Source organism: Oncorhynchus kisutch, linkage group LG6 (assembly GCF_002021735.2).
Source record: "Oncorhynchus kisutch isolate 150728-3 linkage group LG6, Okis_V2, whole genome shotgun sequence".
Classification (NCBI taxonomy): domain Eukaryota; kingdom Metazoa; phylum Chordata; class Actinopteri; order Salmoniformes; family Salmonidae; genus Oncorhynchus; species Oncorhynchus kisutch.
Genome location: NC_034179.2, coordinates 55,976,321 through 56,120,499, shown reverse-complemented (window position 1 = coordinate 56,120,499; position 144,179 = coordinate 55,976,321). Strand labels below are relative to the sequence as shown.

The window sequence follows — 144,179 nt, the reverse complement described above, 5'->3', positions numbered from 1 at the left end:
GTGTGTCTTGACCATGAGGTATTCTTGTGCACAATAGTTGTCCAAGGTGGGTTAGTGCAGGCTACATAGAAAAGTGCGAGGTCTGTACCTTTCCCATTTTGCACTTTTATTTTTATTTCACCTTTATTTAACCAGGTAGGCTAGTTGAGAACAAGTTCTCATTTGCAACTGCGGCCTGGCCAAGATAAAGCAAAGCAGTTCTACACATACAACACAGAGTTACACAAGGAATAAACAAACATACAGTAGAAAAAGTCTAAATACAGTATGTGCAAATGAGGTAGGATAAGGGAGGTAAGACAATAAATAGGCCATGCTGGCGAAGTAATTACAATATAGCAATTAAACACTGGAATGGTAGATGTGCAGAAGATGAATGTGCAAGTAGAGATACTGGGGTGCAAAGCAGCAAGATAAGTAAATAAATACAGTATGGGGATGAGGTAGTTGAATGGGATATTTACAGATGGGATATGTACAGGTGCAGTGATCTGTGAGCTGCTCTGACAGCTGGTGCTTAAAGCTTGTGAGGGACATATGAGTCTCCAGCTTCAGTGACTTTTGCAGTTCATTCCAGTCATTGGCAGCAGAGAACTGGAAGGAAAGGCGACCAAAGGAAGAATTGGCTTTGCGGGTGACCAGTGAGATATACCTGCTAAAGCGCGTGCTACGGGTGGGTGCTGCTATGGTGACCAGTGAGCTGAGATAAGGCGGGGCTTTACCGAGCAGAGACTTGATGACATGGAGCCAGTGGGTTTGGCGACGAGTAATGAAGTGAGGGCCAGCCAACGAGAGAGTACAGGTCACAGTGGTGGGTAGTATATGGGGCTTTGGTGACAAAACTAATGGCACTGTGATAGACAGCATCCAATTTGTTGAGTAGGGTGTTGGAGGCTATTTTGTAAATGACATCGCCGAAGTCGAGGATCGGTAGGATGGTCAGATTTACGAGGGTATGTTTGGCAGCATGAGTGAAGGATGCTTTGTTGCGAAATAGGAAGCCGATTCTAGATTTAATTTTGGATTGGCAATGCTTAATATGAGTCTGGAAGGAGAGTTTACGGTCTAACTAGACACCTAGGTATTTGTAGTTGTCCACATATTCTAAGTCAGAACCGTCCAGAGTAGTGATGCTAGACGGGTGGGCACGTGCGGGCAGCGATCGGTTGAAGAGCATGCATTTAGTTTTACTTGTAGTTGGAGACCACACGGAAGGAGAGTTGAATGGCATTGAAGCTTGTCTGGAGGTTTGTTAACAGTGTCCAACGAAGGGCCAGAGGTATACAGAATGGTGTCGTCTGCGTAGAGGTGGATCAGAGAATCACCAGCAGCAAGAGCAACATCATTGATGTATACCATCAAGAGAGTCGGCCCGATAATTTAACCCTGTGGCACCCCCATAGAGACTGCCAGAGGTCCAGACAACAGGCCCTCCGATTTGACACACTTAACTCTATCAGAGAAGTAGTTGGTGAACCAGACGAGGCAATCACTTGAGAAACCAAGGCTGTTGAGTCCGCCAATAAAAATGTGGTGATTGACAGAGTTAAAAGCCTTGGCCAGGTGGATAAATACAGCTGCACAGTAATGCATCTTATCGATGGCGGATATGATATAATTTAGTACTTTGAACGTGGCTGAGGTGCACCCATGACCAGCTTTGAAACCAGATTGCATAGCGGAGAAGGTACGGTTGGATTCGAAATGGTCAGTAATCTATTTGTTAACTTGGCTTTCGAAGACCTAAGAAAGGCAGGGTAGGGTATAGGTCTGTAGCAGTTTGGGTCTAGAGTGTCTCCCCCTTTGACGAGGGGGATGACCGCGGCAGCTTCCCAATCTTTGTGAATCTTAAGACGATATGAAAGAGGTTGAACAGGCTAGTAATAGGGGTTGCCAACAATTTCGGCAGATCATTTTAGAAAGAGAGGGTCCAGATTGTCTAGCCGGCTGATTTGTAGGGGTCCAGATTTTGCAGCCACGTGGAAAGTGTGGCCAGCCGTAGAAAAATGCTTACTGAAATTCTCAATTATGGTGGATTTATCGGTGGTGACCGTGTTTCCTAGCCTCAGTGCAGTGGGCAGCTGGGAGGAGATGCTCTTATTCTCCATGGACTTTACAGTGTCCAAGAACCTTTTTGAGTTAGTGCTACAGGAAACAAGTTTCTGCTTGAAAAAGCTAGCCTTACCTAATTGCCTGTGTATATTGGTTCCTAATTTCCCTGAAAAGTTGCATGTCACGGGGGCTATTCTATACTAATACAGAACGCCACAGGATGTTTTTGTGAAGAAGTGCAGTCAGGTCTGGAGAGAACCAAGGGCTATATCTGTTCCTGGTTCTACATTTTTGAATGGGGCATGCTTATTTAAGATGGTGAGGAAATAACCAGGCATCCTCTACTGACGGGATGAGGTCAATATCCTGCCAGGATACCCGGGCTAGGTCGATTAGAAAGGCCTGCTCGCTGAAGTGTTTTCTGGAGCGTTTGACAGTGATGTGGGGTGATCGTTTGACCGCAGACCCATTACGGATGCAGGCTATAAGTCAGTGATCGCTGAAATCTTGGTCGTTAACAGCAGAGAGTTAGGATGATATCTATGAGGGTGCCCGTGTTTACGGATTTGGGGTTGTACCTGGTGGGTTCATTGATAATTTGTGCGAGATTGAGGGCATCAAGCTTAGATTGTACGATTTCCGGGGTGTTAAGCATGTCCCAGTATAGGTCACCTAGCAGCACGAGCTCTGAAGATAGATGGGGGGCAATCAATTCACATATGGTGTCCAGGGCACAGCTGGGGGCAGAGGGTGGTCTATAGCAAGCGGAAACAGTTAGACACTTGTTTCTGGAGAGGTGGATATTTTAAAGTTGAAACTCAAATTGTTTGGGTACAGACCTGGATAGTAAGACAGAACTCTGCAGACTATCTCTGCAGTAGATTGCAACACCGCCCCCTTTGGCAGGTCTATCTTGTCTGAAAATATTATAGTTGGGGATGGAAATTTCAGGGTTTTTGGTGGTCTTCCTAAGCCAGGATTCAGACACGGCTAGGACATCCGGGTTGGCAGAGTGTACTAAAGCAGTGAATAAAACAAACTTTGGGAGGAGGCTTCTAATGTTAACATGCATGAAACCACGGATTTTACAGTTACAGAAGTCAACCAATGAGAGCACCTGGGGAGTAGGAGTGGAGCTAGGCACAGCAGGGCCTGAATTAACCTCTACATCACCAGAGGAACAGGAGGAGTAGGATAAGGCTATAAGAACAGGTTGTCTAGTACGTTCGGAACAGAGAGTAAAAAGAGCCGTTTTTTGGGGCGCAATATAATAGATTCAAGGCACTGACTGTATCTGGTCATAAAAGGCAGGGAAAACATGTTATGCAACCCAACTCCTGAGACTGCAGTGTGTCCTGAACAGTGGAAGTAGGGAGTAGACAACATATACCTGTTGTCATACAGTTAATTCCCCCAGTTCTCTCTGAAAGGCTGCCGACTGATTTATCCTCCTCACACGCATAGCCCCAGATCATTGCTGTAAATGAGAACGTGTTCTCAGTCAACACACCTGGTAAAATAACAGTTAAAAATAAATACAAATAACATGTACACTCCCACAGTTGACATATCGGATCAACTCATCTTGACAGAGAACTTTCTGCTGCTAAAATTATGGAAACAGGTAAAAGTGCATTTAATGCAATAGGACTGTAAGTACTGTTCATAAGTTCCTAAAAAAATGACAGAATCAGCACAGAGTTCCTGAGGTCTATCTTTAGGCACTGGTGCACAAGGCACTTTATTCTCCAAACTAGTAGCTACAGTACATTCCAGTGTGTTTTTCAATATCTGAGAATTCATGCCCCCTCAGATTTGTCCCGTTTAAACAAACGTTGTTTCTCTGTAATACTACTTGCCACATAGCAATTTTAGGAAGATGGCTTGAACTAGCCCAGATAACTATACTGAACAAAAATATAAAACATACAACAATTTGAAATATTTTACTGAGTTATAATTCATAAGGAAATCAGTCAATTGAAATAAATAAACTAGGCCCTAATCTATGGATTTCACATAAATGGGCAGGGGTGCAGCCATGGGTGGACCTTGGAGGGCATATAGGTCCGCCCACATGACAGCCAGGCCCACCCACTGGGGAGCCAGGCCAGCCAATCAGAATGAGATTTCCCCACAAAAGGGCTTTATCACAGACAGCAATACTCTACAATAACACACATTCAATCTTCGACTCAGATTTGAGCAGAAAAGCATATTTTGTTTATTTTAAAATAGAACCACCAATCATATAATAGTTCAAGAGGTATGATTAGATATGCAGAAAGATATTAACATATAACTAAGCATATGATTATGTCCATTTCAGGTGTTGGGAAAATGTTTAGGAAAAAAACCCTCCAAAGCCCCCCCCCCCCCCCCCCCCCACCCCCCCACCCCCCAGCCATCCTTACCTACTTTGTGCCCCCCTTGGATTTTTGTGGTGCATGACGCCCCTGTTCTATATAACAAGTATTCGGCAGAATTCCATTATTTTTGCGTAACTTACCTCCAGGAGTCGTGGAGAACAGAGTGCCTCTGGGCGTCTGATGGTAGGTGTCGGGCAGCTGAGACCAGTCTTTCGACTGCTCAAAGCTACTGGGAATACAGCAGTTAAGGCCTATACTGCGGTTACAATTAGAAGACATTGCAGAAAGTCGATGAATAAACAAATAAGTTATATAAAAGGAATTAAAAGTTCCAAAACATAAACAGCCTGGCCAAATTATTGCAGATCAATGTCAACTCTGGCCTTTAGTCAACTAATGCTGCGCCAACTCGAAAGTTTGTTTGGAAACACGGGACCGCTGGGAGACACACACCACTTCAAGATTGATATACTCAATATGCGCCGAGAGCCACGTGCAGGTGTATATGAAAAAGCTACTGATGAGAGGCATGGTTTAGTTTCGGTGTCGCAATCACACCTTACTACTACTGTGTGATACAACGAAGCTAAAATACATTTTACAGCTCACAATAACATTGTTGATTCAGTATGAACGGAAATGAACCAAGTCCCATGATTTAATTGTACTGTGTAAATGAGGACTAGGAAATAAAGTTTGATTGATGTCACCTATTTGTCTATGTGACGTCATGACAATGGTATTCAAAGTGTTATATCAACCAAGACAGCTTTATTTTCTCCGATTGCGTGACAGTGGTCGCTCATTAAAATGTCATTCCCAGTCAATCTTGGTTGTTTTGAAGAAGAAGAAGAAAAAGTTACTCAAACATCTTCAGCCTTACTTGTTTACAATCAAAATACATGTTACTCCAAAACAAGGAAGATATGAGCCATAATCCATTTAAACAGGATAACGAGATACTGTCAAAACATACTGAGCTTTTGGGTGTTATCTGGGTAGACAATTTATTGCTGGTGGGGCTCTATTGAATGTAAAATAATTGCCAGATTGCAGTCTCTTGTGGAAACTTCTTGATGCATGCAAGACAGTTGCAAGATGATAAACAGAACCCCCTGCCAGAACATGCAGTCAGTGAGTGATGACATCATCATGAGTAAACATGACACTATAGTCTACTACTTAAACAAAGACAGACCAAGGGCACTTCAAATCAACAAGTGTCTGGAGAATCATGAGGTGTATTTCATGAGGTTAATGCAATAAGAATAGAAAGGCGAAGATGGTACAGTTCCGTCTTTTTTATTGAATATTAAGGTAAATATTTCACATTAATACAGGCTACATAAAGTAGAGCCACTATACGACATGAAATGTACTCTCATTTGAACCCTTTTTAGTATGTAAACAATTATACATGTATTTACCACTCTAAAAGATCTGATTTCTCTCTTTATGTTATCACCTAATTCTTGGGCTGAGTATAAATAGCGTACAGTCCCGTAGAGCCCTGCAGACCAAGAACAATTCATGTGGGGCTTTTAAAGTCAAAATAATGGCTATACTACGCAGAGAATGGATCCTGTTGAACAGGCAAATCGGTTTGTTCATAGACATTGGTAAACACATTACAGCCCACACTGGATTTGTCTTTTTAGTTAGGCACATCAAAATGGTGTCCAACCATCCAATTCCACCTTTCTGGACACTCCCTAGGTTAATATCGTTGAATATTATGTAATTATCTGGTTCTCTTAAACGTGTATGAGTCTTGTTACTGGTCCTATGCTTTGATGGCCGCGTGTTTAGTTGACATGATTCAGGTGCACATTCCCAACGTGCGGGGCCCAAGTCCCAGGCCAGACCTAAAACGACAAGTTTTCCTCACTTAGCTACAAAACCACAACAGTGAGGACTGAGTAATGGTGAAAATAAGTGAAGAATGTTTATGAGAGTGCTTACCTGCTGGGGGTCTGAGTTATCTGCAGAGTTAGAGACCACCTTCATTATGGGGTTCCAGGCAGGGTCAGCGTTATGGAGCCCGTTGTACACGGGGCCCCCGGGGGCCTCTCCCATAGGAGGGTGGGGAGGAATCATCGTCCCGCCATACATTGATATTGGCAAACCCTCGAAAGGACAATGAGAGAGAAGTGGTAAACATTTTGTTTTTGTGATAGATCTCATAGGATCACTCGCAACAGGAGATCTTTGCACCAACTACTTAGCTGTGTCCGTTACCTTTGGGAAGTCCATAAAGTTGGTGGGCATGGGCTGATGGAAAGTGTTGGAGGGGTTCACGATGCCCGTGTCGTCCCGCTCCATGGCCTGGTGCTGGGAGAAAGCACTCTGCTCCTGCATCTGCTGGTGCATCACGTGACCGCCCATCAGGGGCTGAGACCAGCCTGACATCACCTCTGGTGGAGGGTAAGAGGGGAGGACTGAGATTTGGGATGGTGTGAGAGTTAATTGTCATGTAAAAAAAAAAAACATTTACACAGAAGACATTCACAATATATTCCAAAACCTTACAAGAAACATCTTAAAACACTCTGAAGTTAAGAGGATCAGGTCTACATCTATCCATTGTGCACTAACCCCATCCACCTTCCCCCTGAACACTCACCAGAAGCACTGCCCACTCCGAAGGACCAGATGCCCCCCTGTCCCACAGGCGGTGTGTAGCTGGCAGTGAGCATGGCGTGGTTGACGGAGCCCGTCTGGCGGATACGTGCCAGGCGCTCAGTGCCGATGGGAGGGGGCACCTTCCGGTCTTGCTGGCTATTGCTGCTGGGCTTAGCCTGAATCAGAGCCGGGGTCACCATGGACGCACAGAGGGGGGACGAGCCCCCGGACGACACAGAGGGCACTGGGGACTCACCTGAGGGAGGGGCAAAGGCTTGTTAACTTTCCAAATGTTGATTAATCAAATACTTAGGATAAAATCACATTAAATCATTTGATTTGGCTACATTTACTTTCATTATTTTACCAAGTGACTGTCTCGGTGTCCCCACCTTGACAGTAGACAACGAAGCTAATGTACTTTGTTTACAAAACAACAAAAAACAGGGGGGGGGGGGGCACAGAACATCTATGCAACGGCCCTTTTTCCTCTCCCTGTGTTGTGTTCTTACAGGAGGTGGAGGCGCTCCAGGGGTGAGGAGAGAAGTGCTGGCGGCTGAAGGAGGGCGTGCCCACGGAGGCTGGACCCTGCAGGTACACTGGACTGCAAGAGATACTGGTGGCGAAGCTAGTCAGCGCAGCAGACGAAGAGATGGAGTTTCCCGACGGGTCCATTGGGTGCATTCCTGAAACAAAGAGTTCAACTGACCCGGTTAAATTATGTAGGCACAAACCACTGTAATAAACTGAACTAGTCTGTCTATATACAGGTAACTGCCAAAATAAAGGAAGCAGTTGAGTAAATAAATTTGGGTTCTGGTTCCAATGATGTTGGGTGCATTTTCCTTGCATGGGTTAGGTCCACTCAACCCCTCAAAGGGCAAGGTAAATGCAACCATCCACAGGGCACAAGTGGTCACTGAATGGTTTGATGAGCATGAAAATGATGTAAACCTTACTTTGTTGGTGTCACATCCCTCCAATAGAGTTCCAAACGCTTGTAGAATTTATGCCAGGGCTCATTGAAGCTCTTCTGGTGGCTTGTGGTGGTCCAACGCACTATTAAGACACTTTAATGTCGGCGTTTCCTTTGTTTTGTCAGTTCCTGTATGCATGCATGCGTCTATGTATGTATGTATGTATGTATGTATGTATGTATGTATGTATGTATGTATGTATGTATGTATGTATGTATGTATGTATGTATGTATGTATGTATGTATGTATGTATGTATGTATGTGAAGAGTACTGCTTTGTGGATTTTTTGTTTCTATGGAACAAAAGTATTGTCTTGGAGCTATGGGTTATGACTGTGTGTGTGTGTGTGTGGTGGAGTCTTTATGGTCCCTGTTGCTTACCGATTGGACTGGTGACAATCCTCTGGGTGTTACAGCGGTACCCTGGTGCCTTGGAGCCATCAGGAGGGGGCACCACGTTCTCCATCTGTCCCATGCCCCCTATATAGGCCGGCGGAGCGGTGTAGGGCTGCTCAGGAGGGGTCCGTGCAGGCAGGTGACATGCTCCCCACACCTGGTTGTTGCCCACCTGGTTGCTGTCAAACATGCTGCTGAAATGGTTGAAGAGGGCTGTGGGGCCGTAGTTGGGGGGTAGCTGCTGGGCCTTGCCCCCGTGGATGTGCATCTGGGAGCCGTTCATCATGCCCATGTTGGAGGACATCTGCTGCTGCATGGAGGGGGTTGCCATGCCCTGGCTGGCATGCTGCTGCTGTGGTTTCTGACGTTGCTCCTGAGATGCTCCAGAGGGTACAAATACAGACTGGTGCTCCTGTAGAGATGCCCCAGCTGCCATGGGGTAGAACTGGGCCGAGGGCTGCATGCGTGAGGGAGCAGGCGATGCGTAGTGAGGTAAAGTGCTGCTGGTGTGTGTGACCGTGCTGCCCCCTGCTGGTGCAGAGCGAGACGTGGGCAGGAGGGAGCAGGGAGGCTGGGCGGCCCGGAGGCTGGGCTCTGTGCTGGAGGAGGAGGGGAGGGACAGCTGCTGCTGTCGGCTATCTGGCTGCTGTGAGGGCAGTGGTGGTGGAGCAGTGGGAGCTGTGAAGTGCATGGGGCCGGTGGAGTTGGAGCCTTCAGATGCTCCACCTTGGACAGGTGCCGCTGAGTCTGGAGGGGACTTCTCTTTACCAGGCGTGGCGCAGCCAGCAGGCTCTAGCTTGGAAATGGGTAGCTGCTGTGCAGGTGGGGCGATAGGCGCAGGAGGGGATGGTGGGGTAGAGGGCGTGGTGGGGGGTGCAGTGCCCACCTGTGTAGCGGGCGCACCACTCAAGGTCGAGGTGACCACTGCCATGCTGGCCGTCTTTGATTCGCCAGAAAATATCTGCTTCCTGACGGAGGAGGGCATGGGGGTGCCAGAGGGTGCAGATCTGGAGGGAGAGGCGGTGGCTGCAGGGCCTGCTATAAAGGTAGGGGCTGTGTACTCTGGATGGGCAGTGGAGGCAGGCAAGGGCCGGGGAGCAGTGGTCCCGTTGTGCTTGGGAGAGCTGTTAGTGCTGGCGGGGCTGATGGGACGCACCGGGAACGGGCCCCAGGTGTTGGGCGACGGAGAGAAGGTGCCACCGAACTGTGCCATGGGCAGGCGCGGGTGTCTGATGTGGTGCATGGTCTGGGCGGCCAGCAGGGCCAGGTGGGGGTTGGAGTATGCCAGAGGAAGTGAAACAAAAGGGGGCCTCACTCCGGGAGACAGGTTCTTCCCCATCTTCCCTCCCTGTTGAGAGACAGAGGATGACTGGAAGGACACAGCGGACGACGGCAACACTGATGCCAGGCCCTTGGAGCCGGCCGCCGTAGTGTTGGTGGCCCCTGTGGAGGTGGTGTAGGTGGAGCCAATCTTGGTGCTGGTGCCAGGTGCGCGGATGTGGTTTCTGGGGATCAGGTCCTCCAGCTCCTTGGCTGGGTCCTGGATCAGGGCACTGATCAGCTGCACGGCGTGTCGAGTCGACTCTGTGCCACCTCTGAAAGACCAGAAGGAAGAAAAGCAGGTGTGTGTCAGACAGTAAAAATTACTATGATATACTGACAGACTGTTCTGTGAAAGCAGGAGACCAATTGGCTGGTCTAACCTGATGGTTATCATCCTCTCTCCATTCTTGTCCTTCTGTTTGTCCACGTCGATGTGAGCACCGGTCACGTCCTGAATGGCAGTGATATTACAGCCACCTCTGCCCATGATCCGAGACACAACAGAGGCAGGCACCGACAGCTTCTTTGACCTGAGAAAACACACAAAAGCAATTCAATTCATATATATGTGTCATACAGTGGGGCAAAAAAGTATTTAGTTTGCCACCAATTGTGCAAGTTCTCCCACTTAAGAGATGAGGCCTGTAATTTTCATCATAGGTACATTTCAACTATGACAGACAAAATGAGAAAAAAAATCCAGAAAGTCACATTGTAGGATTGTTAATGAATTTATTTGCAAATTATGGTGGAAAATAAGTAATTGGTCACCTACAAACAAGCAAGATTTCTGGCTCTCACAGACCTGTAACTTCTTCTTTAAGAGTCTCCTCTGTCCTCCACTCGTTACCTGTATTAATGGCACCTGTTTGAACTTGTTATCAGTATAAAATACCTGTCCACAACCTCAAACAGTCACACTCCAAACTCCACTATGGCCAAGACCAAAGAGCTGTCATTGGACGCCAGAAACAAAAATTGTAGACCTGCACCAGGCTGGGAAGACTGAATCTGCAATAGGCAAGCAGCTTGGTTTGAAGAAATCAACTGTGGAAGCAATTATTAGGAAATGGAAGTCATACAAGACCACTGATAATCTCCCTCGATCTGGGGTTCCACGCAAGATCTCACCCCGTGGGGTCAAAATGATCACAAGAACGGTGAGCAAAAATCCCAGAACCACACGGGGGGGACCTAGTGAATGACATGCAGAGAGCTGGGACCAAAGTAACAAAGCCTACCATCAGTAACACACCACGTGCCCCCCTGCTTAAGCCAGTACATGTCCAGGCCCATCTGAAGTTTGCTAGAGAGCATTTGGATGATCCAGAAGAAGATTGGGAGAATGTCATATGGTCAGATGAAACCAAAATATAACTTTTATAACTCGTCGTGTTTGGAGGACAAAGAATGCCGAGTTGCATCCAAACCATACCTACTGTGAAGTATGGGGGTGGAAACATCATGCTTTGGGGCTGTTTTTCTGCAAAGGGACCAGGACGACTGATCCGTGTAAAGGAAAGAATGAATGGGGCCATGTATCGTGAGATTTTGAGTGAAAACCTCCTTCCATCAGCAAGGGCATTGAAGATGAAACGTGGCTGGAGTGGCTTCGTAAGAAGTATTTCAAGGTCCTGGAGTGGCCTAGCCAATCTCCAGATCTCAACCCCATAGAAAATCTTTGGAGGGAGTTGAAAGTCCATGTTGCCCAGCAACAGCCCCAAAACATCACTGCTCTAGAGATCTGCATGGAGGAATGGGCTAAAATACCAGCAACAGTGTGTGAAAACCTTGTGAAGACTTACAGAAAACATTTGACCTCTGTCATTGCCAACAAAGGGTATATAACAAAGTATTGAGATAAACTTTTGTTATTGACTAAATACTTATTTTCCACCATAATTTGCAAATAAATTCAGTAAAAATCCTACAATGTGATTTTCTCTCATTTTGTCTGTCATAGTTGAAATGTACCTATGATGAAAATTACAGGCCTCGTCTTTTTAAGTGGGAGAACTTGCACAATTGGTGGCTGACTAAATACTTTTTTGCCCCACTGTATGTCTTTACATTCCACAACTATGTAGTAGATACAAGTGGCAGTTGATTGTTATACATTACAAACTAAAGCACCGGAGATGCTAAACAGGGATATACTGTACTCCTACTGTCTTTATGCATAACAGTAGCGACTGTTTGATTTGAGGCACATTCCTGTGAGCCAACTCACCTTCGCACCACCTCCTTCCAGCCTTCTTCTCTCTTCTGGCCCCTCTTGGGGCTGGTGAGGTTCATCTTGCTGACGGGCGAGATGACGGGCAGTGAAATAGTTCTGAACGAGGAGGGAAGGGAACTGGGCGTGAAGTCGTTTATGTGGTCATGGATTCTGAGAGGAAAGAATACGGAATAAACTTAAGAGAACCCTGCGGTGTACCTAAAACAATTCAGATGGAAGAATCCTGCATGTGTCCTTTCTACATTTTGCACTAAAGCCAGAGAAAACAAACCACTACAGCAGTATAATAGTTAAAGGACTAACAAAAGGTTATATTTTTAGTTTGGATACATAGCAGTTGAGTAAAAAAGACTAGCCACTTACTTGTGGTGTGGTTTGGAGATGGACACCGTGATCTTGTCGTCTCGGGAGCTGTGCAGTGATGTGCACTGCCTCTTCTCAGGGACCGGCTGGGGCTGCTGGCTCACCACCGAGGGAGCAGACGATGAAGAGCAGGAGGAAGACGAAGAGGGCAGGTCCGGTAGGTAGTTGAGCTCCTGGCTCTTGCCTCCGCTGCTGCTCTCGCTGTTGCAGTCGGTGCTGTCCAAGTTGTCCGAGTCGCTTCCACCTGGCACCCCGCCACCCCTGGGCTCCCCGTGGATCTTGTTTTTGTTAGCCTTCTGCTGAGCCAGCGCCACCTGGGGATCTTGCAGGATGATGGGCTCGCTGGGGGAGTCCTTGGTCTTGTTCTTCTTGTTCTTGCGGTTGGTGCTGGGCGTGGTCGTCACATTGGCTCGTTTCTTGCCGAAGGCGTTGGTGAAGGTGCTGGAGGTGGCAGAGATGCCAATGGTGGTGGTTGTGGTAGCACTGGGCGGGTCAATAGGGACATCGCCATCTACACAGACCATGAGACAAGGAAGGAAAAGTTTATTCACCCTTATTTCACAATTGTAAATGAACAGAAATTATTTTTAAAAAGATGCTGGATGGCTGTGTCTCAGTTGAGATGTACACTGAACAAAAAAATAAACGCAACATGTAAAGTGTTGGTCCCATGTATCATGAGCTAAAAAAATATAAATTGTCATGCTGGCTGCAGGAATGTCCATCAGAGCTATTGCCAGAGAACTGAATGTTAATGTCTCTACCACAAGCCTCCTCCAACATTGTTATAGAGAATTTGGCAGTACGTCCAACCAGCCTCAATACCACAGACCATGTGTATGGCGTTGTGTCGGCGAGCAGTTCGCTGATGTCAACATTGTGAACAGAGTGCCCCATGGTGGCGTTGGGGTTAAGGTATGGGCAGGCATAAGCTACGGACAACGAACACAATTGCATTTCATCTATGGCAATTTGAATGCACAGAAATACCCTGTGACGGGATCCTGTGAACCATTGCGAGGCCCATTTTTTAAAGGTATCTGTGACCAAAAGATGCGTATTCCCAGGGCATGTGAAATCCATTGTTTAGGGCCCAATGAAATTAGTTAAAATTGACTGGTTTCCTCACATGAACTTTAACTCAGTGAAAAATTGTTGCATGTTGCGTTTATATACATGTTCAGTACATTCTTTCAGTTTACATAATAGGGAAACAAAACAGGCTGTAAATAAGTGAGTAGCTTGTTTAATTGTGACTTCAATATCCCTTCAGTCACGTAGACAGAGACATAGTTTATCTAGGAAAAAGGTCATCTTAAACAGCAATACAATGCTGATATCAGTATCTGGATTAGGCTATTAGAGGCTGTAAAGGTTGAGCTGGTAAATAGGTGCTCACCCTCGGAGGAGTCTTGATCCTGGTCCTGTAACTCCAGGTCCTCCTCCTTTACTTTGGCCTCTTCCTCCTCCAGCTTCCTCTTCTGCTCTTCCTTCTTCTTCTTGCGTTTCTCCTTACGCTTCTCACGCTTAGCAGCCAGGGCTTGCTTCTTACTTTCCTCCCTGGACTGTACACCCCAAGCAAAAACAGATGATTACAATATCTACAGAGACCTGTAAATGTCAACAGAGGCAGAGACAGATAAATGAGGAGCAGAAGGTTCAGGTCCCAAATGACACCCTATTCCCTATTTAGTGCACCATTATTGACCAGGCCCCATAAGTAGTGGATCATTCTACATAACTGTTGCAAATTGAGGTGGGACATTTTTCCAAAACATTCAACATGCATGTCTTCAACATATGTCAGGTAGATATCCAGTGCCTTCAGAAAGTATTCATACCCCTTGACTTATTCCACACTTTGTTGTGTTAGTCAATTCAAAATGGATTAAATATTATTTTGAACCTCTCAAATCTTCTACACACAATAACCAAATGACAAAGTGAAAACATGTTTAAACATTTTTGCACATTGAAAATTAAATAGAAATATCTAAAAAAAAATACATCATTAATCCCACCCGAGTTAATACTTACTAGAAGCACCTATGGCAGCGATTACAGCGCTGAGTCTTTATGGGTAAGTCTCTAAGAGCTTTCCACACCTGGATTGTGCAACATTTGCCCATTGTTATTTTCAAAAATTCTTAAACCTCTTAAATGGCTGTTGATCTTCAAGTAGATTTAAGTCAAAACTGTAACTAGGCCATTCAGGAACATTCATTGGTAAGCAACGAGTGTAATTTTGGCCTTGTTTTAGATTGTCCTGCTGAATGGTGAATTAATCTTCCAGTGTCTGGTGGAAAGCAGACAGACAAGCTTTCCCTCTAGGATGTTGCCTGTGCATAGCACCACTCCATTTTCTTTTTCAAATCCTGAAAATTCCCCCGTCCTTAACCACTCATTAGAAGCATACCCATAACATGATGCAGCCACCACTATGCTTGAAAATATGGAGTGGTACTCAGTAATGGGTTGTATTGGCCCCAATCATAACATTTGTATTCAGGACAAAAAAGGTAATTGCTTTGCCACATTTTTTGCAGTATTACTTACATGCCTGGTTGTAAACAGGATGCATGTTTTGGAATATTGTTGTTCTGTACAGGCATCCTTTTCACGCTGTCAATTAGGTTGGTATTGTGGAGTAACTACACTGTTGTTGATACATCCTCAGTTCTCTCGAAAAACAGCCATTAAACTCTGTTTTAAAGTCAACATTGGCCTCATGGTGAAATTAGGAAGGGCGCCTGTATCTTTATAGTAACTGAGTGTATTGACACATCATCCCAAGTATAATTAATAACTTCACCATGCTCTAAGTGATATTCAACGTCTGCTTTTAAAAAAATATATATCCATCTACCAAATAGGTGAGCTTTGTGAGGCATTAGAAAACATCCCTGGTCTTTGTGGTTGAATCTGTGTTTTAAATTCACTGCTCGACTGAGGGACCTTACAGATACAGTTGAAGTCAGAAGTTTACATACACCTTAGCCAAATACATTTTAACTCAGTTTTTCACAACTCCTGACATTTAATCATAGTAAAAATTCCCCGTCTTAGGTCAGTTAGGATCACCACTTTGTTTTAAGAATGTGAAAAGTCAGAATAATAGTAGAGAGAATTCTTTATTTCAGCTTTTATTTCTTTAATCACATTCCCAGTGGGTCAGAAGTTTACATACACTCAATTAGTATTTAGTAGCATTGCCTTTAAATTGTTTATCATGGGTCAAACATTTCGGGTAGCCTTCCACAAGCTTCCCACAATAAGTTGGGTGAATTTTGGCCCATTCCTCCTGACAGAGCTGGTGTCACTGAGTCAGGTTTGTTGGTCTCCTTGCTCGCACACGCTTTTTCAGTTCTGCCCACAAATATTCTATGGGATTGAGGTCAGGGCTTTGATGTCCTTAGGCCATTTTGCCACAAATTTGGAAGTATGCTTGGGGTCATTGTCCATTTGGAAAACCCATTTGCGACCAAGCTTTAGCTTCCTGACTGATGTCTTGAGATGTTGCTTCAATATATCCACAATTTTCCCTCCTCGTGATTCCATCTATTTTGTGTGAAGTGCACCAGTCCCTCCTGCAGCAAAGCAACCCCACAACATGATGCTGCCACCCCCGTGCTTCACGGTTGGGATGGTGTTCTTCGGCTTGCAAGCCTCCCCCTTTTTCCTCCTAACATAATGATGGTCATTATAGCCAAACAATTCTATTTTTGTTTCATCAGACCAGAGGACATTTCTCCAAAAAGTACCATCTTTGTTCCCATGTGCAGTTGCAAACCGTAGTCTGGCTTTTTTATGGCAGTTTTGGAGCAGTGGCTTCTTCCTTGCTGAGCGACCTTTCAGGTTATGTCGATATAAGACTCGTTTTACTGTGGATATTGATACTTTTGTACCAGTTTCCTCAGGCACCTTCACAAGGTCCTTTGCTGCTGTTCTGGGATTGATTTGCACTTTTCGCACCAAAGTAAGTTCATGTCTAGGAGACAAAACGAGTCTCCTTCCTGAGCGGTATGAAAGCTGCATGGTCCCATGGTGTTTATACTTGCGCATTATTGTTTGTACAGAAGAACGTGGTACCTTCAGGAATTTGGAAATTGCTCCCAAGGATGAACCAGACTTGTGGAGGTCTACCATTTTTCTGAGGTCTTGGCTGATTTCTTTTGATCTTCCCATGTCAAGCAAAGAGGCACTGAGTTTGAAGGTAGGCCTCGAAATACATCCACAGGTACACCTCCAATTGACTCAAATAAGCTTCTAAAGCCATGACATCCCTTTCTGGAATTTTCCAAGCTGTTTAAAGGCACAGTCAACTTAGTGTATGTAAACTTCTGACCCACTGGAATTGTGATACAGTGAATTATAAGTGAAATAATCTGTCTGTAAACAATTTTTGGAAAAATTATTTGTGCCATGCACAAAGTAGATGTCCTAAACGACTTGCCAAAACTATTTTTGTTAACAAGAAATTGGTGGAGTGGTTGAAAAATGAGTTTTAATTACTCCAACATAAGAGTATGTAAACTTCCGACTTCAACTGTAATTGTTTGTGTGGGGTACAGAGATGAGGTAGTCATTTAAAAATATCATATTCAACACTGTTGCTACAAACAGAGAATCAATTTAACTTTATTTTATTTAACGAGGGAAGTTCGTAAAGAACAAATTCTTATGACAAATTCTATGACGGCCAACCAAAAGGTCTGCTGCGGGGACTGGGATTAAAAATGAAAATATAGGACACCACAACAAGAGAGGCCTAAGACAACAACACAGAATGGTAGGAACACAAAATGACAACATGATAGCAACACAAAATGACAACATGATAGCAACACATGGCAGCAGCACAACATGGTAACAGCCCAAAACAGGGTCAAACATTATTGGGCACAGACAATAACACAAAGGACAAGAAGGTATAGACAACAATATATCACGCAAAGCAGCCACAACTGTCAGTAAGAGTGTCCATGATTATGTCTTTGAATGAAGTGATTGAGATAAAACTGTCCAGTTTGAGTGTTTGTTGCAGCTTGTTCCAGTTGCTAGCTGCAGCGAACTGAAAAGACGAGCGAACCAAGGATTTGTGTGCTTTGGAGACCTTTAACAGAATTTGACTGGCAGAGTGGGTGTTGTATGTGGAGGATGAGGGCTGCAGTAGATATCTCAGATGCGGGGGCGGGGGGGGGGGGGGGGGGGGGGGGGGGCTCCGAGTGTTTTATAAATGAGCATCAACCAGTTTACAGAGGAGTATAGAGCGCAGTGATGTGTCCTACAAGCAGCATTGGTGGCAAATCTGATGGCCGAATGGTAAAGAGCACCCTTACCTGCCGATCTATAAATTACGTCTCTGTAATCTAGCATCTGAATCAGGGTTCGTTTGGCAGCTGGGGTGAAAGAGGAGCGATTACGATAGAGGAGACCAAGTCTAGATTTAACTTTAGCCTGCAGCTTTCATATGTGCTGAGAGAAGGACAGTGTACAGTCTAGCCACTCCCACGTACTTGTATGAGGTGACTGCCTCAAGCTCTAAACCCTCAGGAGGTAGTAATCAGACCTGTGGGGGAGAGGGGCATTCTTCTAACCAAACCACATGACCTTTGTTTTGGAGGTGTTCAGAACAAGGCAGGGAAAGCTTGTTGGACACTAAAAAAGCTTTGTTGTAGAAAGCTTAACACAAAATCTGGGGAGGGAGCAGCGGAGTATAAGACTGTATCAGGTTATCAGTATTCAAAACACTCTTCCTTAACCACGTCTCAGTAATGACCAACACATCTGGATTGGAGTGGTGAACCCACACTTTCAATTGATCCATTTTAGGTAATAAGCTTCTAGTGTTAACGTACAGAAAACCCAGGCTTTTACGGGAACAGAAGTCAGTGAAGCAGATATTAGGGCACAAGTCAGAATTGGGGCTAGCAACAATAGATGGGCCAGGATGTACATGCTAGATTTCCAGATATCATCAACAGCAATACAATCAAGGCATGGCATAGGACAGGGAGAGCTCTGCAGTTCTGATTTATGACATTAGAATGTGCATTAGACTGGCAACAAGATCATCTTGTACATCAAGTTCCTCAGGTAACATGAATACAAAGCCGACTTGAGGTTAGAATAGGATGGGGGCCGAAAGTCAGTGTAACCAATAGAGAGTCTGGGTCCCGAGTGTGGGAACTTAGTCTGTCCCATGGTTGGGTAAACAATAAAGTTCATAGTGAACAAAGCATGCAGGAGTCATGAGGCAAATCTCAAAATGCACAAAAAAAAAAAACTTGGGGCTAGCCATTGTAAGTTCAGAGTCAATCGCACCAACAGTGCCTGTGTGCTGGAGGCGAGCGAAAGCTCGGGAGAGAGGTGGGAGTGTGGTGCGGGTACCTGTACAAGACATGGGGCGACAAGCCAGGGCAGACGGTGAACAGATCACTAGGTGGATTCCAAGCAGCAGTGCAGCAGGCAACAGGAGTGGGTGTGAAGCACATTTTTATGCTTGCCATAACAAAGGGGTTGAATACTTATTGACTCAAGACAATTCAGCGTTTCATTTTTTATTAATTTGTCAAATTCAAAAAAAAATAAACATAATTCCACTTTGACATTATGGGGTATAATGTTCAGGCCAGAGACAATTGTTTTTTTTTTGTCAAATTCAGGCTGTAACACAAAATGTGGAAAAAGTAATGTGGAACAATAGCTGACTTGTGATGGCTCTACATAAAGACAGTCTTATGTCCGTAGAGCCATCCCCATATGCGCAACATGAGTGTCATGCTCATACAAAACATACATTTCTAAAAGCTTACCCCAAAAAATTCCCAATTAAAAGTTGACTGCAATGAAAGCATACCTGGTAGAATGAAATCATGATGTTTTGTGTCAATTGTGTAAAAGGATGAAACAAAACAGACATGAGATGTCCCTTGCTGATAGTATCCTAAAAATGAGGAACATTTCAAGCAGAGGGAGACGGCAGCAGCGGAAAAACATATAATGCCAGTGCTTCCCAGAGAATGCGGAAGTTGAGAGCAAAGCCGAGAGAAAAAGCAGAGAGTGTCAAGAAAATCAAATGTTAGAATACAACAGGTACAACCTTAGAGTGAAATTCTTATGAGCCCTTTTCTTGAACTGCATTGTTGGTTAAGAAAATGTATTTACCAAATAAAAAAAACAAAAATTAAAAGTAACAAGAACATAATAATGAGCTATATACAGGGGTTACCGGTAACCGAGTCAATGTGCGGGGTTACAGGTAAGTGACTATGCATACAGTAGATAATTAAAGCAGTGTAAAAACTAAGTAAAATAGTCCGGGTGGCCATTTGATTAATTGTTCAGCAGTCTTACGGCTTGAAGCTGTTAAGGAGCCTTTTGGACCGGTACCGGTACCGCTTGCCATGCGATAGCAGAGGGAACAGTCTATGTCTTGGGTGACTGGAGTCAGACAAATGTTTTGGGGCTTCCTCTGACACGCATAGTATATAGGTCCTGAATGTCAGGAAACTTGGACCCAGTAAAGTACTGGGCCGTACGCACTACCCTCTGTAGTGCCTTATGGTCAGATGCCGCGCAGTTGCCATACCAGGCTGTGATGCAACTGGTCAGGATGCTCTCGATGGTTTAGTTGTAGAACTTTGAGGAACTGGGGACCCATGCCAAATCTTTTCAATCTCCTGAGGGGGAATAGGTGTTATCGTGCCCTCTTCACAACTGTCTCAGTGTGTTTGGACCATGATAGTTCGTTGGTGATGTGAACACCAAGGAACTTGAAACTCTCGACCCGCTCCACTTCAGCTGTCGATGTTAAATGGGGGCCTGATTGGCCATCCTTTTCCTATAGTCCACAATCAGCTCCTTTGACTTGCTCACATTGAGCGAAAGGTTCTTGTCCTGGCACCACACTGCCAGGTCTCTGACCTCCTCCCTATAGGCTGTCTAATCGTTGACGGTGATCAGGCCTACCACTGTTGTGTCGTCTGCACACTTAATGATGGTGTTGGAGTCATTTTGGCACGCAGTCGTGGGTGAACAGGGAGTATAGGAGGGGACTAAGCATGCACCACTGGGAATCACCGTGGCAGATGTGTTGTTACCTACCCTTACCCATTTGATGAATCCCGGAACATATTCCAGTCTGTGTTAGCAGTCCTGTAGCGTAGCATTCACGTCATCTGACCACTTCCGTATTGAGCGAGTAACTGGTACTTCCTGCTTTAGTTTTTGCTTGTAAGCGGGAATCAGGAGGATATAATTATGGTCAGATTTGCCAAATGGAGGGCGAGGGAGAGCTTTGTATGCTTCTCTGTGTGTGGAGTAAAGGTGGTCTAGAGTTTTTTTCCCCCCTCTGGTTACACATGTGACATGCTGGTAAAAATGAGGTAAAATAGATTTGTTTGCCTGCATTAAAGTCCACAGTCACTAAGAGCACCACTTTTGCATGGGCATTTTCTTGTTTGCTTATGGCCTTAAATAGCTTGTTGAGTGCAGTCTTCGATGTAGCTGCTCTGTCCTGCCAATGCACGGAAAAAACAGTAACAAGAACAGAATGACAGAAAAAGAAGGCAAAGCTGTCTTTAAAAAAACTTTAACAGAGAGCGGCTAGGTCAAAAGAGGAGCATGAAAGGAAACTTTGTGGAAATATATTGTCAGGACAACGAAAAGACAACGCAGGTTTAAAGCACAACAGAAATTGGAGGCAAAGAGAATTAATCTCAAGGAACTAGAGGATAAATTAGAATAACAGAGAAAGCAACTTGACCATTCTAAAAGAGCCTTGCTGACAGCAGTGCTAGATGAAGGGCTTCCATCTGCCAGAAGGAGGAACTTTAAAAAGGCTAAAGCCCGTATGCCAAAACAGGCAGCACAGTATGTCACTGCTACCATGGACTTCATTGACAAGGCCTCACCGAGCCATTTTCCGTCAGAAGATCAGAAACACAGACGGGAATTTGGAAGTGGCAGTTGTTGAAGAATTAGTCAAAGGCCTATGAAAAGTCCAGACAATCTGCAACTAGGAAGGCTTTGGCTTGTTCACTGAATAAGAAATAAACTATAGGAACAGTTTGCAAAAAGATTTGGGGTCAGCAGAAAACTTAAGGCAAGCAACAACAAAAAACCCAGAAGGTCGACATAGATCAGTGGTCACCAACCGGTCAATCGCGATCCACTGGTTGATCTCCAAGGCATTCCTAGATGATCAGCAAACATTTCTATAAAAAAAATGAACGATAAGCCTTGAGTTCCTATTTTGTTTTTTTCTTTGTCTCGTGCTGTTGGTGCACCCGATTCAGCTGCCATGCGTGAACCATTTTATATGTCTGGAGGTACAAACTCTGCCTTCCCAGGGGGAGCAAATAAAGTGCACTATAGACCTACCACTGGCCAATCGTATGGCTCAGATTGCTGTGTCTGCAGTAACGTAACAGGCATAACAGTAAGCTACAGCAAATTTGAAACGGAGCCTTCTAAAGCATGGCTAGAGAGAGACTGTCAACGAATACAGCAAAGAACTGCTGTTTTTATGAGCGAGTTCATGTTGAATTTTTTACTCCGCACTGTCAACACTTTAATAAACCATTAAATGTGGGTTCTCCCTTCTTCCACTTGCTCTACAACCAGCACTGCAGCTGCAATGAATAAGTAGGGAAGTATCGATAGGCTTGCGTTATTATTAGCGGCTTGTGTCTTTTTTAATATTAAACTTTCTCTGTTCATAGGAGTAAAATTAATTTGTGCATGAAGCAGAAAATGCTGTGCAACTCATTCCGAAGATAGCCCTATTTGGTAAAAGACCAAGTCCATATTATGGCAAGAACAGCTCAAATAAGCAAAGAGAAACAACAGTCCATCAATACTTTAAGATATGAAGGTCAGTCAATCTGGAAAATTTCAATAACTTTCAAACTGCAGTCGCAAAAACCATCAAGCTCTGATGAAACTTGCTCTCATGAGGCCAGCCACAGGAATGGAAGACCCAGAGTTAACTCTGCTGCAGAGGATAAGTTCATTAGAGTTTAGTGCAGCCCAAATAAATGGTTCAGAGTTCAAGTATCAGACACATCTCACCATCAACTGTTCATAGGAGACTGCTTGAAATCAGGCCTTCATGGTTGAATTGCTGTAAAGAAACCAATACTAAAGAACACTACTAATAAGAAGAGACTTGCTTGGGCCAAGAAACACAAGCAACGAACATTAGACCGGTGGGAATCTGTCCTTTGGTCTGATGAGTCCAAATGTGAGATTTTTTTGTTCCAACTGCCACAAAATAGGTGAACGGATGATCTCTGCATGTGTGGTTCCCACCGTGAAGCATGATGGAGGTGGTATGATGGTGCATTGCTGATGACACTGCGATTTATTTAGAATTCAAGCCACACTTAACTAGCATGGCTACCATAGCACTCTGCAGAAATACACCATCCCATGACCCAACACACCTCCAGGTTGTGTAAGGGCTATTTTACCAAGGAGAGTGATGAGTGCTGCATCAGATGACCTGGCCTCCACAATCACCCAATTCTCCAATTCACTCTCACCAATTGAGATGGTTTGGGATGAGTTGGACCGCAGAGTGAAGGAAAAGCAGTCAACAAGTGCTCAGCATCTGTGGGAACTCCTTCAAGACAGTTGGAAAAGCATTCCAGGTGAAGCTGATCGAGAGAATGCCAAGAGTGTGAAAAGCTGTCATCAAGGCAAAGGGTGGCTACTTTGAAGAAGCTCAAATATAAAATAAAATGTGGATTTGTTTAACACAGTTGTTTTATTACTACATGATTCCATGCATAGTTTTTATGTCCATTCATAGTTGATGTCTTTACTATTATTCTACAATGTAGAAAATATAAAAAACAAAGAAAAACCCTTGAAAAAAATATACAGATTTGTTACTGCTCAACTAAAACAACCTCGGACGACCAGCAGCCTAACGACCAAACAATCGACCAAACAATCGACCAGTCGACTAATTGGGTTCAGCCCTACTCACAAGTAATACAACAACTGGTCTATTACCGGTGTGGTTATATAGTCTACATCAAATTTTAGAAAAGTAAAACAGTCTGAAAATAACAATGCATTGGCAGGGCAATTCAAGCTAAATCAATAGGTGGTGATAATGTTTTGGGCCTAAAGCCTAATACATAAACCTCATTACTACGGTACTTTTTTAAAATAGGTTAATGTTGCATAAGCTTACATTTTTTAAAGTCAAAAGAATATCCGAAAGGTAGATCTTGGCTTGGATTTTGACTCAGAAAGTGATTGACTCAAAAGGGTGGTGACCACTGACATAGATTGAGGTAATCTACAGTCTCAGCAGTGGAAAAATATGAGGCAGTCTCTCTCAAAGTGCCAAATAAGGAAAAGGTGAGCAAGAAGACTGGGAGCGCAGCCAGCGTCCTAGAGCACTCCATTGCTCAGCTGTACCAAGAACTTCTCAAAGCCAACCCTTGTAACTCAATAGGAGCTGCTATGTTTTACAGAAAAAAAGAGCAAGAACCATTATACCACAGAAAAGTGCTAAACATGTGGGTTGCTTGCCTCTACGAATACTTTGAAAATATCAAAACAGAAATTACAGTGAATGGCCACCTGATGAGCAAATATTCACCAACCATAAAAGGTGTGCATGCATTTAGCAGTTGCACTATGCAAAAGAAAGGATGGTGGAAATCCCCTGTAGTTAAGTGTCAAACAGCAGTGCAAGGATTGGTGTCCATAGACAAGATCCATTTATTGCCCCCCTCCTCAACAACATAAAAGGACACTGATGGGAGATTGTCAGACAAAAAAAAATTTACAAAATGGGAAACAAGAGTACGCTAGAAAAAAAAATGTATCACTGGTCTGTAAGCGTGAATCTATGGAGATGCTTACTGATGAACAAGAGGTTCAAGCTTTTTCCGAACACATATTCATCAAGGACTGGCAGAACAACCAACTTGCAAAAGTGAAAGCCAACCTTCCAGAACACACAGCACTGGGCATCCTGGACTTTGCAGAAAACTACACTTGCAGGTACCAGCATGAGGCCCAGGGGGCTTACTGTACCCAAGAGAGTGCTACACTGCACCCCTTGGTAATGTACTACAAATGTGGAAAATGCCCCATGACCATCACAAAAAGTTGTATAATGATATCAGATGACCTCAAACATGACTACAATGCGGTCGACACATTTCAAACTGCAGCTATTGATCACCTGAAAAACCAAAGAAATCTGGAGCTCAACCAGTTATAAAGACACTGACAGCTGTGGTGCACACTACACATCACAAGGAACTAGATCTGATGTTAGCTATGCTGTGTCTGATTTTGGTTTCCTCATACAACGTAACTATTCTGGCTGCAGACACAGTAAAGGTGCCAGTGATGGGGAAAGTGCAGTAATCAAGAGTCTTGCAACCACAGCAGTGAAGGATGGCCGAGCCCTGATCAGAAACGCAAAGGAGCTCTACAACTACAGCATTGCATCAAAAACAACAGGGTAGTGGCAACCAGAAACCTCAGCTGCTTCTGTGAGTGTCTCCATGGGATTGCAGTTTGTGAGAATATATGTTGGGCAATGGAGAGAGGTGAAACTTCAGAGTCTGCATGGTAGTAACACATTGCTTACATTACGTAAATCTTGTTTCATATTAAATGACTAATTTCAATAACCTCATGTAATTCTTTGTTTCCATACCAGAACTTTGAAAAGATATAGCCGAGACCAGATGGATGACATCACACACACACAGTGCATGAGGTGTATTGATGGTAGTGGTGAATAAGAGATCTAATGTCATAAATCCAGAGAACATGCTGCAAGTGAAAATAGGGTATACAGTGTAATAGGATATACAGTGTAAGAGACACGGTTTGAATAGTTCACCGATTTACTGAATTTCATTGATTATTATCAATGATTTTCTTGACAGAGCCCATTGTATTGTATTATTATATCAACTACAATGGCAAGATAAAGTATGTGAACCCTTTGGCATTACCTGGATTTCTGCATAAATTGGTCATCAAATTTGTTCTGATTTTCATCTAAGTCACAACAATAGACAGTGTGCTTAAACTAATAACACACAAATTGTATTTTTCTTGTCTATAATGAATACATCATTTAAACATTCACGGTGTAGGTTGGGAAAAGTATGTGAACCCCTTGGCTAATGGCTTCTCCAATAGCTAATTGGAGTCCAATCAATTAGACGAGATTGGAGATGTTGGTTAGGGCTGCCTTGCCCTATACAAAAAAAACTCAAAATGTGAGTTTGCTAATCACAAGAAGCATTGCCTGATGTGAGCCATGCCTCGAACAAAAGAGATCTCAGAAGACCTAAGATTAAGAATTGTTGACTTGCATAAAGCTGGAAAGAGTTTTAAAAAGTATCTCTAAAAGCCTTGATGTTCATCAGTCCACGGTAAGACAAATTGTCTATAAATGGAGAAAGTTCAGCACTGTTGCTACTCACCCTAGGAGTGGCCGTCCTGAAAAGATGACTGCAAGAGGACAGAGCAGAATGCTCAATGAGGTTAAGAATAATCCTAGATTGTCAGCTAAAGCCTTACAGAAATCTCTGGAGCATGCTAACATCTCTGTTGATAATTCTACAATACGTAAAACACTAAACAAGAATGGTGTTCATGGGAGGACACCACAGAAGATTCCACTGCTGAAGTTTGCAAAACTGCACCTGTATGTTCCACTGCACTAAATATTATGTTTACAGATGATACTACAGTTGAGTTGTTAGGAAGGAACACACAACAAAAAGGCACATCAAACCAACATCAAAACCTCATCCCAACTGTAAAGTATGGTGGAGGGAACATCATGGTTTGGGGCTGCTTGCTTTCATTGCCGTAAAAATGAATTCCCAAGTTTATCAAGACATTTTGCAGGAGAATGTAAGGCTCTGTCCACCAATTGAAGCGCAACAGAAGTTGGGTGATGCAACAGGAGAACGATCCAAAACACAGAAGTAAAATAATCATCAGAATGGCTTCAACAGAAGAAAATATGCCTTCTGGAGTGGCCCAGTCAAGAGTCCTGACCTCAACCCGATTGAGATGCTGTGGCATGACCCCAAAGAGAGCAGTTCACCCCAGACATCCCAAGAATATTGTTGAACTGAAACAGTTTTGTAAAGATGAATGGTCCAAATTTCCTCCTGACCATTGTGCAGGTCTGATCCGCAACTACAGAAAACATTTGGTTGTGGTTATTGCTGCCAAAGGAGGGTCAACCAGTTATTAAATCCAAAGATTCAACATACTTTTTTCCACCCTGCACTGTGAATGTTTACATGGTGTGTTCAATAAAGACATGAAAATGTATAATTGTGTGTGTGTTATTAGTTTAAGCAGACTGTGTTTGTCAATTGTTGTGACCTAGATGAAGATCAGATCAAATTGTATGACCAATTTATGCAGAAATCCAGGTACTTCCAAAGGGTTCACATCATTTCTATATTCAGTGGCAAGAAAAAGTATGTTTATTTTTTTCCATTCTTCGGGAATGGTTAGCATGGCTATAAATGATCGGGAAATTAACTAAAGCACAAATAGACTTGGCTACAAATAAACATGCGGTGTCCATGTTTCACGTGACATTTTGAGTGACATGTAGATGTTTTGTGGTTGCAAGGTGGCTTTCTGGTCTCATTGTGGATATCTATACTTTTGTTCCTCTAACTACATAAAATCATATTGAAATATATATTTTCTTTTAAGTAAATGTTTACTCTGTCACACCTTGGCCCCTTTATTTATAGAAAGGCCCATATAATACACACACCTTTGTATTGCATATTTGACATAGTTACCTGAATTCCTTACCACCCCACTAAAGGTATCTGCAAATAAATTCATTAAAAATCCTACAATGTGATTTTCTGGATTTTTCTCATTTTGTCTGTCATAGTTGAAGTGTACCTATGATGAAAATTACAGGCCTCTCATCTTTTTAAGTGGGAGAGCTTGCACAATTGGTGGCTGACTAAATACTTTTTTGCCCCACTGTTATATATATAATTTTCTGGGGTGGGACTACAAATAGCACCACTTCTGTATAATCATAAATATAGGGAATAGGGTGGCATTTGGGATGCAATAGCTTTTGTTTGATAAAAAGGTTACTCACCTTCTCCAAGTCCAGCTCCTTCAGCAGAATGCTGGCGTTCTTGTTGGCTTCTGCTGCCTGCTGATCTTTGGCTTTGACAATGGTCTCCATGCACTGGTGACATTTTTTCAGCAGGTCCTAGAGTATAAAACAAGCTTTGCCGTTGGGAGTTCACCCACACTTTCAGAGCGCCCTAGTGTTTTACCTATGTTGATATTTTTCAAATGTTCAATTAATTTATTGCTGTGTCTTTTTATCTTACCTTGTCTGCGATGGTGGCAATGTATCTCATGCACTCGATGTCCGAGGGGAACTGGTTGACCTCCTTCACCAGGTACTGCACCACCTTCACATGGCCCTGTAAGACAGAGGTCAGATGTCAACCTCCCAGGATTCTTCTTCCATTTGCGCACCACCAGGGTCAATATCTAGGTGCAGGAAAGGGGAGCCTGTCCTAGAGTGCCAAAGTGTCAGATATGAGATATTCAACTATAAGTCAATATCAGAGCATATTTACATAAAGGAGCATGTGACACGAGTGTTTAATCACAGTATAGTTTCATTTGGGTAGTGGGGGGGGGGGGGGGGGGGGGGGCGGGGGCAGTGATGTACCTTGCGAAAAGCAGCCATGAGTGGTGTGATCTTGCGGTTGTCTGCTGCATCGACATCGGCCCCGGCCTGCACCAGAAGCTGCACCACGTCAAAATGCCCACCGTTGGCTGCCAGCCACAAGGGTGTGTTCCCCTTCTTATTACGCACGTCGATGTGAGCACCTCTGAGGATGAAGACGACAGGGTGAGTAGACGAATGATATTCTGACAAATGCCATGCTCAATCTCATATTACAGTCATAGGACTGTATCAGTAATTACCTGTTGATGAGGAGCTCACAGAACTTGTAGTGGCCCTTGTCTGCAGCAATGGTGAGCGCCGTGTCTCTGGAGGAGGGGACAGGTGGGGCGTTGACGTCAGCACTCTTGTCCAGCAGCACGCGTCCCACCTCAGCATAGCCACCCGACGCAGCCTCCATGAGGGGAGTCAGACCAGTCTAATAGAGAATGTAGGAGTCAGTGACATACTCCACCAAACAGACACCACACTGTCTAACACCAAACCTCATTCCTAATGTCTGACTTGACTCCAGCTCACATAAGACATGTCATGTTTAGCCGATAGCAGCTGCTCTCACCTTGGCGCGGTGCTCCACGTAGGCCTTGCGGTCCAGCAGCAGACTGACTACCTCCGCCCGTCCCTGGAAGCAGGCCAGGGTCAGTGCCGTGTTGCGGTTGGTCTCGATCTGAGCGTTGATGTCCGAGCCCATGTCCAACAGCAGCTTGACCGCAGGGACGTGGCCGTTCATGGCCGCCAGCATCAGAGGAGAGATACCGAGCTTACTCCCAGTCCTGAAGGAAACAGATACACAATGAGAGAGAAACAGACAGGGAGCGGGGAAAGCAAAGATAAACAGTTCAAGTAGAACTGTTTTAACTACCTTGCAGATATGAAACAAACAATCATAATATCAGTCAAACCAGCGTTGAGGTTTTAAAAATAGGTTATTTTTGACAAAATTACATGACGTACATTAAGGTCTTGTGAGCAGAATTGATGGATGCAGTTCAATGCATGATTCATATAATTCACCAATACATTTCTTGGTAGTTGAAAAAAGATTGTTATCAGCTTATAAATCACAACTGGCCTGGAACATTGTTTGCTGCCCCAACCCATTCGAGATGCACTGTTTCAATGACTGAATATTTAGAACAAAAACAGACTAAGGCTGGGAATGTCAATACAATCAAACTAGCAAGGGCAAAGATCACAAGTCGGTCATATGGTGGCTAATAGGCTAGCGCAGGTGTCAAACAAGGCCCGTGGGCCGCATAGGACATAAATGTGAGTATAAATGAATCAACAGTTGAGTCATCTACTTTATGAAATTACAGCCAGGTGCGCTCGGATCAGTGAATTCAACATCAGTTGAGCTGCTTTAGTGTGTCCCGTTTACAGCGAGCAGCGGAGGGACAGTGTACAGACCACAGTCCGAGCTAGTCTACCAAAATGTTGCAGTCTGGCTTCGGTTTTTAAAACTTGACAATTAATAACAAAAAAATAAATCTGCAACAAAACACCATGCAAAAGAGAAACATTTAGGCCTATTACAGCAACATTTGAGCAGTAGTCTAGGTTGGCTAGTCAACTACGATAGCTGTATTTTGCATTCAACCACACCAGTGATTTATTCAGTGAACCAAAGAAAATCACACACTACCGTTCAAAAGTTTGGGGCCAGCATCCCAGAGTCACCTCTTCACTGTTTACGTTGAGACTGGTGTTTTGCGGGTTCTATTTAATGAAGCTGCCAGTTAAGGACTTGTCAAACTAGACAATCTAATGTACTTGTACTCTTGCTCAGTTGTGCACCGGGCCTCCCACTCCTCTTTCTATTCTGGTTAGAGCCAGTTTGCGCTGTTCTGTGAAGGGAGTAGTACACAGCGTTGTATGAGATCTTCAGTTTCTTGCCAATTTCTCACATGAAATAGCCTTCATTTCTCAGAACAGGAATAGGCTGACGAGTTTCAGAAGGAAGTTCTTTGTTTCTGGCCATTTTGAGCCTGTAATCAAACCCACAAATGTCGATGCTCCAGATACACAACTAGTCTAAAGAAGGACAGTTTTAATGCTTCTTTAAATCAGAACAGTAGTTTCGGCTGTGCTAACATAATTGCAAAAGGGTTTTCTAATGATCAATTGGCCTTTTAAAATGATAAACTTGGATTAGCTAACACAGCGTGGCATTGGAACACATCAGTGATGGTTTCTGATAATGGGCCTCTGTACGCCTATGTAGATATTCCATTTTTTTTTTTTAAATCAGCCTTTTCCAGCTACAATAGTCATTTACAACATTAATGTCTACACTGTATTTCTGATCAATTTGATGTTATTTTAAAAATTGACCCCAAAAAATGATTTTCTTTCAAAAACAAGGACATTTCTAAGTAACTCCAAACTTTTGAACGGGAAGTGTATATATGTTTTAAGTTTAAATGTTACAACAACCTATACCTACATTTTTGTTATTTGGAGTTGAATACTTTTTGATTAGGGTTGCAGCCTATTATGCACATCTGCAAGTATAGCAGCAAAGGCAGGACAAATATTTATCTTTTGTTTTAATATGTTAAAATGCTATATACATCAGCAGACATAAAAAGGGACATGTTTTTTCTAATAAAACAATGGCTAGTTTGGGTCACAGTTGCATGTTTTCTTTCCAAAATCAAATAGGCAAAATTTTGTTTTTTCAATATTGTCCGTGCGCTGATTGAGTTTGACACCCCTGGGCTAGCGTATCTATTTATGTAGCTAGCTATTTATTTAGCGAGCTAATAACACGGCACCTAACGTTAGCTAGCTATGCCATGTCATTGGAGGAGTGGGTGAGTGAGTGACCGACATTTCCCCCTCATCCTTTTTCGGTGGCTACAGCTAGAGATGCTGCATGTGTCATAAGTTAGCTAGCAAGAAACGTGAATCACTTTGGTAGCTAGCTAGCTAGCTAGCTATACTGAACTTGAACGACTTTTTCACAGTTAGCATATCTCTTAGTTGTCAATCATATATATTTGGCATTGATCAAACATGCAGGCAGGAAAGTTCACATTGATGTCAAAGCATGGGTTGGGACAAGCATGCAATGACAGGCAGGCTGCAGAAGGACGAGAAGGCTACTATTACCCATTATATATGAGTGCAATTTTGACAGACAACTAGGTGAAAAAGTTGAAGGTTTATCAAATGTTCGCTTGTTAGATTTTAGCTCATCTTGCTCTGGATAGCATTAGTTGTTGATCTTGTTGTTGATGTGCAAAGGCCACTGAGGGAAAGATAACCTTTTCATGGTTGTTTGATCAATAGGATTGTGCAGTTCCAAACTGTTAAACTCTCATGTTATTTTCATATTTGCAGAAATCCATTCAGGTCTTTGTGGCTTTTAGTGAATGCGTTCTAAAGATCTAAAGCCACGCTATTGTTACTGCCTATAAAAAACACAGTCCAGTTCCAAGTGAATGACGGCAGGCCTGTGTGGGAAATGGCTTATTTGCAAATAGGCCTACTGTAGCTCTGATTGGCTATGGCGCACCAGTGTGCGTAGAATCCAGTCCTGGACAGTTATTTGGTTTTATTTACTGCAGTGTCTATTAATTGTCCAAAAGCACGACTGCTAACAAATGCCTTACGTAATTCCCAAACATTCTATGAATTTATAAAAACATGAAAACGACCATTTAAGTGCTCGCTTGTCATAAACTGTAAAGGAAAGGTGTCATTATCTTTCTGGGGGTATGATTCAACTGATTTTAATAAGATTTCATGTTGCTAAAATGCTGTCTGTTCCACTTTGATATTGGGATAAAGGCAGAGGTGCAGCCTGCACATGGAAACAAACTGTGGAAATGAGGGCTGGTTGTAGATACCTGGAGTTGATTTCAGCACCAGCGTTGAGGAGGATCTTGATTATGTTGACATAGCCTCCTGAGGCAGCTAGGCTGAGAGGAGTGTAGTCTGAAACGTTACGGTGCTCCTTGTTGGCCCCGCGCAGCAGCAACAGCTCTACCACCTGAAAGGAATGGACCACAAGTTATTCAATCCACAGAACACATTGTTTTTCTAAATGTATGGAGTGTTAAACTAGTCTAGACAGGAAGTTGGTGTCTGTCTGGTTGTCCGGACTGTTGTTTCTCTATGGGGTGGTTCAAATCGGGCTGTCAATGGTCTGAAAGATGCCAGCTCTGATCACACTACTGAACTTGATTTCATCCAGCAGCTCCCTTGTATTAGTTTAGCAACCAGCAGTTTGGGCCAGTTAAGAGCCCATAGTTCAGCCATTTTACTTGGTCTCTGATCCTATAACAAGTCACTGATGTGGTGTTGAACGCAGAGCAGCACCTCTTGTCTTCCTCCAGAGCAGGCCAGGGAGAGAGGTGTGTCTTTGGTTCTCTCTGACTGGGCTTCGATGTCCCCTCCTTTATCCAGCAGGATCTCCACCACACCAACATGACCCGCTGTAGCAGACAGGATCAGAGGGGTGAAACCTGGGGACAGACAGAGGGACAGACACTTAGATTACTCTCAAACATCATACACAGATATGGACTCTCACTTCTAGACAAATGATCAGGTTCTCCTAAAATTGACACATTTACAAAACTAAAGCAAAACTAACATATAAAAAAAAATGTATGGAGTGTGTACCCTTCTTATCCCGGTGCTCGATGTTAGCCCCGCGAGCAATGAGCACCGACACCAGCTCCTCATGGCCGCCTGCACAGGCCAGCGTCAGAGCGGTGTCATGATTGCTCTCCGTCTGAGAAGAGATACAGTCAGCGTTATTTTCCTTTTCCTGACGTATTACTACTATTAGCTTAGGCAGTGTGTATTATCAGATAAGTTGTGTGACGTACGTGTGCGTCGATGTCCACAGAGGGGTAGAGGGGGAGCATGGAGGGTGGGGACTCTGCGTCGATTGGCGTCTGTGCTGTGGGTGTGGGTGAGGTTGTAGTGTTCAACATAGGCACTCTGCTGCTCACTGCTGCTGAGGGAGAGAGTTGTTAAAACCTCTTGAGCTGACAGCCCTTTTGCACTGTTTTGCTATGGTATGCATCAATCTAGCAAGAGGACAATATTTTCAACTGTTGTAGTGTCCACCCCCCTCCATGCCATTTGAATGAATAAGCCTTTTTATACTTTATATGTCCATATATGGTTACAATTAGTTGTAGAAACACCTACCCAAAAGATTTCACTTTCTTTATTACTTCACCAAACATTAGTAATTAGACATTAGTAATCTTCAAAATGTGTTACATTTGTGAACATCTTAACATGTTGGCCATTTAAACAGCATGCGTCCTCCGTATCAACGGGAGAAGCACAGTGACAAGGTATTTTTCTTCGTTCTGAGCATATGTTTTGGGTTTGCCGCAGACGTAACGGAACTTTTGACTTCCACACAAAATGACTGTCACTATTTTAGGTTTAAGGAAGTCTGTAGGTTTCATTCTTTATCATAGAGCTACACAAGTTCCATATACAGATGTGTGCGCTCGAGACGAATGCAACGAGCGATCTCTTATCGCTCTGCGATGGACCAGAATTTTCCAATGCCTTGATCACATCTACAGCGCCGTTGCGCAAAATGGTACGTAGCATCATCTGTATATGTGTGCAACAAAAGTTCGACATTCACCTTTCCGCTACCATTTCTGTCAGGCCCGTCTACGCGTACAGTTTCACGGATACGTTCGATAAATCCAACGTATGCACCACACAGGTCGCACTGCAAACTGCCTCTGCAACGAAACGCTGCAAAGCAAACGCAGCGTTCCATTGGAAATGGATGTACTTCTGTGTACCAAAATGCAATAAAGCTATCGGTGTGATCGAGGCATAAGCACTTCTCAATAATATAAACATAATTTCAGTCATTCTAGTGCCTGATTTCGGTCACTTAAGTCTTAAGAGGTTTTAATAAGACAAAACATTCAAATTATAACCAAATCGTATTACATTAGAATTTAAGGATCAAGACCATTTGTGAATTCTGTTTAAAATGTACTGAAACTGTGTTGAGTATTAAGGAAATGGATGGGGGAGGGAACACTGTCACTACTTATAGTTATTAGAATAACTAAGGAAAGAGATGAACCAGAGTCTACAGTAACTGCTCACACACCTGCCATGATATCGTCCAACGTGTCTGTGAGCGTCTGTGCTGGTGTGGCTACCATAAGTCCATCAGGGGCCTGGGTGAGAAGGCCCGGTCCCAGGCCTGTCAAATGCTGCCCCAGCATCTGCTGCTGGCTCACCATCGCCCTCTGCAGGTCAGGGCTGTCGAGGTAGTCTGCTGTGCTGAAGTCTGTGGATTGCTGGAGGGCCAGGGACTGGACAGGTACGAAGCTGGCCTGCAGGCCTTGGGTCTGAGGAGGAGAGGTTGGCGGGTGCTGTTGGGCCTCTCTGTACAGGATGGTGTCCACCTCGGGCAGCTTGGCATAGTCCACCTCTTCATCCTCCTCGTCATCATCTTCATCATCATCGTCGTCATCCTCCTGTTCCTCGTCGGCGGAATGGAGCTGCCCATCGTGGTGGTGGTTGCCCTCCCCGTCCCCCTCAGTGCTGGAGCCCGGCTGTGCAGCCTGCATTGGCAGGGGGGTGCCGGGCTTCTCCACCCCTGCCGCCTGACCCGGCTGCCCCGGGTCGTCCTTCAGGCCTTTGGCCTCCAGGTACTCTTTGGTGAACTGCTGCTGCGTCTTCAGCTGCAGCTGGCGCTCCACCTTCTGCAGCTCCTTGAGGATCTTCTTCTTCTTCTGCACCTGCTCCTCGCGGCTCTTCTTCAGCTCCTCGATCTTGTCTTTGGTGAGCGGCTCTCCCTGGATCAGCTCTAGAGACTGCAGCTGGGCCTTCTCTATGGCGGAGATCCTCTGGCCCAGCTCGTTCAGCTTGCCCTCCGTCTCCTCCACAATGCATTCCAGGGGCTGGTATGGGTGGAAGGGGGGCAGCAGATCTGCATCTGGACTGCCTGCAGCGACGGGGCTACCCAGGTGGGGGCTCAGCCTCTGCTTGGAGCTGCCTGAGACAATCGCACAGGACAACACAACCAGTTAGCTACGAGGTTATACCATTCAGTATTACAGTAATCATTACCTGTAACATTTTGATGCCTTGTGCAGTCAACTGGTGTCTAGTGGGCTTCTTGGCCAGGGAATGAACAAAGTTAGACATGTATTTGCTGTTAACACACGTTTTATGAACTGACATTTTGTGATGACCGGTGGAGGCGTTGTGATGTTGGAGGGGACCCTGTCTGGCTCTTGAGGAGGCACCACCATGGCCAGGGCTTGGAACGGAACTCGTGGAGCCTGTTTGGGTAAGGTAAAGTGTAAGATAACATAAAAGTATAATTTGGTATCAAAACGTCATCCAGACAAATAACATGTTTGTAGAAGTAGATGTTTGTCTATAGGCAAGTCAGCAGTCTACCTGAGAGGTGTCATGAGAGGTGGGTGTGAGCTGAGACATGTCAGGCGTGGGGACCGATAGGATGTTGTTGGGGTAGTCGAGGAGGTAGGACACCACGATGGTGTGTCCACCCTTAGCAGCTTCAATCAGCATGGTGGAGCCATCCTATGCGAAACATGTACAAAACACACGTTTCCATTAGTCTCAGGTTCTTGGGAGAAGTTACAATTTATCTCAAGACAACTGAAAAAGATAAAGAAACAATTGTGTTCATAGGAGTTACAGAAAGGTTAGTCTTTACAGGAGTCCATTAGAATGCTTGCCGTGCTTGCATTCTTAACATTAGATTTCTCTCCTGAGACCTTTCCGCCCAGGAGCTTGGGACAGGAGAACTCACCTTCAGTCTGTGTGTGGGGTCGGCCCCGTGGGCCAGCAGCAGCTCCACAACGGCCAGGTGACCCCCAGCGCAGGACAGAGACACCACAGTGTGATCATTGTTGGCCGTCGCCCTGTTAACATTAGCACCTGGTGGAGGGAGGGAGACAAAGGACAGGGTCAACCTAAGCCCACCTGCAAAAAGTAGCAACACTACGACGTGTTAAGACGAATGTTCAAATGTGTCAGATGTCTGGTGTGTGGTTGTTATACAGGGAGAAGGTAGAGGCACACCTTTGCTGATTAGGAACTGCACAGTACACAGGTGTCCCGCTCTGGCTGCTTTCATCAGAGGGGTCCGGCCCCCCTCCGATTCATGTTCCTGCAAGACAAACAGAAGTGAGTCACGTGGGCACACAGAAACACATGAGCCTATTCAAGCAGCAATGTATACAGCATCTTAAAAACGCCCAAGCTGCATCCCAAATGGTACCCGATTCCCTATGAAGGGAATATTTTAGGATGCCATTTAGGAAGCACACCCACACTTATGCAAACGTGTAAACAACTCGTGCAAAAACGCTATGTATTGACATGAACTGATCCCCCATAGATGAGGGCAGGACAGAGGGTTGGGGAGAGGTCTCACCAGGTCAGCCCCTGTCTGCAGCAGCACATCAGCCACGTCTGTGTGTCCGTTCTCACAGGCGTACGTCAGCGCTGTGTCTCCCGTCGCCGTGGTGGCGTGGACATTTGCGCCTGAAGACAAGAGTACAAGTGTCAAATTACACACTGAGGGTTGTGTGTGTGCTCAGGATAAAGAAAAACTTGAGGAAATGATTGTTTTTATAGCCAAGTCAATTTCAATAAATGAGGTTAGTAGAGTTTGGTTTGAGAGAGACAGGCTGTCCTTCTTAGGAGAGGTTGTGCTCACCTGCAGCCAGCAGGTATTTGACCAGCTCCAGGTGTCCCTCTTGAGCAGCCTCCATGAGAGGCGTGGAGCAGCCCAGCTCGATGTCGGCCCCGGCCTTGATGAGGAAGTCAGCCACCTCCAGGAAGCCCCCACAGCAGGCGAGCGTCAAGGCCGTCTCCTGGGTCTCCTCTGTCTGAGCGTTGATGTTGGCACCTGCAGACAACACAGACAACATAGACAAAGGGACAAGGATTCATCAGATGATTTGGCCTGGAACAAATTTTTAAGTAGTACTAATCTATTCCTACTGTTGGACCCCAGAATTCTTTCCCCCGATTTGTTTTAGAAAAGCCAGCTTGTCCCTTTTGCATTAACTCAGTAAGGAAGTAATCTTAAAACTGTAACTGAACATCATATCACTTGGATTCCTTCATTTTATTTCCAAAAGAGGACTTCTGCATTTTGCCTCAACACTAAGCTTGGATGGACAATATACAGGTGTAGGATCTTAATTTGACCTACACAGAGTCCACAAAACATTAGGAACATCTTTCCAACCCTTTTGCCCTCAGAACAGACTCAAATCGTTGGGGCATGGACTCTACAAGGTGTCGAAAGCATTCCACAGGGATCTTGGCCCATGTTTACTCCAATGCTTTCCAGTTGTGTCAAGTTGGCTGGATGTCCTTTGGGTGGTGGACCATTCTTGATATACAGGGGAAACATTGGAAACTGCAACGTTGCGTGAAAAACGCAGCAACGGTGCAGTTCTTGACACTCAAACCAGTGCGCCTGGCACTTACTACCATACCCAGTTCAAAGCCATTTAAACTAGCCTTTGCCCATTCACCCTCAATGGCACACATACACAATCCATGTTGCAAATGTCTCATGGCTTATAAATCCTTCTTTAACCTGTCATCTACACTGATTGAAAAGGATTTAACAAGTGACATCAATAAAGGAGCATAGCTTTCACCTGGTCAGTTTCATGGAAAGAGCAGGTGTTCCTAATGTTCTGTACACTCAGTATATTGTTACAGAAAAATTATCCTACGGCAGCAGGATTTAAACGTTTAAGTCCATAATGTTGCTTCATCTGTGTTTAGGCTAAAATAAGGATCTGTGTTTAGGCCAAAAGAAGGATACCTAAAACTGCAATAGCGTTAACATAACTGTGCTAGTGTGGGTTTTCAGTGGATTTATGTAAATCACAAAGCTCATCTGCATTTCCTGCAGTGTTGGAAAATTCTCAGCATACCTTGTGCCAAAAGCAGCGCTACCATCTCCTCGTGGCCCTCTCGTGCAGCCTCCATGAGTGGAGTGTATCCCTCATCATTAACCTCCTCCAGGTTGGCGCCCCTCTCGATCAGCAGGGCAGCTAGCTCTACATGCCCCCCACAGGCCGCCAGCGTCAGCGGCGACTCAAACGAGTCAGCAGGCATGTTGACCTGCGCCCCGCTGTCCAACAGCAGCCGCGCCACCTCCACATGCCCATCCTGAAGAGAGGCAGAGACAACAGGGCTCACCAACGTGCACAGCCATACTGCACCTTGTCCAATTTAATCGTGCTGCACAACCTAAAAGTGTTCCTGTGTCTGTGTTTATTCACCATACAAGCCTCCATGAGTGCTGTGTGCATCTCGTCTGTCTTGTGCTCTTGGTCGGCCCCAGCCTCTAACAAGAAGCGCACCATGTCCAGGTGCCCTGTGTGTGGGAACAAGAGGAACAATGATAAACAATGCTCTGGGTGCTTCTTTCCTACAATTACAATTCCTGTTTAACATTCATACTTTTTCAACATACGTGACAACATTAGATCACTTCAGTCACGGATATCTAGACAAAGACCGATCGCTCTGATGCATGGGTAAGGGGTTCATTGTCCAGGACGTACCTTTATAGCAGGCCAGCGTAAGAGCACTTTCCTTGAACTCGTTGGAGTGCGTGTTGATTCCAGCACCGTACTCCAGGAGCACCCGGGCAACCTCCACGTGTCCCGCGCTGGCCGCCTCCATCAGGGGGGTGTGGCCGTTTTCATTGTGGTCCTCGATGTTGGCGCCTTCCTTCAGCAGCACCTTCACCACATCCAGGAAGCCGCCCGCACACGCATACGTCAGCGCTGTGTTACCTGACAAGAACAAGGACAGAGTGTTAGTGTTTGTGGACATTCACAGCAGATGTACAGTGCCTTGCGAAAGTATTCGGCCCCCTTGAACTTTGCGACCTTTTGCCACATTTCAGGCTTCAAACACAAATATATAAAACTGTATTTTTTTGTGAAGAATCAACAACAAGTGGGACACAATCATGAAGTGGAACGACATTTATTGGATATTTCAAACTTTTTTAACAAATCAAAACTGAAAAATTGGGCGTGCAAAATTATTCAGCCCCTTTATTTTCAGTGCAGCAAACTCTCTCCAGAAGTTCAGTGAGGATCTCTGAATGATCCAATGTTGACCTAAATGACTAATGATGATAAATACAATCCACCTGTGTGTAATCAAGTCTCCGTATAAATGCACCTGCACTGTGATAGTCTCAGAGGTCTGTTAAAAGCGCAAAGAACAAGGAACACACCAGGCAGGTCCGAGATACTGTTGTGAAGAAGTTTAAAGCCGGATTTGGATACAAAAAGATTTCCCAAGCTTTAAACATCCCAAGGAGCACTGTGCAAGCGATAATATTGAAATGGAAGGAGTATCAGACCACTGCAAATCTACCAAGACCTGGCCGTCCCTCTAAACTTTCAGCTCATACAAGGAGAAGACTGATCAGAGATGCAGCCAAGAGGCCCATGATCACTCTGGATGAACTGCAGAGATCTACAGCTGAGGTGGGAGACTCTGTCCATAGGACAACAATCAGTCGTATATTGCACAAATCTGGCCTTTATGGAAGAGTGGCAAGAAGAAAGCCATTTCTTAAAGATATCCATAAAAAGTGTTGTTTAAAGTTTGCCACAAGCCACCTGGGAGACACACCAAACATGTGGAAGAAGGTGCTCTGGTCAGATGAAACCAAAATTGAACTTTTTGGCAACAATGCAAAACGTTATGTTTGGCGTAAAAGCAACACAGCTCATCACCCTGAACACACCATCCCCACTGTCAAACATGGTGGTGGCAGCATCATGGTTTGGGCCTGCTTTTCTTCAGCAGGGACAGGGAAGATGGTTAAACTTGATGGGAAGATGGATGGAGCCAAATACAGGACCATTCTGGAAGAAAACCTGATGGAGTCTGCAAAAGACCTGAGACTGGGACGGAAATTTGTCTTCCAACAAGACAATGATCCAAAACATAAAGCAAAATTTACAATGGAATGGTTAAAAAATAAACATAACCAGGTGTTAGAATGGCCAAGTCCAGACCTGAATCCAATCGAGAATCTGTGGAAAGAACTGAAAACTGCTGTTCACAAATGCTCTCCATCCAACCTCACTGAGCTCGAGCTGTTTTGCAAGGAGGAATGGGAAAGAATTTCAGTCTCTCGATGTGCAAAACTGATAGAGACATACCCCAAGCGACTTACAGCTGTAATCGCAGCAAAAGGAGGCGCTACAAACTATTCACTTAAGGGGCTGAATAATTTTGCACACCCAATTTTTCAGTTTTTGATTTGTTAAAAAAGTTTGAAATATCCAATAAATGTCGTTCCACTTCATGATTGTGTCCCACTTGTTGTTGATTCTTCACAAAAAAATACAGTTTTATATCTTTATGTTTGAAGCCTGAAATGTGGCAAAAGGTCGCAAAGTTCAAGGGGGCCGAATACTTTCGCAAGGCACTGTATATAACTGCATGTGGTGGGTAAGTATGACATGGAACACAAACCGGCTGCGTGCGAGCCCCTTCGTGCATAAATGTATTTTGTCCCCCTACGCCAAACATGATGACGACACAGGTTAAAATATCAAAACAAACTCTGAACCAATTACATTAATTTGGGGACAGGTCGAAAAGCATTAAACATGTATGGCAATTTAGCTTGCACTTGCTAGCTAATTTGTCCTATTTAGCTAGCTTGCTGTTGCTAGCTAATTTGTCCTGGGATGTAAACATTAAGTTGTTATTAATTAATCCACACATAAAACGGTCAACCGAAACATTTCTAGTCATCTCTCCTCCTTCCAGGCTTTTTCATCGTTGATCTTATATGGTGATTGGCATCTAAACTTTCATAGTATTACCACGACGACCGGCAACACAGTTTGTTTTTCAATCCCCCACGTGGGTATAACCAATGACGAGATGGCAAGTGAATACCTGCTTCTATAAACCAAAGAGAGGCAGGACTTGCAGCGCGATCTGCGTAAGAAATAGAAGACTTCTATTTTAGCCATTGGCAACGCAGACGCTCGTTGACGCGCTTGAGCAGTGTGGGTGCAATAATTGAATAACATACATTTCTACATTTACTTTGCAGCGCACGCGACACGAGAGGTGTAGTCAGGGTATGAGACTGTCTGAATTGAGCGAATGTGACTTGTTGTATTTACCTGTGGAGGATTGTGCGTTGACATCAGCCCCATGTACCAGGAGCAGTTTGACAATGTCTACGTAGCCGCCGCTGGCTGCTGCCATGAGGGGCGTGATGTCGCCCTTGATGCCCCGATCTTCAACGTTAGCGTGCATGGCCAGCAAGACCTGCAGGAGAACAGACAACATCAGTGCTTGCAACAGATACCCAGGCACAACCACAAAGCCCCAGGTTGGCAGTAGAACATTTTAATGATCTATTCTGTTCTTTCAACCAATCGATTGTAATTTTCCATACACAGACACCATATATGTTTGACTAAAATCCACTATATGCATTGAGCTTGTCTGAAGCATTAAGCGCACTGTTTTATGAAATAAGACAAATGACTCAAGAGGGAGACAGAGATCAAGATAACCGGAAAAAACAAAACCTGTCCCGACCATCCTCCTTGGCTCCTACTTGCTTCCAGAGATTCTGATATTACTCTCCTGAAGTGGCCGGTAATAGGCTACACAAGGACTCAGCAAACTCATGTGGAATGCCAATTTATCTCGCCATTTCTACCGATCTGAGTGCCAGTTAGTTTTCATATGCACATTTGAGGAAGAGTTTAATTTAATTAATTAATAAGTCTTCATCTCAAAATCATCGTCATGTGGTTAATCAAAATTTAGACACCTGCTCATTCAAGGGATTTTATCTGTACTATTTTCTACATTGTAGAGTAAGACATCAAAACTAGAACACATATGGAATCATGTAGTAATCAAAAAGATTGACCGTAATGTCTCAAAGTAATAATGGACTGTCGTTTCTCTTTGCTTATTTGAGCTGTTCTTGCCATAATATGGACTTGGTCTTTTACCAAATAGGGCTATCTTCTGTATACCACCCCTACCTTGTCACAACAGAACTGATTGGCTTAAACACATTAAGGAAAGAAATTCCACAAATGAACTTTTAACAAGGCACACCTGTTAATTGAAATGCATTCCAGATGACTTCCTCATGAAGCTGGTTGAAATAATGCTAAGAGTGTGCAAAGCTGTCATCACAGCAAAGGGTGGCTGCTTTGAAGAATCTCAAATATAACTTTTTGATTTGTTGAACACTTCTCTTTTTTGGTTACAATGTTAGAGGTTCACCTAGGGGTCATGATTGGGGCTGTACCAAATTAATGATGTATTATTAATTGATTATGCTTATGTTGTATTAATAGAAGGGGATGGGTTATAAGACCCCTCCCTCCTTACATTTATAGGGTCCTAGACTACAGATTAACCATATATATATATATATATACACACATTATGAGGTTTTAATTTTCTAGTTCTCTCTCTGCTTCTTATAAAAGAGATCCCTCTGAGAAATGTGTGGCTGAGACAGAACTCTGCAGGGGAGTGTAGGAGACAAGACAAGTCAGACATTCCACTAGAAACCAACTTGGACATTTACTGCTAAGCTTTTTAGATAACACACTAAAAGCCTTGTTAATATAGCTGTGTAGGCATGGTTTTGGTCTCATGAGTAAAAGATAATGACGTAGGCCGTGACATCACTAGGGCTGGACTTCGGGTTTGATAAAATAACACGGGACCTTTCCTTTGATGCAGAACTTATTCGGAAACATGTGTGCTGTGAACCTGATTGTCAACTTCTGTCTGCAGTTGCATTAATACAGGTTTTTGAATGATTTAATTAAAGACAGTCATAATGCTAATTTCACCAATGAGCCAATGATTGACAAGGACCAAGGAACGAACCCTAACAACAACTTGATTCTATATGTGTTATTTCATAGTTTCGATGTCTTCACTATTATTCTACAATGAAGAAAATAGTAAAACATAAAAAACCCTGAATGAGTAGGTGTGTTCAAACTTTTGACTGGTACTACATTTTTCTCTTTGCTAATTTGCGCTTTTCTTGGTCATTACTGCCTTACGCATGCATGCATGTATATACACACACACACACACATCACAACAGCCTAACAACCAAACAGTCGTATAATTGAGGTCAGCCTTAATTTGAATACAACTGTATTGGATTTCAGAACTAGATGGAACTACGGATTAAAAGCAAGGCAAGGCAATGCTAGCAGTATTACATGAGTGGTTAAAAATACAAAGATGAGAGAGTGTGTTGTGTGTCAGAAGAGCCTGGTTTGATGTTGATGATAATGTGTTTTCTTGTATGCCGAATGAGCCAGATATTGTTGCTGTGGGGGAGGCGCTGATTCTGGAAGTGGGCTGCTCATTCGACTGTTAGATAGGAGCAGGCTTTTGCAGACATGCTCCTAAAATACCAGCCTCTCATATCCCTCCTACACAACCTGGGATAAAGATGCAGGTTGGTGGCACTGATATTTGGCAGTCTCAGCCACATACATAGGCTTACTGTACATGGTCTCCAGACTGCAGGACTTCCTAAGACCAGAGCAAGGCAGTTGCCTCAGTACTGCTCTTTGGCGGTTACGGGCAGCCTAGCTGTGTGGTGGAGAAGGTTATTTTTGTTCCTGTCTTCTTGTGTCAACGGCCCTTGAAATAAAGTATTTAAAGTGTGTGTGTGTGTGTACTCTACCTGTGCGAGTTCATAGTATCCGGCGGAGCAGGCGAGGCAGAGCAGACTCTCTCCCTCCTCCGTGTGTTCGTTGACGCTCCGCCCCTCATCCAGCAGCTTCCTCACGGCATTGACATCCCCATCCGAGCACGCCTCCGCCAAGCTACGGCTGAAAATAACCAGACTGCTACAATTACTGGGACTGTGGCTGCACAGGGCAAATCAACAGCAGGTCAGAAAACAAGGTTACAGAGCGCTGTCACAATTCACACCTAATACTCAACGAAGTTGAAAACAAAAAGGCCTCACTCAGAGCTGTACATGCATTTCATGAACTGCATTTGGCTCAATATGGTGCCTTAAAGTGTTTCAGTAAAACAGTATAAGATTGATTTAATTTGTGAGAACAAGGTAACGTCTATGAATCAATGTGAGCTATTCAGAGTCCGAGCACAGTTACGTATTCATCTAAGGAATTGTCAACTGTTCATGAAGAGGGAAAACGCTAACTTGAAGAAAGCACAAAGGAAACATATGGCCTAGACAAGAACATCTTTCTACTGGTGTGAGAATAAGGTGTGATGCACCTTTGTGGTATGAGACTACTAGAGCAGAAGAGATACATACTTGTCTGCCTGGCTGGTGTTGAGTGTGTTTTCAGCCCTCATGCGTGTGAGAGCAGCCGCAGCCTCATCCAGCGCACAGCTCACGGACGACGTCAAGCGGCGTAGCACCTCTGGATCTGCAAAGGCTTTACCATCGGCAGTGGACAGTTTACCAATGCCTTCATAGGCACAGGGCCGTGCATCGAGGGTCACCAGCATTCACAGCACAGCCGCAGTGACCACAAACGCATCCACAGTTAGTGCCGGGCCAAATAAAAACACACACAAAACGGGCATAGGTTAGCCCATGTTCCAACCATGCAACATGTTCAAAGACACAGTGCAAAGAACACATTCTGTCTGTATTATCAAGTGCTGAACAGTGTGTTCAGAGTTTTTAAACCTAGAGGCGCGAGACTTCCGGGAACGCTTGCGAAACAAACAAAGCAGATCAGGCCAGGGTTTGAGAAGTCAATGAGAAGTGAAACATTATTCCTTAGTTGTTCATTTTCTCGAAATCTAAAAGGCATAACCTAGATTTGAGCCAATGTCTTAAGTAGTGGAACATGTTATGTTTCATTCTCATCAAAAACAGCTTTGTATCGAAGGTGTGCCTTTGATTTGATGGCCTGCATATCTGCAGTTCGGAGTGAGATGACCGTTAGACCCAATGACGTGTTTCTGCGCATGAGCTTAGCTTGCCAACATCGACATGACATCACCTACAAGTGTGATCTGGGATTTCTATTGGAGAAATAGCTTCTGATAATATCAATTGGGGAAACTGAACACATGACTAAAAGTGTGCATACACTGAATCAACGGAACAGAGCCTGGTGATCAGCCAACGTTGAGGCTTAACAGGAGAATGAGCCCAATATTGCCTATGGTATGCAAAAACCACTGCACGTGCCACGTGGTTGGTTACACAGATGTGCAGCAGTTCAGACACGCACACCACACAGAGAGGAACTGACAAAAACACAGGAACAAACAATCACTAAGACACATACACACAGACACACAAAGATAGACAGGAGGCAGACACACGTACGGAAACAACAGAGTCTACTAAAGGCCAGTGCTGAGTCATGATGGGAGCTGTTGCTGCTGTATGGAAATCCATTGTTCATGTTAATCTCCCCCGTGGTGTCCCAGAGAGCCTAGCTACCTCTCATCTCATGGGCTGGGCTAGCCTGTACCAGCTCGCCATGCACTGACTGACTGGCTGGCTGGCTGGCTTGCTGGGGAACAGCTAACGTGCTAACCGTCTACACACCACAGCTTCATACACATCAAATCAGACCAATTAACTTCTTTAATTATTTCAGAAAGCTTTTCTCTAAAGAGGCAGCAATGACTGTGGCTCTATACAGACAGACCAAGGTTAAGTGCTTTGATGGTCTGATTCAGCTTAGCTCAACTGAGGCCAGAGAGACAGTTGTGACCAGTCTGATAATTACCTTGTGACACTTAGCCTGTGAGCACCCTGCAGTCAACTTTTATTTATTTATTTTATTTAACTAGGCATTTCAGTTAAGAACAAATTCTTATTCACAATGACGGCATAGGAACAGTGGGTTAACTGCCTTGTTCAGGGGCACAACGAGAGATTTTTACCTTGTCAGCTCGGGGAATCGATCCAGCAACTTTTCGGTTACTGGCCCAACGCTCTAACCACTAGGCTACCTGCCGCCCCAACTTTACTGATGAGATTTGTTTTCCCACGGTGAACTACAGAACCCACAACACAACCGGATGCAAAGCATAGTAAAAAAGAAAACGCAGGGATTTATGTTGTAGCAGAGAATCTTGTTTTGGTGTTGAGCATTAGCGTTTGTGATGTTGGTATTTCTCCCTGGCAGCGTGCCAACTCCACACACCTACAGGGTCATGTCCCAACACAGTGGCAGGAACAGAACCACGAGCACCAGACACAGGCCTACTAACTAAATTGCAGCAAAATTGTAGGCTTAAATTTATACTCTATTGGGCGGAGATTCAAGCGGGTTTCGGCATTCAAACAATCAAAAAAGACCAGCAGTCCTATTCAATAACGAGAATACGACTGGGCAGCCTTACCATGCAACGGTGTTGTAATTTAACATGACTTCAAATGCATAGTGGGCATGGCAGAGGGCGAAATGTGGGCAGGTCTGAAAACAGGGGAATTCATAAAAATAGGTGAAGGAGTCAGATCATGGTGCTACTATGCCAGGGTTTCCATTAGGAAAATGCGGCACCGGACAATGTGTCCGGAAGGATTTTAATTTTCTGTCCATTTGAGAAATTTACCGGACCCATATGCATTGGGTGCGTAACTCATTACGACGTCCAACCACAGTGCTCAGAATGACAGAAATCACATTAAGATCATGGTAATTCATCTTAACAGAACATGCAACTCCTGTAATGAAGCAGCCAAATAAAACGTCATGCAGTTAGCGGGAAATACGGTTCTAAACAGCACACCTGATACGAGCGGTTCCATGTGACAGACGAAAATCTATGTTAGAAACGAGGGGGAATCTAAAGATGCAACAACTAGGATGGGTTGTTAATATGACTAGGATTGGGCCTTTGGTTTCTGGACAGAAAAAGACAGCTGATATGAAACAGCTTAAATAGCGATTGCTTTAATAACTGTTGAGCAATGACTTGGGATGTATAAATGCTATTTTCACTCCAGCAGCAGCTCTAGCGCTATCTGACAAGTGATATTCCACTCAAATTAGGCTCTGTATGCTGTGCGATGATTGAGATACATGACCTCTACCGAATACACACAGCCCAATTTAATTCCACTAAATTTTGAAAATGAACCTATAGACCGATAAGCATGGCGGTCAAATGCATTTACATCGACTGATATTTCCATCAATGAATAAAAAGCATTCTTTTGCAAAGGGATCGTTTTTTTTATCCCGGTCAATTTGGGCGGCAACAATTCTATCTAATCTGCTTTTCCGTTCGGGGGGGGTCAAAAGCCAGCAATTGCCCTGTGCTATACGTACCGGCTGCTTCTAACAGAGCCTCCAGTCTGGCTTGTGTTTCTGGGTCCACTGTTCTGAGGTCAGCTCCTTCAGCAGCGCTGGACAGGAGCAGCTCCGACGCAGTCTTTAGCATGGGGTTGTCCAGGTCTTCCTGGTCTAATATGAAGGACTCCACCTAGAGACAAGGAGAAACACAAGAGATAGTCAGGACAGGAGGGATGGCTGATGCTCATTTTGCCCTATACAGTTGCTGGGAGAAACCCATCGCCTCAATTAAAAATAGTTATTACAATAGTGATTCCTATCATACAGTATTGTATGATCTTATGACCACTGGAAATAAAAATAAATAAAAAAATGCTTCTGCATATTCTGAGGAAGGTATGGGCAGGTCCATTTCATGATTACACAGGCAGGTATAGTCTAGTAATTGGCACGAGGGCACTAGTAAAAAGAATCCCCAAGCTCCACCCCTCGAGCATGTTGCCTGGAGACGGAGCAGTACAGTGCTTAGGACCTGAGCCTTGGTGGAATTACATGAACTGATCAGCGCGTTTCCTCTCCCCTCCCTGCGACCTTGACCTCCATACACCTGCCTAACAGCCATCAGGGCAGGACATCCTGCACTGGACAGGACACCCAGCAGGCTGGCTCTGTCCATCTGTCATTTCATGGTCTACAGGGGAGGGCAGAGCCAACACATCCCAGCCATCACGGTCACCATTCAGTGACACAGCTGTGTGTTGGATCACGCGAATACCAGCAGACTGAAAGCCGCTCATGTAGCACAATCGGTTTACTCATACAAACACACCCAATCGTACACTATCCCTACAATGTTCTTTACAGACTGGACAACCGACAACTCCATGATATACGGCATGATATCAACAAGCATCCCTGGTGCAAAGGGACCTGAAAAGCAGAGGTCAAAAGAACTGACCCAAAGAAAGGAACCGAGTTGGAAGGAGAGAAGGTTCACATTTTTCTTTCACGAATGTCCCTCTCAGAGAAAAATGATCAAACTGGTGAATATAATTGAAACCATACAGGGTATTTCTCACTGCTGAGGCTGCGTACAGCTGGAACTGTTGTGCTCTGTGCTTCAACTCAGGGAAGCATCTGTCTCAGGGGGTGTGTCTGAACAAGAGCACAGGACAAAAGACCAAGTCCAAAAAAGTGACTCATTACCTCGTCCATGCATGTCTGCCTGCGCAAGTGTGTAAGAGAGAGAGACTGATGCAGGGAGCGGCAGAGAGATGGAGCCTGTAAATTATCTTACATTACGTTATCTTATATTACACTTAGTCTGCAAGGAAATTGCGGGTAATGGGCGCTGGTAAGGAGAAACTCAATCACAGAATGCTGAGTTAAATAGAAGACGATTAATAAATTGTCAAGAAACATGACATCATTGCTCCCAACAATCTGGCTAAGCTTCCTTGGTCAAATCCCTCTTCTGCTAAATTATCCTGCACTTCTGAGAACCTCTCTCAGCCGGAGCACAATGAGGAAAAATCACATTCAATGACATTCCAACAATAAACTCATGTTTGCTAAGGTTATTTGTTACAATAATTTCTAAGATGGTAGAATAACAAAAAAAGGTCTAAATATTGGCATCATTCCCACACAATCAATCTATTGGGTACACTATTTTTCCAAATGCATAATGTTAAGCTCGAGCATTAACCGGTACTTACATATGCCATCTAATATCTGACTCGCCACCATGTGAACCTTATGACAATGAAAAACAAAAAGTACTGCGCACAAGAGATTGCCTGCAAGTCAGTGGCCACAAAAACATACACAACTTGTAGTGACTTGTAGCCTGTAGTGATAACCTACAGTTGTACACAACACTGGTCCTTTCTGTAATTAAAAGTCTCCTGTCCAATAGTCTAGTCGACCCCTGACCATCAGACACACACTGACAATACAGTACAGTGCTGAGCTGCTACAGTACTCAAAGTAAGTAGCCTTGCACGAGTGGTGGCTTTTGCGAGCCGCAGCAGCTCATAGGAGCAGGAGCCTGACCAGAACTGGTGCAGACCAGAGCAGTAGTTGCAGTCAGTAGTTTGTCATATTTACAGTCTTTGGTAAGACTCGGCCAGGGATCTAAGTCCCAACCTTCAAATCTCAGGGCGGACACTAACATGGTCCAGTACTCGAAACTTCAACGCAAATCAAATCTAATATTTGTCACAGACATGGTTAGCAGATGATAATGCGAGTGTAGCGAAATGCTTGTGCTTCTAGTGTGTTCTAAATATGTGTGCATACTTATTTTCCACCATAATTTGCAAATAAATTTATTAAGAATCCTACAATGTGATTTTCTGGATTTTTTTTCTCATTTTGTCTGTCATAGTTGAAGTGTACCTATAATGAAAATTACAGGCCTCTCATCTTTTTAAGTGGGAGAACTTGCACAATTGGTGGCTGACTAAATACTTTTTTGCCCCACTGTATATTTCAGTTTAACCACAATATTGGTTGTAATATTTGTTCTGTCTTTTCTGGTGGACTAAACTGAAATTGCAACCAACGTTCGTTCGATGGCTTGTTTCACAAATAACGATATTTTGGAGATTAAATTTTCAAATAACCGAAAGTAAACAGTTGAAAAGTGAAAAAGGCCATTCGTGAACATGGAGTTAGACATTTTACTAATCTGGAAGAGAACCAGTTCGGATTTAAGTATAACTTTTGTATGACTGACACATTTTAGTGAGAGGTCTAATGCTTTAAAATTGAATAATTTCTGCCCTCCAAATTCATATTCATTATATAAATAGGCATGTCTTAATTTTGTCTTGCTGTTCCAAATTAAATTGAATATTTTTGGCTCGTATAATAAATTTAAAAAACAGTAGCTAGGTGTAGACAGGACCATAAGCAAATAGGTAAACTGGGATATGACTAAAGAGTTGACTTCTTATGGCTGGGGGGGCAGTATGAATAAGTTGCCCAAACTAAACTGCCTGCTCCTCAGTCTCAGTTGCTAATATATGCATATTATTATTAGTATTGGATAGAAAACACTCAAGTTTCCAAAACTGTCAAAATATTGTCTGTGAGTATAACCTAACTGATATTGCAGGCGAAACCCTGAAGGAAATCAAACCAGTAAGTGGCTTCAATTTTGAAAATTCCATGTTCCATAGCCTACCTTTGCTCCATTTAAAGGGATATCAACCAGATTCCTTTTCCTATCACTTCGTCAAAGTGTCAGTCTTGAGACATAGTTTCAGGCTTTTATTTTGAAAAATGAGCGAGAAAGATAACATTGAGTCATTGTATGGCCGGGTGCCAGCAGCGTTTTGTATGCATAACAGAGTTTGGGTAGCCATTGCCTTTCCCTCTTTGACTGAAAAAGACAGTTGCGGTTGTATACGATTATATATTTTAAAAACAACCTGAGGATTGATTATAAAAAACATTTGACATGTTTCTGTGGACATTACGGATACTATTTGGAATTTTTCTGCGTTGTCGTTACCGCTCTTTCCTGTGGATTTCTGAACATAACGTGCCAAACAAACGGAGGTATTTTGGATATAAAAATTATCTTTATGGAACAAAAGTAACATTTATTGTGTAACTGGGAGTCTCGTGAGTGAAAACATCCGAAGATTCATCAAAGGTCAATTATTAATTTGATTGCTTTTCTGATTTGTGATCAAGCTACTTGATGCTAGGTGTACATAATGTTTTGTCGAGCGATCAATAAACTTACAAACGCTTGGATTGCTTTTGCTGTAAAGCATTTTTTCCAAATCTGACATGACAGGTGGATTAACAAAAGGCTAAGCTGTGTTTTGCTATATTGCACTTGTGATTTCATGAATATAAATATTTTTGGTAATATTATTTGAATGTGGCGCTATGCATTTCAGTGGTTGTTGATGACAATTATCCCGTTAACGGGATGGCAGCCATAATAATTTAATCAGGGTGACTTAATCCACAAATAGACAGGTATTTTCCTTTCCATGATAGCTTTCTGCTAACTTTCTATTAAAGTTTATTTGGACTGAGAATTTCTTTGTTTCGGTATATGTATACTAGAGGTCGACCGATTAATCGGAATGGCCGATTTAATTAGGGCCGATTTCACATTTTCATAACAATCGGTAATCGGCATTTTTGGATCCCGATTATGGCCGATTCTACGATTAGACTGCGTGGCAGGCTGACTACCTGTGCAGCAAGGAGCCAAGTTAAGTTGCAAGCTAGCATTAAACTTATATTATAAAAAACAATCAATCTTAACATAATCACTAGTTAACTACACATTGTGGGTGATATTACTAGTTTATCTAGCTTGTCCTGCGTTGCATTTAATCGATGCGGTGCCTGTTAATTTATCATCGAATCAAAGCCTACTTTGCCAAACGGGTGAAGATTTAACAAGTGCATTCGCAAAAAAAGCACTGTCATTGCAACAATGTGTACCTAACCAAAAATATCCATGCCTTTCTTAAAATCAATACACAAGTTTATATTTTTAAACCTGCATATTTAGTTAATATTGCCTGCTAACATGAATTTATTTTAATTGGTGTAATTGAGATAACACACAGGAACTCAAGTCCTTTTGTTCACCTGACCTAGAATACCTCAATCAAATCCCAACTGTATTACCTCCCAAGAGAATTCTCTTTGGTTATAGTCACAGCTGTGTGTATCCCCCCCCCCCCAAGCCGATACTCCGAAGGCCCTCAAAGAACTTCCCTAGACTTTATGCACACTGGAACCCACATATCCTGAGGCCACATTTATTGTAGCTGGGGATTTTAACAAAGCAAAAGAGGAAAAGAATGCCGAAATTCTAACACATTGACTGTAGTTCTCACGCTGCTAAAACATTCAACCACTGCTACTCCAACTTCTGGGATGCCTACAAGGCCCTCCCCCGCCCTACCTTCGGCAAATCTGATCACAACTCCATTTGGTTCCTCCCTTCCTATTAGGCAGAAACTCAAACAAAAAGAACCCGTACTTAGGACAATTCAACGCTGGTCTGACCAATCGGAATCCACTCTTCAAGATTGTCTTGATCAAGCAGACTGGAAAATGTTCTGGGTAGCCGCCGAGAACAATAACATATATACTGATACGGTGACTAAGTTATCAGGAAATGACTTTTGAAACCTACCCTAACCAGAAACCGTGGATAGATGGCAGCACTCGATCAAAACTGAAAGATCGAACCATTGCATTTAACCGAGCAAGGTGACTGGGAATATGGCAGAATACAAACAGAGTCGTTATTTCCTCCGTAAAGGCAATCAAACAGGCAAAACGTCCGTATAGAGACAAAGTGGAGTCGCAATTCAACGTCTCAGACACGAGACGTATGTGGCAGGGTCTACAGACAATCACGGACTACAAAGGGAAAACCAGCCACGTTGCAGACACCGACATCTTGCTTCTGGAAAAGCTAATCACCTTCTTTGCCCGCTTTTAGAATAACACAGTGCCACCAAAGACTGTGGGCTCTCATCAAAGCTGGGACTGAGAGACTGAAAAACAGCTTCTATCTCAAGGCCATCAGACTGTTAAAAAGGCCATAACCAGCACATTAGAGGCTGCTATCCTATATACAGACTTGGAATCACTGGCCACTTTAATAATGTTTACATATTTTTCATTACTCATCTTATATGTATATACTGTATCTAAGTCTATGCCACTGACATTGCTCGCCCAAAATGTATATATTCCATATATTCCATTCCTTTAGGTGTGTGTATTGTTGTGAAATTGTTAGATATTACTGCACTGTTAGAGCTAGAAACACAAGCATTTCGCTACACCCACAATAACATCTACTAAGTATGTGTATGTGACAAAAGACCATATTTTGGCAAGAACAGCTCAAATAAGCAAAGAGAAACGACAGTGTGTAAATGGGTGAGAAAAATACTTTTTGAATTTAGGCTGTAACACAACATATGGAATAAGTCAAGGGGTATGAATACTTTGCACTGTATAGGCCTACTGCTGCATTGGCCTATAAGGCTATGAGTTCCATGCGCTCTTTTCTTTAGTCGCCAATGGATCCCAGTATATTAATGTGTCCATATGGCAGAGACTGGTGATCTAACATTAGTTGATTATAATTTTGATAAAGTTATTATTCAAATGAAACTTTCCACAAAAATGCGCATATAAAAATCATAACTGGCACGCAGAACGGTAGAAATGGCAGGATAAATTGTAAGCTTCCCCAAACTTGAAACTCACGTGCCGACTATTAAGTCATAAAATAAATGCCTCTGTTTCCATGGTCGGATTCTGCGAATAGGCTACTTTGAAGCAAGGTAAGACATGACTCATAATATGAAATAAAACATTCAGGTTTCAAACAATTAAGTATGGTTTCAAATTGCATACTGCCTCCAGCTCACATTGTAAAGTGGTGAGTGATGTGCTTGATAGCCGGTTGCCTGCACTTGAATGGGAGGCTCGCTTCAATAACCAGTTGAGAAGAAAAAAACAAGTGTTGCTCTTTTTAATTGTGCACCAAAACTGTTTAACGCCGATTGCATTTAGAATTGTTGCACAATAAATTGGCTTATAAAATCACATTTTTACTCCAGCAGCAATCAGCTGAGGTTTGAGCAGGAGAAATACCGCTCAAAACAGGATCTGTATGCTGAGAGCGTGCGACAGTTGTGTTGGATAACTAACGAAAATGCACACGAAATAAAAATTATGCAAATTATACTATAGTCCGATAAGCATGACAGTCAAATGTATTTACATCAATGACAAAAAAAAACACATTCTTTTGCAACATGATTTTCTTTTCTCCTGGTCATTTTGGCAAGCAACAGTTTTATTTAGCGGCTTTCCTTTCCTTTTCCTTTTTTTTTTTTTTTTTTTTTTTTACAAAAGTCAGCAATTGCCAGCTAACAGAAACCCTGATGTGTAACCTGTTCTGACATCACTTATTTTCATACATGACGTATGAGAGGTGAGGTGACTGTATAGTTCCCCTAAGGAAAAGCACCTTTAGTAAATCTGCATTCTCTGTGAGAGCTTCCCATGTCTGGAATACACTGCCATCAGACACACATAACTGCACCACATATCACACTTTCACAAAATGCTTGAAGACATGGCTAAAGGTCAATCAGATTTGTGAACATGGTCCCTAGCTGTGTGTTGCCACTCCATGTTGTCTGTTGTCTGTAGCTTGTGAGGTGTGGAAACACTTTGTTGCTTTTATGAATTTTGTCTTGCTGCTTTTTGTTTTATGCTGCTCTGTCTGAATGCTACGTCTTGCTTGTCCTATGTTGCTCTGTCTGTATGCTATGTCTTGCTTGTCCTATGTTGCTATGTCTTGCTTGTTCTATGTTGCTATTGTCTATATTGTAATTGTTTTTAATAACCTGCCCAGGGACTGCGGTTGAAAATTTGCCGGTTGGCTAAAACCGGCACTTTTACTGAAATGTTGATTAATGTGCACTGTCCCTGTAAAAATAAAAATAAACTCAAACTCAATTATTGATAGAAACCCTTTAACAGCTGACTAAAAAAAACAATTCTCAAAATGTTTTCCCTGACTAGAAGTCAACGAACCTGCATGAAATATCAAAATACAGAAAAGGAAAATGAGTAAAGTAATTTTGGGTATAAAGTGAGGTCCAAAAATATTTGGACAATTGACATTTGTTATTTTGGCTCTGTACTCCAGCACTGGATTTGAAATGATACAATGAATGAGCAGGGTCTGACATTAATGATGCCACGCTGACCTGGGGCCAGTAAAACCATGTGTTGGGCTAGTGGATCTCGTCTGTCACTGTCCCGACCAGGCCAGCACTCAGCCCATTTTGACGTATAAGTTTGACATTTACCTGCTCTATTGCAGTCTGCCATTGAAGACTACACGCAGAAAAGTCATGCTATTTGTACTTGAGCAGTATGATTGACCGTTAATTCAACCACTCTCGTCGCAACTCACATCTTTAGCACTCGAGCAGTACATGAATTGATGCATTCACACAGCCCACATGAGCGGTCTAGAGTAAAAAGAAGCACTCAATCCACTTGCTGAGCTTATTTATTATAGGGAAAGTGACTTACAAAAATAAACCTTCAATTCTGAACATACTGTTGATACTGTTGCCCCTAGCCAGATTGATATCTCTTTTGAAATAAACTTTTCAACAACCTATTTTGGGATGTTCAAAAAATTTGACATACCTCAGAAACAAAAGTTCATTGAATGCAATTAATATAATTACATTTGAAAAAATAATAGTCTTATATTGCTAAATTATATTACACAGCTTTAATACATACCATAACTAAACAGCATATATATACACTGCTCAAAAAAATAAAGGGAACACTAAAATAACACATCCTAGATCTGAATGAATGTAATATTCTTATTAAATACTTTTTTCTTTACATAGTTGAATTTGCTGACAACAAAATCACACATAAATTATCAATGGAAATCAAATTTAACAACCCATGGAGGTCTGGATTTGGAGTCACACTCAAAATTAAAGTGGAAAACCACACTACAGGCTGATCCAACTTTGATGTAATGTCCTTAAAACAAGTCAAAATGAGGCTAAGTAGTGTGTGTGGCCTCCACGTGCCTGTATGACCTCCCTACAACGCCTGGGCATGCTCCTGATGAGGTGGCGGATGGTCTCCTGAGGGATCTCCTCCCAGACCTGGACTAAAGCATCCCCTTGATGGAGCGAGACATGATGTCCCAGATGTGCTCAATTGGATTCAGGTCTGGGGAACGGGCGGGCCAGTCCATAGCATCAATGCCTTCCTCTTGCAGGAACTGCTGACACATTCCAGCCACATGAGGTCTAGCATTGTCTGGCATTAGGAGGAACCCAGGGCAAACCGCACTAGCATATGGTCTCACCAGGGGTCTGAGGATCTCATCTCGGTACCTAATGGCAGTCAGGCTACCTCTGGCGAGCACATGGAGGGCTGTGCGCCCCCCAAAGACAGGCTACCCCACACCATGACTGACCCACCGCCAAACCGGTCATGCTGGAGGATGTTGCAGGCAGCAGAACGTTCTCCACGGCGTATCCAGACTATCCCGTGCTCAGTGTGAACCTGCTTTCATCTGTGAAGACCACAGGGCGCCAGTGGCGAATTTGCCAATCTTGGTGTTCTCTGGCAAATGCCAAACGTCCTGCCCGGTGTTGGGCTGTAAGCACAACCCCCACCTGTGGACTTCGGGCCTTCATACCACCCTCACGGAGTCTGTTTCTGACCGTTTGAGCAGACACATGCACATTTGTGGCCTGCTGGAGGTCATTTTGCAGGGCTGTGGCAGTGCTCCTCCTTGCACAAAGGCGGAGGTAGCGGTCCTGCTGCTGGGTTGTTGCCCTCCTACGGCCTCCTCCACGTCTCCTGATGTACTGTCCTGTCTCCTGGTAGCGCCTCCATGGACACTGGACACTAGGCTGACAGACACAGCAAACCTTCTTGCCACAGTTCACATTGATGTGCCATCCTGGATGAGCTGCACTACCTGAGCCACTTGTGTGGGTTGTAGACTCCGTCTCATGCTACCACTAGAGTGAAAGCACCGCCAGCATTCAAAAGTGACCAAAACATCAGCCAGGAAGCATAAGAACTGAGAAGTGGTCTGTGGTCCCCACCTGCAGAACCACTCCTTTATTGGAGGTGTCTTGCTAATTGCCTATAATTACCACCTGTTGTCTATCTCATTTGCACAACAGCATGTGAAATGTATTGTCAATCAGTGTTGCTTCCTAAGCGGACAGTTTGATTTCACAGAAGTGTGATTGACTTGGAGTTACATTGTGTTGTTTAAGTGTTCCTTTATTTTTTTGAGCAGTGTATAAAGCATGTAAACCTAGGCCCTGCATGACCCTAATGTATTTACAAATTACCCCATGTAGAATTTCTGATCCAGCCAGAACATTTTTGGTGAGAAAAAAAAAAGTTACCATTGGACCCTGCTATGAGGTTAAAGTGCAGACTGTCAACTTTAATTTGAGAGCATTCATATGGGGTAAACCTTTTAGAAATCACAGCACTTTTTGTTCATAGTCCCCGCCATTATAGGGAACCAAAATTATTTGGACAAATGAACTTGAAGGCCTGTGTATTAAAGTAGTCAAATGTTTAGCATTTGGTCATATATTTCTACCACACAATGACTAAATAAAGCTTGTGACTACAAACTTGTTGGATGCATTTCCTGTTTGTTTTGGTTGTGTTTCAAATTATTTTGTACCCAATAGAAATGAATGGTAAATAATGTAGTCATTTTGGAGTCACTTTTATATGAATATAAATGTTTCTAAATTCTTCTACATTAAAGTGGCTGCTACCATGATTACGGATTATCCTGAATTAATTGAGAATAAGGATGAGTGACAAAGTTAGAGGCAAAAAGACCATACCCGCAAGATGCTTACTCCTCACCATTACCAATAACAGGAGAGGTTAGCATTGATGTGCCCTTGAGCAAGGTTCTGACTTGAGGGAGTACAGCTACGGCCAGAAGTTACTTTTTCGTAGCAGGTTAGGACAATTTATGCAGCATGTTAGGATAATTAACGTGGCAGGTTATGAAAACAGTTTAGGTTAGCTAAAATGCTCTCCTAACATGCTACGAGAAGCCACTTCCAGTCGTAGCTGTACCCCCTCAAGTCACAACCCTTGAGCAAGTAACTTAACCCTAATTGCTCCAGGGTCACCGTTGATAATGGCTGACCCTGGCCGTGACCCCACTCTCCAAGGGTGTCTCATGAAGAGTTGGGATATGCAACAAACAAACAAAAAAATCTAATTAACACATGCGTATAACACACACTTGTACAAGTGTGAAATAGGTCAAATAAACAGACAAAAGTATTATTAAGTGTATACAAATCAAAAATTCTTGCAATTCTGTAGTTCATTTTTGCTCATCACATGAAAAGGTACCCATTCCAATGTGCGAGTGTGTTGCCTTGAACATACAAATAAATATGTTTTACATTAATTGATCATATATATGAGATTCGTTATTTTAATTACAAAACCTAAACAATAACATGAAAATGGTTAGAGACCAGTATAGGTAGAGAAAATAATTTGCTCAATCTAAAATGTCACGTTTGATTTGATCACTGGGACATTTCTAAAGCTTTAAGTTACTGGATGAGATGTTGCATCACCACCACTCGCGTTAACATCTTCACTGACAGCTCAACATAAAGCTTGTAGCAAACATATCAGGCTGTGTGGAGTTTGGCAAGTGTGCCATCAACCATAGCGAAGTACCTGTAAAAATGTATAAAACTACGTGTTAAGTCATGAGGACTTGTTACTGTAACTACTTAGCGTGCTATTCTGAGAGGAGGGGAAATGTGCCTAGCCAGCTAACGTTATAACTAAATAGACAACTGGGGTGACAGTGAATACGCGGATGTATGATTGCATGCCAGTTATTATATCTAGCAGGAGCTACAACGACTTGTCTTCACCTACCTGTTCAAAACAATTGGCTAGTTTGACATAAACAGACTAACAAACGTGTACCTGATCTTAGCTAGCTACATTTCAATCATTTGCTAGCTAGTTAGCTAGCAGTTGATGGCGCTGTGTGTGTACTGCCACAGTACTACGTTAGGCCTAGATCGAAGCCTCCGCCAAAATATTGCTTATATCATGTCAAAAAACAAAACATGTCGCAAGCTTGCTAGCCAATAGACTTTGCAAACTATCAGCCAACATACAATAAATCTGACTGATACTATTTTAGTTGATAGAAGAAATGAAGGAGGGTTAAAAATATCGTCGAAACGAACGGGCTTTTCGTAGGGAACGTTGACTAACATGAATCTTCTTGCCCAGTTTCGCTGGGTTAGCTAGCATGAGTGGCTTACCTCAGACACTTCATCGTCACTGCCAGATCCGGGGCCGGAGGAAAGCACGGCGGCCGCAGCGAGTTTGAAATCAAGCCTGTCAGCTGCAGGCCCACCAGCCTCTCCAAATAAGCGGACTTTCTTTCCACCAACACCAATCCCTAGGCCCCGGAGTCTGGCTCCTGGTGTGGTTCCAAGCCCCATTCCAGAGGATCGCGGAGTCACCGAGTCAATCTCGTCCTCGAAGCCGTCCGTCAGCATTGCCGCCCCGGCTACTGCATCCTGCATACTTCCCTTAGTATTTTGTATTCTAATTAACTCAATATTGTCTTAAACTTTCTTTGGGGTTGTTGCTATTTTAGTAATTATGTTTATACTTCAGAAAAATCCAGCAACTCCTGAATCGAGAAGAGAATCTCTTTCCCCCTAGCCATTAACTTTCTAACAACCTAACTACTTTGCTCAAGTTGTTTCTTACCCCGCCTCTATTCAGAATCATGCATATTATTGGTCAGGAAAATATACTACCGACATATGGTTGGATAGAATATGGTTGGATACGGTTTGTCAGAGTAACGCACGCGACGTCAAGGTAGGTTTACGAAAAGGCTTTTCTATTTAACGCCTTAAAACTGAATATTTGGGAGATGATTGGACCCTAGCACTGTATTAAAAAGTCAAACTTTCGTGATACGCCAATCATTGCACCTATCAATAATAATAAGTGGTTACTTTGTTCCATTTTCATTCTGCTACCAATTAATGCATTTGTCTGTCTACTGTTAATTCAAACTCTATGAAGCATGACACTTTTAATAGACCATAAAAGCAAGCCCTTTTCCAAAGCCTCCGGTGAGGTTGGCATATGGGTCGCGGCTGAGGCTTGTGAGGCAGGAAAAGACCAAACGGGATATTCCATACAACATTCTTTCATGGAACAAATGTTGGTGACTGTAAGCATATGCAGAATATGTGTCACTGGTATGCATTATCATCTGTGCTGGATGGGCACTATTTCACAAATGCCTGCATTAACAAGGTCAAAGAGGTCTCTTTCAGAATGAGCCATAAGTATTACCCTGCCAATCATTACCATTACCTATCATTATTAATCAAACTCAAAAAAGACATTAACATTAACTGTACTTTTTGTGTTGAGCATCCAGAAACAGTTTTGCATTTATTTTGGCATTGTCTACATGTAAAGAAATTATGGCAAGATATTTATAGTTTTATAATTGTTAATATTCTTGATGACTTGTGTTTATTATAAGGAGAACGTGCTGCTCGGTTTCCTTAACTATAATAATGATCAAGAAAAAATGTTCACCTCCTCAATCAAATTGTGCTAATGGAAAAATGTCATATTCATAAATGAAAATTCACTAATAAAAAAACACTCTTCCATGTTTTCTATAAGGAATTTGAGCAGTACATTAAGACCATTCTACATTCTTTCCAAGAGAAAGCTGTTAAAACAATCAATATGTGTGTATCTTTTATGGTCTTTGTATAATCTGTAATTTGTTGTACCCCTAGCATATGTTATCATTCTCTATTATAATACTTATTGTATGTATACTGGTGTTTCTGCAATAAATACAATTAAAAGACATTTAAAAAATGGATGGGGACTATTGAGTATTCTCAGTCAAGCCACTCCCCCAAAAAACACCAGTCAGTGCCATGGTTTCAGGCTTTCCTCTACCACAAGCCCCTTTTCAACCATACTTGAGGCTGATATTTTTTTTAAAGAGGGCCATATGAATAGCATTCACAATCATGTTTGACCATTTATTTCAGGAACAAATATGTAACTGCCATTAAACAACTTATATTAATTGTAAGTAAGAGGTATATTTCATCACAGCAATGTTTTTTCTCTACATTACACAAAAAAAACGTAATGCAAAGGAAACAGATTTGATCTAACAACTTTGAATGTAACTCATGGTTTAATTGAGAATCTCCTTTGAAATAACATTTAAGGACTAACCTTAATCTGTCCTGCAAACCACGTGCTTACACAAGATAAGCATGTGCCAAAATATAAATACGTACAAGTCTGTAAACTGATTACATTAAAAACAAACAGAGAGCATATTTTACACACGCTACTTTTAAAATATACACATATTCAAATTTCACTAGGAATTCAGATCTACCCCCCTCCACCTAAATCTGGCAACCCTAAAATATATATTTTTTAAGTATACTGACTGTAATTAGCAGGTAAATACATTTACAATCCCTGTTAATCTCTGGACATGCACGTTATGGTGCCAATAGTCTGAATGACACAAGAGGACAAGTGAGCTGGTGTAGACTAATGCAGAGGTCTCCAACTTCAGTCCTGAAGAGCTACTGTGGAATCCAGGCTTTTGTTCCACCCCAGAACTGATTGTCTTCAGTTTCTAGAACCTCAATATTGGAATCAGGGGTCCCGAGTGGTGCACTGGTCTAAGGCACTGCATTTCAGTGCTAGAGGCGTCACTACAGACACTGGTTCGATTCCAGGCTGTATCACAACTGGCAGTGACTGGAATTCCAATAGGGCGGTGCACAATTGGCCCAACGTCATCCAGATTAGGTTTATGCCGGGGTAGGCCGTCATTGTAAATAAGAATTTGTTCTTAACTGACTTGCCTGGTTAAAAAACATTTAAATGTGCTGAGCTGGAATAAAAACCTGCAAACCCAGTATAGCTCTCCAGGATTCAGGAGTTAGATATATCCTAGCAAGAAGGCATACGGGACCAGTGTTGTCTAAGGCTGTAAGGACCAGTGGTGTAATTTTGACAGCATGGGAGTTGGTATAAGCTTTAAGGCATGGAAGGCCAGTGAACTGGTGCAGTCTGTAGCATAGGTATCATTTCCAGGTCACAATGTGCTGAGGGATTCTCTGATCCACCATGTGCCTCTGTATCAACAGTGGACTAATTTAAAAAAATAACAAAAGATAGTTTGAGTGGATTATTCCTTTAAGTTCCAAATGCTACCAAAAACGTATTGCAAGCCAGGATTATTAACTTCTGTACACGTTCAAAGCGACTAGGCTCTGTTTTTTCCTAGCAGAACTTGGCTTGGCGCAGGACCGTGCTCGCATACTCCATAGTTCAAATCAGGGGTTGGAACTGGTTCAGGGAACATAACCGAAAACTGAAAATACAATTTTTCAACGAACAGAAACTGAACCTGGAATGAAAGTGATCCCTACTGTTCTGGAACAGTAACATTATTTTAAAAGCATGGGAACCGGTTAATAACGTTATTTTATGTTCCAGGCATTTTTTTCTAGTCCCACGACAAAATGCAAAATGCTCACACTGTCACTCAGAAACTTAGTAGTGTCTGCCTGCAAAATCATTGCCTGTGAATGTGCGTGTTTAGGCGACCTGCCCCTCCCTCCTACGAAGCATAGGCTACTGTACTGATGTTACAAGCTTGATTGAGAAGATGGGGGAGAGATTTTTTATAAACTAGAAAAGAATGGATAAACCTTTCCAATGCTAGATAAGGATTCTATAGGCCTAGTTATCAAGTTGGATTCATCAACTACAAAAAAATAAGACGTGTTTTTATTTCTGGTGAAGCTCTGCACAGATGCTTGTTAGCTAACTAGCTCAAAGGACATTCAAAGAAGATCCATAGAAGCCGCTCCTCCTAGGTTTAATTCTGTGGGCCTAATTCAGATAATACATGTCGTAACAAGATGCTCAGTGCTTTAAGCCTCCTCCTAAAGCCTTTCTCTCCCCAACCACAAAATGTCAGTCATGCCTCCCGAATGGTGCAGTGGTCTAAGGCACTGAATTGCAGTGCTAGCTGTGCCACTGGAGTTTCTGGGATCGAGTCCAGGCTCTGTCGAGGCCGGCCGTGACCGGGAGACCCATGGGGCGGCGCACAATTGGCCGAGCGTCGTCCGGGTTAGGGAAGGGTTTGGCCGGCAGGGATGTCCTTGTCCCATCGCACACTAGTGACTCCTGTGGCGGGCCGAGCGCAGTGCACGCTGACACGGTCGCCAGGTATACAATGTTTCATCCAACACATTGGTGCAGCTGGCTTCCGAGTTAAGTGGGCATTGTGTCAATAAGCAGTGCGGCTTGGTTGGGTTGTGTTTCAGGAGATGCACGGCTCTTGACCTTCGCCTCTCCCGAATCCATACCGGAGTTGCAGCGATGAGACAAGACTGTAACTAACAATTGGATACCACGAAATTGGGGAGGAAAAAAGGGGGGGAAATAAATGTAAAAATTGTCAGTCACACTTGTCTGTATATCACGCATGTAAACAACAAGCTTGCTCTATCTGCACTGATTGGTAAAATAATTAAAGAGCTAAATGTAAACAACTGTTGATTTCACGGGTTAAAAAAGGAACAGAAAGGAACAATATAAACTGTACTTCATTTTGGTTAGAACCAGTTCATAACTTTATTTTACTGGTCGGAACAGTGGAATGAAACAAAAAAATAGTGATCCAACCCCTGGAATGTGTCACATGCTTCTTTAGCAACAATTGTAGACTAACAGTAAAATGTTTACTTACGGGCCCTTCCAAACAAGGCAGAGAGCAAGAATATCGAGAAATAATAGAAAAGTAATAACACGTAATAATAAAAGTACAAATAAATACACAATGAGTAACGATAACTTGGCTATTTACATGAGGTACCAGTAACGGTGTGTGTGGACCATGATAGATCCTTAGTGATGTGGACCCACTCCACTACAGCCCCGTTGATGTGAATGGGGGCGTGCTCTGCCCTTGTTGTCCCATCAGAGCTTTTCAAAGTCAGGAGTCGTGGTCGAGAGCACACCTCATCGCTGATGTCACGTCCAACCTGGATCGATATTTGGTTTTAATGCAGACAAGAGCACTGAGTCCAGCTTCACAGAGATATGATCTGGCGAAGGGTCAAATTAGTTTTCTGGTGCTTTAAAGACAACTGGGAAACTCAGAGGAATATGAGGTCAAATCATGACGTCAGTGATCTTTAGGTCGGAAAGTCGTGGCTCTGGAATGAGGCCTGAGTACCTGAGTTGGAATTCCGAGTTGGGGACTATTCTTCCCAGTCAAAGCTAGTTTTTCCACACTTCCCAGTTATCTTGAACTAATTGATGTTGGAGACTTCCGAGTTCGCAGTTCCGAGTTCCCAGTTGTTATGAACGCAACATTAATGCTCAGAGGGAGATGGAAGGGTATTCCCTTTGAGTCAGGAACCAAAACTCCTCCGTAGTGACCCATGAATACATTCGGTCACATGACAGCTTGATCAGCTTTTCTGAGTCACTTACCCGCATGCCAACTTTGCCAGGATCACAGTCAAACAGATTGAGGAATTAGGTCCCAAAGTGCTCTTCCAAGTGATGGACATGAGCAGTCATCACTCATGTGGGACATTAACAATGTCTACACTGTATTTCTGTTATTTTAATAGACCAAAAATGAGCTTTTCTTTCAAAAACAAGGACATTTCTAAGTGACCTCAAACTTTTGAAAGTAATGTATATCTTTCAACTATGCTGTGATGTTTAACGTACAATTTCAATCTATCTAATCAAATAGAATCCACAGATTGCAAATTGAAGATAAAAACTTTTACTAAGAGTATTAGTATATTAGCGATCGACTGACCCGGTCTCTCCATATTTCCTAACATTACTGTTTCTAGGGTCAGTTTTAGATCAATGCTATGCATTTTCAGCCATTCCTGAACCTGAGACCAGAAACAGGCTCCCTGAAGGCAATACCGAAATAAATGGTCTATTGATTCTGTATCCTCACAACAAAATCTGCAGAGCTTTGAGAATGTTATGCCCAAAATATTCAACATCTTGTTGGTGGCAAGAATTCTATATAATAATTTTAGCTGAAAAGCATGAAGTCTTGAATCTCTTTTCAGGGGGATGAAATTTAAATTGTAGCCAGCTCTGCAATGCTAGTTTGAAAAAGAGAGCTACTTTGAAAAAGGTTTCATTTGCAATTAATCAAAAATGAGACATGGCAATCTGCACAAAAGCAAAAAGGCAATTTTTAAATAATGGGTGGGGTTTTCTTAGTAATCTACTTGAGAACCATTTAGGGTTCAAGTATATTCATTATATAGATGGGCATGGTTTATTTTGTCTGGTTTAGCATCCCAGATAAAGTACAATATTTTTTGCTCATATTTATTTATTTATTTCACCTTTATTTAACCAGGTAGGCAAGTTGAGAACAAGTTCTCATTTACAATTGTGACCTGGCCAAGATAAAGCAAAGCAGTTTGTCACATACAACAACACAGAGTTACACATGGAGTAAAACAAACATACAGTCAATAATACAGTATAAACAAGTCGATATACGATGTGAGCAAATGAGGTGAGATAAGGGAGGTAAAGGCAAAAAAAGGCCATGGTGGCAAAGTAAATACAATATAGCAAGTAAAACACTGGAATGGTAGATTTGCAGTGGAAGAATGTGCAAAGTAGAAATAAAAATAATGGGGTCCAAAGGAGCAAAATAAATAAATAAATAAAATAAAATAAATACAGTAGGGAAAGAGGTAGTTGTTTGGGCTAAATTATAGATGGGCTATGTTCAGGTGCGGTAATCTGTGAGCTGCTCTGACAGCTGATGCTTAAAGCTAGTGAGGGAAATAAGTGTTTCCAGTTTCAGAGATTTTCGTAGTTTGTTCCAGTCATTAGCATCAGAGAACTGGAAGGAGAGGCGGCCAAAGAAAGAATTGGTTTTGGTTTTGATTTGAACAACGAATCATCAGGAGTAGGCAGCACCATAAGTAAGTGAGTAAACTGAGATATGACTAAGGAGTTAATCAGGGCAAATTTCTCCATAAATAGACAGGTATTTACCTCTCCATGGTTGCAGGATCTTTTCTATTGAAATTCATTGTGGAGAGCTTATTTAAATATTTTATGATATGAAAACCAAGTATGTCTACTTCACCATCAGCCCATTTTACAAGTAAACTGCAGGGTATTGTACATTTTTAAGATCCAATACATAATATTGTACACTTAATTAGGTTTAAGTCCAGAGAGTACAGAAAAGCTATCTAGATCTTCAATGAGACATTGCAGGGATCTAGCTTGCGGACTTAATATAACATTTGAGTCATCGGCATACATGGACACCATTGTTTTAATCCTTGGATTTCTAATCCTCAAATGTTGTTATTGGATCTTATTTTAATAGCTAGCGTTTCAATGGCCATAATGAATAGATATGGTGAAAGCGGACACCCTTGTTTAACTCCTCTTGACAATTCAAAACTCCCTAAGAAGTAGCCTTTATTTAGTATTTTACAACCGGGGTTGCTTTACATCATTTTTATGAGAATCACCGAAATTTTAAAAATCCAGGCATTTAGAAATAAAATCCATTCTTTATCAAATGCCTTTTCAAATCCGCTATAAATACCAGGCCTGGCTTCTTAGATGTTTCATGATCTTCTATTATTTCTAGTAGTTGTCATATATTATCTCCAATGCATCGTCCATGTAAAAAACCTGTCTGATACCTGGTAAAACCCTTTTAATTCTGAGTGCTATGCATTTCGCTAGTATTTTTGTATCTCAACATTGAAGTGTAAGGGTTCTCCAGTTTTTTAGATAGACTGGGTCTTTATATTTGCCATCTGGGTCTTGTTTTAATAATAGAGAAATCAGACCTTCCTGCTGAGGACCTGACAGAATATCATTTCTACAGGAGTAGTTAAAACAATCGAACAATGGAGCTTTTAGTATATCAAAAAAGGCTTGATATACCTCTACCAGTATGCCATCAAGCCCTGGGGTTTTTCCAGACTGAAAGGATTTAATAGCCTAAAAATGTTGTTCCTCTGTAATTTGGCCTTCGCACCGATCTTTCTGTACTTTCTTTTCAAATATAATTCGGAGAATCATAGATGACTCCGTCTTCAGTAACGAGTTTCTGCAAAATCTTTTTGTTAGTGTTCCTGTATTGGAGATTCATTTTTCTCCATATTCCATCCAGTTTGCTTTATTTATGTAATAGATTACATTAGATTACATTACATTCTAGAATAAGTTCCTCAAGTTCTTTTTGTATTTCCTCTAACTTATTTTGTATCTCTGTAGGATCATTTTTATTGCTATCTACCTGTACTATTAGTTCATTTATTTCCCTTGTTAGTCTTGTGTCTTTAGCCAGCAACTGCCTTTTTATTATTATGGTATCCAATTGTTTTTTTAGTAGCTACCAACTTGTCTCATCGCTACAACTTCCGTACGGGCTCGGGAGAGACGAAGGTTGAAAGTCATGCGTCCTCCGATACACCACCCAACCAAGCCGCACTGCTTCTTAACACAGCGTGCATCCAACCCGGAAGCCAGCCGCACCTATGTGTCGGAGGAAACACCGTGCACCTGGCAACTTTGGTTAGCGCGCACTGTGCCCAGCCCGCCACAGGAGTCTCTGGTGCACGATGAGACAAGGAAATCCCTACCGGCCAACCCCTCCCTAACCCGGACGATGGGTTTCTAGGCCAATTGTGCGTCGCCCCACGGACCTCCCGGTCGCGGCCGGTTACGACAGAGCCTGGGCGCGAACCCAGAGTCTCTGGTGGCACAGCTGGCGCTGCAGTACAGCGCCCTTAACCACCCGGGAGGGCCGCTTTTTTATTATTGATAAATATTGAATTTAATGACCACTGAAGGTACATTTAAAGGTATCCCAAACAATAAGGGGATTTGCTGAACCTATATTATACTGGAAAAATTCAGTTATGAATTATTTTGTCTAAGTAAAAAAATAAGTTGTCCTCCAGTAAACTTCGATTAAATCCAATATCCCCATCCACGTGGAAATTCTATAAGAGTTATGTGAAGGCCAATTAAATGATGGTGATGGTAGTTTGTAGAGTGATTTCCTTTACGGTCCATTGAGGTACTTAACACTGTGTTATAGTCTCCTACCATAATGATTTGATCATTTGTTGCCTCTAAGTTCAATAAATTGGTATAAATATTTTTAAGAAGTATGGATCACCCTGATTTGGACCCAGATTAATGAGCCAAATCTCCTTTTCGTCCACTTTCATAGTCAAAAAGATCCACCTTCCTTGCGAATCATTCCTGACTATTTGCACATTCAGATCAACATTTTTATTAATTAATATCATCACACCTTTTGAGTTCCTTTGTCCATGAAAATGTAAAAAATAATTTCACCATTCCTTTTTCCACGCAACTTCATCTAAGGATGTAGAGTGAGTTTCCTGTAAACAGTAAATGTTATATTCCTTTTCTTTTAGCCACAAAAAGACTGATCTTGTTTTTTATAATCGGATAAACCTTGACAATTATAACTGTCTATACTTATTTCCCTTGCTTCCCCTTGCTTGTTGTAAACATATATAAACATATAGACAAATACATAAAAAAGATAGACAAACAAGAAACATTAAATTATAAAACAGTTCTCGAACAATAGAGGTGAGTGAGAAGAGAAGAGAGAAAGAGAGAGTGAGAGAAAAGAGCGAGATCAGGTGTGTATGTGTATATATGAGTCCATATGTTTGCCAGCGAGCATGTAATTGAGTATGTGTGTGTTCATATCCACTTCGTAGTGTTCAGATATTTTCAGATACCTGAAGTCCCTGTAGAATTGACTACAGCCATGGTGTTATGGAGCTGTCTCTGAATAGCTGTCCATCTATAAAGAGTTTGTCCACAATGAGAAAGGCACGCTTACCCTTCTCCCTCTGTTGCCTCTGTACCAGATACAGTCACTTATGACATTTATTTATCTCCCTTGGAAATTGGTCATTGAGACCGAATGTGGTCCCTTTGCTCCCTTCCCATGCTTTTTATCAGCTCCTTTTGTTGGTAGTGTTCACATTTTGCCATGATCAGACGGAGACCCTTGGTCTTGTCGCTCCGAGCTCCAAGTCTGTGTACTCGGTGGAAAGCCACCTTGTTTACGGTCTCTATAGGAAGTTTCAAGTCGGATTGCATGAATTCTCTGATTTGATTTAATTCTCTGATTCTCTGATTCTCTGATAACCCTCTGGATTATTCACCCTCAGGAATCCCCCCAAAATATGTATTTTCACGCATGCTACGACTTTGTATGTCTAGTAGCGACTCCTTCCTCGCCTTGTTTTCCCTGAGTAGACAATCCATGTTGGAATTGTGGATTATTACCTTGGCTGTGAGTGCCTGGCTAAACTCCAAAATCCCCCTCAGCCCTGCTACCTCCTCACACAACTTTTACATTGTTGTATGGATTACAGCCTTTACTTCAACGGTAAGTAAATCGTCTGTGTCAGTAGATTAATCTTTTTGTTTTTTTGGTTAAAGTTATTTTGTGAGGTAGTCGGATCTTTCCATGATGGAGTATGTTGTTCCTCCATAGCGTAAAGCTCTTGGTACTCGTCGATTTCCCTCAGGATCTCCTTAGTATCCAGGTTGGCTCTTTACTGCAACCAGTTGTTTTACCAAAATATAACAATGAGTCTCTCCCACGACGACGACAGGTGTCTGTAGTACAGCCAGCTAACACTCGCGGAATCCACCTAAAAGTATTTTGAAGTACTTTACATCACTGATATTGAGGAATTTATTCATACTATTTCATCCTTCCACAAGATATAGTCCAGACACAAATCTAGGGTTGCTACCCAAGCCGGCTGGTTGTTCGTTCTATCGGTTCGGTTGCTAGAGATGTGACCCAGTCGTTCAGTCTTTTTTGTTCTGCATCTATGGATGCGACCCAGTCGTTCATTCTAAATGTTCCATTGCTGGCAACGGTCTTATACCTCGCTTGCTAGCTAGTCAACTACAACTAACTTACAGTCCCGGTAAAAAGCCAGAATAACAGCAAAGTAGCCGCATTTGCATTTGTTTATGCTGTTTTCCATTGACATTTATATGGATATATCCATAACCATGAGCCTATGAGGCACCATTTCGCCTGGCACAGAAAATGTGCTCACTTGTCAGGACACTGTTGAGAGGAACTAGCCAACAACACAGTTAACACAATCACTTCAAACTAAAGCTGGAAAGACTGCAAACTAGCTGCACTTTGTTTCGTTTGCCCTTTTTTCCATTTACATTCCTTGTATATATCCATTAAAATGATGCCAGCTGGTTCATGATTTAGAGATGCTGAGAAAAACTGCATGCCTGTCTGATTGTCTCATCCCGACTCCCGACACATTCATTACTATGGGACAGCTGGAGATCAAATTTGAATATTGAAACAATGTTGCAAATGTCAGAGAGACAGAAATCCAGGTTTATACAAATCTCCACTGTTGAAAACAAAATGTTAGCCTAAAAAAAGTTAGATAATGTCTAGATACGTTTTATAACAAGTGACATCAAGGGATCATAGCTTTCACCTGGATTCACCTGGTCAGTCTCATGTTAAGAGCATGTTTTGTACTCTCAGTGTACAGTATTTCAAACTGAATTCCTATCATGTAATACTGTGTATAAAAGTACCATGTATGTAAAGTGTACGAATAATTATTAGTAACAAAATATATATTTTTTAAATAAAAAAATGTAAAACTATGTTACTTTTGTCCTCCGAAGAGTGATGTTGATGGGCCAATAAAATAAATACAAAGAAGTGTAAGTGTAAGTGGGGTTGTGGTAGTGAGTTTCCCCTTACACTGAAAAGAGATTTGGCTTTCTAGAAAAGGGGAATCCATTTAAGTCCAATCAGTTATTATTACATGTTTTGACATCTTCCATACCTTGAAGACCATGCCTTTGTACAGAGACAGAAACTGGTACAAAATACCAAAAAGGTGGACTGCAAGGCCTAGGTGACAAATAATGTAACAGGGTTGAAATGTATCTTAATTAAACAAGCCAATTTCAAAAATCTACATTTCTGTTTTATTTTTTTAAGCCGTCTACATACACATCCAATTTCATTCATATGTTCGATAAATACACCGTATGTGCAACACAAAACGCACTGCAACTGCCTCTGTAACGATGATGCCTTGCAGTGTTCCATTGGAAATTAATGTACTTCTGGTGTACCAAAACGCAATGACTCTGTCGGTGTACCAAAACGCAATGACTCTGTCGGTGTACCAAAACACAATGACTGTCGGTGTATTCAATGCGTAACTCCTCCACATTTATTGGATTGGTTTAATGGTTTATATACACTAGATGAATATTAGGCGCTGTTTAGAAGCCACCACTCCTCCATCTTGGCACTCCACCACCATTGTATAATATATTTAAGAAGCTATAGAAATGCATTTATTAATGTCTACATTTTTTGCCACATTTATTCTATTACAGACACCTTAATGCATACTTTTATATTGTATTATGTGAGCTAAGCATAAAAAATAAAAATAAAAGAATTCTAAAAAAAACAACATTTTCCTTGAAGTCGATGCCTCTGGCGGTCGACGTCACCGGTCTTCCAGCCATCATTGATCTATGTTTCATTTTCCACTGGTTTTGTCTGGTCTTCTTACACACCTGGTTCCAATCCCGTTCATTAAGTGTTGTGTATTTAACCCTCTGTTTCCCCTCATGTCCTTGTCAGAGATTGTTTATTGTTATGTTCATGTTTTATGGATTCGTGTTCGATGGGTTTTTGTACCCACATTTATTTGATTATGGACTTCGGGTTTGGAGTTTGTTTTAAGTTATTAAAATACTCCAATTATATCAAGTTTAATTCTCCTGCGCTTGACTTCCCTGCCACCTACATACATGACGTGACAAACAGAAAAATACTTGTCATTTTTCCCTTGAAACATTGAATGAAAAACTGAAGAATCCAATTCATTCCTATGGAGGACTGCTTTTCTGAAGAGTGCCAATATTGCCAACCAGTGGCTTCAAATCCTCTCCATGGCCAAAACATAGCATCAGCATTCCAAAGTTTATACATCATTGGATTGGCAGAAGAGAACCTCCACGGACAGCTTTTTTTCTTCTCATCAAGACCAATATGTAGAGCAGGGTTTCCAAAGACGGTCATTGGGACCCCGAGGGTGCACGTTTCGTTTTTTTCTAAAAACTAATCATCATCAGCTTTGCTCATTTGAATCAGCTGTGTAGTGTAAGGGCAAAAACCAAAACATGCACAGTTTGGGAAATGCTGGTGAACGGGATCTAGTTTCAGGTTTTTCTTTTAAGCCTGCTACATTAAGTTAAACAGTAGCAAACAGAACAAAACAGGGAGGGACCTACCTGAATTTGTCTAATAGAAACTCTCGTTTACGTTTACCTTTTGGAGTAAACGGTTTCTGCAACAGACAAAATGTTTTGCAACAGAATCGGCGTAATCGATACACCCCTGATGTACTGCTGATGATCCGGTGGGATGGGTTGAGTAAAATCAGACCAAACACAGGTAACGTTAAAAGCTGAACACTCAGATAGCTAGCTACCTATCTAATTTTATAAATAGATCGATAGCTAACTAACTCTCCTCAGATAAAAATGTAATTGTGTAGCCAGCTCTGCCTGTGTAAACTCACTGTTTTCTCTGGATATTTTCTTAGTTATTTTTTCAAAACTTGTCATGAACATATTCTCACAGGAGGTGTTGCCATTATAAAGATATATTTGCTAAATTATTTTGCTTAGTTATAAACGCGAAACCTAGACAGGCAAAGTAGAAAAGCCTTGGGCAAAGGGACACAGGAGCAGAGTGGCGTGACAATCCAATAGCGTGGAACTGCAGCCTGCAATTCGGGGCATTCCTGCATGTGAGCATTCTTGCATCTGCAGGAATGCCTCCACTTGAGCATCCCATTGGTTCCCTCATGAACTAGCACAGCAGGCGGAAGACTGGGGTGACACCGTGTGCTAACGAGCTTGTCGCCTGCTGTGTACCAAAGAAAATCATGCTCGACAGGTGGGGGCGAAGGACACTGTCAACGGGTAGTCCTAGCCTCCTGCTAGCACAACAGGCGAGAGGCTGGGGCGACACGGTGTGCTAACTAGAAAGCAGTACTAGCACACGGCGTCGCCCCCGCCTGCTGTGTGCTGGAGTCCTCCGGCACACACCTGCCCTCGCCGTCTTTCATCTTCTTTGGGATTTGGTTGGCGAATTGCATCCAACTTTTTGTTGCATACACTCTATCTACTGTACTGGAGTGTGAGGCTAGTCATGGCCTACCTACAGAATGGAGCAGAATAAGTGGAATGGTATCAAATATATGATTTCCATGTATCTGATGCCATTCCATTTGCCCTGTTTCAACCATTATTATGAGCCATCCTCCCCCAGCAGCCTCCACTGGCCTCCACTGACCTTACATTACATTCCGGTAACACAAAATTGTGAACAAAGAAAATTACCTTGCCAACTATTAGCCCTCACACAAAAAAACACCACCCATTAAATTATTTAACCCTGTCTAATCCTACTTGGAGTAGGATTCGGTATTGGAGGACAGAACACTACCACTCAACACCCCCTGCAACTCCTCTGCAGTAAAACCTCGCAATCCCAAGAACTTCTCTGCAGCTGCAACCAGAACCTCTATTTTCTGTGACTTTTGTTCCATTTCTTCAGTACAGTTGACAACCGTGGCTTTGGATGCTAAGAAACCCACTTTACTGAAGCACATACTATTCCCACCTCTCTCTATTCATCTATGCCTCCCAGTGGTGTGTATTCATGGATGCCAAGAGAAGCCAGGCTTTCCCAAAACATTTACCTAGGTAAAAAAAACTCCTATAGTAACAATCAGACAGTAGGACTTTGCAAAACAGCATAAACAGATCTGGGATCAGGCTAGCCAATTGTTGAGTCTATGCACTCTCTGAAAAAAGGGTTCCAAAAGCGTTCTTTGTAAGGATAAGGGTTCTACCTATAACTTTTAACATCCTAAGAACCGTTTTTGGAAGAAAGGGTTCTTTTTTTTTATAAGCCAAGAATGATACTTTGGAAGGCAAAAAGAGTTCTACATTGAGCCATATCATATATCCCAGTATGCACTATTGCAGGATGATTTTCAGAATTGTTTGTTTTAATATTTGTATTGATTGGTTAATAAATGTTATGCTACACAAAGATGAATAACACATATTTCTAAACTAATCCAATCTGGTAATAGTTTAATTCATTGTACCCGTTACTGGGATGATTGTTCCAGTTTAGATGACTGAGGTCCTCTCAGTAGATAGTTATTTCAACCCTGGCAGCCATTCTGAATGCAGTTTGCGGGTGATTAAATATTCCACTTGTTCCCGCTGAGCTTTTAACCAAAATATTCAACCTTGTTTATCACATAAAATGAGGTAATTAACTACAATGACCATAATCCATTGCGCATCTACTTGCCCGGTCTGTGTTTCTTCTGTGTTTCTACAGAGGCAGAAGAATGCATGATTGTGAGGGGATATGAAGAGCTTGCTTCCCAAGGTATCTCTCTGTACCTGAAAATACATGATCTAACTGATTGATAGTTGGAAATCAGCAGTCAAAAAAGTATGCCTTATTTACCTTGAAGAACTACAAAATAGTGATTTTGTCAAAACATAGGCAACAGCTCTATAGAGGTGAGATGTTGACTTGGAATTAAATAATAGTCATCAAATAAACAAATGTACTATACACAACAACTGAAATATTTTATTAAAGTAAAGTAATGTGAATACATGTTTAATAAGTGATGAGCAGTAATGAGCGGTCACTACCATCATGGGACTTTCATAATTTTTTAAATTCTGTGTTACAGTATTCAACAGAAATCGAAGAAGCGATTATTTTCACCAAAACCGAACCGACCTCAAAAAGCACTAATCTCTTAGCACTACTTGTTGGATATCTTAACTCTGGCTTGATTCCAATAGGAATTACACATCACTTTGCAAGCCACAATAATGTGACTTGCAGGCCTGATGTGGCCTGTAAACCAGGAGTTAACGAACACCCCTTTGTTTGGGTATAACTAAGACCTCAAAGAAAGGCCTTATGATATTTAATTATTGTCATAAATACATTTAAAGGCTAATAAGGCTGGTGGATTTGTTCAGTCAGTTCTAGGAAGAACCCTCCAAAGATAAAATGGTTATCGGTAGAATAAGATTATAAAATGGTTCATGGTAGAACCCTTTGCACATGGTTACTGTGTATACATATATATATATATATATATATATATCTCTCTTAAAGTACATAACAATAACACATCATTAATAGTTACCTTCCAGGTAATACGACCCGCAGCTCATCAAGTGTCATCAAGTGTGTGTGACTTTCTAACCTCAATATAGATGTGTGTGTCTGGGTATCTCCTGTGGAAAATGGCCCTCATGTTGAACTCTAGGTTTCCATCCTCCTTAAGCACACCTCTTCTTATGTTGTCAATCTCACATTAGATCACTGGATACTAATCTGGTGCTACACTACATAGATACAGACACAATACAATTAGTATTGTGTCTGGAAAGATGGAAATCAGGATTTGTACTGAATATCAGATGTGATCCTATCACATCAAAGTTTATTGGTCACATGCGCAGGATACAGGATGTAGGCTAAGCGTTGCAGTGAAATACTTACTCATGGGCTCTTCTCAACAGTGCAGTACACATCCACCATTACATAAGGTGGTAATGTCCGTCATGATAATTTAATGACAATGTCCCAGCGATGGGTATACCTGTCTTTATAGGAAGGATGAGTCCAGAGGATGGGGGTCACTAGACCCGGGCTGGGGAAGACACTGTAATTTATGATGCAGAGACATGTTGTAACCTTGTGTGTGTAAACTGACAAAAGCTAAAGGGTTCCCCTGGAAGTTTGATAGTATGTCCTGTCCATCTGGTCTGGAATAAGCTCAGGTATCTGCCACTATAAAGATATAACACAGAGACAGACACACAACTGTTAACTTAGCTATATCTCATCATTAGAATATGTCATGACGCCATGCATAAATTACAGTATTGTGGTAATCAGATACTCTGTGAGGCTAAGTTATTCCCCAGATTCATTCTTTCTCTCTCTCTCATTCTCGGAATTAGTATGAGAGGGAGAGGGGGGCATAATGTTTAACTACAGCCCAGACTGCTATGGAAAACCTGGTCTCAGAGCATTTAAAATTATTCTCTAGGCAAATCCTAGACATTCCACTTAGTATATGTTACGTTTTGTACGGTATGTATTAATTTGTGGATATCCATCACCCATTTCGTAAGATATGTTACAAATGACAATTTGTATTATATATTAAGAATTTGCAAAACGTGCAATATGTTACGAATTTTCTAAATGTATGATATGTCACAGGGGATGACGCCGGAGAGGCGAAGCAGATACGGAGAGTCAAACATTTAATATGGAACAGACATGGAATGAGACAGGAACAGTGTAATAAAGACAAGTAAATGCAGACAAAAAACAATCAATGTAGCAGCGGGGAACAGAGCTGGGGAACTGACAAATGTAATAAACATGTGATTGAGTGAGTCCAGGTGAGTGCAATATTGCTGATGCAAGTGACGAGGGAAGGCTGGTATGCGTAATTGATGGCAGGGGTGCGTGATACAGGGCAGCCTGGTGCCTTCGAGCGCCAGGGGCTGAATAGGGGGAGCAGACGTGACATGATATGTTACTAATTCTAGCTAGATGGCTAATGTTAGCTAGCTGACTATCGTTAACTAGGCTAGGGGTTAGGTTTAGGAGATAGGTTAAAGGGTTGAGGTCAAAGGGTTGAGGTCAGGGTTAGCTAAAACAGTTACGGTTGGGGTTAGGGGAAGGGTTAGCTACCATGCTAAGTAGTTGCAAAGTAGCTAAAAAGTAGTAAGTATTTGAAAACTTGATAATTAGCTAAAATGTTAAAGTTGTCCATGATGAGATTCGAACTCGAACTAGATGTTCATGTTATAAGCCAACCGTAACCTTCTGGCTTATGTAACCATACCAAACTTAACATACCATACTAATTTCAGTGTCCCAGTTTTAAGTTGACTATGTTAAATCTAGTCTATGAGACCGGGCTGCTATGGAAGTTTGTGTGGATGGTGGTGCAGCAAAGATTCTGGCTTGAGTTTGAAGTGGAGGGAATACAGGGCTTAGCATGTCTCTCGAGGAGGCTAAAAAGAGATTTTGGCTTGGGAAAGTTGAATATTTTCAGAAGGAGTCGAGTGATTGGTTAAGGGAGGATGATATGAGGAAACAGGAGGCTGAAAAGACCAAGGGAGGCAGAGGATGGGTTTGAATCTGTTGATGCGAGCAATAACAAGAGAGGGTATGTTCGAGGAAGATTGGTGTCAAGTTCAAACAGAGTGAGCCGGATGCTAGTTCGAGCTCTGGAGGTGAACTGGATGGGTAGACGGTGTTGTGAGGAGCTAAGAGCACAAGCCTTGCGTTGATGGACATGGTTCTGATAATGATACGTTTGGTCCAGTGGGAGTGAGAAGAAGAGGGTGGAACCAGGCCGCTTGGCTGATCCATGGGTGGTTTCAGGTTGGGTGAAAAAGATGGTGGGTGCTGTTGAGTCAGTAAAGGTAACCTGAAGTGGAATTGTGATGTTTGTTTGCTTCTTCAGATCCTTGCAACGCAATTTGGGGAAAGACCCGTATCTTGCTTTGCGCATAGGTACAGGGCAACATTGAAGGGAGTGATTTCTGGGGTAGCGTTAAGTGTGGTGGTGGAGCAATTTAACTCGAAGATTCCTAGTGTTTGTGATGCTCACCGTTTGGATCTTTCCATAAGGGAGGTGTCTGGGTGTCTTTGACTGAGCACAGATGGAGCAGGTAGAGACATAAACCCGGGCGTCCCTAGCCAAGGTGGGCCACCAGTACTTCTCCGTTAGGCAGGCGATGGTACAGCTTATCCCAGGATGACCCGACACAGGCGCCGTGTGCACCCAGGCAAGGCTGCGGTCCCGCACACTCGTGGACAAGGTTCTCTGGGTTCTCTGGGCACTGGTGCAGGTTCTATGCACAGGGCCTGCTGAATGTCGGAGTCCATGTCCCACACCACTGGAGCGATGATACGGGATGGCGGGATGATATTGTCTCCTCTCCCTCTCCTCTGCGTCCTAGAGGCGAGACAGGGTGTCCACCTTCACATTCTTCGAGCCTGGCCTATAAGAAAGCGTGAATTGGAACCTGGAGAAGAATAGAGCCTACCTGGCCTTTCTTGGGTTTAGCCTCTTCACTGCCATGATGTACTCCATGTTGCGGTTGTCTGTCCACACCAGGAAAGGGTGTTTGGACCCCTCCGGCCAGTGCCTTCAGCCTTCTTGACCGCCAAGAGTTCTCGGTTCCCTAAGTCGTAGTTCCTCTGGGCGGGGCTCAGCTGCTTGGAGTAAAAGGCACAGTGCCGTAGCTTTGGAGGGGTTCTGGTGGTCACCATGTTCTGCAGCGGACTGCGGGAGGAGGTACAGATGGAGTTAGCCATGGTGGACATCACTGCCCCAACTCCTACTTCGGAGGCATCCACCTCGACAATGACGGGAAGTAAGGGGTCGGGATGTGCTAGCACGGGAGCAGGGGTGAAGCGTGCCTTCAGTGTCTCGAACGCTTTCTTTGCCCCCGCCATCCAATGAAGCCTCTAGGGACCTCCTCTCAGCAGGGAGGTAGGAGGAATACGTTAACGGTGGCTTTATTCAGAGTTCGATAATCAATGCAGGGGCGCAGACCCCATCTTTATTTTTAACAAAAAGAAACTTGAGGAGGCTGGTGATTAAACCCTGCTGGAGGCTCTCCTGTACGTACATCCCCATGGCCTCGGTCTCCGCATAGGAGAGGGGATAGACATATCCTGTCAGAAGGGCTGCGTCAGACAACAGGTCAATGGCACAGTCCCAGGGGCGATGAGGCAAGCAGGCGTGTAGCATGCTTCTTAGAAAACCCGGTGCAGATCCTGGTAACTCCACTTGAGGGGCGTGGTCCGGACTTTCCACCGTAGTGGTGTTGACAGACACCTCGAGACCCCTCCCCTGACACTCCTGCGACCAACCCAGCAGTCTCCTCAGACCAGGAAATAACAGGGTTATGCCAACTGAATCAGGCGAGACGTAAAACAACGGTGCCTATAACCAAAAAGGTGATCTGTTCTAAATGAGTGTCATGGGTCACCAGAGAAACGGGAACGGTGATGTGATGTACTAGCCCTGTCCCTATTTCAAATCAAATCAAATGTATTTATATAGCCCTTCGTACATCAGCTGATATCTCAAGGTGCTGTACAGAAACCCAGCCTAAAACCCCAAACAGCAAGCAATGCAGGTGTAGAAGCACGGTGGCTAGGAAAAACTCCCAAGAAAGGCCAAAACATAGGAAGAAACCTAGAGAGGAACCAGGCTGTGAGGGGTGGCCAGTCCTCTTCTGGCTGTGCCAGGTGGAGATTATTACAGAACATGGCCAAGATGTTCAAACGTTCATAAATGACCAGCATGGTCAGATATAATAATAGTCACAGTAGTTGTCGAGGGTGCAGCAAGTCAGCACCTCAGGAGTAAATGTCAGTTGGCTCATTAAGAGTATCTCTACCACTCCTGCTGTCTCAAGAGAGTTGAAAACAGCATGTCTGGGACAGGTAGCACGTCCGGTGAACAGGTCAGGATTCCATAGCTGCAGGCAGAACAGTTGAAACTGGAGCAGCAGCACGGCCAGGTGGACTGGGGACAGCATGGAGTCCTCATGACAGGTAGTCCTGAGGCATGGTCCTAGGGCTCAGGTCCTCAGAGAAAGAAAGAAAGAATTAGAGAGAGCATACATAAATTCACACAGGACACTGGATAAGACAGGATAAGTACTCCAGATATAACAAACTGACCCTAGCCCCCCGACACACAAACTACTTCAGCATAAATATTGGAGGCTGAGACAGGAGGGGTCAGGAGACACTGTGGCCCCATCCGATGATACCCCTGGACAGGGCCAAAAAGGAAGGATATAACCCCACCCACTTTGCCAAAGCACAGCCCCCACACCACTAGAGGGATATCTTCAACCACCAACTTACCATCCTGAGACAAGGCCGAGTATAGCCCACAAAGATCTCTGCCACGGCACAACCCAAGGGGGGGGGGGGGGGGGGTGCAACCCAGACAGGAAGATCACATCAGTGACTCAACCCACTCAAGTGACGCACCCATCCTAGGGACGGCATGAAAGGGCACCAGTAAGCCAGTGACTCAGCCCCTGTAATAGGGTTAGAGGCAGAAAATCCCAGTGGAGAGAGAGGAACCGGCCAGGCAGAGACAGCAAGGACAGTTATTTGCTCCAGAGCCTTTCCGTTCACCTTCACACTCCTGGGCCAGACTACACTCAATCATATGATCCACTGATCCAAGTCTTCAGTAAAGACTTAAAGGTTGAGACCAAGTCTGCGTCTCTTACATAGGTAGGCAGACCATTCCATAAAAAATGGAGCTCTATTGGAGAAAGCCCTGCCCCCAGCTGTTGGCTTAGAAATTCAAGGGACAATTAGGAGGCCTGCGTCTTGTGACCGTAGCGTACGTGTAGGTATGTACGGCAGGATCAAATCAGAGTGATAGGTAGTAGCAAGCCCATGTAATGCTTTGTAGCTTAGCAGTAAAAGCTTGAAATCAGCCCTTTCCCTAACAGGAAGCCAGTGTAGGGAGGCTAGCACTGGAGTAATATGATAATTTATTTTGGTTCTAGTCAGGATTCTAGCAGCCGTATTTAGCACTAACTGAAGTTTATTTGGTGCTTTATCCGGGTAGCCGGAAAGTAGAGCATTGCAGTGGTCTAACCTAAAAGTAACAAAAGCATGGATTCATTTTTCTGCATCATTTTTGGACAGAAAGTTTCTGATTTTTACGTAGATGGAAAAAAGCTGTCCTTGATACAGTCTTGATATGTTTGTCAAAAGAGAGATCAGGGTCCAGAGTAACAGTTTTATTTGAGACGACTGTACAATCATTAAGATTAATTATCAGATTCAACAGAAGATCTATTTGTTTCTTGGGACCTAGAACAAGCATCTCTGTTTTGTCCGAGTTTAAAAGTAGAACGTTTGCAGCCATCCACTTCCTTATGTCTGAAACACAGGCTTCTAGCGAGGGCAATTTTGGGGCTTCACCATGTTTCATTGAAATGTACAGCTGTGTGTCATCTGCATAGCAGTGAAAGTTAACATTATGTTTTCGAATGACATCCCCAAGAGGTAAAATATATAGTGAAAACAATAGTGGTCCTAAAACGGAACCTTGAAGAACACCGAAATTTACAGTTGATTTCTCAGAGGACAAACCATTCACAAACTGGTATCTTTCGGACAGATAAGATCTAAACCAGGCCAGAACTTTTCCGTGTAGACCAATTTGGGTTTCCAATCTCTCCAAAAGAATGTAACGATTATCTAGGGCTCGAATCGGAATGGGTGACTGTAGGGGAACCAAAGGACAATCAGCTCTGGCCACAGAGCAGGTGTAGCCATGTGCTCTGGATTCCATGTAGGTCTTCGTCTGGACTGCAGAAGGTTGTCCAAACGAATCGCCATGCTGATGAGCTGGTCGAGTGACAGCTGTACCTCCTCCCGCAGTCCGCTACAGAACATGGTGACCATAGCTGACTCGTTCAATTCAGTGGAGGCCGCGATGGTCCGGTGGAGGCAGTCCTAGATCCATGGTGTAGTCGGAGTAGAAGCTCACACCACTCTCGGCCCTCCACAGGATGATCAAACACAGAGAGGAAGAGGGTGAAGCGCTCGTAAGCTGGGAAACGGGTCCCCCAGCACCCCAATCCTGGGCCCGTCCAGTCAGTGCCGAGATGACGGTGGCAACCCTGTCTCTCCCAGAGACAGCATTGGCGTAGCAAGCAAGGTAGCAGGTCGTATTGCATAAAGGAATCCCTTGCCTCTCGCTGACGCACCGTCAAAGCGTTCCAGGAGGGACAGGGTTATTCCACGGACCGGCTCAGATGGGACGGAGGCAGATAGTGGTGTGGGGACTGGTGCTGGAACCAGTGCTGGAGACTGGAGGGACTGTACATTCCCCTCCAAACGTAGGATGGTTGCCAGCACGCTGTCCATTGTGCTGATGCTGGACTGTCTCTACGATGGTCGACAGCTAAGTCATTCCTGCTGTCTCTGTTTTTGGAGGTCGGTTATTCTGTCACGTTGTCTAATGATTGGAGACAGCAGCAGGAATACGTAATAGGTGGTTTTATTTTCTCCACCAAAACAAAAGAACGAGGTGTAAAACTCTAAATAATACACAGGACGAGACCCGTAAAACAAGTGCACAATAACACGTGTCATGGACGTCGATACAATAGCACAGGTACACACAGGGCCAACGGACATGGTAACAATAGCCGACAAGGACAATGGAGAACAGAGGGCACATATATACATATACTAATCAGGGGGAATGGAAACCAGGTGTGCATAATGAGACAAGACAGTCCGGGGTTGGTGGTAATGAATCCAGTTCAGTGACGCCTAGAAGGCCAGTGACCTAGACCTCCGGAGCTGGTGAACTGAATGAGCAGCAGTACCGGGGGATCCATGACAAACATGTTGGATGCCAACTGCCGTTAAACTCCACAGAAAAAGAAGGTTGATTTGAAGCTTATGTGGAATGACTAGCTCATGTAGTCTAGGGGATGGAATGGAAGGTAAGAGGTTGGATGTTGTGATTTGGTGCTGCTAAAATTGCTTAAAGGGATACTTCAGGATTTTGACAATCTACTTCCCCAGAGTCAGATGAACTTGTCGATACCATTTTTATGTCTCTGCATGCAGTTTCAAGGAAGTTGCTAACTAGCGTTAGTGCAATGAGTGGATGTCTATGGTAACTGCTAGCATGCTAGTAGATACCATAGACTTCCAGTCATTGCACTAACGCTACGCTAGTCATTGCACTAACGCTATCTAGGCTAGGGGTTAGGGTGAAGTTTATGAGTTTATTACGGCTCAGGGTAAGACCCAGATGCAGACACAGGAGGCGGATAGTTCAAATCTCAGATATTCATTATAACACAGGGGGCAGGCAGAGGTTCATAACCAGGTCAGAGTCAGGCAGGTACCGGACAGCAGGCAGGGTCAGGACAGGCAGAAATGTCAGAACCGGGAACACTAGAAGCAAAACATAAGAACAGGAAACCGGTAAACACACTGGTACAACCTGACAAGACAAGATGAACAACAGACAACAGACAAACAGTAAACACAGGTAAAGATAAATAGGAGATAATGGGGAAAAATGGGAGACACCTGGTGGGGGTGGAGAGTGAAACATGTGAAACAAATCAGGGTGGGCTAGAGTTAGGCTAAAGGGTTAGGGTTCAAGTTAGGGTTCGGGGAAGGGTTAGCTAACATGCTAAGTTGTTGCAAAGTAACTACAAAGTTATAAGTAGTTGAAAAGTTGCTAATTATCTAAAATTCTACAGTTGTCAGTGATGAGATTCGAACTCGCAACCTTTGGGTTGCTAGACATATGCGTTATACACTGACCAACCATCCTCCTTTTGTTTTTTTGCCTTAAGTAATCCTCTGTCTTGTGTAACCATACGAAACATACGGCATATTACTAAATAGAGTGGCTCGGACTTACGTACAGAATAATACTGATAAGGGAATTTATATGTTGAAGGTAATGACTAAAGAATTCCACCCTAAACGTAATTATTAGATTATGTAAAATGTATTAAGAATAATTAGACTAAAGTCCAATAAGGTTTGGTCGAGACAAGTATGGAAGAGAAATGTGTGTGTGTGACTAAGATAACACGGAGGACAATTAAACTATCCATGACCTGACCTGGTTGGAACTTTGAAAAACTTACGACAGGAAAGAGACACTGTCAAAGTTTCTCTTATCTTGGGAGGGAGGGAACGGTATGGAACTGCCAGCTTTGTAGTGATAAACAAGGAATGTGAAATGTGGGGAAAGATACATCCCACCTACTGTTTGTGTGTCTGTGTGTGCGTGTAAGTAGGTGGGTGGGTAGGAGTTATAAAATGACATGTTTGTATTTTGGGTCTTCAGAGAGCTCTCTGAATAAATCTTACGGACCTTTTCCATAAGCTGAGTCTTTGCCTAATTATTATTAAACCCAGGGTCTTACAAACCTCAGAGATTGGTCATACCTTAAATAATTGTTAGTTATCATCATTGGGATTGAGAATTCTTGTGACAAATACGAAATGCTCTGAGACCAGGTTGCTCCCCTAGCAGTTGGTGCTTCCAGTTCTTGTTGCATGAATGGTTTGATTCTTCCAATAATCACTCTATTGCGGCATTGCCTTATCAGTTGTTAGTTGAATATTACATCTAGATATAGGCACTTATAACGCCTTGTACATTTCTTCAGATTAAGGCAGCAAAAGCTAACAGATCTCAACTGGTTGTAGCATGGAGCAGCTTACAGAATTGAATGACATCGGTAGCCGGTAGGGGAGGAAAGACGTTTCAACTTGTGATATTTACCTGTAAATGCTAACTAATTGGGTATTGAATGGGTATTCAAACCAGGTATTTAAAAAGTTTTGTTCAAAGTATTGGTTAAAACTTTGCGATGCGCAATTCAGTCATCACTTAGGGCCCCTAAAAGGCTAGAACCGGCTTCTCCTAACCTGCTACGAAAAGTCGCTTCTGCTGGTTGAAACTGGCAGACCTGCCCTAAGAACAGTCTTGGTTTCCACTAAGGCGATACAGCACAATCTTTGGGTTGGTAGTTACCATAGCCACAAAGTTATAAACCCTGTCTATTTAAAAATAAAATAAAAATTAACCTTTATTTAACTAGGCAAGTCAGTTAAGAACAAATTCTTATTTTCCATGACGGCCTAGGAACAGTGGGTTAACTGCCTGTTCAGGGGCAGAACGACAGATTTGTATCTTCTTAAAATGTGATTTTAAACTTAACTTAACTTTAACCCTAACCTTAACCATACTCAACCTTATGCGTAAACCCTAACCTTAAATTAAGAACAAATAGCACATTTTTGTTAACATACATTTTTACGATAGAGCCTAGCCAAGTTTGACCTTGGCTACGCTATCTAGTGGAAACCCCAATTAAATGGTTTGCATAAGCTATTCAACGCTCTTCCGCATTTAACTAAGTAGTGAGGAGAGGAATTTGAGAATACGTTTTTTTCTGTGTGGCCACTGCTCATGCTCTCAAAATGTCGGAGCCCAGAGAAGACGTGTTTCCGAGGTGAGCAGGACGATTATGAGATGGAGTTGGGAAGAAGAGGTCGAAGAGAATGAGGAAAGCAGAGCATGGATTTGAATTTGAGATAGATAAAAATGGAGATGGGGTGTCGAAGAAGATTGGTGTCAAGCGCCAACAGAGTGAGTAGTGCGCCAACAGAGTGAGTAGTGCGCCAACAGAGTGAGTAGTGCACCAGACTGAGTTCTGGAGGTGAAATGAAAGGGAATGAGGGCGAGTTAAGTCAGGTGGAATGTGTGGTGAAGAGCTCGGAACCGATGCCTGCCATCAATGGGCATGATAAAGAACAATCTGGTCAAGCAAGAGTGAGATTTTTGAAGAAAGTGGATCCTTACCTTTTGGCGGATCCATTTGTGGTTTCCGGGTGAGTGGGAAAGGAGTTGGGTGCAGTTGAGTGGGGAGGTGAAGCAATTGAAGTTGAAGATTGCTTTCCTTTTGGTGTGACAGACCTGGTGGTGAGTGTGGTGAAACCGAGGAGGCACTGTCAGTCCTTTTGAGTCAGCCTTTACCCGACAACGTTGTGTTAGGATATACTGTATCAGTTATCCCGTTAGAGCTTTTGTGCAGAGTCCACTGAGCTGTTTCAGGTGCACCGTTTATGTGCAGCAGTTCATAGGAGGGAGATTCCTAGATGAGGGAAGTGCGTAGGAGGGCATGGGATAGAGAATTGTGTTGTTTCAGTGGATAAAGTTGTGCTTGTCAACTGAAGGGGTGCCCATGTTGCTGGGGATCGGAAGCAGGTTGAGGTGGCTAGAGTAGTTGTGCAGAAGGTGTCGTATACTGAGGCAGTGAAGAAAGTAGAGGAGGATGGGTCAAGTATGAGGGATCATGAGAGGATCCATGTGAATAGTAGATCTGTGCCAGCACAGAGGGATAGGCCAATGAGTGATATATACTTCAATAAGGTTGGCTTCTTAGCGTTAATGGCAATGGTTATCAACTGTACCTCAGAAATGGAACGTAGATCTCTGGCAACTGCAGAGAAGTATTTTGGTATTTGAGATTTGACTTCATAAGAGTTACAGGGTGTGTTGGTGTCCAGTCCTCCCAGGCCATTGGAGCATTGGTGAAGGAGCAGATAAGGTCAAGGTAGTGGAATGTGGTAGTGGGTTTTTAATGAGTGTAGGGTTAGTTAGAAGTGTATTTTTGTATAATTGTTATTTTTTTCTCCTTTTCCCCTTTTGAATCACAAAGTCTGATGGATTTATATTATAGTCCAGCTGGGGGCGGTAATGCAAAATATTGGATGCCAACCCAAAAAAGAAGAAGGCTTTGCGTTTCCGGTGGTGCACGTCGCATGCGCAAAAGTGGAACGCAAGTCCAGACAGCAGCTATCGCCGAACACCCACTTAATCAGAAAAAAAGAAATCAAGGTATTTTCATTTTAGGTTGCATTATTTTAAAGATGAAATGTTAGCTAAGTTAATGCATTTGTAAGAATGTATGATTCAAGTATTTATACTTGAGTTTTCTAATTGTAGACTGACGTCGATTACTGGATAAGCCTTGAGGCCTGCGACGTGTTTGTCTGCGTGCCGATAGCATGCTTTGTCTAACTAGCCAGTAACGTGTTTAAGACTAGTAAAGAATGATTGCAAACTATTGTTGCTGGTTTCGTAAATTATGATTCAGGCACTTACATACTTGATAGTTTAGATAACATGCGTCCAAGAGAATAATATCAGAGGTTAACAACTGATAATATTAACTACCTAACTATACTCATTCATTAAAATGTTCGCGAGCCGCCTAGTTGCTTTTTTTTTTTTTTTAGGCCAGCCCATTAAAATAAAGAAATGTTACTGTTTAGTTAGCAACTCAAATGGCTATGCCCATTGATGAAAGTGTTGAATACATTGTTTCGATTTCTTAACGTAGTACCTAGTCTTTCCCAAATTAAATTGATTCAGATTCTGCGTTTTTCGATTTCTGCTTTGACGATATTGAGTGATGCGCGCTGGCTTTACCTCTAAAAGCCAAATCCCGGCAGGTGGCGATATTGAGTCGTTTTATCTTATCATCCGATGGTAATATTTTCAACCGGCTATTATCCCCAGTGGACCGGTTCGTACATAAAACATTCTCCATTCAGGCTGCAAATACAAGCATTTCGCAACACCCGCGAAAACATCTGCTAAACGTGTATGTGACAAATAAAATGTCATTTGAAATCCGTCGATTTCCTCATTTAACGCGATATAATGGTGAGAAGTCGGGGAAACGATGCATACTTTCTTTTCCACCACCATGCTACAGTGTCTATTGCTAGTTCAGGATGTTGTGTGTCACCATCTGCCGGCCTTTTGGCTACCCAGATGGTGTAGTCCTGACCCGTTTGCTGAACCACAGACTACCAAGGAGAACAAAGTCTGGCACTCTTGCCAGCTGGCCAATTTATATTTAGCTACTACCCTTAACTACATGGTCATCTGGCATATGGACATTTTCATTAAATATTAGCCCATCAAGATGTGACTGTATAGTAAGTAACTTGTCGATTCTGTCTCAAGGGGCTGACTGACCATAAACCAACCATGGCAGATGGAGAGGGATTTGTGGTGCGCATTCGTGGCCTTCCCTGGTCTTGCGCTGTGGATGAAGTGTCAAGATTTTTCTCTGGTAAGAACCTGGCTACTTATATTGTTAAATGTAAGGAAGTCTGACCTATTTTCAGGTGACTAAATTGGTATAAAATATTCCAGATTGTAAAGTTGCAAACAACGGCACAAGCATCCATTTCACCTACACTCGCGAGGGCAGGCCAAGCGGAGAGGCCTTCGTAGAGCTGGAGTCGGAGGACGACCTGAAGATTGCCGTCAAGAAAGACCGAGAGACCCTGGGTCACAGATATGTGGAAGGTATTAAGGTTTTGTCTCCCTGTTCCAGTAGTGACTTGTCTTTTAAGGTGATTGTGCCAACATCATGTTCTGGGAGAGGATTAGATGCCAAAGAATCCTCACATTCATTTTTTTTCCCTCAGTATTCAAATCGAACAATGTGGAGATGGACTGGGTCATGAAGCACACCGGTCCAAACTGCCCAGAGACTGAGGGGGATGGGCTTGTGCGGCTGCGTGGCCTTCCCTTCGGCTGTAGCAAGGAGGAGATTGTCCAGTTCTTCTCAGGTGTGTTTAGTTCCCTTTTTCCCTCCACTCTGATTAATTCTTAAGCCTCTGTCACATTAGGCAAAACAAACACAATTGAAATTGCATGCAACATCCAATCTTGCCATACGTCATGGTTTGATAAATTATTTGTTTATCCAACTATTTGGTAATTCTAACATTAGTGATATAGACCATGCTTGCTGTTCAATTTAGCTAGCTAGCCAAAATGTAGCCTATTTGCTAACCACGTTTTACCACGCTAGCTAGCTGACCAAGCTGGAAACGAGATTAGGTAGCTAGTGCAGTTCATGTTGGACAATTACATTTGAAACTGGACAAAACCGTTTGGATTCACTATTAAAATGGCATTTTATTGACTGCCAATCATTTGCGGATTGTAGCAGTACGAACACATTTTTATTTCATGCAATGCAACCAAGTTGCAGGCTGACACTGAGCAACACAGATGCATCTTGTTTTGCAAGCCACGTATAGTGCATCCGATTGCTTCATGTGACACATGCTTTAAGATAATCATCCTTAGTTGATCTCAACATGACTTTGAAAATACACTGCCTGTAGTTCAAGATTTGGCTGAAGGAAAATTCTAATCTCAAAGGTCTCTTGACATTGAATTGGCATCTGAACTCTTTGATATAAACATGATAGTCAAAAATACCTGAGACAGATTAGATTAAAGCTGGATAGTTCTGTTTTGGATTCATCTTAAAGTAACTGTCCAGTGAGAATATCACTTTTAAAGGCTTGTGTTCATTTTTTGTGGCCAAAGCATACATGTGTAAAAAAGAAAGAAGAAAAAAACAGCTTCAGGCCCGTGTATCAAACAGACCATTTTGTAAATGCTTGTGATTTCCTCGTATGTTTTTGGCCGAGACGTCGCTTTGGCTCACTGGCTGAGCTGGCCAATCAGGTGTTTACTTATTTGTATTGACCGGTATACACCCACACAATTTTGCTGTTGGTATGCCCACACCATTCATCACGAAATGTATTTATTTTTACGTAAAGGAAGGCTATTTCACTCGTATTGTAATTAATTATATATAACTGGAAACACTGGGCAGTTACTTTAAATTCAGACTGCCGTACATTCAGCAGTAGCATCACCCAAAACTGGTATAATAACTTAATATCTCCCTAATATTCTATGGATCCCTTCATTTCATTTATGTTCCCAGAATGAAGTACAAAAAAGTAAGTTAATGATCAAAATGGTGAGACCCATCTGGTTCGCTGTTCATGAGGCTTTTCTTTTTATAGGGTTCTCGTGTCTGATGTGTTTTCATTTTGTTGTTTTTAGCAGAAAAAGAGCAACAACACTGAATGGGCATGTCATTTAATGTCCCCCGCTGGGGTTATCTGTCCTTGGGTTGAAGGGTTGGAAATCGTGCCAAATGGGATAACATTGCCGGTGGACTTCCAGGGGAGGAGTACGGGGGAGGCCTTCGTGCAGTTTGCTTCACAGGATATAGCTGAAAAGGCTCTAAAGAAACACAAGGAAAGAATAGGGCACAGGTGGGGATGGATGGTTGGCTGGTTAAGCTGCTTTTCTTATGGTATTCATCTGTTGCCACAATCGTCTTCTGTCGTAATGACACATGTCAAGAACCTACACATTCAACAAGGACATTCATACATGTATCCATATGAGATCATCAACAATAGCCTCGTCGAATTCAGAGATTCGCTTATTTTTTGCCAAAAAATACTTTAGTGCTGAGTGATTGTCCTGGACTTTGTTTTGAGTTTTCGATTGACTTCCACTCAAGGTGGTCAGGAAACACCTTTGGTAGATAGAGAATTCACAATATTTCACTAAACTGGGTTGGATAAAAACACATGTTATTGATCTACACACCAATCCAATATGCTAATTTTGGATGTAATTTAAATGTGGCATCTCTTTTTTTTTTTTTTATAAAGAAAATGCACCTTTATATCATGGTGTCCCCCCCCTCTAGAAGTTAACATTTTTCACTCAGCACTAATCCACAGACCCTGATGTCACACAATGTGTAACTGAGACCCAGTCTTCCTTAGACCATGGATCCTTCAGTCACAAGGAAAGCTTTGGTCGTCTGGGGGTCAATGATGGCATTTCTACACTGACAAGTGTAATTTTCTATGGTTCATTCTGTTTTTTTTGTTGACCTCTCAGTGCTAGTTTATTTAAGAGATCAACAGGAAAATAACTTTAACGTTCCAGGGGCTATGTTTATCATTAACCCTAACAATTAAAGAAACATCGATGTTCGGTCAGTAAAAATGCATAGTTTCAGAGGCATCAATTAGCTTATAGATACTATGATTGACATGCATGGCTGTGAGCAACAGGGCGAACATGCTACAGACCTATGTCATTAGTACTGGCAGATATTTTTTGTTTTGCTCCATGTAAAGTATTCTCCTCAATAACCGTTAAACCTTTTGGGTCCAGGACCCTGGCCTAACGCTTGTCTGTGTGCCTGTAGGTATATTGAGATATTCAAGAGCAGCGACGCAGAGGTGCGGACAAATTACGATCCCCCACGCAAAACGATGGGTGGCATGCAGAGACCGGGCCCCTACGACAGGCCCGGTGGTGGTGGTGGCCGTGGCTACAATGGCATGAGCCGCGGAGGCTCCTTTGACAGGATGCGCCGTGGGGGCTACGGCGGAGGTGAGGCTGGTGAGAATAAAGGCTATGTGAGAATAAAGTGCTTTGTCCTTTCCATCTTTATCCTACACCTTTTTTTCTGGTTTCTGTTCTATCTTCTTTGGAAATCTCAGGTGAGTGGTGATGGGACATAACAGCAAGGGAAAACTGAAAATGTTTCTTGTGGAACGCTTTGGGTATTAGAATGCAAGGGTTTGAACCTGTTCAGGGAACAAGACCAGCATTCTTTTTCAAGGAGAAGAAACATAACCAGGAACGGAAGTGATCCATATTGTTCTGAAACAGAACTATTATTTTTTTTTAACTATAGGAACCAGTTAAAAACTAAATGTTAGCTTCGAGACATTTTTTCTAGTCCCACAACAAAATGCAACAAAGTGCCTATGCAAAGCCCTCACTCAAACTTAGTCCAGTGTTTGCCTGCAAGCTGAAAATGTTTGCCTGTGCTGGCTACCTGCCCCTCGCCCCTCCAAAGCATAGGCTACTGTACAAGCTTGATTCAGAACATGGGGAGAGATTTTTAATTAGTTTGAGATTAATGGGCGAACTTCAGTGCATGTTAAGTAAACAATGTTTTTAATTCTAGTACCGTTCTGCACACGCAGGCTGGCTCAACCAGTTCAGAACTTTATTTTGCTGGTTGGGAACGGGGGGGGGATTTTCGTTCTGTACAGAATGAAACGATTGAAAAATAATTTAGGTTCCAAACTCTGGGTGAAAGCATACTGGAGTTACTTTGAGTTTGTGTATTTCTAATGTTTTCGTGGGTGAAACTATTTGTAAGCTTTCTATCTCTGTCGACTTTCCTGATGACTTATAGGTTCCGATCGTTATGGCGATGGTGGTTCAAGTTTTCAGAGTACGACTGGACACTGTGTGCACATGAGGGGACTTCCTTACCGGGCAACAGAGACGGATGTCTACAGTGTGAGCACCAGAACTAGTTACATATTATACAGTCATCTGTTGCCAGTCACTGATGGAAAGGTGAACAATCACTGACTGGGAATGCTAATTGTCTCAATTTTCTCCCATGTAGTTTTTCTCGCCATTGAACCCAGTGCGTGTGCACATCGAGGTTGGTCCAGATGGAAGGATGACTGGAGAGGCTGATGTGGAGTTTGCCACACATGAGGATGCTGTGGCAGCTATGTCAAAGGATAAAGCCAACATGCGTGAGTCGGCTGTAATTTGATGTGTCATCGCCCTTTACATATTACTTTATTTACCCTTCCTGTCTGGACAGTTGCATCCTAAATCCATTGTTTTTTAATCCAATTAAGAAGTTTGATGTAACTCTGCCCTCTCGCTCTTCCTTATCAGAGCACCGTTATGTTGAGTTGTTCCTCAACTCAACAGCAGGGGGCAGTAATGGAGGCTATGGTGGCCAGATGAGTGCTGTGGGTGAGTATTTTCAGTTGGGGATAGATGAAGGTATAAAAGTGGATATTCTGGGCCAACGGGGGTAGAGTTCTTTGTGCAGACTTTGGCATTAATTGGACAAACACCATATTGTTATTTTATTTGAGAGTTCTATTTTCCACAGCCAACCAATCTTCCTATGGAGGCAGCCAGCAGATGAGCGCTGGTTACACGGGTGGTTACAGCAGCCAGTCCAGCATGGGGGGGTACAATGATTACAGTAAGTGTCAGCTCTCTGCTGCCTGTCACAGGAGGGTTGTTACTAGGGCTGTTGCGGTGACCTTATTACTGTCACACCGGCGGTCACGTGTCATGACCACAGTCAAATTCCATGTGACCGTTTAGTCACGGTAACTAGGCTTCTCCAAGCTCTGCTGCTGCTGCTGGTCATTAGTAGCCTACCAAACTCGTTAACTGCCTGGTACTCGGCCCTCTATTGTCCTGCTAATCACTCTGACATCAATGCAAATGTTTTCAATAACATGTGCAACATTTCTATAGGCTATGTAATTACGTGAGTACAGTTTTGATAGCCTCTATGCTAGGCCTATTTATCAACTTATCTAATATTAAGCACATTGCTTTACGACAGGATTATAGCCTACCTGGCTGGTATGAAAATGAACCACAGAAAAAGCGTCCTCCATTCACAATTAAGTGCATACATTACATGTATGTATTTTTTCCATGCCCCTGTTCCTGACAGGAGCATGATAATGATCCATCCTAAATCAGAACTAATTTCACACTTATAGTCTTTGGCAGCATATGTAAATATAACACAAAATTAAGAATAGGCTTTTGTCACCCATCACACTATCACTTTTAAATGATGTGCACTTAGGCAAACACCTCGTGCCTTTTTTGTGCTTTTTTTTTCTTCAAATCAGTCACATGAATCATGTAGTCTCGTCCGTAGGCCTGTATGTTTGTACAAGGTTTGTTTCGAAACCTAAAGTGGCCAAATAACTAATTAAATGAAGCACATTAATCCGCTTGAGCCCAGCTGGCATACATACGCAGCATGTGAGTTTCAAGTTGGGGAAGAACTATTTCACCATAAAAACATGTACCTTTATAAGAAAGCATTACATGCATAGTTGCATCTGCGGTCACTTTTTAAGTGTTTTCCCGCTAATTGATTGCTTTTTGGAACATTCGTGCTTACAGCCTACTGCCGTGTTCGTATTGCTGGCTTATGTGAAGAAATTGCGTAATAGTTTATCAACATTTTAAGCTAAATGTTCTGATCTGTTGCGTCAGCATCATTGCTTTTAAAAGTAAATTTTTTTAATATGATTGGTTGTATTAAATGGGGATCTATTGCATCCCACAACGGTCCCAGAGCATGTTTGGAATATTTATTTATTGCACAGAAGGATAAGTTAACCAGTGGTATACAGTACATTCAGACCCCTTTACTTCTTCCACATTTTGTTGCGTCACAGCTTTATTCTAAAGTGTTTTCCTCATCAGTCTACACACAATACCCCATAATGACAAACCATTAACATTTGTAGACATTTCTGTAAATGTTATGAAATAAAAAAACAAATCACATTTACATAAGTATTCACACTTGACTCAGTACTTTGTTGAATCAGCTTTGGCAATGATTACAGCTTCGAGTCTTCTTGGGTATGACGCTACAAGCTTAGAACACCTGTATTTGGGGAGTTTCTCCTATTCTTCTCTGCAGATCCTCTCGAGCTCTGTCAGGTTGGATGGGGAGGGGAGTGTTGCTGCACAGCTATTTGCAGTTTTTTTGGTACCCACCCACAGATCTGTTCCTCGACACAATCTTCATAGTACAAAAGTTGACCTAAAGTGCACTTGGGAAGTATTCAGACCCCTTATCCACACAAGTATTAAGACCTTTTGCTGTGAGGCTCGAAATTGTACTTCATTAATCGTCCTTGACGTTTGTTCAACTTATTTGGAGTCCACGTGTGGTAAATTCCTTTTGATTGGACGTGATTTTGAAACTCACACCTGTTTTATGTAAGGTCCATAGTTGATGGTGCATGTCTGAGCAAAAACCAAGCCATTAGGTTGAAGGAATAGTACTTAGAGCTCCGAGGCAAGATTTTGTTGAACAAGTCAACACATTTCTGCTGCATTGAAAGTCCCCAAGAACACAGTGGCCCCATCAACCACCAACACCCACCCTAGAGCTGGCCGCCTGGCCATACTGAGTAATCAATGGAGAAGGGCCTTGGTCAGAGAGGTGACACAGAACCCAATGGTCACTGACAGTGCTCCAGAGTTCCTTTGTGGAGATGGCTGTCCTTGTAGAAGGTTCTCCCATCTCTGCAGCACTCCACCTATCAGGCGTTTATGGTGGAGTGGCCAGACAGATGCCATTCCTCAGTAAAAGACACATGACAGTCTGCTTGGAGTTTGCCAAAAGGCACCTAAAGGACTCTGACCACGAGAAATGATATTCTCTGGCTGATGAAACCAAGATTGAACTCTTTGGCCTGGAAGCCAAGCGTCGCATTTGGAGGATAACTGGCACCATCCCTACGGTGAAGCGCAGTGGCAGCATCATGCTGTGGGGATGTTCAGCAGCAGGGACTGGGAGACTAGTCAGAATCGATGGAAAGATGAACAGCAAAATACAGAGATCCTTGATGAAACCCTACTCCAGAGCACTCAGGACCTCAGACTGGGAAGAAGTTAACCCTTCCAACAGGACAATGACTCAAAGCACAGCCAAGTCAACGCAGGGGTGGCTTCGGGACAAGTCTCAATGTCCTTGAGTGGCCCAGCCAGAGCCTGGACTAGAACCCGATCGAACATCTCTGGAGAGACCGGAAAATAGCTGTACAGCGACGCTCCCCATCCAACCTGACAGAGCTTGAGGATCTGCAGAGAAGAATGGGAGAAACTGTCCAAATACAGGTGTGCCATGCTTGTAGCGTCATACCCAAGAAGACATGAGGATGTAATTTCTGCCAAAGGTGCTTAAACAAAGTACTGAGTAAAGGGTCTGAATACTTTTGTAAATGTGATTGGTTTATTTTTTTTCATTTGCACAGGTCTAAACCTGTTTTTGTCTAGTCATTATGAGGTATTGTGTGTAGATTTTAGAGTAAGGCTGTAATGGAACAAAATGTAGAAAAGGACGTGTGCGCACTTTCTGGGGAATCATTTGGTGAAAATATCCTATTTTATTCAGCGACGTTCAATTGTTTTCTAAATACTATAAAATAATGCCACTGAATTCTAAGCATATCTTTTCTGCTAAATTAGCTAGTGTAGCCCACAGCCATATCAGGCTGTCAAGAGTGTTTAATGTTCTACTAGATCACATCTTTAGACCTGTCTAAAATGTGTTTGCGATGGTGTAGGCCATATTAAGTGGATTTGTTAAACTTTGAAACAAAAAATATTTCTTAGCCTACATGCCAGTGACGCAGACCATTGCATGAAAGCCAGGAGATGCAAAATTATTTTTTGTTAATTAACGGTCAATTACCGTGAGACCAGCTGTTAGTGCTTGACAGTCTCCGGTTGACAGAATTTAATGACTGCCACAGCCCTAGTTAACATTATTAAGCCCTATTATTTTAATTTTTTAAACTCCATATCAGATGAGAATAACTCTTGGCCTGACAGTTCAATATTTGCATCTCTTACCAAAATATATCGCTAGGAAAGTGGAGACATCGTCATAGAACGCCTTCGTTATTGAGACGGTGTCACGTTTGCTAGCAAAGAGTTTTGCGGAGACTAAATAACTTTAAATAATTGTTTTGCCCTATGTTTAACCAAGATTAGCTAGCCAGCTAAAATTGTTTACATTTTGTTAGCAAAATAGTGTAGAAGACATTTGCTATCTACAGTAGCGCCGCTGTGTCAAAATGTCTCAATGACGTGTCTGCTATCTTGTTTACATTTTACCATTGTTGCATAGTTTGTTTTTGGAGAAGGTAAGCCTGCAACGGTCCTAATGTGGATATTTCTTTCTCCTGTTAGGTAATCAGAGCGGGATGAGCAGCAGTTACTATGGCAGCAGCCGTGGCTCCATGGGCATGAATGGCAGCATGAGCATGGGAGCCGGGTGGGGCATGTAGGAGATCCAGGGGGTTCTTCGCTGTTGGCGAAATTATTTTTCGAGATGGTTACAGATTTTGTACAGATTGGAGTGGTATAGCTCTAATGTATGAAAGCTGGGGGGAAGACGTTTTTACCCCGGCCTTTCTTAACCTTGTCATTGGAGCCCGTATGTTATGTTTTTGGTTTTGTGAATGAGACAGCGCAGGGTGAAGGATTTTGGTTCCACCCTTGTTATACCTGTAGTTCAACTCTGAATGACTGGATGCTGTTTGTGAAGCCACGTGTCCTTTTGTAAATATGGTAATCATGACTGCTTGTAATGACTCCTCGTGAGTCTGCAAAAATGTTCTGCTCCTTTTTCATGGTTCCTATAAACTTAGTTAGAGCCAGAGGGATTTTTATAATGTTAAAAGGGCATGTTGAATTTGCTTTTTATAAACAGGATATTATTTTTGGTTGCTGTTTTAAACCTTGTAATAGATGTCTCATCCCCGCTCACTGTTTTGATTCTGCTAATGGGCATCATTAATAAACATTTATTCACAGATTTTTATTTTTTGTCTCATTCTTATAAAGCAATATATTTTGGGGCACATTATAGTGGTGTAGGATTAAACAACATGGAACAGTTTCCCAGGTGCAGCTAAAGGAGAGTACTGTAATAAAGTATTCTCAATTGCAGAAAAACACTGCCATCCCTATATGCCCCATTCTAGCACTGGGCGGCACTTTCTTCGGTTGTTGCGCTTTGTAGGCTAATCCATTCCAGGGGCCCCTATGGTCTAGTTATGGTGTTATCTTAAGCAATGTTGAGGAGTTTAGAAGCACCATTCAGTAGTGAAAGGTGCATACCACCTCACACCTGTAAGAACCTCGAGCTCAGAGCGTTGTAGAAAACCTAGCCACGGCCTACAGAATGCGCACTAGTATTTGTGCCAACCTGTTAATGTGCCTGCCTTGCTTTTCAGTAATCACATCCTGGTCCATGTTTTTTGATAATATTCTATCAACTTCTATCCTCACACATTTAAAGTCTTCAAATGTTTTTAGTTTTTTTTTGACTCCGTCATGACTATTAGGTCTACTGTAAAGGATTCCTTTATAGGATAATGCAGCGAATTATCTCATGACAGTGGTGTCTCCATATTGTCAGAAGTAAAATTTTAATGTCCATCATTGACTTGGCCAATATGATACTGTACATGACCAAGTATGTGGATAACTGCTCGTTGAACATCTCTTTCCAAATTCTTGGGCATTAATTTGGAGTTGGTTACCACTTTGCTTCTAGAACAGCCTCCATTCTTCTGGGAAGGCTTTCCACTAGATGTTCTAACATTGCTGCAGGGACTTGCTTCTATTCAACCACGAGCGTTAGTGAGGTAGGGCGATTGGGCCTGGCTCGCAGTTATTCACCTGTCAGCAACTGGTGTGGCTGAAACTAATTTCAAGGGCAGTCCACATACTTTTGTATATGTAGTGTATATGCCATGAAATTCATACTTTACAGTTTAGGCTCTGCCTCTGTTATTGAAACGTGTGGCCATGAATCATTGGGTGGTAACATCCGTAGGGTTATTGCGCCACTGGGGAATGAACAGTTCTTTTCCCAAATTCTGTGCCAAGCACTGTGATAAAGGTGTCGCTGCTTCTCTAATGGACATACCTGACCTATATGGTGCTGTGGAAGTGAGTTAAGGTTTATGGCGCATTGAGTTTATTTTCAGTAGCTCAAAAATAAACAGCAATGAACATATCGATTTGTGCTTTTTATTTTCCATAGATCAGGTGAGTGAGTTGGGACTGTTACAATGTTGCAGCGGTCTGTTTATCTTGGGGGTAGGTTATATTATATAGCCCCGCCTATAGTTATAACAACGTATAGGCGAATCATGGGTGTACAGTCATGGCCTAAAGTTTTGAGAATGACACAAATACTAATTTCCACAAAGTTTGCTGCTTCAGTTTCTAGATATTTTTGTCAGATGTTACTTTGGAATACTGAAGTATAATTACAAGCAGTTCATACGTGTCAAGGGCTTTTATTGACAATTACATTAAGTTGATGCAAAGAGTCAATATTTGCATTGTTGACCCTTCTTTTTCGAGACCTCTGCAATCCGCCCTGGCATGCTGTCAATTAACTCTGGGCCACGCCTGACTGATGGCAGCCCATTCTTGCATAATTAATGCATGGAGTTTGTCAAAATTTGTGGGGTTTTGTTTGTCCACCCGCCTCTTGAGGATTGACCACAAGTTCTCAATGGGATTAAGGTCTGGGGAGTTTCCTGGCCATGGACCCAAAATATCGATGTTTTGTTCCCCGAGCCACTTAGTTATAATTTTGCCTTATGGCAAGGTGCTCCATCATGCTGGAAAAGGCATTGTTCGTCACCAAACTGTTCCTGGATGGTTGGGAGAAGTTGCTCTCGGAGGATGTGTTGGTACCATTTTTTATTCATGGCTGTGTTCTTTGTCAAAATTGTGAGTGAGCCCACTCTCTTGACTGAGAAGCGACCCCACACATGAATGGTCTCAGGATGCTTTACTGTTGGTATGACACAGGACTGATGGTATCGCTCACCTTGTCTTCTCCGGACAAGCTTTTTTCCGGATGCTCCAAACAGTTGGAAAGGGGATTCATCAGAGAAAATGACTTTAGCCCAGTCCTCAGCAGTCCAATCCCTGCACCTTTTGCAGAATATCAGTCTGTCCCTGATGTTTTTCCTAGAGAGAAGTGGCTTCTTTGCTGCCCTTCTTGACACCAGGCCATCCTCCAAAAGTCTTCACCTCACTGTGCGTGCAGATGCACTCACATCTGCCTGCTGCCATTCCTGAGCAAGCTCTGTACTGGTGGTGCCCCGATCCCGCAGCTGAATCAGCTTTAGGAGACGGTCCTGGCGCTTGCTGGACTTTCTTGGGCGCCCTGAAGCCTTCTTCACAACAATTGAACCGCTCTCCTTGAAGTTCTTGATGATCTGATAAATGTTTGATTTAGGCGCAATCTTACTGGCAGCAATATCCTTGCCTGTGAAGCCCTTTTTGTGCAATGCAATGATGACGGCACGTGTTTCCTAGCAGGTAACCATGGTTGACAGAGGAAGAACAATGATTCCAAGCACCACCCTCCTTTTGAAGCTTCCAGTCTGTTATTCGAACTCAATCAGCATGACAGAGTGATCTCCAGCCTTCCTCACACCTGTGCTAATGAGAGAATCACTGACATGATGTCAGCTGGTCCTTTTGTGGCAGGGCTGAAATGCAGTGGAATGTTTATTGGGGATTCAGTTCATTTGCATGGCAAGGAGGGACTTTGCAATTCATCTGATCACTCTTCATAACATTCTGGAGTATATGCAAATTGCCACCATACACACTGAGGCAGCAGACTTTGTGAAAATGTATATCTGTCATTCTCAAAATGTTTGTCCACTACTGTATACTCTAGGAATATATGATTATTATAAACATAACATGATTGTAAAATAGGTGTATATTCTAGTATTAAAATGTAAATTAACTGGAGTCAGAGCATATGTTTCCTCTGACTATTTTTGCTGTCACTCGGGAGGGATTACCTTGTGTGGCTGCGTTCAAACTTATTCCCGAATAGTATTCAAATAAATGTGTGTCTCCAGTGTCTTTCAGGCTATCCAGTGGTGCCTCTGTCAATGCCATTGACGGGCACGAAGGTAAGTCCCTGCCCAGATATCTGTGGACAGTCTCCTCCACAATGATAACAAAATAACAGACGAACGGGTGGAATATGACAGGGAGGACGAATACTATTATGAACATGGTGAAGATGACCATCTGTCTGGGGATTATGAAATGCACTTTCCAAGAGGTACAGTAGGTTACCACAGTTTATAAATACTGTACGTATTCATCAGCCTCTCTGAAACTGGAAACTGTTTGCAAAGATTCACATAGTTTAGTAGTAAACCTATTTACAATGTAAATGGACCATATACAACTGAGTATACCAAGCAAAAAGAACACCTTTCTAATATTGAGTTGCACCCCCCCCCCCCTTCTCTCAGAACAGCCTCCATTTTTCAGGGCACGGACTCTAGGTGTCGATAGCTTTCCACAAGTTGGCTGGATGAACTTTGGTCTGAGGACCATTCTTGATACACCTACTACCATACCCTGTTCAAAGGCGCATACATGTTTTTGTCTTGCCCGTTCACCCTCTGAATGGCACACATACACAATCCATGTCTCAATTGTCTCAAGGCTTAAAAATCCTTCTTTAGCCTGTCTCCTCCAGCTCATCTACACTGAGTGAAGGGGATTTAACAAGTGGCATCAATAAGGGATCATAGATTTACCTGGTCAGTCTATGTTATGGAAAGAGCAGGTGTTCTTAATGTTTTGTATACTCAGTGTATATTATATTGTATAAATACATTGTACTTTACTTTCCTCTCCCGCTCATCTCCAGTGGCATTTTCCACCAAACTGAAAGTTCTGCCCGTGGCTCCCTTCACAGACAGGAGAAGGGAGGGCAAGAGAAAGGGCAATGGTAAGAAGAGGAACCACTGTCAGAGGAAATATAAGGACTACTGCATTCATGGGGTCTGACAATACCTGAGAGAACTACGAGAGCCATCATGCATGTGAGCCCCATCCCCTCATTTAGCACATTATATGTATTTTGTTAGACACCCATCATTGCATCTGTGTGTGCGCAGGGGTGTAGGAGTGATTCTGACATTGGGGGTTGACGCATTTTGCTCCTCGGGTCTCGGTGTATGCCCCCAAACTTTTAAATGCTCATTTCTAGTACCTTTTGAGAAAAGGGTATAGACAAATAACTTAGAAATGGGCAAATGTACACTGCTAAGGGGGGGGGGGGGGGTCTTGCAGAGGCGCACTTGCTCTGATACAGTCCAAGCAGTCTTAGGGCCATGGCCATTCATACTGTACTGAATACCAGTGTGACTGATAATGTGGATATATTCAATTAAACAACCACTTTGTACTCTTTTTCTGCTGCTGCATAATACATTTCCTCGTATTTTTCTCAATTCCCCTGTAAGGTTCTTACTACTGCTGCTCTACATACTGTATGGTTTGAAACGTAACATAATATTTTCAACTTATAGTTATTATACTGTAATAATAATCAGCAACAGACATAGTTAATAAAAACTGTTTCAATAAAAAAGTAGGCATGAAAGGTCAAACTGAAATGAATCAATCTCCCAGCTACACAATTATCAAAAATAAAATATAATCACGGCTATCACGATCGTCGTAGTGAGGAGACCAAGATGTGAATACATCTTTTTAATGAAAGACGAAAAAACACGAAGTACACTAAACAAACAAAATAACAAGACTAACGTGATCGCTATCAAAACTGAGTGTAAACATGCAACATCACATAGACAATAACCCACGAAATACCCAAAGAAGATGGCTGCCTAAATATGGTTCCCAATCAGAGACAACGATAAACAGCTGCCTCTAATTGAGAACCAATCTAGGCAACCATAGACATACATAAACACCTAGATGGTAAACAAGCCCATAAACCTACAAAACCCTTAGACAGTACAAAAACACATACATCACCCATGTCACACCCTGACCTAACCAAAATATATAAAGAAATCAAAGAACACTCAGGTCAGGGCGTGACAGTACCCCCCCACAAAGGTGCAGACTCCGGCCGCAAAAACCTAATCTAAAAGGGAGGGTTCGGGTGGGCCTCTTTCACTGCGGCGGCTCGGGTGCGGGACGTGGACCCTGCTCTATCTCAGTCTTAGTCCACTTAGGTGGCGCCTCAGGAGCGGGGACCCTCGCAGCGGGCCCTGGACTGAAGATCATCGCAGAGAGCGCCACTGGACGGAAAGGCACCTCTGGACTGAGGAGCGACTCTGGCGGCTCCGGACAGGAGGGCGACTCTAGCATTGCTGTTACGGCTCTGGCAGCTCCTGGTTGGCTGGCGGCTCAGGATAGACGGGAGACTCTGGCGGCTCAGGACAGACGGGAGACTCTGGCGGCTCCGGACAGACGGGAGACTCTGGCGGCTCCGGACAGACGGGAGACTCTGGCGGCTCCGGACAGACGGGAGACTCTGGCGGCTCCGGACAGACGGGAGACTCTGGCGGCTCCGGACAGACGGGAGACTCTGGCGGCTCCGGACAGACGGGAGACTCTGGCGGCTCCGGACAGACGGGAGACTCTGGCGGCTCCGGACAGACGGGAGACTCTGGCGGCTCCGGACAGACGGGAGACTCTGGCGGCTCCGGACAGACGGGAGACTCTGGCGCATGGAGGTGGCACTGGATAGACCGGACCATGTAGGCGCACTGGAGCTCTTGAGCACTGAGCATTCCCAACCTTACCTGGTTGAATGCTCCCGGTAGCCAGGCCAGTGCGGCGAGGTGGAATAGCCCGCACGGGGCTGTGCTGGCGAACCGGGGACACCATCCGTAAGGCTGGTGCCATGTATGCCGGCCCGAGGAGACGCACTGGAGACCAGATGCGTAAAGCCGGCTTCATGGCACCTGGCTCGATGCCCACTCTAGCCCAGCCATTACGAGGAGCTGGAATGTACCGCACCGGGCTATGCACACACACTGGAGAGACTGTGCGCTCCACCGCATAACACGGTGCCTGCCCGGTCCCTCTCTCTCTCCGGTAAGCACAGGAAGTTGGCGCAGGTCTCCTACCCCCCCAATACATTTTTGGGGCTGCCTCTCGGGCTTCCATCCACGCTGCCGTGCTGCCTCCTCATTCCGGCGTCTCTCTGCTTTCGCTGCCTCCAGCTCTGCTTTGGGGCGGCGATATTCCCCTGGCTGTGCCCAGGGTCCTTCGCCGTCCAGAATCTCCTCCCAAGTCCATGAGTCCTGCGTGCTTTGCCGCTGCTGCTGCTGCTGGCCGTTACCACGCTGCTTGGGCCATTGTTGGTGGGTTATTCTGTCACGCTCGTCGTAGTGAGGAGACCAAAGCGCAGCGTGATGTGAATACATCTTTTTAATGAAAGACGAAAAAACACAAAGTACACTAAATAAACAAAATAACAAGACGACCGTGACCGCTATCAAAACTGAGTGCAAACATGCAACATCACATAGACAATAACCCACGAAATACCCAAAGAAGATGGCTGCCTAAATATGGTTCCCAATCAGAGACAACGATAAACAGCTGCCTCTAATTGAGAACCAATCTATGCAACCATAGACATACATAAACACCTAGATGGTAAACAACCACATAAACCTACAAAACCCCTAGACAGTACAAAACACATACATCACCCATGTCACACCCTGACCTAACCAAAACATATAAAGAAAGCAAAGAATACTCAGGTCAGGGCGTGACAACGGCTGCCTCTCTCCTGCATGAAGTTATCACATGCAATAAACCCTCTAGACCAGGGATGGGCAACTTTGATGGGGTGGGGCCACAAAAAATTCTGAACTCATCATGAGGGACCGCTCTTGGCTCTTGTGGTCTGTATAATGACATCCATACCTACTCATGCAGTCAGAGCAAAACATTTTAGCGGCCCCCTCTCTTGACAGCGGAGTAAAAAATAAATTAATACTGCAATATGTTACTTTTTGGGTCATTCTCATTGAAAGCAAGTATAAAAAGCGGTAGATCTGTTCTATGTGTGCTATTTCTATGCTGCCTGTGCTTAAAGAAAGAAATCCACCCAAAAATGAACTTTTGTTATTTGTTTAATTTGTTCATTGTTGGCATAATCCCTATTTTTTTTGCTCGTCAGCGATCATGTTTTCAAGATATGTAATGTTCAAAATACAGAAATCATCCCTGTATGATGCAAAACGCAGCATAATATGATGCAAAATACATCATAAGGGTATCCTTTCTGTATCTGACAGTCATGACCATTGTAATGGCCATCAGGTCAGTGTGCCTCAGTGCCTGTTTCTGTCTTTGAGAAGGTTTGAGATGTTTCAGGATCACCAACTCTGTGCACCTGTCCTGTCCACAAATGGCACATATTTACAGTATTTATCCATAGTTATATCAGGTATCATAAGCAAGGTGAATACAACTTTGACAATGAGGAGAAGGTCAAACTGAAGGCCGATGCACATCCCTGAAAATCTGGTGACAGAGTGTCTTTCAATTACACAATGATAATGGCTTGATAGACTTTACGTCAGGGGTGTCAAACTTATTTTGCCCCAGGGGCCGTGAATCAAATCAAATCAAATGTTATTGATCACATACACATATTTAACAGATGCTATTGTGGGTGTAGCGAAATGATTATGTTCCTAGCTCCAAATGTGCAGTAATATCTAACAACACAAGCAAATCTAAAAATTAAAATAATGGAATTAATACAAATAAAGAAAATCTGGTTTTTAGACATTTTACAAATAAAAACTGATATCACGTTTACTTAAGTATTCAGACCCTTTACTCAGTACTTTGTTGAAGCACCTTTGGTAGTGATTACAGCATCAAGTCTTCTTGGGTATGACGCTACAAGCTTGGCACATCTGTATTTGGGGAGTTTCTCCCATTCTTCTCTGCAGATCCTCTCCTACTGCAGCCCTCATCCTCCACAAACAACACCTGTTCTGCCAGTCACATTCTGTTAAAGGTCCCCAAAGCACACACATCCCTGTGTCGCTATTCTTTTCAGTTCACTGCAGCTAGCGACTGGAACGAGCTGCAAAAAACACTCAAATTGGACAGTTTTATCTCCATCTCTTCATTCAAAGACTCAATGATGGACACTCTTACTGACAGTTGTGGCTGTGAAGAGGGCAGGACAATGCCTGTTCACCCTCAGGAGACTGAAAAGAATCGGCATGGGTCCTCAGATCTACAGAGGGTAGTGCGTACGGCCCAGTACATCACTGGGGCCAAGCTTCCTGCCATCCAGGACCTCTATACCAGGCAGTGGCAGAGGAAAGCCCTAAAAATTGCCAAAGACTCCAGCCACCCTAGTCATAGACTGTTCTCTCTACTACTGCACGGCAAGCAGTACCAGTGCACCAAGTCTAGGTCCAAAAGGCTTCTAAACAGCTTGAACTCCCTAGCCATAAGACTACTGAACAGTTTATCAAATGGCTACCTGTACTAGCTGCTGTAGCTGCTGCTACACTCTGTTTATTATCTATGCATAGTCACTTTACCTCTACCTACATGTACAGTCAAAAGTTTGGACACACCTACTCATTCAATGGTTTTTCTTTATGTTTACTATTTTCTACATTGTCGAATAATAGTGAAGACATCAAAACTATGAAATAACACATATGGAAGAAGTAACCAAAAAAGTTTTAAACAAATCCAAATATTATTTATATTTGAGATTCTTCAAAGTAGCCACCCTTTGTCTTGGAGACAGCTTTGCACACTCTTGGCATTCTCTCAACCAGCTTTACCTGGAATGCTTTTCCAATAATCTTGAAAGAGTTCCCACATATACTGAGCACTTGTTGGCTGCTTTTCCTTCACTCTGCCATCTCTTTTTCTACAATGTAGAAAATAGTAAAACTAAAGAAAAACCCTTGAATGAGTAGGTGTGTACAAACTTTTGACTGGTACTGTACATAGTAACTCGACTAACCTGTGCCTCCGCACATTGACTCTGTACCGGTACCCCCTGTATATAGCCTCGTTACTGTTATTTTGTTGTTGCTCTTTAGTTATTTGTTATTTTTCACACACATTCGTCAATGTAAGGCCTACACCTATTGTATTTGACGCATGTGACAAATAACATTTGAAGAGAACACAGTGGCTTCCATCATTCTTAAATGAAATGAATGGAATTTGGATCAACCAAGACTCTTCCTAGAGCTGTCCACACAGCCAAACTGAGCAATCGGGGGAGAAGAGCCTTGGTCAGGGAGGTACCCAATAACCTGATGGTCACTCTGACAGGGCTCCAGAGTTCCTCTGTGGAGATGGGAGAACCTTACAGAAGGACAACCATCTCTGCAGCACTCCACTAATCAAGCCTTTATGGAAAAGTGGCCAGGCAGATGCCACTCCTCAGTCAAATGCGCATGACAGCCTGCTTGGAGTTTCACAAAAGGCACCTAAAGGACTCTCAAACAATGAGAAACAAGATTCTTTGTTCTGATGAAACCAAGATTGAACTCTTTAGCCTGAATGCCAAGTGTCACGTCTGTCTGGAGGAAACCTGGCACCATCCCTACGGTGAAGCATGGTTGTGGCAGAATCATGCTGTGGGTATGTTTTTCAGCGGCAGGGACTGGGAGACTAGTCAGGATCGAGGGAAAGATTAATGGAGCAAAGTACAGAGAGATCCTTGATGAAACCTGCTCCAGAGCCCTCAGGACCTCAGACTGGGGCAAAGGTTAACCTTCCAACAGGACAACGACCCTAAGCACACAGCCAAGACAAAGGAGTGTCTTCGGGACAAGTCTCTGAATGTCCTTAAGTGGCCCAGCCAGAGCCCGGACTTGAATTCGATCTAACATCTCTAGAGAGACCTGAAAATAGCTGTACAGCAATGCTCCCCATCCAACCTGACTTGAGCTTGAGAGGGTCTACAGAGAAGAATGGGAGAAGCTCCCCAAATACAGGTGTGCCAAGCTTGTAGCGTCATACCCAAGAAGACTCCAGGCTGTAATCGCTGCCAAAGGTGATTCAACAAAGTACTGAGTAACAAATGTGGAAAAAGTGTTGCACTGTATTTATATTCTGCCTCATCCTAATATTTAAATTTGAATTAATTCCATTATTTTACTTTTTAGATTTGCTTGTATTGTTAGATATTACTGCATAGTTGGAGCAAGGAACATAATCATTTCGCTACCACCTGTGGGTTTCACTACCACCTGTGCCATAAAGGTATAGACCTCAAGGCAGAGGCCATAGTACTCTCACATACAGAGAACATAACGTATTACAGCTTAGATGATGCTGGCAAAATATGACATTATACCAGCCATAATCATTCAACCAAATGTTTTTCAGAAATCCATCTGTCAAAAAAAATGATGCATGGTAAAAGTACGTCTCTGGGCCGGCTGAAGAAGGCAGAAACTGTAAGATACTTTTATGGGCGTGGTTCGTTGTTACGTTCTCGTGTTCAACATGGCGGCCCCCATAGATTTAGAGCTGAAGAAGGTAAAACATTTAATCCTCTTTTCATTCTTTCTATCAAATACAATGGTCGAATAAGTTAAGTGTAACCGGTAAATGATTCAACAGTTTACCAAAAATGATGTATGTGTTATTTATAACAAAACGTTAAGATGTGATTGAGTCATGCTGCATGGCTTGTGCGCTAACGTTAGCTTGCTAGCCAACGGTAGTTTCTGAATTCATGCGCTGTCAGTTAGCTAGCTCGTGGCAGTTGGGTTAGCTATCTAGCAACAGTGTGTAGATACTAGCTAGATGAAATATTTGACACGATGAGTCATCACTTACATTTTCATCAGACAATATTAGACCTAGCTAGTCAAACAACTAAAACAAGTCAAAGCACAAGGCTGTTATAGCCTGCTAACTAACGCTAGCTATAATGAGCAGAGATGGTTCCTCAGTGATAGGACAATGGGATCATTTTGACCAGACCTATGTTCACTATTTGCCATCATTTCAAATACTTATTAAAACTCTGCTAGTCTTGAGCTTGCCTATTGCAATAGAAAAGTCCCAAAAGTGTAAACCCCACCCACGAAGAATGCAGGCAGCCTAAAGCAATTGTTCAAGCGATTTCAAATATGTATTTTTTATAGAAACGCAGGTCTGATTTTTGATGTTTGAAATAATGCTGTCATATTTGTTCATGCAGGCCTTTGCAGAGCTGCAATCGAAAATGATTGACACACAACAAAAGGCGAAACTGGCAGATCTTCAGATCGACCAGCTCACTCGCATGAAGAAACATGCCAACCTGACACATGCAGAAATAAAAACCCTACCAGACAACACCCGCATGTATGAAGGAGTAGGACGCATGTGAGTAGTATTCTCTGGCTGTTTACTATTGGATTTCACTAATAGAACACTTCCCATGAAGAAACATAGGTAGTCCTTATGTATGTATTCATGTAGCCTATATATGAATTATAACAGATACATATATATGTAACATTTGTTATAAATAGTTATGAGTAACAACATTAAATGTTATATATTTGTATTGTTATAAAACTCACCATGTCTATTTCAAATGGGGACAAGCACTGTTTATGACACAAAATATTCAAATCACTCTTGATGGTGGAGAGAATTTTACAGGTTAAAAACTGATTTCTTTCAATTCTACACATTTTGTCATGGGGTGCAAAGAACATTTTGCAGTTTAAAAACATATTTTCATGCAATTCTAGGGGGCAAGCCCCACAGTTTGGGAACCACTGTTGTGGATGACTGTTCATCTTGTCATATACTCTAATGCAGGGGTTCCCAAACTTTTTTTGCCCACAACCCCATTTTCATATCTGAAAATTCTTGCGACCCCAACTAGGCCTGTGGCGGGCATGAAATTGTCAGCTAGTTATTGTCATGCAAAAGACGGCCGTCATGCCAAATATACACCATCACCAAAAATCCATTATTTATTTGAGTCAGTTCTAAAGAAACATGATATAAAGAAAATGTATTTCAGAAGAACAAAATTAGTTTTTTATATATTTTTTTAAACATTTATTTAACATTTATTTAACTTGGCAAGCCAATTATGAACAAATTTGGGCCAATTATGTGCTGCCCTGTGGGGCTCCCAATCACGGCCGGTTGTGATACAGCCTGGATTCGAACCAGAGTGTCTGTAGTGATGCCTCTAGCACTGAGTTGCAGTGCCTTAGACCGCTGCGCCACTCGGGAGCCCAATGTTATGTTAGTTATCTGGCTATGTTCATTGCCATAGGTTGGCTTGTTCATTTAGCTGACAAGATATTCTTATCAGTCCCGTGCCATTATTTTATATTATGATTTTATAGTAAGAGGAATATAATTGAACTCAGCTGAATGAAATAGAAATGATATTTTTACCATTATGGAGCGAGTGCGCATATGAAGTGAGTGTAAAAGGGCTAATTTGAAACAGGTCCTATATGCTAGATTTTGTTATTTGGAACTTTAGTTGTGAATGATACAAACCTTAGAATGTCTTAGAAATCAAAGCATACACTACATGACCAAAAGTATGTGGACACCTGCTTGTCGAATCTCATTACAAATCATAGTATTTATTATGGAGTTGGTCCCCCCTTTGCTGCTATAACAGCCCCCACTCTTCCGGGAAGGCTTTCTACTAGATGTTGGAACATTGCCGCGGGGACTTGCTTCCGTTCAGCCATGAGCATTAGTGAGGTCGGGCACTGATGTTGGGCGATTAGGCCTGGCTCGCAGTCGGCATTCCAATTCATCCCAAAGGTATTTGATGGAGATCAGAGCTCTGTGCCGACCAGTTAAGTTCTTCCACACCGATCTGGACAAAACATTTCTCTATGGACCTTGTGTTGTGCACGGGGGCATTGTCATGCTGGAACAGGAAAGGGACTTCCCCAAACAAAGTCGGAGGACCACCAGATCAAGACCCTGTTATGGCCAGCCCAATCTCCAGACCTGAACCCTATTGAAACCTCGAATGTGATCAAGAGGAAGATGGATGGTCACAAGCCATCAAACAAAGCCGAGCTGCTTGAATTTTTGCGCCAGGAGTGGCATGAAGTCATCCAACATCAATGTGAAAGACTGGTGGAGAGCATGCCAAGACACATGAAAGCTGTGATTGAAAATCAGGGTTATTCCACCAAATATTGATTTCTGAACTCTTCTGAAGATCAAGCATTATTATTATTGTTTTGTTTAAAAATGAATATGAACTTATTTTCTTTACATTATTCGAGGTCTGACAACACTGCATCTTTTTTGTTATTTTAACCAGTTGTCATTTTCTGCAAATAAATGCTCTAAATGACAATATTTGTATTTGGAATTTGGGAGAAATGTTGTCAGTAGTTTATAGAATAAATCAGAAATGTTAATTTTACCCAAACACATACCTATAAATAATAAAACCAGAGAAACTGATAATTTTGCAGTGGTCTCTTAATTTTTTCCGGAGCTATATACTCCGAGTTATCCATGTCATCCATGTCAATGCTTAAATTACATTAGAATACAATTTTTTTTTTTAGGTCTTGAATATTTATATTTTTTGTGTGTGTGTAATTCCCCTTTAATTGCGCATCTGGGCCTTTTAATTGTGCATCTAGCGAGTGAGAAATGTGCCGGTCTAGCAATGGTTCTGTACGGCTGCTGCTCATTTCATGTCAGTTAGCAAATAACATGGTAGATACAAATTATATACTTACTCATGATATACTTCTGCCAGGTAAGCCTACTTTGCACTTACCATTCAATTGAAAAGGTTTTGGGGAAAGTATTTCTGTTACACACAGAGTGATAGAGAAACGCATGCACCACACAGACGGGCTATATTGCTGGAAATTAATTGGCAGATATTGTATTATGTTTGGCTTTTTACGCCAATAGTGTTTAACCAGGTGTGGAATAATGTCAATGTTCCGTTGATTAGATAGTAACCGGGAGCTTGTGGTGTTTGATACTTGTGAGATTTGTTTATGACAGTTTGCAGTAGAAAACATGAAAAATTGCATGTACTTTCTGAGTTGTTTGGCGAGCTACTCCTATGTGGGCTGCGAGCTACTAGTAGCTTGCGATTGACCTGTTGGAGACCCCTGCTCTATGCTAAAACCAGACCCAAACCAGACCCTAGTCTCTGCTGTTTGCCTAGGGTTGGGTTTTTGAGACACCTCCCACACTGACTTCATGCTCTCCTCTGTCTCTTGCTCTCTCAGGTTCATCTTGCAGTCTAAAGAAGATATCAACACACAGCTGACTTACAAACAGAAGACAGCAGATGAGAAAATTAAGGAGCTTGAGGTATGCAGTAATATTGGCGCAGATTTAAAAATTTTAAAATGTTAATTTAAAATTTAACTAGGTAAGTCCGTTAAGAACAAAATCTTATTTACAATCAGCTCGGTGATTTGATCCACGAACCTTTCAGTTACTGGCCCAACGTTCTAACCACTAGGCTACCTGCCGCCTATGTTTGCATAGATCCAGACACTTTTGAATATTTCAAAGGTTTAGTCCTCGATATCTCTCCCACTTAGCTTAAGACTTCCTGTAGATCAGTGTTGGGATCGTTTCACTTTTACATTCCCTCAGTTAAGGAAGTGAATTGAAATGCAACTCATGAATTGAATTTCCAGTCACTTTCTGAATTGACCCAAACCCTACTGTAGATGTTGTAGTCAATACACTGTGTGCCCTAAAACCAGTTATTGCATTCCTTCTACAGCCGCTCTTTTTAAAAATCTGAAACAGATGTTTGTTTTCTCTCTGCAGTCTCTAATATAACCTGTATCATTTTCTGTACCATGTATGCTATTCATATTTGAGACCAAATGAATGATGGCTTAAGGGCATTTTTATATTGGGTTGAAACGGATATCTGAAAAAATAGGCATCTCATGCTTGCCAAATACAAATGGTGCAAATAATATATTATTCACTTCTAAAATATACAAATGTGTTCTTCCCTTATGATGTCGGTGGCTGTGTGAATGGCCCTGTCTATTTTCGAGCAACTTGACAGTGACACTGGGTTATCAGGCCATGGCGGAAGTGACTGAGAGAACCACCTCTTTAGCGCAGCAAGCATGGAATTCTCTCCCCTATGTGTTTAGATATAGAAAGTGACAGAGAGACAGAAACAGTCCCACAACTTCTCTGTAGCATCTTAAAGTGGAACTCCAAGAGCTGTTCCTTACTCAAGTTTCAGCAGACACAAATAACTTTTCCTGGGTTTTGAGTTGGGGTTTCACTCCTATTTCTCTACTTCTGAAGTACATAGAAATGCTAATAACATGGTGTTTATTAACCCCAACAACTGTCAAAAAAACCTTGATTGAATCTGTGGCATGAGATGTACCTTGTCAGAATGACTTTCCAGCCTGACCTGTCAAGAACATGGCCCAATGGGGACAAAACTCCCATACGCCACAGGAAATATTGGTCACAAAGAATGCCGTCCGCTGGATCTTTATTTTTAAACTAATGTTTCACACTGGTCTTTTGTCTGCATTCGATCAGAGGAGCAGTTCTTAGTTTCGTCCTTGTGGAAACGAGCATTGTGTTCAGTGGGATATCCCTTTGTTATATCAATCAGCAGTTGGTTTGAATCAATATGCACCTTTCCACTCTTCAATGTAACATAAGTGCAAAGTTGAATATAACTGTATATTTCAGGGAAGGGATGTTGTCAGGTGCTCCATTGGGCCTTGGGTATCAAAGGGAGCTACTGCGGTTGTGTTCTATGCAAACAAAGGGAAGTCTAACTTCTGTGGTGACCTGGGTGGTCCTGCTCGAAACAATTGAGCCGAAACAGAAATGTTTTGGTATGCTTCCCCAGATTTGTGCTTCGACACAACCCTGTCTCGGAGCTATATGGACATTTCCTTCGACCTCGTGGCTTGGTTTTTGCTCTGACATGCACTGTCAACTGTGGGACCTTATATAGACAGGTGTGTGCCTTTCCAAATCATGTCCAATCAAGTTGTAGAAACATCAAGGATGATCAATGAAAACAGGATGCACCTGAGCTCAATTTTGAGTGTCATAGCTGTGTCTGAATACTTATGTAAATAAGGTGTTTCATTTTTAAAACAATTTTATACCTTTGCAAAAATTTATAAAAACCTGTTTTTGCTTTGTCATTATTGAATACTATGTGTAGATTGATGGGAAATTGTATTTAATTTAATCTGTTTTAGAATAAGGTTGTAACGCAGCAAGATGGGAAAAAGTCAACCGGTCCGAATGCACTGTATTTAGGCTTGCCATAACAAAGGGGTTAAATACTTATTGACTCAAGACATTTCAGCTTTTCATTTTTAATTAGTTTGTAAACATGTGAATACTTTCTGAAAGCTCTGTATGTGTGGTTTCTGGCCCTGGGTCTTCGATTGTCTGGGTCTGAATGTGGCCTTGTCCAGTGGTGTGGTGTGGTGTAATCCCAGACAAGCCCATGACATCACCCTGGTCAACTCTATGTCTCGTGGCTCTGGAGCGACGCCCAGGGTTCCCCTCTTATGGGACAGGATTGTGGTCATAGCCTCACTCACTTGTAATAAAACTGGCATGTCAAACAGATGTTATTTTCTTTTTTTTGCCAACTAACGCCTCCAGCCTGTTTCATTAGTCTGTGCTGTTTCCCATGGTTACTGTGTGGCTAGTGCTACAAAAACAAATGGCTTGTCAGCTGAAAGACTGCAAATAGCAGACCACATTTATGTTTTTGAACTTTTGGAGAGTCTTCTTTGTTCTATATGCGTTGTGGGTTTGTTGCCAAAAACAAGACTGCTCGCTGTTTGTAAAGGCTAACTGCTTTCCACCAACAGTGAATGACCTCTATCTCAGACCCTGAGTCACTTTACTCTTTGGGATGCCATTTCATTTTTTTTCACACCTGTGTACAGAGAGACTCATTTTTGTATTTTTTTAAATAATTTAAATGTTTTAACCTTTTATTTAACGAAGCAAGTCACTTAAGAACAAATTCTTATTTACAATGACGGCCAACGCTGGGCCAATTGTTCGCTGCCCTATGGGACTCCCAATCACAGCCGGTTGTGATACGGCCTGGATTCGAACCAGGGTGTCTGTCGTGATGCCTCTAGCACTGAGATGCAGAGCTTTAGACCGCTGTGCCACTCGGGAGCCCAGGGTTCCCACCAATGGACCCATTCACACTGTATTTAGATCCAGCCTGGAAGTTCTCTCGTGTCCGTGCATGAACTCATCTTGGAGGGGTTCCACTGGTAATTTATGAGGTTACATGATGTCATCAGTATTCCAGTGTGCCTGCTTCCCCTTGTGATACCCAGGTATGTGTGATGACTGCAGTAACAATGATGTTAATGAGGCACTGCTTTGGCCACTGTACAGACTGTCATTGTACTTAGTCTGTGGTGGGTGATGACATGTCTTTTAAACAACAGCGCCCTCTGTTATAGTTCTTCTCTTTTTCAACGGGTTATTAAGGGGTGATTTATTATTATTACCCCTGGGGTTTGGGAGGATGGGTAGATGTTGGTTACATAGCCATTTAACACTTAAGCAGCAACCTCATGTTGTTCAAAGAACCAATGTGATTTGCATCCATATATGAAATGGAAATGTTTGTTTTGGGGTCATTCCATTTGATTTCAATCACTTTTTGACCGCACCCATTTTGATTTTAACAAATGTCCATACATATTTGCACATGGTAGAAGTGGTCCTGAAAAGTAACTTTTTAGACCTGAATGCCAAAATATTCAGGAGATAGAGGGGCTCAAAGTTGACACGTTTTGCATACCCTACCATCCATTTCTTCATCACTGGAAAAGACAAACGGTTGAGTTTTATATAGTTTAAAAGCTTACAAACAGAGTTGGCAAACTCTTGTATAGTTTCTTGAAAACAATTTGTTAAAATAATGTATTTTTTATTTTTAAACCTTCAATTGTAATTTATTTTCATTTACGCATGTTGTAGCTTAGACCCTATTTTACATCATCTGAGGTGTTTGTTGTGCCCGCCACCGGTTGAGACACAACATGCTCTTGAATACAGCGTGGGTGCCATGTTTTGGCTGATAAATGTATTAAAATGGGAATGAAATAGAAATGAACTGGCAACACATAGATGGTTGGAGGTCCACACATCAGAGAATGTTGACTTGAACGAGAATATCAGTTTGAAATTATACTGTCAATCATCCATAGGAAACCTATTGAAATCATAATAACATCGATAGTAGAACAGACATTCAATGGTGGGTGGACCAGTGGCAATCTGTGGAACTATTTGGAAGTTTCAATTTCAATGATGTGCCAGCTAAATTGCAGTGGTCTGAAGGGATATGCCCATTGTATGAAATCTATTTCTACGATTTGAAATGACACCCAGTCTGTATTCAAGAGTATGCTGTGTCTCAACCAATGGCAGGCACAACACAAACACCTCGGATTATGTAAAATAGGGTCTAATCTACACCCTAAGAAAGTGAGAAAAATAAATAATTTTAAAGGTAAAAAAAAAAGAGAGCTTTTAAATTATATAAAACTACTTTTACCATGAGCAAATATGTATGAAATTTTTGTTCGAATAAAAAGGAATGCCATCAAATTGATTGAAATCAAATAGAATGCCTTCGGAAAGTATTTATACCCTTTGACCTATTCCACATTTTGTTAATAATAGCCTAAATTCAATGTTTTATTAAATTAAGACCTAATGATTTTTTATTTATTTTTTACTATTTTTTATTTTAATTTTTTATTTTTTCCCCAATTTCGTGGTATCCAATTGGTAGTTAGTCTTGTCTCATCGCTGCAACTCCCGTACGGACTCGGGAGAGGCGAAGGTCGAGAGCTGTGCGTCATACGAAACACGACCCGGCCAAGCTGCACTGCTTCTTGACACAATGCCCGCTTAACCCGGAAGCAAGCCGCACCAATGTGTCGGAGAAAACATCGTACACCTTTGGCGGCATTACAGCTTTGAGTCAACTTGGGTATGTCTGTATCAGATTTGCACATCTGGATTTGGGGATTTTCTCCCATTCTCCCTTGCAGATTTTCTCAAGCTCTGTTAAGCAATCAAGTCTTTCCACAGATTTTCAATAAACCCTAAGGAAAAATAGTACTGCCAATAAAATAACAATAACGAGGCTGCATACAAGGGGTACCTAGTCAATGTGTAGGGATACGGGTTAGTTGATGTAATTGAGGTAATATGTACATGTAGGTAGGGGGTATAGTGACTATGCATCGATAATTAAACATTAGCAGCAGCGTGTGTGAAGGAACCTGTGTGGCAACAATATGCGAGTGTGTGGTTAGAGTCCAGTGAGTGTAAATCGAGCCTGTGCAAGAGTCAGTACAATACATAATTATAAAATAAGGGGTACTTGGAAACATAACTTCACCCCAGCATGTCATTTGCACTCTGAAGCAGGTTCTCATCAAGGATTTGCCTGTGTTCGGCTCCATTAATTGTTCCCTCTATCCTTATTAGTCTCCCAGTCCCTGCCGATGAAAAGCATATTTATATTCTGCCTCAGCTTTATGCCTCATCACAATTATATCTCGGAGATCTACAGACAGTTCCTTGGCATAGTTTCTGCTCTGATATGCACTGTCAACTGTGGGGACCTTATACAGACAGGTGTGTTTCTTTCTAAATAATTTCCAAACAATTTAATTGGCCACAGGTGGACTCCAAGTTGTAGTGACATTTTCAAGGATGACCCAAGAAAATTGGATGCGCCTGAGCTCAATTTGGAGTTCCATAGATAAGGGGTGTGAATACTTATGTAAATGATATCAAATAAAAATGTATTTGTCACATGCAACATACAACAGGTCGTAGACCTTACCGAGAAATGCTTACTTACAAGCCCTTAACCAACAATGCAGATCAAGAAATGGAGTTTACTAAATAAACTAAAGTAAAAAAGTAACACAAAACAACAATAACGAGGGTATGTACTAGAGGTCGATTAATTAGGGCCGATTTCATGTTTTCATAACAATCGGAAATCGGTATTTTTGGACACCAATTTGGCCTATATTTTTTTTGCACCTTTTATTTAATCTTTATTTAACTAGGCAAGTCAGTTAGGAACGCATTCTTATTTTCAATGATGGCCTAGGAACGGTGGGTTAACTGCCTCGTTCAGGGGCAGAACGACAGATTTTCACCTTGTCAGCTCAGGGGATCCAATCTTGCAACCTTACAGTTAACTAGTCCAATGCTATAACCACTTGCCTCTCTTTGCACTCCACAAGGAGACTACCTGTTACGCGAATGCAGTAAGCCAAGTTAAGTTGCTAGCTAGCATTAAACTTATAAAAAACAATCAATCATTATCACTAGTTAACTACACATGGTTGATGATATTACTAGTTTATCTAGCATGTCCTGCGTTGCATATAATCTGACTGCGCATACAAGTATCTGACTGAGAGGTGGTAGGCAGCAGCAGGCTCATAAGCATTCATTCAAACAGCACTTTAGTGCGTTTTGTCAGCAGCTCTTTGCAATTTATTTTTTATATTTTTTATTTTACCTTTATTTTACTAGGCAAGTCAGTTAAGAACAAATTCTTATTTCCAATGACGGCCTAGGAACAGTGGGTTAACTGCCTGTTCAGGGGCAGAACGACAGATTTGTACCATGTCAGCTCGGGGATTTGAACTTGCAACCTTCCGTTTACTAGTCCAACGCTCTAACCACTAGGCTACCCTGCTTAAAGCATTGTGCTGTTTATGACTGACTTCAAGCCTATCAACTCCCGAGATTAGGCTGGTGTAACCGAGGTGAAATAGCTAGCTAGTTAGCGGGGTGCACACTAATAGCGTTTCAAACGTCACTCGCTCTGAGACTTGGAGTGATTGTTCCCCTTGCTCTGCATGGGTAACGCTGCTTCGAGGGTGACTGTTGTCGTTGTGTTCCTGGTTCGAGCCCAGGTAGCGGCGAGGAGAGGGACGGAAGCTATACTGTTACACTGGCAATACTAAAGTGCCTATAAGAACATCAAATAGTCAAAGGTTAATGAAATACAAATGGTATAGAGAGAAATAGTCCTATAATTCCTATAATAACTACAACTTAAAACTTCTTACCTGGGAATATTGAGGACTCGTGCTAAAAGGAACCACCAGCTTTCATATGTTCTGAGCAAGGAACTTAAACTTTAGCTTTCTTACATGGCACATATTGCGCTTTTTACTTTCTTCTCCAACACTTTGTTTTTGCATTATTTAAACCAAATTGAGTATTTTTCATTATTTATTTGAGGCTAAATTGAGTGACTGGAGTCTTTGACAACTTTTTGGACCTTCCTCAGACATCGTCTAGTATATAGGTCCTTGATGGCAGGAAGCTTGGCCCCAGTGATTTACTGGACCGTACGCACTACCATCTATTGCGCCTTGTGGTCAGATGCCATGCAGTTGCCATACCAGGCGGTGATGCAATCGGTCAGGATGCTCTCGATGGTGCAGCTGTAGAACTTTTTGAGGATCTGGGGACCCATGCCAAATCCTTTCAGTCTCCTGGGGGGGGGTTGTCATGCCCTCTTCATGACTATATTGGTGTGTTTGGACTCTGATAGTTTGTTGGTGATGTGGACACCAAGGAACTTAACTCTCGACCTGCTCCACTTCAGCCCCGTTGATGTTAATGGGGGCCTGTTTGGCCCTCCTTTTCCTGTAGTCCACGATCAGCTCCTTTTGTCTTGCTCATATTGATGGAAAGATTGTTGTCCTGGCACCACACTGTCAGGTCACTGACCACCTCCCTATAGGCTGTATAATCATTGTTGGTGATCTGACCTACCACCTTTGTCATCAGCAAACTTGATGATGGTGTTGGAGTCGTGCTTGGCAAGGCAGTCGTGGGTGAACGGAGTATAGGAGGGGAATAAGCACACACCCCTGAGAGGTCCCCTTTTGTCCGGGTGTGAAAGGGGAGAGTGGAGTGCGATTGACATTGCATCATCTGTGGATATGTTGGGGCGGTATGCAAATTGAAGTGGGTCTAGGGTTTCCGGGGTGATGGTGTTGATTTGAGAGCGTAATCACACTGTTGTCCGGAACAGCTGGTCCTCTCATGCATGCTTCAGTTTTGTTTGCCTTGAGCGAGCATAAAAGGCATTTAGCTCGTCTGGTAGGCTCACGTCATTTGTTTCCCTTTGTTGTCCGTAATAGTTTGCAATCCCTGCCACATCCGACGAACGTCAGTACCAGTGTAGTAGGATTCAATCCTAGTCCTATATTGACGCTTTGCCTGTTTTTATGGTTCGTCTGAGGGCATAGCGGGATTTCTTATAAGCGTCCGGATTAGTGTCCAGCTCCTTGAAGCGGCGGCTTTAGCCATTAGCTCGGTTCGGATGTTGCCTGTAATCCATGGCTTATGGTTGGGATATGTACTTACGGTCACTGTGGTGACAACGTCATCGATGCACTCATTGATGAAGCCGGTGACTGAGGTGGTATACTCCTCAATGCCATTGGATGAATCCCGGAAACATATTCCAGTCCTGTAGCGTAGCATCCCCGTCATCTGACCACTTCCGTATTGAGCGAGTCACTGGTACTTCCTCCTTTAGTTTTGTTATGGTCAGATTTGCCAAATGGAGGGCAAGGGAGAGCTTTGTTGTTGTCTCTGTGTGTGGAGTAAAGGTGGTCTAAAGTTTAGTTTTTTTCCCCACTTGGTTGCACATTTAACATGCTGGTAGAAATGAGGTTAAACGGATTTAAGTTTGCCTGCATTAAAGTCCCTGATGAGCATTTTCTTGTTTGCTTTTGGCCTTATACAGCTCGTTTAGAGCAGTCCTAGTGCCAGCATCGGTTTGTGGTGGTAAATAGACGACTACGAATAATATAGATGAGAACTCTCTCGGTAGATAGTGTGGTCTACAGTTTATCATGATGTACTCGGCCTCAGGCGAGCAATACCTCGAGACTTCTTTAATATTAGACATCGCACACCAGTTGTTATTGACAAATAGACACGCACCCCTGCCCCTCGTCTTACCAGATGTAGCTGCTCTGTCCTGCTAATGCACGGAAAACCCAGCCAGCTCTATATTATCCATGTCGTCGTTCAGCTACGACTCGGTGAAACATAAAATATTGCAGCTTTTAATGTCCCGTTGGTAGGATAGGCGTATGAATACTTTAAGGCACAGTAAATAGGGCTATGAGTCATCAGTAAATGTCAAGTAATCATTGGCAGAATTGTTCTGTTGATATTTGTTAGAAACTTCGATAACATCAAGCGTGCAACAGCATTAGTTCAGAATAGGCTTCTTCTGCATCTGATGTAGGGACCCGACATGACAACGGGTCTATTTGTTGTTCCCTCTGTGTGCAGTCTTTCTACCTTGCCATTGTTGCCCTGGCTCAAGTCCTCAGAGCTGGTCATCACATACATGAGGATCCATGCACTGTACAACAAGACTCACTGACCTGACAGCCACCCACGTAAATGCAAGAGGACCAGCATTGATTTCATAAGCTCAACATAAGATGAGGGTATATTGACTCCACGACACTGCCTGTTTGAGGTCAATAGGGCGTCCCTAATAATTATTGTTTAATGGGATGGCCCCTTGGGCTTCGTCACTCGGCTACGTTAGTTTTTGACCGTAACATAAATCTGTGAATAAACAAAAGGCTCAACTTTTCCTGCATTCCACACTGGTGAGAGGGCACATATGTTGCCTTAGATATGGGTCTTAACATGTTTTGACAAGGAACATTATACACGCTACAGTGCCTTCGGAAAGTATTCATACCCCTCAACGTTTTCCATATTTTGTTACAACCTTATTCTAAAATTGATTAAATAGATTTTTTTCCAACATCGGTCTACAAAATACCCCATAATGACAAAGCAAAAATGTTGGAGTGTCCCCCATTCTTCTCTGCAGATCCTCTCAAGCTCTGCCAGGTTGGATGGGGAGCATCGCTGCACAGTTATTTTCAGGTCTCTCCAGAGATGTTTGATAGACAAGCCTAAGATTACCATGCACAATGCCAAGCGTCGGCTGGAGTGGTGTAAAGCTCGCTGCCATTGGACTCTGGAGCAGTGGAAATGTCCTCTGGAATGATGAATCACACTTCACCATCTGGCAGTCCGACAGACAAATCTGGGTTTGGCGGATGCCAGGAGAACACTACCTGCCCCAATGCAGTGCCAAATGTAAAGTTTGGTGGAGGAGGGATAATGCTCTAGGGCTGTTTTTCATGGTCTGGGCACCTTAGTTCGGGTGAAGGGAATTACCTGGATGTCTGCATAAATTGGTCATCAAATTTGATCTGATCTTCATCTAAGTCGCAACAATAGACAGACAGTGTGCTTAAACTAATAAAACACAAATGATTGTATTTTCTTGTCTATATTGAAAACATCATTTTAACACTCACAGTATAGGTTGGAAAAGGCTAATGTCAGGAGTCCGCTAACCTGGAGTTCAATCAATGAGACGAGATTAGAGAAGTTGGTTAGAGCTGCCTTGCCCTATAATAAAACTCACAAAATTTGAGTTTGCTAATCAAAAGAAGCATTGCCGGATGAAAACAATGCCTCGAACAAAAGAGAACTCCGAAGACATCAGAAGATTAAGAATTGTTGACTTGCATAAAGCTGGAAAGGGTTACAAAAGTATTTCTAAAAGCCTTGATGTTCATCAGTCGACGGTAAGACAAATTGTCTATAAATGGAGAAAGTTCAGCACTGTTGCTACTCTCCCTAGGAGTGGCCGTCCTGAAAAGATGACTGCAAGAGGACAGCACAGAATGCTCAGAGGTTAAGAAGAATCCTAGAGTGTCAGCTAAAGCCTTACAGAAATCTCTGGAACATGCTAACATCTCTTGACAAGTCTACGATACGTAAAACACTAAACAAGAATGGTGTTCATGGGAGGACACCACGGAAGAAGCCACTGCTGTCCAAAAAAAAACATAGCATGTCTGAAGTTTGCAAAACTGCACGTGGATGTTCCACAGCACTACTGGCTAATATTCAACTAAAGGCACAGCACACCAACATCAAAACCTCATCCCAACTGTAAAGTATGGTGACGTGAGCATCATGGTTTGGGGCTGCCTCAGGGCCTGGACAGCTTGCTATCATTGACGGAAAAATGAATTTCCAAGTTTATCAAAACATTTGCAGGAGAATGTTGGGCTATCTGTCCACCAATTGAAGCTTAACAGAAGATGGGTGATGCAACAGGACAAGATCCAAAACGCAGAAGTAAATCAACCGAATGGCTTCAACAGAAGAAAATACGCCTTCTGGAGTGACCCAGTCAGAGTCCTGACCTCAACCCGACTGAGATGCTGTGGCATGACCCCAAAGAGAGCAGTTCACACCAGACATCCCAAGAATATTGCTGAACTGAAACAGTTTTGTAAAGAGGAATGGTCCAAAATTCCTCCGGACCGTCTGATCCGGTCTGATCCGCAACTACAGAAAACATTTGGTTGAGGATCTTGCTGCCAAATGACGGTCAACCAGTTATTAAATCCAAGGGTTCACCTACTTTTTACAACGTGTGCTATGAATGTTTACATGGTGTGTTAAATGAAGACATGAAAACGTATAATTGTTTGTTTTATTAGTTTAAGCAGACTGTTTGTCTTTTTGTGTCCTAGCTGAAGATCAGATCAAATTAAATGACCAATTTATGCAGAAAACCAGGTATTTTCAACGGGTTAACATACTTTTTCTCGCCACTGTACAATTACATTCTAGATGATTCTGTGCTTCCAACTTTGTGGCAACGGTCTGGGGAAGTTTGGGCTGAAGTGGAGCAGGTCAAGAGTTAAGTTCCTTGGTGTCCACATCACCAACAAACTATCAGAGTCCAAACACACCAATATAGTCATGAAGAGGGCATGACAACCCCCCCCCACCTGGGGACCCTCTGGCATGGGTCCCCAGATCCTCAAAAAGTTCAGCATGACAATGCCCCCGTGCACAAAGTGAGGTCCATACAGAAATGGTTTATCAAGATCGGTGTGGAAGAACTTGACTGGCCTGCACAGATCCCTCACTTCAACCCCATCGAACACCTTTTGGAATGAATTTGAACTCCCGACTGCGAGCCAGGCCCAAGCACCCAACATCAGTGCCTGATCTCACTAATGCCCTTGTGGCTGAATGGAAGCAAGTCCCCGCAGCAATGTTCCAACCATCTAGTGGAAAGCCTTCCCAGAAGAGTAGAGGCTGTTATAGCAGCAACGGGGGGGAACCAACTCCACATCAATACCCGTGATTTTGGAATGAGATGTTTGACGAGCAGGTTTCCACATACCTTTGGTCATGCAGTGCACATCCCCCTATTCTCTGTTATAGGCCCATATATTCTGTGGAGCAAGACCGACTGGGTAGGAATAGCACCTGTTGTTATTACTTGACTGACTGTAGGCCTATACATTCATATTAACAGAAATGATGTGCCTGGTCTATAGCGTTGCAGTGTCAGTTCAGGATCAATTCAATACACATCACTATCTGTGAAAGGTGCTGTAAAGTCCCTTTATGGCCACATTCTCTGACTCGCTCACCAGGTGTCCCTGGCACATGTGGCCTTTTTCCCTGCAGCATTTAGAACTTCGTGCAGAGTAACTTTTCATTGAAACTGGCTCCAGGGGTGGATATTTGGATAGTTCTTTGTACAGAACGTTTTAGATGGTATGCCCATCGATTTCACTTGAAATTCAGGAAATACTATTTAGAATGTGTCTCTGTATCTAGGCATCTTTGTGTAGACATTCCTTGTGTTCCCCAGTATTGTGAAGACATCTGCCATCTCCAGAAATGAAAAAGGAAAATATCCCTCTGAGGTCATGATGGGTAAATGAGTGGTTGACGGAATCTGTCCTTTTTGTCCTCTCTACAGCAAAAGAAGACGTACCTGGAGCGCACTGTGAAGGATGCTGAGGACAACATCAGAGAAATGCTCATGTCCAGGAGGGCCCAGTGAGATTGAAACACCAATACAAACGCATATTTTCGCTAATTTGTGACTTCCCTCTGATATAATTTGTGTATGTTATAACCGGCTACAGTAAACCTTAATGACTGACCAAGCAGGTGCTGTTCTCCATATGGAGTCTGAGGTTTTCTTGCTTCTCTGCCAGTACTGTAACATCTGCCCTGTTACTTAAAGTTATACAATCTGAAGGGACTGTATCTTCACATTAAATAATCATCTTGGACTGTGTCTTGCAATGTCATTTTAACTTCTCAACTTTTTTTGTTTGTTACTGCTGCAGTTTGTTGATATGATAATAAAAATGGGTAATGAAACGAGAGGATTGTGCCTTGTTTATTTTAGAGGCTTATTGCACTTGTTGGCTTCTGGTGTGACTGTTTAATCAGTCAAGGGTAGACTTATTTGATTCCTGTGTGTGTGTTTTTGTATGTGCACGATTGTTTGTTCCTTCCTATATGTCACAGGTTTCCTGTCAGGAGGTTTTGGGCTTCCTGATATCCTGTCTGCTCTCCCTCTATCTCTCTCTCCTTGAATTGTCCTCTTGCCCTCCCCTCCCTCTCTTTGACATCACCACCCCACTCTGTATCACTGTGTGTCCGTCTCTGTTGGCGATGTTCTATAACAGAGTAAAAAGTCTCCACACATAAAATGCGGTTAAGTGCTTAATCATACTGCACTTTGCTGTATCCATCGTCTTGCTGCGTCTTATTTATTCTAAAAGGTCAAATATCCGTGTTTGGAATGTACAGTCGTGGCCAAAAGTTGAGAATGACACGCATACTAATTTTCACATAGTCGGCTGCCTCAGTTTGTATGATGGCAATTTGCATATACTCCAAAATATAATGAAGAGTGATCAGATGAATTGCAAAGTCCCTCTTTGCCATGCAAATGAACTGAATCCCCCCCAAAATATTTCCACTGCATTTCAGCCCTGCCACAAAAGGACCAGCTGACATGTCAGTGATTCTCTCTTTAACACAGGTGTGAGTGTTGACGAGGACAAGGCTGGAGATCACTCTCTCATGCTGATTGAGTTTGAATAACAGACTGGAAGCTTCAAAAGGAGGGTGGTGCTTGGAATCATTGTTCTTCCTCTGTCAACCATGGTTACCTGCAAGGAAACCCGTGCAGTCATTGCTTTGCACAAAAAGGGCTTCATAGGCAAGGACATTGCTGCCAGTAAGATTCCACCTAAATCAACCATTTATCAGATCATCAAGAACTTCAAGGAGAGCGGTTCAGTTGTTGTGAAGAAGGCTTCAGGGCGCCCAAGAAAGTCCAGCAAGCGCCAGGACTGTCTCATAAAGTTGATTCAGCTGCGGGATTGGGGCACCACCAGTACAGAGCCTGCTCAGGAATGGCAGCAGGCAGGTGTGAGTGCATCTGCACGCACAGTGAGGTGAAGATGTTTGGAGGATGGCCTGGTGTCAAGAAGGGCAGCAAAGAAGCCACTTCTCTCTAGGAAAAACATCAGGGACAGACTGATATTCTGCAAAAGGTACAGGGATTGAACTGCTGAGGACTGGGGTAAAGTCATTTCCTGAATCCCCTTTCCGATTGTTTGGGGCATCCGGAAAAAAGCTTGTCCGGAGAAGACAAGATGAGCGCGACCATCAGTCCTGTGTCATGCCAACAGTAAAGCATCCTGAGACCATTCATGTGTGGGGTTGCTTCTCAGCCAAGAGAGTGGGCTCACTCACAATTTTGCCTAAGAACACAGCCATGAATAAAGAATGGTACCATCACATCCTCCGAGAGCAACTTCTCCCAACCATCCAGCAACAGTTTGGTGACGAAGAATTCCTTTTACAGCATGATAGAGCACCTTGCCATAAGACAAAAGTGATATCTAAGTGGCTCGGGGAACATCGATATTTTGGGTCCATGGCCAGGAAACTCCCTAGATTTTAATCCCATTGAGAACTTGTGGTCAATCCTCAAGAGGCGGTTGGACAAACAAAAACCCACAAATTCTGACAAACTCCAAGCATTGATTATGCGAGAATGGGCTGCCATCAGTGGCCCAGAGTTAATTGATAGCATGCCAGGGCGGATTGGAGGTTTTGAAGAACAAGGGTCAACACTGAAAATATTGACTCTTTGCATCAACTTCATGTAATTGTCAATAAAAGGCTTTGAGAATTTATGAAATGCTTGTAATTATACTTCAGTATTCCATAGTAAGATCTGACAAAAATATCTAAAGACACTGAAGCAGCAAACTTTGGAAATTTATATTTGTGTCATTCTCAAACATTTTGGCCACGACTGTACAACCCTGAGACACAGCTATGCATTTCATCCTCTTAAAATTAGGATATTACTCAAGAAGACACACCCGACCTTGTACATCACACACACTTTCACAAACAGACACACACATGCACACGTTGCTCATACATTCCACTGGAGTGGCTTGAAACAGGAAGGACTGTCTGGAGGAAGTCAAAGGGGAAGTCTGGAGCAGATCTTTCCAATACGGAGGTCATGACCCTTAATAGAATATGGAGTCATGGCTCGGTGTGTCACCCTCTTGTGGTTGGTATGAGTCATGAAAGTTTGTAATAAAAAATAAAAGTCCATTCATCCATTGTAATGTGGTTATTTTTCAGAATGTATTTTTTTTTTAACCCCCCCCCTCTTCACTCACATACTGGATTTGATACATCACTGTCTTCCTTATAAGATCTCATGTTCAGTGGTGGAAAAAGTACCCAATTGTCATACTTCAGTAGAAGTAAAGATACCTCAAAAGAAAAAGTGAGTAAAATTGAGTCACCCAGTAAAATACAAAAAATTGAGTCACCCAGTAAAATACTAAAAATTGAGTCACCCAGTAAAATACTAAAACTTGAGTCACCCAGTAAAATACTAAAAAGTGAGTCACCCAGTAAAATACTACATGAGTAAAAGTTAAAAAGCATTTGTTTTTAAATATACTAAAGTATAGAAGTATAATTGTAATTTAAAAAATATACTTAAGTATCAAAAGAAAGTATAAAGCACTTCAAATGTTTTTTTTTAAGCAAACCAGATGAGATTTTCTTTTTATAAATTATTATTTACAGACAGCCAGGGGCATGCTCCAACACTTGCAAAGGTCCTAATGGATATTTGCAAGTGTGGTGGAGAGAACATTTAGCTATTTTAAAGAAAATGTTCTGCAATTCAACACATTTTGCCCTGTCTCTTGTGTGTTCATGATTACCTGAAGGACTCAAAATCAACAGGGTCTCTCTGGGTGTCGAGGCCATAGTCTGTAAAAAAAAACAGGTATAGGGCCCAGGGCATGTAATCTGGACATGATAATAACAAGATTTAGATAGCTGGTTATTTACCTAGCTAACATGGGCTAGTTGATCAACTGGACATTTCTATCAGGTCTGACAGTGAATGAAATTACTAGTGGAGAACTGTCCATGCATTACCACATTTCTAAATTGCACCTTGCGCGTTCCACGATAACAATTATCAACAGCATGTTTGTTAAAAGCCAGATTTTTTACGTAACATATATTCATTTATTTACTTTAGTCGAGACCCGCAGTCTGTATTGACCCTGTTCTGGGTCCAGATCCGGACCACAGTCCGTATTGACCCTGTTCTGGGTCCAGATCCGGACCACAGTCCGTATTGACCCTGTTCTGGGTACGGATCCGGACCACTGTCTGCCTATTGAGTATGACTGGCCTAGATGCTATCACAACCTCTTCCGATAAAATGAAATGCACAATCGGTCACAAATCTAGAACTACAAATGTAACCCTTCCGATGTAGTTCTTTCTGATAGTTATTCTGATTCTAGCCCCACTATCTCTCATTCCAAGAAGTGTCTTCTTGAACCCTGGGTCCTTTACCTTTAGGTTTACAGTCTCAGCCTCTTGTTCAGCACCAGTGGGTAAAGTCCGCCTCTGGGGCAGATTATTAACCTGGCTAATCTGGTCCTCTCAACCCCCATACAATGCCCTGTTCCACTCCTGTATAGGGCTGAGTGTTGAGTTGAGAGAGCACAGAGAAAAGGAGCCTTACCCAATACCCAACAAACCATCACAAGGACCTGACAACCCAGAGGAAGCAGATGCAGCACACAGAGACACAACCAGACCACAAGGTAAACTCTTAATTTACTACCGTTTCAATACATTGATGAGTTTAGTTGTTAATGTCTGTAAGTGTACATGATCTGGCCTGACAAGATCATGATTATGGGATGTTCATATGTGATGTGCTATGTTTTTCTATCAAGTTTAAAGTTGAGCTTGTTAAGTTATTCTATTACTTCATTCCCTGTTTCTGTTGACTTTTTTTGGTGAAATGACCCTGTGGGAAAAACTGTTTACTCGGACTACGGTCCTTACCGCCATGATGTCTGACTGACTAACTGAACTGAACTTGTGGAGGATGGTTCTAGCTGAAACAATGCTTTTTCAGGGCATTTGTGGTGATTGACATGGGGCAGACACAATACCTGGTGGACACAAACAAACAAACGTGGAAACACTGAATTGTGTTTTACTTCCAGGGTGTACGAGAGTCATTGTCATCGATTAGTCCCAGTGGTTGAACATGTGTCTCTGCTTTCAACATTTGTGTGTGCCAAGTTGCCAACCCAATCCAAAATCCGTTTAGATGTGTGACTGTCTCTGGTCCTCCCTCTCAGAGTGATGTCATCCAGAGTCAGACAGAGGAACAGGAGCAGAGTGCTGAGGGGGGGAAACTGGCTGCCGAGCAGCAGAAGCAGCAGCCGGGCTTTGACATGATCTACACCATAGAGGATGTCCCGCCGTGGTACCTCTGCATTCTACTGGGCCTCCAGGTGCACAAATACACACACACTCTTTCACACACACCTCGTTTCCACGGATGCTTTCATCAGTAGACTCCACCTTTCTCTTGCTCTTTTGTGTGCTCTCGTTTCTCATATCTCTGCCCCCTCCCCTCTTTCTCGCTCCACGGTGATTAACACTGCGTCTTTGATCACAGCACTACCTGACGTGTTTTAGCGGGACCATCGCTGTGCCCTTCCTGCTAGCGGAGGCCATGTGTGTGGGAAAGGACCAGAACACTGTCAGTCAGCTGGTGGGAACCATCTTCACCTGCGTGGGAATCACCACACTCATTCAAACCACCTTTGGAGTCAGGTGTGTGTGTGTGTGTGTGCTTGGTTTGTGTGCATGTGTGTACATGCGTATGTCTGCTAATGCTTATCATGCACCTGTGTCTCATCTTTGATTTGTAGGTTACCTCTTTTCCAGGCCAGTGCTTTTGCTTTCCTCATCCCTGCTCAAGCTATCCTAGGGCTGGATAGATGGAAATGTCCCCCTGAAGGTGCGTCCCTCAATCTCAACCTGTGTGAAAAGAATAGGGCCCAGTCACAGACAGAACCTCACTAATGGGCTGTTGTTTCTGTCTGTCCTTCCACAGAGGAGATTTATGGGGACTGGAGTCTTCCTCTGAACACCACCCACATCTGGCACCCAAGGATGAGAGAGGTACTTCCTGCTTCTTTTCAGTGTGCCTCCATCTTGTGGTACATCCTTCTGAACTGTAGCATCTCTCACTTTAATTGACATTATCTGAGACATCATGTAGACATAACTAGGATCAATAGATTTTCCTGGTCAGGTCACATGGGGGTCCTCCACATAGGCTGCTGCTACTGTCTATTACTTATTCTGTTGCCTAGTCACTTTACCCCTACCTGTACATAGCTACCTCAATTACCTCATACTCCTGCACATCAACTCGGTCCTGGTACTCCCAGTATTCACGGTATTCAGTTCCCTTGACTTTTTCCACATTTTGTTACGTTACAGCCTTGTTCTAAAATTGATCAAATTAAACATTTCTCATTGATCTACACACAATACCCCATAATGACAAGGCAATAACAGGTTTTTAGAAATCTTTGCAAATTTATAAAAAATAAAAAAAACACTAATACCTTATAAGTATTCAGACCCTTTGCTATGAGATTTGAAATTGAGCTCAGGTGCATCCTGTTTCTATTGATCATCCTTGAGATGTTTCTACAACTTGATTGGAGTCCACCTGTGGTAAATTCAATTGATTGAATATGATGTGGAAAGGCACACAACTATCTATATAAGGTCCCACAGTTGAAATTGCATGTCAGAGCAAAAACCAAGCCATAAGGCAGGATTGTGTCGAGGCACAGATCTGGGGAAGGGTACCAAAAAATGTCTACGGCATTGAAGGTCCCCAAGAACACACTGGCCATCATTCTTAAATGGAAGAAGTTTGGAACCACCAAGACTCTTCCTAGAGCTGACCGCCCCGGCCAAACTGTGCAATCAGGGGAGAAGGGCCTTGGTCAGGGAGGTGACCAAGAACTCGATGGTCACTCTGACAGAGCTCCGGAGTTCTTCTGTGGAAGTGGGAGAACCTTCCAGAAGGACAACCATCTCTGCAGCACTCCACCAATCAAAGTACAGAGATATCCTTGATGAAAACCTGCTCTAGAGCACTCAGGATATCAGACTGGGGTGAAGATTTACCTTCAAACAGGACAACAACCCTAAGCACACAGCCAAGACAATGCAGAAGTGGTTTCGGGACAAGTCTCTGGATGTCCTTGAGTGGCCCAGCCAGAGCCCGGACATGACTGAACCCAATCGAACATCTCTGGAGAGACCTGAAAATAGCTGTGTAGCAACGCTCCCCATCCAACCTGACAGAGCTTGAGAGGATCTGCAGAGGAGAATGGGAGAAACTCCCCAAATACAGGTGTGCCAAGCTTGTAGTGTCATAACCAAGAAGACTCAAGGCTGTAATCGCTGTTTGCTTTGTTGTTATGAGGTATTGTGTGTAGATTGATGAGGGGGGAAAAACAATATGATCCATTTTAGAATAAGTCTGGAACGTAACAAAATGTGGAAAAAGTCAAGGGGTCTGAATACTTTCCGAATGCACTGTAGCCATGTTACTTTTACTCATTATTGTTTTTCATTATTCACGGTGTATTTATTCCTTGTGTCACTATTTCAATTTTTTGTATTGAATTGTTTTATCTTAACTCTGCGTTATTGGAGAATGACCCGTACGTTAGCATTTCACTGCTAGTCTACAGTTGTTGTTTATGAAGCAAGTGACAAATAACATTTGATTTGATTTGACATATCTATTGAAAATAACAGTCGGTTTCTCTCCCCTGTAGATCCAGGGAGCCATCATAGCATCCAGTGTAGTGGAGGTGGTCATCGGGCTGGTGGGTCTCCCTGGTCTCCTCCTGGACTACATCGGGCCCCTGACCGTCACCCCCACCGTGTCCCTCATCGGCCTGTCTGTCTTCCAGACAGCTGGGGACAGAGCCGGCTCTCACTGGGGCCTCTCAGCACTGTGAGAGCACAATCCATCCTTTGTCTATTGAATCCAGCCCTTCCCTGTATTGCATCCTCTCTGTGGACTCTGCTCTTTCCATCTGATCCTCTCCACTCATGCTTACACTTGAGATCCAAATGTTTTCTGAGTTTGATTACTCTCTAGGCCGAGGGCCTGTTTTTCTTACTTCTGTTCCTCGCTTCTATAGTAGAAATGAATTACTTTGACTAGGGCTTCAGACTCTTTACTGTCTTCAATCCAAGGTCATTGAAGCTATTGAATCTAATCACATACTATTAAGGTAGCCCTTCACACTCGTATCCGTATACGGGTTGAAAATAGCAGATTTGGGCACTGATAAACGCCTGAATTGGAACGCAGTGTCTGTACATGCTTTACCTGACGTCAGAGCCCTGGCTCTGCGTTTCACAGCTGTGTGGGGGTTTTGACTGACAGACGCTCTGAACTTGAGCACCTTGTGCGACAAGAAGTTCCCCCATCACCCCTGCTAATTGGGCAACTTTTGCAAATGTTTTGTTTTCTAAATGAGGCAACTGCTGTACATTAAGATGACTCTATGCATTTTTGAAAGATGAGACATTGAGGATTATAAGAAATACCGCTTGGATGTCATTCAAGCAATCCAAACACTTGTGAGTCCAAATGTGCACTTCACATTTCCATATCATAAAACTCATGTCATATACAGCACAGTGTCAACGTGTGTATGATCACTGTTATTGATGTACAGTTCCAAGATTACATGGCGTCATACCCTGGGTTGTTCTGAACAGATTGAGCCTGTGTTTGTTCATTGTGAAGAGAATTTGCCGCAGCACAAGCACCTTGAATGCACTCATGACTCCTTTCTGAGCGCGTCAAAATTACGACCGTTTTTTCCCCCCTGAATTGCCTTGGCAATAAAACAAGTTTTCAAACCATGCCCACCTGACCCAGATGGCCATTTATAATGGACAATTTTTTGGGATTGCGTCGACAACAACAGGTAATTGTGTGATGGCGGGGATGGATGGTTGTGTTCCAAACGACCATGCTTGTTTTTGGGCGAACTGTTGTGCCCTCACCTTTGCTCTAATACTTTCCCCATCATCTCCAAAGTGTTCCCTTTCAATTGCTACCATGGTTATGCATTTGATTTTCATTTTTCTTCTGTAAGAAACATTTCAATTTACATTTCAAACCTATCCATATATAGGCAATTCCCACGAGTGTTTAAAGGGTCCATTGCTTTTCCCCTGTTGCTTTGTCTTTGATTCGGTTATGTTGTCGCTATATCCCTGCCTTACTGATCCTCTGCGTCTCCCCAGGTGCATCTTCCTCATCGTGCTATTTGCTCAATACCTGAGGAACTGGTCCTTCCCTTTCCTCACCTACAACAGGAAGAAAGGCTTCAGCATCACCAGGTTCCAGATCTTTAAGATGTTCCCGGTTAGAACCAAAAAAAACACTTATTTGTCTCACGGGGATGTTTAAAAAGTCCTCCGATCCATGCTAATCAGATGTTCTCATGTGGGGCATGAACTGATGTTCATCGAATACACCAAGCTATTCATTCACAGCACTTACCATGCCACTCCAATCTTGAGAGGTATAATAAAGTCTCATCTTAGGCAGACTTTATTGGATTTTCCTCTGTGTTACTGCCTTAATCAGTGCTGCCAGCCAGGTCATGGGGACATTGTCAAGGCCAGGCTATATAAATGACTCACTGTGATAGATAGACACAGACCACAGGGGTAATTTCACCATTACATTAATGCAAAGTATTAGCTTCCTGATGAAAAGGGCTTTAAGAATGGGCACAGAATAGGCCTACATAATAAGCTCTATGATTAGGCTGTATGATATGTCATGCTGTTCCCCTTCTCTGTGTGTCTGTGGTGCTGGGTTTAGATCATCATGGCCATCATGTTGGTGTGGCTGCTGTGTTACATCCTGACCCTGACCGACGTGCTGCCCAGTGACCCCAGCAAGTACGGACAGAAGGCACGCACCGATGCGCGCGGTGACATCATGACCCTCTCCCCCTGGTTCCGCTTCCCCTACCCCTGTAAGAGGCCAGCCTCACAGCCATTGTCTCTCACACTCGGGCAGTTTGGACACCTGAGCTAGGGCAAGGGTCAAGTGAAGAAAGTGGATGACACTGGCCATTTATGATCACCTTTAGAATAACCTTTATATACCATTTTCAATGGTTGAAATGATCTAAGTTGTCATCCATTGCCATTGCCTCTTGTCTTGCTGCATAGGGGAATAATTCCGACTTGTGGTGTTTGTGTGTCCCTGAAAGGTCAGTGGGGGTTGCCCACGGTGACCATCGCCGGAGTGCTGGGCATGTTCAGTGCCACACTAGCTGGCATTATAGAGTCTATCGGGGACTATTACGCCTGTGCTCGCCTCTCAGGGGCACCTCCGCCACCTGTCCATGCCATCAACAGGTGAGCATCAGTCTCCTTCGCCAGAGTTTAGATTTCTAGCCTGGACCTAAGGCTCTGACATGAACCTATGTTCTAGATAGTTGTCTATGGTCAAGCATCAGTACTCTATTCTCTGTGTGGATGTATGTATGTATGTGTCTGCATCCTTCATTATCCTCCGTGTCTTGTCTTTCCCATACTAGGGGTATTTTCACAGAGGGGGTGTGCTGTATTATAGCAGGACTGCTGGGTACAGGAAATGGCTCCACCTCCTCCAGTCCCAACATTGGAGTTCTGGGAATCACTAAGGTTAGGAAGCTTAGCCCCTCCCCAGTTTTTCAGACATGCTGTCTTTAATCTATTTACTTAAAACACATGAGTGTACATATGGAATCTCAGATGTTGTATTTATGTCTTGTTCAAGTTGGAATCAGCAATAATATCTGTTTGAAACAGATAAACGATTATCAACACGGTCTCTAGTGCAAGCCCTTTGCCGCAATGGAAATCAATTGTTATTATTTCCACATAATTATTGACTAAGGGTCTACTCATCTTTACATATACTGGTATATTACTCTGGTGTGGATTAATAATCAATGAACTGCAACTGATACTAGAGGTTGCACAGTTCACATTGAGCCATGTTGTACTATGTCCCTAAACACAGGTGGGCAGCAGGAGAGTGGTGCAATATGGTGCAGCCATAATGTTCCTGTTAGGAACAGTGGGGAAATTCACTGCCCTCTTCGCATCTCTGCCTGACCCCATTCTAGGTGGCATGTTCTGCACCTTGTTCGGTGAGTCATTGGGAGAATCTCAATTGCATACTCCTCGTGTCCTCTCCCCCCGCGTTCTTCTCAAAACCCATTGGAGGAGAAGGTCAGAGGGGAGTGACCTCTGTGTTTCTTATCCAATGGGTTTTGAGAAGGATGCGAGGAGAGAGGAAGCAAGGAGTATGCAATTGAGATTATCCCACTGTGTTCTGGTGACTTCCAAATACAGATTCCACACACAGCATCATCTCAGTGTCAGCCACCAGGGGGGGTAGTATGATCACAAAAAACTCACTATTTCAGAAGGGGGATCATATTATGTTTGTAGCTAGAAACACGGATAACCGTTTAAAAATATGACAATAATAACCTTTTCCACACCTCTGTTGTTTGTGTTGTCTATGCCCTGCAGGTATGATCACGGCTGTGGGCTTGTCCAACCTGCAGAGCGTAGACCTCAACTCCTCTAGGAATCTCTTTGTCCTCGGCTTCTCCATGTTCTTCGGTCTCATGCTGCCCAGCTACCTAGACTTGCACCCTGGCTCCATCAAAACAGGTGGGCTGCACATTTAAAAGGCCTTTATTGATAAGAAAAGGCATCATCATCATCTGCTGAGGAAGTGTAGGAGTGGCTGTAGAAAGTTCAGAGTATGTGTACAATTAGACTGGTATGCAGGTTTAGTACGGTTTTGCTGCTGGATATTATGTTGGATGCTATGAATAATGATTAAGGATCATTCATTTGGTGGTACATGTTTCATTGCCCTCAGGAGTTGCAGAGGTGGATCAAATCCTCACAGTGCTCCTAACCACTGAGATGTTTGTTGGAGGCTTCCTGGCGTTTGCTCTGGATAACACCATCCCAGGTATGCGTGCTCTGTAAGAGTGCAACACCTCATCTCGTTAACAGATGTCAAACGCACAGCACCGCCTAGTCACCTCATCACACACGGATCGGAGGGACCCGTTGCTTTGTGTTTGTTGACAGTATGTGTCACCACCATGTCACTTTGGGACACGCAAATCCTTCAAACGGTTGCCTGTAACTACCCATGTTTGTTGATCAAATCAAATTGCATTTGTCACATGTGCCGAATACAACAGGTGTTGTAGACCTTACAGTGAAATGCTTACTTTACAAGCCCTTAACCAACAATGCAGTCTTAAGAAAATACCCCCCCCCCATAAAAGTAAGAGATAAGAATAACAAATAATTAAAGAGCAGCAGTAAAATAACAATAGCGAGGCTATACACAGGGGGTACCGGTACAGAGTCAATGTGCGGGGGCACTGGTGTCGAGGTAATTGAGGTAATATGTACATGTAGGTAGAGTTATTAAAGTGACTATGCATAGATAATAACAGAGAGTAGCAGCAGCGTAGAAAAGGGGGGGGGGGCAATGCAAATAGTCTGGGTAGCCATTTGATTAGCTGTTCAGGAGTCTTATGGCTTGGGGGTAGAAGCTGTTTAGAAGCCTCTTGGACCTAAACTTGGCGCTCCGGTTCCGCTTCCCGTGCTGTAACAGAGAGAACAGTCTATGACAAGGGTGGCTTGAATATTTGGCCATTTTTAGGGCCTTCCCCTGACACCGTATAGAGGTCCTGGATGTCCCCGGTGATGTACTGGGCTGTACGCTCTACCCTTTGTAGTGCCTTGCAGTCGGAGGCCGAGCAATTGCCATACCAGTCAGTGATGCAACCCGTCAGGATGCTCTCAATGGTGCAGCTGTAAAACCTTTTGAGGATCTGAGGACCCATGCCAAATCTTTTCAGTCTCCTGATGGTGAATAGGTTTTGTCGTGCCCTCTTCATGACCGTCACACCATGATTGGTGTGCTTGGACCATGTTAGTTTGTTGGTGATGTGGACGCCAAGGAACTTGAAGCTCTCAATCTGCTCCACTACAGCCCCGTCAATGAGATGTGTCATTGTGTGTGTGTGTGTGTGGTCCAAACAGGCACAAGGAAGGAGAGAGGGCTGTTGGACTGGAAGGCTGATGAGGGCAGTGGGGGAAGCTCCGTGAACATACATACTACTTATGACTTTCCCATTGGAATGAGCTGCGTTAGGAAGATCAGCTGCCTGCGCTATCTCCCCATCTGCCCCAGCTTCCAAGGCTTCAGGCAGCGCAGACGGAAGGACAGCATGCAGGAAAACAACGAGGATGAATTAAGAGAGAGGACTGAGAGTGTACGCATGGACACAACAATTACCTTGGCCTGCACCAAAGTATAGTAAAAGTTCAATGATTAATCTTTTAGATTATTTTTATACTGAGGTGTGATTTTCACAGCTATTTATTGTTTTGGACACTTACAAATGCACAATGTTGCAATGTTGTGACTGAAATATGATTTACTAGAGCACGTAATTCACCATTTATCTTGGAGGTTTGGTCTACCATCTCTTTTCTTACTCACCATCACGTTTTTATAGCATCTATTATTGGTCTACACTGAAGAACACAGAGCCATATATTCAGACACATACTGACCGTATGCTTGTATATAGGCTGTACTGAAGAAGCAGAAACAACATTAGCAGTGTTTTTTTGTATTTTATTAAGTCTTTCTTGTGTACAAAATGAACAAGTAATGATAGTGTCTCTCTCTTCTAATGATCTGAACTCAATCGGAGGTAAAGCAAAACAGTTATGATATAAAATGAAAGTGTAATATATTAAAACATTCCTATTTTTTGACTACGTTAAATGTTTGTTTACATTAAGTGTTACAATAAAATGTTAAAACCAGATTAGTGAGAGGAGAGCCGTCGATGAACATATTTACAATCTGACCAAAAAGTGCTGTAAGAAAGAAAACCCACATGCTTCTAAGTCAAGTCAACATGGTAATTGTACTGTATTAGCTGAGAGAGACTGAACAACAACACTGCACAGATTGGAAGAAAAAAAGGTGCAGGCCAAGAGGCTTATTGATCTATCAAGGAAGTACAGGATCAGAGTTTTTATGGCTGTTCAGTATTGATTTCACTGTGACATGATGAAAGATGTTGAATTGAATTTCCCATCCATATTACACCCAAAACCCTTGTCTGCCAGGGCCTCTGTCAATAGTGGCCATTGCAGTCTGCCCCTGGTGATGCGTTTTTAATCTGACGACAGCTGTCCTCTCGGCTTGTTCAGGCCACTCTCCTCAAGTAAACAATGGTGAGATTTAAAAGACAACAAAAGCTTACAAAATAATCCACTCAGTGTAAAAAATAAAATAAAATAGCACCCACTCAAATCTTAATTTCTCCTTTGAAAATTGCAAAATAAAATCTGTGTTTTAAGAAAGTGTTGTTTTATCTATATTACACAATTAGACATGGCAAACATCATCACAAAAAAAAACCTGTTTATGTTAGAAAATGAGATGACATGCCATTTTAGTTACAGTAAAAGATCATCAAGCATCTGCCCAGAAAGACACAGTTTCAATAGGGAGAGAAGAGGAGGGTTCAGAGAACCACAGGTAAATACACTGTATGCATTTTCGTTATGGAAAACATTGCATACCTTAGCAGCCCTCTGTTCTCTCACACAAATATCTGACAACGTGAAGTCCCGGTAGTCATCATCTTTATGGGTATTGTGTCAGGAATTTTCGGATTCAGGTGAATCCGAGATGAGACACTGATTTTCGTCACTATTATTGATACCCAAGTTTTACTCAACCTGACAGTATGTAAGACACTCTGATCCATCTCTGGGTAGCCTTGTGCGGCTTACCCTCAGTCCTTACCCCCTGGACAGTGCAATGTACAGTCCTGTCGTAGTGTTAAGTGTTCAGTCCGGTAGGCAGCAGTCTTACAGCCAGGTGTGAGGCATCTCCTGTGGATGAGCCTGAACAGAGAAGCACTTGGGAGGGTACATGGCTGGGAATTGCAGTGAGTGGTAGGGCATGGCACACGCTGGTGGCAGGACTGCTGTAGGCACTGTCTGCTGTGGCAGCAGCACTTCCACGTACTGGCAGGTCTCTGGATCAAACAGCATCTTGCGCTGAGGTGGAAGTTGGGGAACGTCGATGTAGAAACATCTCCCCGTCTCCGGGTCCATCAGCATGTGTCGGGGTCCCTGTCCGTAAGCCTGACCTCCAGCTATCTCAGGATATGCTAAGCCTGCACTGCCCTGCCTGTACTCTGTGCTGAACGGGGCCATGAAACCCTGTGTGCTGCACAGGTACTGTTGTTGTTGTGTGTCTGGGGAGGGCATTTTGTTTTCTCCATTCCCTGCTGGCTGTGGGGGTGAGAATTCTTCTCCCCTCAGCAGTTGGACTGGCTGGTTTTGAGGGGGAGGCTGCATCAGGACAGGGGCCTGTATGAAAGTCATCTTTCCAACGTGGGTTTGAATTGTCTGGTAGTTCATGGGGTTTGGTGTATGGAAGAAGGGAGACATCAGTGGCTGTGGAGTCCCAGTGGTGTTGAGCTGTACACAGGCAGGGGAAGGTGTGCAAGTGAGTGTAGTTTGACCCTGGGATCTGGGAGGAGGGCCCTGGTTTTGGCTGCTATCCTTGGCACTGGAACACATTGTAACTGAGGGCTGATACTGTTCTGGCTGGTACACGTGTGCTGCTGATGAGTAATATGTTGGAACTAAAGTAAAACTATTTGTGGCAGTTGCTTGTGGGGATTTCTGTTTCTCATTGGTGGTGCCTGTTCTTTCACACCATTGCTGATTAGATTTACTGGGGGGCTCCACTGAAGACCAGGTCTGCCGAAGCATCTCTTTTGAACTTGCATTGGCATTACTACTCAGGTTATCAGACTGGTTGATATTGGGTCGGCTGCCTCTTTTCTCAATAGATTTTGCAAGGCTTTGGGGTGTGATATTTGGAAATCCAGTGTTAGGAATTCTGTCTTGTGATTCATGGAGAGCTGTGGCTTTGGTTACATATCCCTTGGGGGTGGTGTAAAGTGAAGCTGTATCCACGACCTTCAGAGGTGCCGATGGGAACACTTTCTTCACTAATAGCTTTTCATTAGGCCCGGGTGCTCTGACCCCGCAGGCCTCTCTGTGGCTGACCTGGTCATACACAGACTGCTGATAGAAGGACAGGAGACTGTCCTCTTTTCCCAAAATGGTGTCCTCTGCGTTTTTGAAAGACAGGTTGTAGGTATTTTTCACCAGCCTCCTCACATCCCTCACCACATGTACTGGGGCCTTGGCTTTAAATATCTCCTGTGTCCCCATGTTCCCAGACTGTCCCACAAACTTGACTTCTCCCCTGTCCCCCGTCTCTATCGCCTTTCCTGATACACCTTCAGGAATTAGTGGCTGCTGACTGACTTGACTGCCCCAGAGTGTATCAGTCCTCTGTAGCCCCTTAGGCAGGGGGTTCTGTTGTTTATGGACCCCTTGCCCCCTGTTGCATTCCTCTGGTGTGTTTTTCACCGGAGCCTGTTTGCCTCCAGATCTGCTTGAACCAGCACATGTGCTCCGCGTTTTGCCCTTTGCTGAGTCACAAGATAGTCTGTCCCCTGGGCTCCGGTTAGCGTACGGCAGAGCCCCATCCCTGGGGTTTTGTCTTTCTATTTCCTCACTTTCCAGAGTGGAGGCTATTTCAGCCCTCTTAGTGCTGGTGCTCTGAAACTCAGACCCTCCAAAGCTGCTCACGAGTGAAATGGAGTTCTGTTTGTAAAGCGACTTTTGGTGTGTTTTAGCACTCGCAACCTGATGGTATTGGATAGAGTGACTCTGTCTATGTGAATCAACAGAGCCCATATCAGTTGTGTTGATCTCTTTGGCTGCCAGAGGGCTCTGGTGACAGTTCTTACCGTTATTCTGGACCTCTAGAGGTGCGAAGGCTCCTTCGTTCACTTCAGTTTTGTCTTGTAGATTCAGCTCACACTGCATCTTCTTTGACAGGACACTCTTGATGATACAGGAGGCCATTTTGGTTTTTGTGGAGGTCTCGTCCAGGGACATCGACTTCTGGAGCCTCTGCTTTCGCTCGGCCTGAGCTGTCCTGTTCTCCGACTCCATCCCATGTGACTCCTGGTGGAAAGTTGCTGGGGTGCTGTGCTGACGCATGAACACGTCCCTGCGGTGGCTGGCTGTACTGGGTGTACATTGGGCTTCATTTGTCACCTCTCCCTTATCACTGTCTTGTGATTCCGCCGTGTTACGTCTCTTCAGTTGGATTTGCCTCTTGGGAACAGTTTTTGTTCCCCCTCTGTACACCTCACCCTGGTTTTCCATAGCCACATCAATGCATTCGAAGCTGCCAGTTTCTGAGCATGCTGTTGTGCTTTGGATGTTAGCTGAGACAACCGAGGACTGCTGGAGGGAGATATCATCTTCTGACCAATCGCTGACTGGAGACGGCTGGGTCAAGGACCTACAGCTGGAGTTGTAGACATCCAAATAGTCTGCCTGGGGGCAGTAGTGTTTGCTGAAGGCCAGGTCTCTGTCTGCCTTATAGAACTTGGTGGACATGGTGGATGGCTCACCGCTGTGTTGTAGAACCCCTTGGAGCCGCCAGGTGCTTCTACAGAGTTTCTGAGGGAGCAGACTGAATCTCCAGGTGTCTTGATGGCTGTCCGTTGGCAAGCTCTGGGATCCGGGAGGTCTCTGCCGTTGGTGTTGCTGCCCGGTTGCGAGGGAACACTCTGAATAACAACACGCCGGGATTCCTGACTGCAGCTCGCCGACTGTGAGTGTCGAGATGCAGCTTGCAGGCGCTTTTCTATTCCTGGCTCTGAGTGACAGCTCAGTCTGCTCCTCTCTATTGCTGGCCCCCATGCAGTCCAGCCCCAGCCCCTCCCCCTCCTGACCACCGTCAGGGGGGGGGGGGCTGCTAAGGAGTTTACTTTCAGTACCACAGATACTGGGACCCTTTTCCTGCTTTCTACCATATGTTGTGGAATCCTCATTTGGCTTTCTGCCCAAGTGTTCTCGTCCCCTGTCCTGGTTGTATTGGTTTACTTTTGGTCTGATCAAAATAGTCTTGGAGGTGAATCTGGGTTGAGAGGATCAGAGCCCCTCATTGGTGTCAGTATCAGGGAGGGCCGAAGCGACAGTGCCCCTTAAGGTATCCCATTTTTTGGATGCAGAAGTTTTATCTGATGTTTCACCTGACCCGTCTGTACTCTCTACCTCCTCTGTCAGGTTGGTCTACTCAGACAGTAGAGCAGCATCACTAACTTGAGATAAAGGTGGTGTTAGCGGGGCTGAGACTAGAGGTTGGGGCTCAGGACACGGTTTGTCATTTGGTTCTTCCACCTCGCCAAAATCACTTAGTGAACATAGGGCAGCGCAGTAGGAACTAGTCGAATCGCTGATGTCATCAGTTGGCGCCAATGTCCTTGTCCTCCTCCTCGTCAATGATATCACATGGAGAGGTTATTCTGACATCTCTCTACTGCCACAGTGCTCTATTTTAAATGCGATGTAGGATGCTGTCTTACTTTCTAAGTCACACTCTTAATAGTTCTTCAGGGTTCAAGGCTTGATTCAGTCAACGTAAATCAGAATTACAGAAAGAAAAAACATTATTTGAATTTTAAATGTTGATGGCTTTGAATGAGATGAAATTACATCCTAACATGCAACTACACAGTTTTTAATCAAGTTTTGTTTATGGGCAATTCAATGCTAACAGAGTGATGCTGAGACTAAGATTTTTCAAATGTATGTCAAACAAAAAACTATAATTGCAAAGTTAAACCATACAAGTGTATGCACAAGGACTACTTTGAACCATTTCTACCTTTTTTTTTTTACAAAAACACCTTTACTTGAAGAACAGTGCAAGAACAGTTGGTAACAACAATTTTGTAAGTAGTTCTTGTGAATGTCAGTATATACAGTACCAGTCAAAAGTTTGGACCCACCAACTCATTCAAGGGTTTTTCTTCATTTGTACTATTTTCTACATTGTAGAATAATAGTGAAGACATCACAACTATGAAATAACACATATGGAATCATGTAACAACCACAAAAGTGTTAAACAAATCAAATTCTATCAATTCAAAGTAGCCACCCTGTTCCTTTTTGACAGCTTTGCACACTCTTGGCGTTCTCTCAATCAGCTTCATGAGGTAGTCACCTGGAATGCATTTCATTTAACAGGTGTGCCTTGTTAATTTGTGGAATTTCTTTCTTTCTTAATGCGTTTGAGCCAATCAGTTGTGTTGTGACAAGGTTGGGGTGGTATACAGAAGATAGCCTTATTTGGTAAAAGACCAAGTCCATATTATGGCAAGAACAGCTCAAATAAGTGAAGAGAAACGACAGTCATTCATTACTTTAACACATAAAGGTCAGTCAATGCGGAAAATTTCAAGAACTTTTTAAGTTTCTTCAAGTGCAGTTGCAAAAACCATAAAGCGCTATGATGAAACTGGCTCTCATGAAGACCGCCACAGGAAAAGAAGACCCAGAGTTATCTCTGCTGCAGAGGATAAGTTCATTAGAGTTACCAGCCTCAAATAAATGCTTCTCAGAGTTCAAGTAACAGACACATATCAACATCAGCTGTTCAGAGGAGAATGCGTGAATCAGGTCTTCATGGTAAAATTGCTCCAAAGAAACCACTACTAAAGGACACCAATAAGAAGAAGACTTGCTTGGGCCAAGAAACACAAGCAATGGACTTTACACTGGTGGAAATCTGTCCTTTGGTCTGATGAGTCCAAATTTGAGATGTTTGGTTCCAACCGCCGTGTCTTTGTGAGACGCAGAGTAGGTGAACGGATGATCTCTGCATATGTGGTTCCCACCGTGAAACATGGAGAAGGAGGTGTGAGGGTGTGGGAATGCTTTGCTGGTGACACTGTCAGTGATTTATTTAGAATTCAAGGCACACTTAACAAGCATGGCTACCACAGCATTCTGTAGGGATACGCCATCCCATCTGTTTTGTGCTTAGTGGGACTATAATTTGTTTTTCAACAGGACAATGACCCAAAACACACCCCCAGGCTGCGTAAGGGCTATTTGACCAGGAAGGAGAGTGATGGAGTGCTGTTCAATGACCTGGCCTCCACAATCACCCGACCTCAACCTAATTGAGATGGTTTAGGATGAGTTGGACCGCAGAGTCAAGGACAGGCAGCCAACAAGTGCTTAGCATATGTGGGGACTCCTTCAAGACTGGAAAAGCATTCCTCATGAAGCTGGTTGAGAGAATGCCAAAAGTGTGCAAAGCTGTCATCAAGGCAAAGGGTGGCTACTTTGAAGAATCTCAAATATATTTGGATTTGTTTAACACTTTTTTGGTTACTACATGATTCCATGTGTTATTTCATAGTTTTGATGTCTTCCTTATTATTCTACAATGTAGAAAATAGTAAAAATAAAGAAAAACCCTTGAATGAG

At 43.0% G+C, this 144,179-nt stretch overlaps 4 protein-coding genes and 1 pseudogene across 14 annotated transcripts; 3 read left to right on the top strand and 2 right to left on the bottom strand.

Moving 5' to 3' along the window:
- LOC116374413 (eukaryotic translation initiation factor 4E-binding protein 3-like) overlaps positions 1–5,002 on the bottom strand; it is a 6,278-nt pseudogene extending 1,276 nt beyond the window's left edge.
- A 702-nt stretch (positions 5,003–5,704) lies between these two features.
- On the bottom strand, positions 5,705–59,778 carry LOC109893017 (ankyrin repeat and KH domain-containing protein 1). Of its 7 annotated transcripts, none has more exons than XM_031826980.1 (34): positions 59,331–59,778; positions 47,446–47,599; positions 44,454–44,610; positions 43,848–44,010; positions 41,281–41,428; positions 38,674–38,907; positions 38,389–38,483; positions 38,038–38,275; positions 36,798–36,989; positions 36,513–36,622; positions 36,158–36,245; positions 35,886–36,013; positions 35,510–35,653; positions 35,286–35,388; positions 34,206–35,099; positions 32,935–33,065; positions 32,726–32,837; positions 32,420–32,565; positions 31,948–32,090; positions 28,653–28,866; positions 28,336–28,511; positions 28,076–28,238; positions 27,726–27,821; positions 27,485–27,601; positions 13,739–13,904; positions 12,340–12,850; positions 11,971–12,126; positions 10,121–10,270; positions 8,403–10,012; positions 7,556–7,729; positions 7,045–7,299; positions 6,660–6,859; positions 6,384–6,548; positions 5,705–6,286 (listed from the first exon to the last, which is right to left on the bottom strand). In XM_031826980.1, exons 1-34 carry the CDS (start codon positions 59,595–59,597, stop codon positions 6,227–6,229), a joined length of 7,860 nt encoding a protein of 2,619 aa, XP_031682840.1. In that variant the 5' UTR covers positions 59,598–59,778; the 3' UTR covers positions 5,705–6,226. The 7 variants fall into 7 exon arrangements, with proteins under 7 accessions (XP_031682840.1, XP_031682841.1, XP_031682842.1 ...); XM_031826981.1 differs by having other exon boundaries at positions 6,660–6,835; XM_031826982.1 differs by having other exon boundaries at positions 6,660–6,835; positions 32,935–33,062.
- Positions 59,779–86,635: 26,857 nt separating this feature from the next.
- LOC109893015 (heterogeneous nuclear ribonucleoprotein H-like) lies at positions 86,636–97,252 on the top strand. Of its 5 annotated transcripts, none has more exons than XM_020485994.2 (11): positions 86,636–86,810; positions 87,948–88,056; positions 88,140–88,295; positions 88,418–88,561; positions 89,941–90,079; positions 91,036–91,223; positions 92,041–92,147; positions 92,260–92,395; positions 92,544–92,624; positions 92,767–92,862; positions 96,624–97,252. In XM_020485994.2, the coding sequence occupies exons 1-11, from the start codon at positions 86,670–86,672 to the stop codon at positions 96,719–96,721; spliced, it is 1,395 nt and encodes a 464-aa protein (XP_020341583.2). In that variant the 5' UTR covers positions 86,636–86,669; the 3' UTR covers positions 96,722–97,252. The 5 variants fall into 5 exon arrangements, with proteins under 5 accessions (XP_020341583.2, XP_020341582.2, XP_020341584.2 ...); XM_020485993.2 differs by having other exon boundaries at positions 91,036–91,232; XM_020485995.2 differs by having other exon boundaries at positions 91,036–91,232; positions 96,620–96,728.
- A 10,433-nt stretch (positions 97,253–107,685) lies between these two features.
- pfdn1 (prefoldin subunit 1) lies at positions 107,686–124,615 on the top strand. Its single transcript, XM_020485992.2, has 4 exons — positions 107,686–107,816; positions 108,487–108,653; positions 111,527–111,611; positions 124,201–124,615. Exons 1-4 carry the CDS (start codon positions 107,748–107,750, stop codon positions 124,282–124,284), a joined length of 405 nt encoding a protein of 134 aa, XP_020341581.1. The 5' UTR covers positions 107,686–107,747; the 3' UTR covers positions 124,285–124,615.
- Positions 124,616–128,259: 3,644 nt separating this feature from the next.
- LOC109893013 (solute carrier family 23 member 1) lies at positions 128,260–137,608 on the top strand. The gene is made up of 14 exons (XM_020485991.2): positions 128,260–128,410; positions 128,960–129,115; positions 129,283–129,440; positions 129,539–129,627; positions 129,724–129,791; positions 131,477–131,658; positions 132,969–133,089; positions 133,555–133,711; positions 133,952–134,099; positions 134,282–134,387; positions 134,749–134,878; positions 135,267–135,410; positions 135,625–135,720; positions 136,812–137,608. The coding sequence occupies exons 1-14, from the start codon at positions 128,378–128,380 to the stop codon at positions 137,087–137,089; spliced, it is 1,866 nt and encodes a 621-aa protein (XP_020341580.2). The 5' UTR covers positions 128,260–128,377; the 3' UTR covers positions 137,090–137,608.
- The last annotated feature ends 6,571 nt before the right edge of the window (positions 137,609–144,179 follow it).

Bases quoted from the DNA above. Each gene is read 5' to 3' on its own strand.
- LOC109893017 (XM_031826979.1), bottom strand. From the start codon at position 59,597: ATGCAGGATGCAGTAGCCGGGGCGGCAATGCTGACGGACGGCTTCGAG. The intron at 36,246-36,512 runs GTGAGACCTCTC...TTTGTCTTGCAG, and splicing joins TGCAGACAGGGGCTGACCTG to GAACATGAATCGGAGGGGGG. The intron at 7,730-8,402 runs GTAAGCAACAGG...TCTTTGTTTCAG, and splicing joins GATTGTCACCAGTCCAATCG to GAATGCACCCAATGGACCCG.
- LOC109893015 (XM_020485993.2), top strand. From the start codon at position 86,670: ATGCAAAATATTGGATGCCAACCCAAAAAAGAAGAAGGCTTTGCGTTT. The intron at 88,057-88,139 runs GTAAGAACCTGG...AAAATATTCCAG, and splicing joins AGTGTCAAGATTTTTCTCTG to ATTGTAAAGTTGCAAACAAC. The intron at 91,233-92,040 runs GTGAGAATAAAG...GATGACTTATAG, and splicing joins CTACGGCGGAGGTGAGGCTG to GTTCCGATCGTTATGGCGAT.
- pfdn1 (XM_020485992.2), top strand. From the start codon at position 107,748: ATGGGCGTGGTTCGTTGTTACGTTCTCGTGTTCAACATGGCGGCCCCC. The intron at 108,654-111,526 runs GTGAGTAGTATT...TTGCTCTCTCAG, and splicing joins TATGAAGGAGTAGGACGCAT to GTTCATCTTGCAGTCTAAAG. The intron at 111,612-124,200 runs GTATGCAGTAAT...TCCTCTCTACAG, and splicing joins AGAAAATTAAGGAGCTTGAG to CAAAAGAAGACGTACCTGGA.
- LOC109893013 (XM_020485991.2), top strand. From the start codon at position 128,378: ATGCAGCACACAGAGACACAACCAGACCACAAG. The intron at 131,659-132,968 runs GTGAGAGCACAA...GCGTCTCCCCAG, and splicing joins CACTGGGGCCTCTCAGCACT to GTGCATCTTCCTCATCGTGC. The intron at 134,879-135,266 runs GTGAGTCATTGG...TATGCCCTGCAG, and splicing joins CATGTTCTGCACCTTGTTCG to GTATGATCACGGCTGTGGGC.